Source organism: Tauraco erythrolophus, chromosome Z (assembly GCF_009769465.1).
Source record: "Tauraco erythrolophus isolate bTauEry1 chromosome Z, bTauEry1.pri, whole genome shotgun sequence".
Classification (NCBI taxonomy): Eukaryota; Metazoa; Chordata; class Aves; order Musophagiformes; family Musophagidae; genus Tauraco; species Tauraco erythrolophus.
The window spans coordinates 11,745,137-11,883,741 of NC_141496.1; the positions used below are offsets into that span (position 1 = coordinate 11,745,137).

The following is a 138,605-nucleotide window of genomic DNA, read 5'->3' on the forward strand; positions in this document are numbered from 1 at the left end:
AGGCAGAGGACTGGGCTGAAAGCTGTGAGTCTTCCTTCTCTCCAGTGGTATGAGTCTGGGACATGGAAAAAAAAACTTGGCAAACATCTCCTCCTCCTCTGGTATTTGGAGTGGGGGAGATCCAACTGAAGAGGGACAAGAAGTCTGTTAAGACCTGCTACACCTCTGTCCTACCAAGACCGTGTGCTGTGGTCACATCTAACAAGCGGAGTTTGGGCTTGCTCCAGCAAGGATTGATCCTTACTGAAAAAGCTCACAAGGGATTTCAGAAGGGTCTGGTCAGGGGAAGGTCACATCCACCGGTGCCCTGCTCGTACACATTTCCTGAAGGCGCTTTTGGAGAGAACAAGCAGACTAGAGGGACCTTGGATGAGACCTGGTGTGATGGTATGTGGGGCTCGCCCATGCAGGTGGCGATGGCCAGGGGACTGCAGATAAGACTGTACATCAACCAGGAGAGAGGAGGATGCCAAAAGTGTTTTGGAAATCCAACCGGTGCTCCCCAGAGGCTGCTCAGCTCTAGTCCCGTCCTCTCAATATGGAGATGGCTGAAATAGAAACAGCCTAACGAAAATTGTTAGGACCTGCAGACATTGCATTGTAGGGAGAAGTGGAAAAATTTAGGGCTTCTTCATCTAACGAAATCCTGATGGTGGAAAGAAGGTCATTTGGGCATCTTCTGGTTTACCCCACCTCCTAAAGTGAAAACAAGGGATGCCAAGCCTTGTTAAAAAGCCGACGTTGGAGATGCACCGAGGAGACGTGGGGATGGGAGAAACTGCATGCTTTAGGGGAGCATCATCTTTGCAGCAGTCTTCTGATTTCAGCAGAAGGTGACTGCCCCTGAGTCCCAACTCACCCTAGGGAGCCCTGAACAGGGTTCAGGGGTGCCACCTACCATCCTGCTGGCAGACCTACGGGGTGTGGATGTCCCTGCAGAGAACATGTGGGAGGCAGTGGAACTGGCACGGCATCCTGGAGCACGTCCCCACAGGCTGGTGCAGCAATGCCCATCCAGCTGTTTCCTTTGCCTTCCTGTGCTTTCACAGGCCTCTTCCTTTGGGACTGAAAACCCCATGTGCTTCATCCTGGCAAGACTGATAGCTGCAGTTGGAGCCAGGGACCTCACCAGCCCCTCTTTGATGAAGGTCGGCACGGGCATCAGTGCCTCTTGAATTCAATAACACTGTGAAAGGCACGATTCAGGCCTGCCTTCCTGCAAAAGTAGCTAGGAAAAAACAAGAAGTGCCATCATTCAGGGTCTCCATCATGAGCCAGCCCAGCGCCGTGCCAATGTTGCGACAGAGGTCCCGACAGCTGTGCTGCAACAGCCCCACAAAGGTCTCCGGGGATGGCTGAGCCACGGTGGCCTGGCTTGGCTTTGCGAAAGTCGCTGTCACGCAGGGTGCCGGGGCCAACTGGCATCTCCCCAGACTTTCTTACAGGGCCAGGGCCAGCCCCCAGCCCCTGGGGAGGTCTGCAGGAGCCTTTCCTTTGCTTTCCATGAGTTTTGCCTGAGGCCTCAGGAGTTAGGAGGGGCTGATGGGCCCAGCTATTGCTCCATCCTTGTCTTGCAAGGGCCAACGTGCAACCCCGGGGGGTTCCTTGGTGCTTCGGCTGCTTTTAATTTTTTTAGCTCCTGTGAGGCTCCCAGGGGGCTGTTTTGTAGCTCCACTGAGGCTGATCCACCCCATCCTGTCTTTGAGTTTTGCACCTTTGTAGGTGGACCGTGGCTGCCTGCAGGGAAGCATCCCTTTTCCTTCAGTGTCCCTGATCCTTCACCCAGCTCCTTTTCTTTTCTCCAGCTGGGGCTGTACCTGGGGTTGGTACCCCCAGCACTTAAAAAGCAATTTGGTGCCTCGGGCTCTCTGGCTGCTGTGTTCCCCCTTCCCTCAGTGCCAGGGGCAGCTGATGCACACAGGGAGCAGGATGTGTCCCCCCCCAGATGCCTGTGACCAAGCAGGGAGCAGCCGGTATGAAATCCAGAGGGGACAAACTGTGGGAGCATCATGTTGACACAGCTCTCAGTCTACTGCACATCCCCATCCCTCCTTCCCAACCGGAGGCTGCAGATAGACGTCAGGCTTTCTGGCAGCTCCAATAGCCGGGCCATTTGCCCTGGAGATGCCTTGGAGGGCTCCGCTGGTCTGGTGAAGTGCTGAGTTTCAGGCTCAGAGCGGTGCAGGAGGAGGATGCTGAGATGCCTGGGCTCAGATGGAGCAGTGGTGGTGCTGGTGCTGTGCCTGGGGTGGGTTAAGGACGTAAGCGAGGCAAAGGAAGGTCTTTCGTGGGGAAGGTCGTCTCAGTTTTCAGCCCCAGAGTGCAGCTGGGAGAGCAAGAACGATGCTGGCCACTGTGTCCTGCTGCATCCCCAGCTGATGTCCCCATGAGACATGGCCCCATCAGGGTGGATTTTCCTCCTCTAGTGGCCAAAAAGGGCATTGAGGGCTTTTTTTGCCTTATTTTCCCTATCCGCCAAGGGCAGAGGGATCCTGCAGCAGTGTTTAACCCTCCTAGGGCACACAGGGGACCTCAGCAGTGCTGCCGAGGACGTGGCCACTGCGTTTCCATTGGGAGCAGTGCTCCAGGGATGGCAGCGAACCCCTCTCCACCATCTCTCACCGCAACCAGTGGAGGGTGGAGTGTAGCCGGAGGCAGCATTTGTGGCCAGCTTTATGAATTTCCAATTACCAGCTCGCCTTGCCACCGTGCGAGAGGTTCTTGCACCTAATTTTTGGTGAAACGATCCATTTTTCTCAGTAATTTAATAGTGTGGGCAGGCTGCTTGCTGACGGAGAGCCAGCAGCCGGCACCAAGGAGCCTGTGTGCCGGGCTGCCGGCCGTAACCACCTTCCCCGGACGACGCAGGAATGCTGACCTAATAGAAAAGACATTTAAAGAGGATTTTGGAGAGCGGCTCGGCTCAGATTCGACTCATGCGCACGGCTGCTGGCTGCAGTGGGGTCTCTCCATGCCCCGACAGGTCCCAGGGACCAGCACAGATGGAGGGGTCATCCTTGATGGGAGCTGGGCACCAGGGCACGAGCCCTCCCAGCCACTCTCCAGCATAGGATTTGCTTTATTTGCTGGAAAAAAATACCGTTTTGGGGAGACCATCACAAGTCGTGAGCTGAGGCTGGGTTCAGCGCCTGGCTGCGGCTCTCTCAGGGCTGGAAAAGCCGTGGTGTTTCGCTCTGACATTTTCCTAATGAGATGTTTTGATTTTATTTTTTTTAATTTTATTTTATTCCCCGCCCCAAGGTAATGTTTGGAAGCCAAATTTAGCTCGATTTAACTCAAAGTGTTTTAAAAAAGTAAAACCACTGAAAACTAAACAAGGCCTATCATTTAGAACAAAATGTTTTGGTTTTCATTTTCCTTTTGGCACCAAAAACACAAACTTTTTTTTTTTTTTCCATTTTCCTCTTGACCCACAAACAATTTTGTTATCTTTCTTTTCATTCCTCCTGGTTGTTTCCCAAGACTGTGTTGTGTGCCGTGGCCTGGGGACAGGCAAGCCCCGGTGTTGTTCCCAGTGCAGTGGGGGTCCTGGGGCTGGGGCTTCCCTGTGGAGGCCAGAGGGATTTTGCAAAGGCGAGCGGGAGCCGCTCTCCCCGCTGCCAGCACTGACTCAGCCAGAAGCTCCTTTTGGAAAAAGGAGGCCCCCAGGCGTGGAGTTTGGGATTTGGGTCTGTCCGGGTTCTCCTAGGATGATGTGAGCCCCGGGGCTGAGCCCTGCTGGTACTGGGGCTGGGCACGGCCATGCCACGGGTGCTGTGCCCCGCTGCTGGGCATCCCCGCTGGGAAGGACAAGCTCTGACATTGCCTTCTCTCCTTCTTTACTCCGGTTTAAAATTAAACTGACCTTCCCCCGCTCAGGCTTGTGCAAACACAGCGTGTCCCTGAGCAGAGAGCTCCTGCCAGCCCAAGGGGAGCCCTGTCTGTCCTCAGTTGGTGCGGTCACTGTTCCTGTCCCCCTGGGTGAGGTCCCCACTGGGACCTGGGTGCTGGGAGTGGCAGGCGATGGCGAGTGCCCGCTCCTTCTGTCGGTGCGCCAGCCCCCTCCCGGCAAAGGCACCTCTGGCTGTAAATCAGGGCACGGTTAATCCTCCGGTGCAAGCTGCCAGGAGGCTGGGTGCCTGGATCCGGCGTCTCTGGGCTGGGTGAGGGGTGGCTGCAATGCCTCCGTCCCGGGCAGGAGCCCGCATGCCAGAGCCAGCCATCGTTCCCCTGGCCTTGACCTGTTCCGTCGTCTGCTGACCCAGCCCTGCCTCCTCCATCCTTTGCCAAATCTCCGCTCTCTGCTCTGCCCCAGCCTCACCGGGCTGTCGGCTGGGCAGGGAGCAGGGAAGGGATGATGGGGAGCAGCACTGGGGCTGGAGTGAGCGGCCGGCTCATCCACCACCTGATTTTTATTTCATTCCCCTCTCAGTGCCTCGCTCTATACCGCAGCCGTGCTTTTTATAGCCCCCAGCTGCAGCCTTGGCGTGCTCCCGGCTAGCTCCCCGCTGCGGCCCCGCTTGCTCCGTGCCAGCATCCCCAGCCGGGGGGGGCGGGATGGACGCCTTCCCCGGGGTCCCCGCAGCGGTTCAACAAGAGGAGAGCGCGGGCTGCGGAGGAAGGCAGATAATTAAACCCTAACCCGGAGCCACGCTCCCGTGCCGGCGGAGGAGCATTAGTCACCCCCATCGCAGCCGGCCCGTGCCGCGTGCCAGGTCGCAGGCGAGTGGTGGTGGCCTGTCCCTCACCGTCCCCTCTGGTGCTGCCCAGGGGTGTTCCCAGCCTGCCAGAGCCACTGGCTCCTTCCATGAGCTAGTTTGCTCTGCCATTGGGGGATGTTGGCGGTCCACCCGGCCACCCCCAATTCCCACCCCCCCCCCAGGCTCTGGCAGGGTTTCACTGCTATGAGAGGGGTTAGAGGGAGTTTAGAGGTTCCTGCCTGCTCCCCGGGAGCGCTTTTATGAGCACCCAGGGCTTGCCGCTGCGTTTCCACATCCCACAGCTGTTTCCGCAGCTGGGATGCTGCTATGGGGTCTGGAGCGAGGAGGAGGAGGAGGAGATGGGATGTGCAGCTCTGTCGCCAGCTGCATGCCCGGAGCATCCCTCTGTTGGGTTGCGGGGTTTGCAGAGTGGGGATGGCTGGCCAGCGGGCAGGGAGTAAGCATCCTCTCTGGGAAGCAGCGGGAGGGGGCCCGGTGGCTCCCTCCTCATGCTTTCTCCAGACGTGATTTCACCGCCGCGGGGAGGGAGCACGGCCAAGGGACGGGCTCTGCTCGCCCCGACGGCACCCGGCTCGCTTGCTGGGGCGTTAGTCATTTAGGCCATGGCTGGGGACAGGGTGTGCCCGGGCTACCCATGAGCCATGGGGATGGGTGCTCAGCTCGCTTTTGGGATGCTGCCAGGGAAAAGGGGAAGGGATGGGGGCAGGGATGGATGGGGACACTTCTGGGCTCGCAGCCCACTGTCCTCTCCTTGCTGCCCTGGAGAGGGGGCAGAGGGCAGCGGTGAAGCCAGATGTGCACCAGGCATCTCCAGCTGAGGAGATGGGTCCAGGACAGGGCCACCTTTGCCATGCTGATGCCTGCGGCTGCTTCCCAACCTCCTGGAGTGATTTTTCAGATCTGAGCATGGCAGCACGGAGGCAGAGGAGGTGCTGCCTCTGCGGGGATGCAGCATCCCACTTTAGGACTGGATTTGGGGAGATGTCCCAAGGACAGGGCTTCTGCAGATGTTTGCGGGTTGCCAGGGATGGGGGAAGACCCCAACGTGCTCAGGAGCCACATGAGACCCTGCCGTGGCCCCTTGCTCCGCACCGGAGGTGTTGGGTGCCCAGGGCTAATTTTAAACCTCGGCCAGAACACGGTCCCACTTGTTCTGCCTCCGGTGGGCAGGCAGGGAGAGGCTGGGCAGTGAAATACCGGCAGTGCTGCCGTGTGGCTGCTGCCAAGCAGCTGGGGCTGGGCAGCCTTGCCTGCAGGAAGGCAGGGCAGCGGGCAGGGGAAGGCAGGGAGCTGCGGGAGCGGGGTGGGGGGGGGGGGGGGGGAGTGGAGGAAGGGATGTGCAGGAGTGGGTTTTCCAGAAGCGCCAGCTGCAATTTTAACCCAGTGTGGGTGGCTGCAGAAGGGGGGCCTCCCAAATTCCCAAATTTGCCCCCACTTGAAAGGGCTGGGCTTCACCCCATGAGGGTTGGGGTCTCGCCGGCAGCACCCTGGTCCTTGGGCCAGCCAGGGGTGGCTGGGGGGGCTGCGGGAAGGGGGAGCTGCTCGTGCTGCCGGCCAGGTGCCGAGCATGCCGGGAGAGGGGAAAGCCTCCGAGACTCGTTCTGAAACAAGGCTGCCCTTTTATTCTCCTTTATGACTGCATTTTAATATCCACAAACACCCCTCCCTCCCCCGGCTGCTGCCAGCAGAGCCTGTATCGCCTGTGCTTGGCCTGCCGAGAAACCCCGACCAAACCCTGGGCCCCAGCGCGGGGGAGAGGATTATTTTTCCCCCCTCATTTTTTTTTTTTTTAATATATGTTTTCTATAGCTCTGATTAGACGGGCTTGAGCCCTGGCCAAGGCAAACACACCTGGGGGAGCTTTGCCTTACAGACCCCATCTGCTGTGTCGGGGGCTCTGCTCCCCACACAGCCACTGCCTGGCCCCTTTATAGGGGAGGGGGCTGCGGGCGGGGGGGGTAGGACCGCTCCTGCGCCAAGCCACAGAGCAGCCTCCGCACAGGAGGAGAGCCCGGCGAGGCGGCGCGGGGAGATGGTGCAGAGGCAGCAGGGGCGCCCGGCAGAGCCCCATCCCACGGCAAGACCTCCGTCCGGCGTGGAGCTGAGGTATCTCCCCCACCCCACCGATGCTGTTTTGGTGGCACGGGGCTGTGCACCCACTGGGGTGGGATGCTGTGGGCTTGGGGTGCAGTGGGTACCAGAGAGATTTTGCTCTCCTGGACTGAGAGCATGGGTGCATCAAGGGGTTGCAGCCCCCAAAATCTGCTTATGCCTGGTGGGGTAGGACAGAGGGGCTCCCCAGCGTATCCAGGTGTGTGTCAGGCTGTGGGACCACCTACCCAGTGACAGCCATCTGGGGACCGTTCGGGAAAGCAAGCAGGGGACATCAGCGTGCCAGGCCACCACAATGGCTTGCATTGACAGCCAAATACACGCTGGGCTGAGCTTCGGGTGCTTCTTCCCATGACTGCGGGCTTTCTTGTGGGGCTTTTCAGCTGGGCTTTTCTCCCTCTGGTTATTTCAGGGGCCACCCTGAAGCCCCCACTGCCAGTAGGCTGAGCAGCACCAGCACCCACATGCTGGGGTCCGGTGGGTCCCCCACCACATCTGTGCCTGTCTGGAGCCAAGGGAGCTCTTGGGGCGTCTCTGTTTGCCCACGTTGCAGTCTCACCTCTTTTGGGGCTGGGCTACACACCCTGACTGTGTTAAGTGGGCCAGGGAGCAGCACCCTTGGGTGGCACCCATCGCCACAGCTCATCCCAGAGGATGTTTCCTCCTCCACATGCTGTTTCCCAGGGATGTGCAGGGGACAGCACTGTACCCCCCCCACCCCCTGCTGCAGCACACCATCCCCTCCTGCTCCATCGGCCCAAGCAGCGAGCGGGCAGCACTGATCAGGCAGCACTGCTGCAAACTGCCCTCCTGGTGCCGGGATGCCACTGACGGCTCCTCCGAGGAGCTCCAGCAGCCTCTTCGCCCTCCACCCGCCCCAGCTGGTGGAGCAGAGATGCCTGCAAAGGGAAATGCCAGGTGTTTTGGGATGCACCCACCCCAGTGCACCCAAGCCCTGTGCACCAGCATTGCCATTTCGGGGCAATAATAACTGTAGCAGCAGAATAAAATATAAAAAGCAGAATCTGGCCTCACCAGGACCCTCTGGCTCTGGACTGGGCTAGGGGGGGTTGTACAGGCTGGGATGTGCCTCCATCCTCCTCCAGCAAGTGTGCTGGACTGGAGGGTTTCCCTGTGCATGGGGGGATTCTGGGACACGGCGGCTACTGGACCTTGGAGCCTCTGGCCGGATACAGGGCTGTGCAGAGGGCAGCTTGGAATAGTGTTTCACGAAGGATTTTGGAGCTGCCTTGGCCTCCAGTCAGAGCAGGCTGCAACGGGAACATTTCGAAATCCTTTTGGACAAGGAAAATTCCACGGGCAGCCCCCCTCCTGAGAAAGTTTGGGATGGCTGAAATGTTTGGAGTGAGAGGCTGCTTGCTTTTGTTTACTCTGAACTATAACATTGGAGGGGGGGGCGGGGGGAAACCCAAAAGGAAGAAAAGGAGACAATAGGAGCCCATAAACAGCGCTGGCCCCGAGCGGGGTCTCTCAGCATCATGGAAGGCGATGTGTCAGCACGCTCACTGCCTTACCCTTCTTCTCCCCCCAGCTCGCCCACAATCGCACTGTTCTTTCAGTGGTTTGGTTTTTTTTTCCCCCAACAGAAAATGAGCCAGTGGGTGTTTTTCCAACCTTCTCAACTCAGGCAGGACACAGCCCCCATCCCCTGGCCCTGCACGGCAGCCCCCAGCCTCAGCAGTAGGCTCCTGCCCCAGCTATTCCGCACTTCTTGCCGCTTCTCTGTCTCTCCATCCAGCTTGGGGGCTGCCATCCGATTGACCTGCGTGAGCTGGGGGGCACAGATGTGAGGCGCTCCCTCCACCTCCATCCCTGCTGTGTGCCTCACATCCTGCTGCATCCCCTGCGCTGCCTCCCCTTAGCAAAGCACAGCAGCAGGGTTGTCTCCAAGCTTGGAGAGGACATACTGTGGTTGTCTCACTGAATACCAGAGCCTGGCACCGGCATCTCCATGTCGCGCATTGCTGGGGGTCTGCAACTGCCATCGTCCACCCCAGGCAGGGATACTGCTGGTGGGGTGCAAAGGGTTAACGGGCCACCCTGTGGTGGTGGCTTTATTTATCCGCCCAGGTGGCCCTTAATGGCATCTGAAATCCCTCTCTGGCCCAAAAGGGATTTTGTTTTGCGAAAGGAGTGACAGCAAATTGCTAGCTGGGGGAGCGTTTGTGGTGCAGTACGGTGAGCTGTTTATTTTGGCCCTGCCGCCCTGCAGCGTTTTGGCTGACCCAGGCGCCTTCGTGCCTCGGGGATGGAGCTGAGCCTGATGGCTCCCAGGCACCAGCCAGCTTTGGAGCATGGGGAGGGATGGAGGGAGGAATGGGCAGGGGAATGCTGTGGGGCCCCTCTCCTGCTCAGTGTTCCCAGATCCAGGCTGGAGTTCATCCAGAGCATCAGAAGGAGCTGGGCTTGCATGGGGCACTCACATATACATATATATGTCCATGCCCTATGTCTATGGATGCATATGCTCTTGTAACAGCTCCAAGTCCAGCTTATGGGGGGAGTTTGTTCTGGGGGATGCAAACACTACTGGGGGGCTGAAATGCTGGGGTGCAGGATGGTACCCAGCTGCCTCATTATGCCAGGAGCTATGGGTTCACCAAAATCTCTGCCAGGCTGGGCTGAGCCCTGGATCAGAAAAATATCCTAAATCCTAAAATGTTCCTGGGACAGGAAAAGCCTTTCCCACCCTGCTCTAATCACAGGGTGGCCCAGCTCCCTGCCGGCGGGTCCCACCCTTGTCCCAGGATCCAGCACCATGCCCGTCCCCGTCCCATGACCCTGTGCTGAGGACCCTGGGGACACAGCACCCCCACAACTCCGTCCCTCCATCCTAAAAATAATCTTCTGGCTATAGCACCGGTGGGTTTCTTTACAGCCCGGAGATTATTTTTAGGAAGTTCTCTGGCGCGTGACTTCGAGGGGAAAGCTTGGGGATGGGGATGGAGAAGGGAGGACCCCCTCTCTCCCCCCTCCGAATACAATGTTGCCAGCTGGCATGGCGTCAGGGCTGCTGGCTGCTAACAGAGCCCTCCCTGTTTCGGCCCTTGCCGATGCCTCCGGTTACAACCGGGAGTCAGAGACTTCTCCTTCCCATGGGATGGAGCAGGGGAGGGCGGAAATCAGGGCGTTGGAGTGGGAGTTTTCCTGCTGGGACAGGAGAAGAGCCTGACCTCCACGAAGTTACCACCATGCCGAGGTGCGGGATATCCCCCCAGCCCTCCAGCACCAGGTCCTGCTAGCGGCCACCAGCCTCGCGGAGGAGAGAGGTGACCCTCAGGATGTGGAGGGGGCTGGGGCTTGGCTTTGGACACCAGTGGGGCTGTGGTTGGCATCGCCAGGGCATGTCTGGGGGGTTGATCGGGTTTGGATGGAGATGCACGTTGTACCTGGCTGTGGAGATGAACTGGTTCCCTGGGCAGCAGTGGGGTTAACCCTCTGTTTGGGCTGAGGTGGGGTTAACTCCGCTTCTGGGCTGCATGGGGTTTAGCCCCGCATTTGAACTGTGCTGGGGTTAACCATGTGTTCGGGATGAGCTGGAGTTTAACCCTGAGCTGGGCTGAACTGGGGTTAACCCCACTGCTGGGCTGCATTGGCTCTGGCCCCCATTTGGACTGCGTAACCCCATCTTTGGGCTGAGCTGGGGTTAACCCCACACGAGAGCTGCGCCGAGTTTAACCCCACTCTTGGACTGCATGACCTCATTTTTGGGCTGTGCTGGGTTTAACCCTACATTTTGGCTGAGCTGGATTTAACCCCAGTCCTGGGCTGAGCTGGATTTGACCAGGCACTTGAACTGCACTGGATTTAACCCCAAGTTTGGACTCTGCTGCATTTAATCCCGCTCTTGGGCTAAACTGGGTTTAATCCCACTCCTGAGCTAAACAGGATTTAATCCTTCTCCTGGGCCGTGTCAGGTATCATACAGGGTTTAGCCCCATGTTCAGGCTGCGTAGAGCTTATCGGACTGCGCCGGCCTGGCAGGGAAAGGCTGCAGCTGGTTTTACTGGTTTAACGGGGGTAATTCCAGCAGCTGGTGCTGGGGTTGCTCCAGGTGCAGTTGTGCATGTGTAGGTGCTGACTCGACTCAGCTCAGCCTGGTGTGTTGTCCCTCCAGCACCCTTGGGGGCCTGTGGGTGCTCAGCACCCCACCGAAGGGGTGCAGAGGAAAGCAGCCCTTTTTGAGGTCCCCCAGGCACCAGAGGGGCTGGAGATAGCGAGCCAGGGTCTCTCCCCTTAGCCTCAGGGAGCATCACCCTGGCAGTGCCCAGAGTGGGCGAGGAGTTGCCCCTGGGTGCTCCTGGTGGTCCTGGGGACTGTGCATGGCCCTGGTCACTCTGGAGGTGGTGGAGGATGTGCTTCTCTCCCTGCCAGCACCCATTGCTGGGCCTTCTCTGGGCATGCTGCAGCTGGGAGAGTGCCAGTGGCATTTAGGGGACAGGGGTGGCTGGTTGCAGGGGGCCATATCAGCAGAGGGTTTGATGCTCGCCCTGCCCCGAAGGTGTGTCTTGATGCAATGATGATGGAAGTCACCGATGCTGCAGAGGTGGGATGCTGCTGGGTTTCGGGGGCAGATCAGCAGCCGTGGGGATGGGCCCAGGCTATGCTGGGGCTTCTAAGAGTGAGGCACAGCACTTAGGTAGGGCTGCCAGGAGGAGGGGGGGATCAGCGAGGCAGTGTGCTCCCAACCCCGCAGGCAAGCAAAAAGAGGGAAATTCCTGCTGCTTCAAAACACTGCTGCCTTTGGCCACGGGATGGGTTTCCCACAGGAAGCACTGGCAGAGAGGAGGGTTTGGGGTGCGGGGCCGGGGATGCTCCTGGGGCTCAGGGGCAGGAGTGTATCTCCAGGGTGTTGGAGCCGAGCAGTGTCAGACATCGCCTGTTGCAGAGTGGCTTTTTGCAAGCGGGTGACTCTGGCAGGGACCAGGACGCGGTGGGCAGAACTGCCAACCGCTCTTGTATTTGCCACATCTCCATTGCAACGATGCTGCCTCGGACCACCCCGAGGTGAGGTTAGGAGGCACCTCAACTTTCTGTGCTTGGTGGGGAGCGTCCCGTATCTCCCCACTGCCATCTTCAGCCCTGTGGCATGGCATCGTCTGCTTGTGTCCCCCGCTGCCACCCCAGCTCTGCATGCATCTCATTCTCTTTGAAGACCAACTTCAAATGAAGTAAACCACCAGAAAAAAACAAAAAACAACAAACCGAAACCCACTGTCTTTCAAAGTGCCTAGCATAATGGAAAGTTGGCCTCCCCCAGGAATCCGCACCGGGCTTTGCCAGGCCACAGTGGGGCATGGCACAGAGCGACTGTGCCAGGGGGACTGTCACACCCCACAGGAGCATCAGTGCCAGTGCACATGGCTGTGATTTGCAGGGCGGGGGGTTCAGCTTGTGGTGTTTCGGTTTGGATGCAGGAAAGGGCTCACTGCAGGATTTCTCCCTTCATCTCCTCAAGAACCTTTGGATGGGCTAAAGTGATGTTGGGCAGGACAGAGGGATCAGTGTGGGATGGAGGGTGGCACCTTGTGTTTCTGGCTCACACTCACAGGTGCCACACACAGCCTGGTCACAGTGGCTGTGCTGGTGACGAGAATGTCCCATGCCGAGGGAGCAGAGTGCAGCACTGCTGCCCTCCCTGCCGGGGCCAAGCCACAGCCCCAGGCTAGGCTGAGTCCGGCTGCCCTGGCCGTGGCCATGGGAGGTCACCCAGCCCCAAGAGCAGGCGGCAGACGTCTCCCAGCCTGGGATTAGCGTGCTGGGAAGAAGAAAAGCTCCAATTGTTCCCTCTGTCCCGGCTCAGCTCCAAGGCCACTGTGCTGGGGACTCCCTGTCCCCAGGATATGTCACCGCCAGTGCAAGCATAGAGGGATGCTTTTTCCGTCTGTGTGCCCGTCCGTGGAGGTGCAGAGTTGCTGAGGAAGGTGGTCTGGCAATGCACATGCATGTGCGTTCATTTGCACGTCTGTTTTCCTCTCGGTGAGGGGGTTTGGTTGCAGAAAGTCAGAGGATACGTTCTGGGCAGGCTGTTTTGCAGTTGTGCCTGGCCCGGAGCGCCTGGCGCCCTGCCATGCCGCCACACCCAGAGAGGGCAAGGGCTCCGGGTCTTCCCCTGCTCTGCGGCTCCTTCCCCTTTTGTTTGTGGCCTTCGGGCAGACGAGGAAGGGCTTGCCCTGTTTCTTCCCTCTGCGGTGATGCTCAGCTGTGGCTAGCTTTTGGCAATGCTCAGGCATTGCTAAGCCAATGTGCATGTCTGAGGGGGGCTCAGTGCACCACTGGCAGGGGTGGGCAGCTGCCCAGCAGAGCCCGTCCGAGGCAGGGGAGCTTATGGGGTGCTGGAGTGAGGATGAGGAGTGCTGGGGAGCCTTGGAACAGAGGGTGCTGGAGGTGGGAGAATGCGGGGTGGCCCTCAGGGTGAGCAGTGGGGGATCACTGAGGGTTCACCATGGAGATCAGGGGCTGGGATGCAGCTGAGGATGCCCTCTGCCACCACATAGGGGTCTGGGGGACCTCTGGGTCTGTGGGCATTGCTACCCACAGCCAGGCTGGCTAGGCAGGGCTTGTGCCATTCACCAGGGGCATTAGCAGAAGCTGGCTGCAAATCGTGCGGTGCCCCCAGCTCCTCCCTTGTCCGTGCAGGGAAATATGCTTTTCAGCATCCTGGCTACAGGATCGTTTTGCAGGCTGGCCTTGAACCAAACAGCAGCACTGAGACCTAGCAAGCTCGTGTCACCAGTGAGCCAGCACCCAGAGCGTATCCCGCTACCACGGAGGGCCATGGTGGGTGGTGGGAGCAGCAGCTCTGCCTTCACCCTCAGTTTGCACGAAAACCCAGGGTGGTCAGGAGAAGAAATGATTTTCTTTTAAAACTATTTTTGTCTCTCCACACTAACACACTCTCCTTTCTCCCTGACCCCCCCAGCACCATCCCCTTGACTCTGACTCACGTGGTGTTTGGAGTTATTTTCAGTTGCTGCTTTTAAGTGTATTTTAAGTCTTTTTTTTTTTTTCCCGTCACCAAAATATTTTACTTTCAGGCCGAATGTTCCCAGTCAGTTACCAGCATAGTTTTGGCAGAGACCTTTTAACTGATGTTTCTTGGGAACTTTTCTGCGGGTGGTTTGGTAGGAAAAGCTTATGACAGTCTCATGAAATTATTTTTGTCCGGGGCTTGCATTTCAGGCTGCCTGGCGTGTTCAGGATGGGGCCGATGCAGGGTGCCTTGCACCTTCCCCCCTGCACTCGCTGGGTTGCAGCACATCACCTTGCGACTCCCGTTCCCATCCCCGCACTGTTTGGTCTGCAGCAAATGAACCAGCAGCTGCTCTGGAGTGCCTTTGCAGGGCTGGAGCATCCCCTCCATGCAGACCTGGATGACAGAGGGGGACGCGGACCAACGCCTGTGAGCTGCAGCCTGCACTCGGGGCTGGCAGGGAGCTCGCTGCCCCCCTGCCCTCAGACCCTGCCCACCTGCAGCTGGGAGCAGAGCCTGACAATATGGCTGTAAATAAACAGGGCTGCCCATTTCTGAGAGGTAGGCGGGGAGGTCTTCCAGGAGAAGGGATTCAGCGGTCTGTGGCTGCTGGGGTGCTGGCGGGGCTGCTGATAGGGACAGCATGATGATGCTGTGATGCTGGCCAGGACAAACGATCTTGGGGAATGCTGGCTGGCACAGACAGAGTGATGCTGGCTGGGATGGACAGGGTGATGCTGGCTAGGATGGATGCCTTAGGGTGATGCTGGCTGTGACACTGGCTGGCACAGACAGGGCAATGCTGGTTGGATGGACAGGGTGATGCTGGCTGATATGCGCAGAACAATGTAGGCTGTGATGGACACCTCAGGGCGATGCTGGCTGGGATGGAGGGGGCAATGCTGGCCAGCACAGACAGGGCAGTGCTGGCTGGGATGGACACCTTGGGGTGATACTGGCTGGCAGAGACAGGGCGGTGCTGCCTGGGATGCACACCTCGGAGTGATGCTGACTGGCACAGACAGGGTGATGCTGGCCACGCTGTAGTGGGAAGACTCGAGTCTGAGGCTGGAGTTGACACATGGAGATCTGGGTGCACATCACTGTCTCAGCATCCCCCTGATTTCTTGCCCCAGACCCAATGGTGGTCTCTGAGTGGAAGAGATTCCAAGGCTGTTCTACCTGGGTCCAGAGACCCCAGATGACCCAGAAGGGCACAGACCTGCACAGACCATCCCTGCAGCAGATGCAGGGATGGATAGTGATGTGGGACCCCCAGCCAGCCCCGCTCTCGGTGCAGTCTGGGCTGTCACAGACCTGCTCTCCCTGGCTCCATGAGCCTGTTCAGATCTAATCGCTGTCTCCTGCCATGTAAATACAGACCAGAATTTCTCCTCAATCCCTTCCTGCTCCAGCTGCACTGGCACAGGTCTCTGGACCACCCCGGGGCTGGGAGCCAGCCAGGGCTGCCGGCACAGGACTGCAATGGCAGAGAACCCTTAATCCCACCAACCTACACAGGCTTGAGCTCCTGGTCAGTGTTTGCCCTTTGCATCCCCCTTCCAGGCACAGGGACTCCTTGGCAGCCCGTGGCAGGGGCACAGACCCTGCCAGCTGTCCCGGCTGGGGTCCCAATAGTCCCTGTGCTGTCCCCAGCAGGACAGGGCAAGACAAGAGGGAGCTGTGGGGTGCGTGATCCTGCAGGGATGCTCTGGGGTGCGGTCCCCACTGGCCGCCTCATTGCAGGGGATAACTCCCTTCTCTCCCTGCTCTGCCTCCTCCAGATGCGCAGTTCCATCCCAGGCCTGGGCAGGGTGATGGTGTTGCTGGCAGCAGCCCTGGCGTCAGCCTCCCTTGCCGTCCCCGAGGGCTGGGGAGAGGAAGGTGAGTCCCTCACTGAGTCCCTCGCACAACCCCCCACATCGCAGCCATGGGGACACTGGGGGCACCCCATTCCCCCCCCGAGTTGGGCACAAAACTACCAGAATCAGGGCATACACGAAACGCAGCCCCACGGTGCTGGGTGTCCTCTGGCCAGCCCCAGCCGGACCCAGTCCTTCCCAGTCCCCTGTGGTGGTACCTGCACGAAGCAAGACCCCACAGCCAGCACCCAGCTCCCGGGTGGGTACAGCTGCAGGCTGCCCACGCCGCCCCCCAGCCCTGGCACGGGGTGCTAACACCCGTCCGGGGATGTGTGTGTCCCTCCAGGTGTGCAGTACGGACAGGTCGGGACAGACGTGACCCTGTCGTGCACCGGTGTCCACGCTGGGTAGGTCTTTTCCGTGCACGCTGGGAGATTTATCCAATGGGATGGTTTACGGAGTGGGCCTGGGGTGACCCCACAGTCGTCCTCCTCTAATGCAACCTGCCTGGTCTGTCCTTCTCAGCTCACCGGTGCAATGGAGACGGGCGGGTGCTGCGGCGCTGCCGGAGGATTCGGCCATCCGTCAGGGAGCCCTGGTGCTGCCGCACGCCGGCTTGGCCGCCTCGGGAACCTACAGCTGCCACAACGAGGACGGCAGCCTCCTGCACGCTGTGTCCCTGCGGCTGGGGTGTGAGTGGCGTGTCTGTGGGCTGGGGTATGAGGAGTGTGCGGCCCCACCGGGATGGGCCAGTGGTGCCCGCACCTTTGGCAGGGGCTTGCCAGGAGGGGACTTTGTGATGACACAGGGGTCCCTGTGTGCCTGGGCTGCAGGAGGGAGGACCCTCTGGCTGACTGTCACTTCCCCTCGGACCCCAGACCTGCCAGGGGTCCCCTTTGTGTCCTGCAGAGCATCCGACTATGAGAACTTCTCCTGCTCCTGGACCTCCAGCGTGGAGACCTTCCTCCCCACCAGATACGTCACCACCTACAGGTGATGTACCCCTACAGGACATGGGCTGGGGGATTCATGGAGTGAGCCCTGGCTCCTGGCCAAGGATAACCACCAAATTCTGCTGGCTGTTCAACCCACACCCTGGGTTCACCTCCTGCCCCGAAAACCAGGCTGCACCCAGAGCAGGTCATGTTTTGGGGTGAGCCTTACACCAAGCATTTGCTTGCTCCAAGACGGCCCCCAAGCAGCATTGAGGGGCCGGCATAGGCAGGCTCCCTCCCTACCGACAGCTCTGCCAGCACTGGAGGGGCTGTGAAAGAGAAGCAGGTCATCTGCAAGCTGCCAAGCGCTTCGGCATGCTTCAGGATGAAAGGAGCCCCGGCCGCATCGCTGCTTCTAATTATGCTGGCAGGCCAAATTCGTGGGCTGCTTTGAAGTCAGCCGGAGCTCATAAAGCGCAGCCGTGCCGAAAGCTGCAGGAGCAGGGGGCTGGGGGCTCGGCAGGCGGGGGGAAGCAGGAGGCTTTGGGGGCTGTAGGGCGAGGGCTAAGCCAGCTGCCAAAGAGCTTTGGTCAGCGTCCCTGTGCCTTTGCTGCAGCTACATGATGAACCCTGGGAGGGCAAGGGAGATCTTCTCAGGGGGACTCTCCCGAGCACCCCGCTGTCTCGTTCCCCTGGGACCCCCAGCTTCTGCTACCAGGCTGCTCGCTGGTGGGGCTGGGTGTGGTGTTAGCTCCATCCCCTGTGCCTGTGTGTGTCAGTGTGGGAGTGGAAGGCTGCCTGGGGTGCAGACACCCCTGTCCCTCCTCTGGGTCATGGTGGGATTGGCATCATGCTGTCCCCTCATCCTCACTGTCTGCTTTTCCATCTGTCTCCATGGCAGGAAGAAATCGCTGACGGGCGAAGAGAAGCGCAGGTACGACTGACTCCCACCCTGGTCCCACTCCCTGGGGACTGGCCTCCATCCCAAAGACTCTGCTGCTGTCCTCAGCGGGATCTCCGAGGCAAGGGCTGGGTGTCACCCCATGGAAGAATCAGCTCCTCAAGCCTGGGGCCTTGGGAGAAGGGTTTCCCCCAAGGAGTGACCTTCCCAGGAGGGACTGTGGGGCTGAGATGGGGGTCCCTTTGGCCACTTTCAGAGGGATATGCCAGAATCTGGAGGGATGAAGGCAGCTGCCTGGTCCGTAATGGGGGCTGCCACCTCCACTGACCTCTTGGTGTGGTGGAGGTGTCCCTGCATGACACCTCTGTGGCACTGGGAAACTATGTGTGATGGGTGGGGGGGACATGTCACTGCCTCACTCTTCTGTCTGCAGGAACAAGAACGGACACATGGGGCCGTGCCTGCAGGATCTGTCCCGGCCTGGCACCTGCACCGTCCATGGGTCGGAGTTCTGGAGCTCCTACCGCCTGAACATCACCGAAGTGAACCCGCTGGGATCCAGCTTCCGCCTCCTTGACGTCACCATGCAGGCCATCAGTGAGTCCCCATCCATCTGTCTGTCCATCCCCGTGTCTGTTCATCCCCTGGGCATCCAGCCCTGGGTGCCGATGGGGAGCCCAGCACCTCTCTGCATGGCCATCCGGTGTGATGAGGGCTCCCTGTCCTCTCCCTCGCAGTTAAGCCGGACCCTCCAGAGGGCTTGGTGGTGGAGCCTATCCCCTTGGCCCCACGGCGGCTCCACGTGAGCTGGAAGTACCCTTCCTCCTGGCCCAAGGAGCCACACTTCCAGCTCAGGTTTCGGCTCCAGTACCGGCCCGTCATCCACCGCTCCTGGTCCGTGGTAAGCGGTGGGAGAAGGGAGGCAAAGCCAGCATGGGAGCAGGGTGGGCACGGGGCCAGGGAGGGCAACAAGGGGTGCACCCTCCTACCCCACAGCTGCCCTCTGCCCGGTGCAGGTGGAGACAGTGAACCTCTCCGAGGTGATCACAGACGCCTTTGCTGGGCTGGAGCACGTGGTCCAAGTCAGTGCCAAGGATTTCCTGGATGCGGGGAACTGGAGCGAGTGGAGTGCCGAGGCTCGAGCGACGCCAGTCAGAGGTGCGAGGGGGACAGGCTGAAGCCCCCAGCGTCCCTCCCAGGTTGTGCCATCCCTTCTCAAAGACTTTCCAGACCCCTGAGCTGCCCCTCTCCATGCCCCTTTCCCATGGCACCCATTCTCCCAAATATCACCCAGAGCAAGCCCCAGCTCCTGAGGTCCTTTAAAGTTGACCCAAAAAGCCAGTCCCATGCACCATCCAAAAACTGACTCTGCAGTGAGAGGCAGAGCTGCAAGGGGCCAAAGCATCTCCCAGCCCCATGGCAGGCTGCAGCTGTGCTGCTGCCATTTGGGAATTACCCCCACATTCTCAGGGCAGAGTGGGGCTCCCATAGCACCAGTAGCACCCCGGGAGCACCCTCAGTCTCACAGGACCACTGGGGCACAGGAGCACTCTTCCTTGCTTCTCTCTGTGGGTCCCTGGGGTGCTGCCCATGCGTTTGGGTGAGTGTTTCCCATCCCCTCTATCCTTCCAGACCCAGTCACCGCAGCAAGTGGAGAAACCACTACAGACGCCAGCCTGGAGAGCCTGGCTGAGGAGCCCTCCCAGGCTCCCAACCCTGAGCCCATCAGTGAGTAAAGCCGGGGGCGATGGGCAGGAGTGGGGACTGCCCACAGGCAGCTGCCTGCCTGGGCAAACGTGTGGCTGAGAGTAATGGGAAGAGTCTCTTGCCCCATGCTGTGTGTGTCTGGGGTGCCCAGGAGCTTGCAGTAGGGTCCCCCGGGAGCTTTGGTATCCCTCGGCCATGACAGTCTCTCTGTCCCAGACCACAGTGACCCCCTGGAGAAGGTGGCTGTCCTAGTATCCCTGGGGATCTTTGCCTTCTTTGTCCTGGCTGCTGTTCTCGTCATCATTGTCCTCATCTGGTAGGTTGGGTTTTGAGAGGGAGGGGTCTGTGTGTTTGCTGTCCCAGTCCCACTTTGGCACCTGAACCCTCAGCATGGGGTGCCCTATGTTCCCCCAGCCCTGCTCTGGGGTCCCTGCCCAAACAGACTTGACCAGCTCCATAGGTGGTTTATGCTCCCCTTGCCCCCGTGCTCCATCAATGCCTCTTCCCAGTACACCCCACTGGCTGCGGTACTGCCCAGTCTGCCTGAGGTCCTTCTGATGAGCCCACATCCATGAAACCTTTCTGTGAATCCCCCAAAGATGCAGCTGCTGCTAACATTCCCACAAAGGCTCTTGCCTTACTGGGTATTCTCATGCTCCAGAGAGAGAGTCAGCACAGAGACCCCTCCATATGCCTTTTACCCCGGACACTGCCCACTGGTCCTGTCCTTGGGTCCCTTCTCATTGTGCCATGGCTGGGCTCTCCCTGCCATGCTGTGGTTCTGCTGTTGGTCCCTATCCCCGTCCCAGTCCTGCTCCATCTCGTGACCAGCTCCTGCTGTAGCCCTGGAGCTGACCTGCTGGAGCGGACAGGCACAGCTGGGCACAGCTGGGTGGGGATGCAGAGGGGGATCACCAGGGATGTGGGCAACCCTCCTCAGCCACCGCTGCTCTGTCCCCAGGCTCCGGGTGAGAAAACACGGCACGGACAAGACCAAACCCCACAACTTCTTGGTTGCTGCCACCCACTTGAAGGCACTGCCGAGTGAGTCGGGCTGCAGGGCGGGTAATAGGGGGAATGTGGGGGAAGGAGTATTGGTGGGGGGAAGGGGGGGCGGGGCGGGAAGCAGGTCAATGCCTCTCTGACCCCCTGCCCTCTCTCTCGGCAGAGGCCCAGATCCTGTAGTGAGCCCTGGCTGATCCTCTCTCCCTGCACCCGCTCATCCACGCATGGGACTTGATGCCACTGCTGGCCTCCAAGGACCTCAGACTCCCAGGTCATCCCACGGCCGTGGACATTGCGGGAGCCCCCAGCACCGTGGGGGTTCAGGATGGACACTAAGGAGAGAGGCTCTACTCCCAGGACCTTTGAGCTGCCCGTGCCCACCAGAATCTGGCTGGAGGCACCTTGGACTCAGGGCGATGGGCCAGCCCCACCGCCAAGCACTGCTGAATATATGGGGATAAGACGCTGAGCCAGCCCCACTTCACTGCCAAGTGTCAAGGGGGACCGTGGGTGCAGGCTCCTGGGGTGCTGGGCATCAGTGAGCAGCTGATGGGCTCAGCACCCCGCACCAGCCACCAGCAGGCAGAAGGGAACCCCTCCATCCCTCTGCTCTTCTTCCGCGTGCTGTGGCTGGACGGAGCAGTGATGCCAATAAAGGGGGTAGCATTGGCACTGCCCAGGCAAGACCGCTTTGCAGATGGTGCTGGGAGAAGTGAGTGGCACCAGGTGAGATGCCAGTTTGGGGACGGTCCTTACAGGAGTTGCACAGGTAGCAGGGCTGGTCCGCAGACAGATCAGTCCCCTCCCCAGGTGCCTGGAGGGGCTGAGACCCTTGCCTGTTGTCCCCAGACCTATTGTGATTTCAGTGTAGCACCCAGGCCAGCCCTTGCTGAGTGTCAGAAGAGGATGCAGGCAGCTGCCTAGGATGTCTCACCAGCCCGACGGCGGGGACAGGACCTTCTGCACAGCCCCCCTCGATCAGCATGTGGCCCCGTCCCCGCACTTCGACCTGGCCCCTCTAATGGCTTCCATGTGTTGACACCTCCCGACCCCGGTGCTCAGCGCCAGCGGCCCAATGAGATCCAGATGGGGCTGGGTGGAAATTCAGACAGCCGCAGTGCAGGGAGCATGGGGAGCAGAGCCGGCGCGGGGTGGGTCCCTGCGTCTGCCCCACCAGGAATATGTGTCACTCCCAGCAGGGCTGCCCTTGAACCCAAACTGCAGAGGGATCTGGAGGGAGGGACCTCCCAGAAGGGTCCTCATGGGAACTGGGTTGGAGGGGACAGAGGCAGTGCAGTGTCCTTTGCAGTGTCTGTGTGCCACGGACCTCTCTGCCCCCGCTGGGTGCCCTTGCACTCGCACCCGGGGTGCTGGGGCATGGGGGCTGCCCATGCCAGTGCTTGGCTTTGGGGGTCCCAGCCCCTCTCTGTCCCTGGTGAGTGCACTCACCCTGTTGGGGGAGATGGGGTCAGCCCTCCATCTCCTGCGTGCTGCTGAGATGGCACCATCCTTGGGTGGTGGAGGGCTCTCCACGGACCACCTCCATCCGTGGAGGGCTCTCCATGAACCAAGTAAGACAAGTCACTGAGCTGGGGAGCTATGTGGGGTCAAATCTTGCCTGGGCTTCTGGACCCGATGGCCACATTCCCTCTCCCAGGTGATTCTCAGAACTTGCCAGCTCCAGCTGTGTCATGCTACCATCACCTGCTGGACTCTGATCTCCAGCATCCAACACAGTCAACACCCTTTCTGATATGTCACGGTCACCCTTGTCTCCCTTCCATCCCCAGAATGCCATGGGCAGCCATTTTCACTTGGAAACCTGCTCTTACCACCACCAGAACCCACTCCTCCACCACTATGGAGAGGATCAGGGCTGTGATTGTCAACAGGATGCTGTTGAACACGTATGACATCCATCCCATAACTTCAGCTCCAGCATTTGCAAATGGAGCTCAGTGATTTCCCAGCACCTGGTTCTGGTTTAGAGGCTGACGCCTGCTCAAGACGCAGGAGCACAACGGCCAGAAAATGGGAAAGCTTGTGACCCAGTGGCTCCAGCTCCTGGGTCCTGCCTGCTTGTAAACTCCAGAAAGCCCAGGCGTGCTCCAAATAGGACATTGCTGCTGGTCAGGGGGAGCAGAGACCCCTGGAGCCTTGCACATCTACAGGGCAATGTGTGTCTGCTCCGTGCAGGCAGGCGTGATGAGAGAGGCTGGGCAGAGGGGACCCAAAGCTGTGCTGTCCCCGTGTGCCAAGCAGTCTGTCCCCTTCCTTAGGCAGGACTGGACTGGCTAGACAGTGGGGACACCCAGTTCTGGTGACCAGGGCAGCCCAAGGGCAGGAGATGCATATCTGGTCCTCATCACTGCATACCACCACCCTCGGACCTGCAGGCTGGCCCCTCTCCTCTCTGATGGAAGCTTTAGAGATGGGACCTGCCAGCTATTTGGCAGCTGGAGATACCAAGAGGAGGCAAGAGCTGCCCACACTGCTGCGAAGCCCTGGCTACCTGCACCATGGCTGCTTGCTGGGACCCACCGTGGCTCAGCCCCCTGCCCCAAAAGCCTGTGGATGTGACACACAGGCAGCGGGGGCCCCAAGGAAGCAATAAGCCCAGTGCTTGGGGGGGCTAAAGACACTCAGTGCTGGATGCTGCCTGGGGGGAGGATGCCCTGGTGCTGAACGTTGGGGAGCAGAGGTCTCCTCCGGACCAGCGAAGATGGGAGGGGAGGGCTGGGGTGACTAGCAATCTGGGATAAAGGAGAGGGCTCCGAATGCCAAAGTCAACTTTGCTTTCAAGCCGTGGAGAAGAAAAACAGGAAGGGACCATGAGAGCAGTCTCAACACCAGCTCCTCCCTGTCCCACCGCGGGGCCAGGGCACTTCCTCCCGCTCTCGGGCACTTTGGTGGCTGACGCTGAGCGAGCAGGAGCCTTCCTGCTGCAGGCTGGAGCCCTGCCTGGACGCACCCTGCCCGGAGTAGGCAGAGGCACTTCCAAACTTGCCTTGCTGCTGTGTCCTACCGTCCTCAGGGCAGTTGATGGGCCAAGATTGCAGGGGGAAGCTGGTAAGAGCCAGGTCTCGGGATGCTGAGGCTGTGCCAGGTGGAAGCAGCCTGTGGGCTGCACGCATGGGGAGTGGGCAGAAGTGCAGGACAGCAGTGCCCGGGTCTTGCTGGGGCCCAAAATTTCCAGCAGGCAACGGCATGTGCCAGGGAAAGTCCCCAGGTCTGAGGTTCAGAAAGGTTCGTGTCCATGCTGCGTGTCTCTCTCCAGCACTGGTGGTCCCATCCGGATCATCTCTCAGGCAGGGGCTGGAGCGTGCCATCCACCCAGCTGTGTGCAAGGCCCGTTTGGGAAAGCAACAGCCTGGGCCAAAGGCATTGAGGCCAGCCACCGGTGGTGGACAGTTGTGCAGCAGTGCCTGGGTTGCTTGGCTGCCATAGACCCTGCCAAATATCTGGGCTGACCCTCAGGCTCAGTCTCCACCTCTCCCAGCCTCGATGCCAGGATCAGCCCGCATTTTGCAGGGAAGGAGGCGGGTTGCACAGGATGGTGAAGGAAAACAGTCTCACCTCTGACAGCGGCTCCTGATTCCTTCTCCACTGCATCCTGAGCCAAGGAAAGTAAAGCATCTCTGGCAGGTTGTGGAAGCCACAGGGGCACGAAATGGGTGTGTCACAAAGTGAGAGAGAAGGGAAAGCGTATGTTTACAGTCAGTGATTCAGCAGGAAGGAAAGGATGCACGTATTGAGGGAAGGAGCTTCAAGATGTATGGATGTATGGAGGGATGCATGGATTGACTGGTACAGGAAGGAAGGAATATGTGGATGGATGCATAAATGAATGAATGGACAGACAAATGGACATTTTGAACTCCCAAATACAATCCTAAGTGTCAAAGGACACTTAAGGATCATGATCCTAATGTGTCATTATCCATAATGATCATCATAATTAATGATCCTAAGTATCATTATTATGCAGGGGCTGACTTGTGAAGATGACTGTGAGGCCAAAAGCATAAGGAGAGCAAGGGGAGGTCCATGGACAGGGCAAGGACAGGACAAGTTTGGGAACAAGTCCCAGGTGTGACCCATGCACCTGGTCCCTATGGAAGTGGCATCACAGCTGACATGAGGAGACAGAGCCTGAATTGTTACAAGTATAGGTCCCAAGAGTGTCATGGGAGAGCATGGGGCATCTCCAGAGGGATTGCATCCCCCTCGGGAGCCACTTCCATGTCACCCTGTCCTGGCACTGGGAGTGGAGGAGCAGCAGGGACCCTGCCACAGAGACACAGTGAATGCAAACATAAATGCTTTAAAAACCCAGTGCTGAGCAGTCACCCCGGCCATAGTTTTCATCTCACCTGCATGTGGCATACCTCTGCCTGGGGTCTTGCTGGAGGGTCCAAGCCTCCAGCCCCCTGGAGACCCCTGAGATCACCCATACTACCTCTTCCTCATCTGCCTCCCTTTCTAGCTGCCATAGCCTGCAAACTGCTTGCTCATCATCTGATCTTGCCTGAAAGAGAAGGGGACAGATCACCTGCCAGGCCAGATGTGCTGACACCCAAACAGATGTGGAGAGGATGAAACCTGAGACATCTCTTCTTGCTGCCCCCTTGTAGGCTTTCTCCCTGAGGGAAGGGTTTGTTTCTTTCTTGGCTTGCTGGGGCTGGTCCCTTCCCTGCATCCAGGATGTTTTTGGTCTTTCACGGCCAGGAAAGGCCAAGCACGTGGCTGCAGAGATGCTGGGAGGCTCAAGCCAGCAGCTTAGCTGTACCCAACCACTGCTGCTCGTGACCATCTCGGGAAATGGCTGCTCCCTCCTCAGAGCAGCAGCAGCTCTTTGGATGAGCTCACCGAGCCCAGGACTTTCCTGCCAGCTTTTTTTTTGCACTGGAAACAGGCCTGTCGTCCAAACGAGTTCACAGTATTTCGTGTGCCTGCCATGAAGTGTGGTGGCACTGGCAGACACAGGCAGTTGGATCACTTTTCACAGCAGTGCCCACTGCGTACTCCCCATGCACACATCACTGCTGCTGTGCAGCATGGGGACTGTATCTCCTCAATGCTTCCATGTCACTTGCTCAGAGGAGATCATCTCCTCCCTTCCCCATGGCCAAAACTCCTGTCTTCTCCTCCAGCTGCCTTCAGAGCTGTGGGGGCTGAAATGGAGCAGGAGACACTTCGGGAGCTATGCTAGGGAGGGACAGGGAGCCTCCCTACCTGCTCTCCTCCCACCAGCTGCACCTCGTGGTTCCCTGTGTCCACTGTCACATCAGCTGTGTCCACTGCCACATCAGCCACTTCATCTGCAGGGGCAGACCAAGTAAAGTGAAGTTATGCACAGCATGGCCCAGCCCTAAGCAGGAGCTCCTCAATCAGCTGAGGGACTCCGGTGCTCCCTGGGTTTCCAGAATTGCAGGGAGCAAGTGCTGGGCAGACAGACGCTCTGTGCTGCACGGCCTTTCTCTGCATCCTGGAAGTGATGGGCCACAGTTAAATGTGTCTCTGGGAGTCTCATGTGGCTTTGCAGGGTTACAACACACAGGGTCCTCCCAGCACATAAGCAACCCCCAGCCTTTGGTCCACACTGGGAGATCCACCAGATGTGGCAGCGGCTGAACTCCACGTACATGCTGGGCACTGGCACAGTCACCTCTGTGCTGATGGCTCCGGAGATGGTAAGGTGCTGAAAGCGCCAGGTCTGTGTCTACACCTTGGATTTCCTGGAGCATGTTGACTGATCTCCACGAGGATCTGCTGATCTGGGAGGCACTGATGCCCATGAAGATGCTGACCTTGAAGGCGCTGATGCCCATGAAGATGCTGACCTGGAAGCCACTGATGCTCAGGAGGATGCTGACCTGGGAGGCACCGGGCCCTGGGGGCATGCCAACCTGGAAGGCACCATTTATCTAGGACATGGTGCTTTCTCCCCTACTCCAGAGGACTTCGTTCAGCTCCCCACATATGCTGGGCATCAGCTCAGCCAGGGGCCACACCGAGGGCTTGTGCTGGGGATCTGCACTCACGCAGGTATCCTTGGCTGCCTGCAAAGAGCCCAGTGAGATTCCTGAGGGAGGCAAATATCCGCAGGAAGCTAAGCTAGCACCACCTCTCCCCATTTCCCTCCTCCCTGGAGCTCCCCGCTGGGACTGGGAGCTGCTGCCTGTCCATGGACCGGTGGGACCATGGTCATCCAAATCCTCCCAAAACAACTCAAAGCCTCATCCTTCCTCAGGCCCTGAGCAGGCAAGAAGGATGCCCAGACTCTATTTTCCCACTAGATGGCAAACACTGCCTTCAAAATAGCCTTTCGAGGAGTTTTAAGTGGCTTCTCTGGGAGAGGAGGTTGAGAAAACCTAACCTTAAGGCAAAGCCCTGGGGCAAAGGGGCTAACACTACTGAGGAGCAGGGCTGAGGGTGGCAGGGACCCCTGGAGTGCTCCTCATCTTGTTTTTTTTTTCTGTTATTTCTTAAATTGTTTTCATTTCCCATCTGCCTGGTTTCTCTCCTGTCCTGGGAGACCCATCCATCACCCTGTGCTGGTGGGGCTCAGTGCCCCGGGCATGCAGGAGAGGCATCACGTTAACACTGGGTAGCACCTTGAACTTCCACAGCCACAAAGCAAAACCCAGAAGCTTTTCTGAGAATTAATTGTGCTGTGGTTTGCAGCCAAATGTGCACTCGTTCCTCCTTGCAAGCCCCCAGGTCCATGGGCAAGCCATTGTACCAGGTATAAGTAAAGGAGGCAGGGATGAAGGCTGTGCAGGTGTATGTGCATGCTTGTCTAAGATCTTCTGCCAGCTCAGATGTATTTCCAGGCTTGTGTATGTTTGTTTGAATTCAGACCCAGATTTTCTCATGGTCTCTGTATGCACCTCGCACAGAATTTTTCTGAGCGTTTGCTGCTGGCTCTGGCACCGCTGCAATATTGCTGTGTGGTTAAACACGATGTGTCATAGCTAATGAAGGAGCTAGCTGTGAACAGTAAATGTTTAATACGGACAAATCAAGCCAATTAGACAATGTTGGAGGAGAAGTGTGTCATCCCAGCTGTGTCGGTCCTGTGTGGAGGAAAGGGTCTTTGGAAGGGTACAGCCCCAGCTGCCACGGGACCAGTGGCTCCCAGCAGCAGCCAAGGGTAAAGACCCTGAATGCAGATCAGACCCCCCCAGACTGTTGTGTCAGTAGTTTCGCCTGGAGAATGAAGACAGTCTTTTCAGAGAAGGATTTTGTTTCTGAAACACAGACCTCTGGGTGGCTGGAGCGGATGGCAGCCATACCCGGTGCGGAGCTGCAGAACGAGCAGTAGTAAATCGTCCAGCTCAAAGCACACCTTGGAGTACACCAACAGGACTCTTGGCCATTCAACAGCATGCCACCTGCTTTTGTGGCAAACCTGGGGCTCCAGAGCTCAGCAGAGCTTCGACAGGAGCACCAGAGAACATCAATGGCCAGGTTCCCAATGGCAGCACCCCAGAGCGTTAATGAGCTGATGGCAACAGCTGTATTTCCTCCACGAAGCACTCAGGAGCCTTACTCCTGGCAGCATCCTCTGCCCTCACCACCTCTAACATTTCCTGCTTGGGGACATTTTTTTAGTGTCATTTACACTTGGTTGAGAAGGGTCCTTCAGGCATCCTGACTGCTTCCTTCAGGAAGGGACTATTGCCTCTTCCTCCATGAGGGCTGGGAAGTCCCTCACGGGGCCATTTATAGTCAAAGAAAAAAAAAAAGAAAAATGAAAGGAAGAGGGTGACTGGGGAATAGAAACTAGCGAGCTGTCAGGAACGGGTGTCTGAAGCATGTAGCTCAGGGCAGCAAGCCACTGACCCATCATGACAACCACTGAACCATAAGCAGAGGAGGTAGAAAGCCCTTCTGGCCCTCTCCAGCATAGCTGGGCTCCCTGCCAGCTCTGGTGTTGGCATGTGCTGACGCCTGGGGACACGGGATCAGGGCACAAGCAGTGACAACAAAGATGGCATGGGCTCTGGTGCATCCCTGTGGCTTGAGGCTTCCCCATCCCTTTGCCAAACTCACAGCTTCCAAAGGCAGCACAGCAGACTGATCACAGAGATGGTTGCATTGCTCTTGAAGGTGGAATTTACAGACCCAGGAGGGTTTGACCCTCGCTCCTGTCCCGAGGACACCAAGGGATGGACAAGTCCTCTTGCCTGAGGATGTCACATCTTTGCCTTGGCACATGCCTGATTCCAGCTTTCGAGTCCAGGTCCTGGGAGAAGTTCTGGCCCTTCCCATTAGGCTCAAGGTTCTGAGTTTTTCATCCTGGGCGGTTTTCACCAAGAAAATGTGCTTCCTGCCTCTACATGGCATCTCAGAATGGTCACTGGCTGCCATGGGCAGCAGGCACACCCTCAATCCCTGCCTTGCTTTTCCTCCCATCTCAGATCATTGGAGGCTGTAGCCTGCTTCCATGTCAGTTCCAAGTGGTCCCAAGCTAACTAGCAAGCCACAGGCTCTGGAGCAAACCGTGAGCCATGTCCCCTCCTGCCTGCAGCAACATGACACCATCTGCATCCCTCAGCTGTTGCTGCCAGGGGAGAACATCCTCTAAGCATGAAGCAGCCAATGCTTCAGGAATGCTGCTGGAGCTGCATCGAGCTACTCTAGGTAAGGACCTGCACCTCTCTTCCCGTGGCTCCTTTTCATGGAGTCTTGGCTGTGTGCAAGGTGTGGGGCAGTGGTGGTAGATGCAAAGGGATTGTACTGGGGCTGCTGTGGGGTTGTCCATCCCTTTTGTGCCAGTTCAGGTCCCCCAGCAGGTGATGGATGAGAGGCAGCCACGAAAGCAGCTGAGGGGGCTGGGGAAATGCTTTTGCTGTGTGCGGAGCTGAGGGATGAGCCTCTCCAGACCCAGACTTTGCTCTCCAGCGGGGTAAAGGCACTAACCCACTGTGACAGACTGAGAGCCCTAGCAGAAATATCATGGAGAAACCAATGCCACAGAGAAAAGCTCTGTTCAGATACGTCTGCACTGGGAAATCACCACTGCTGGGGTCTGCTTTCTGGCTCTGGGCTGACAGACATGCAACAGCCAGCCTCCACCTTATTAAAAGCTCTTCACCCTCCTCAGCTGCACCCAAGTTGCCCATTGGGAATGATGCCAGCCCTTGGGATCAACTGCCCATTCTAGCTGACCTGGGCCAAAACCTGCCTGGAGCGATGCTGAGGGTGTTCCAGCACAAGGGTACATTTGCCTAAAGTTACTGTCACACAGCCTCGATGCTCTGCAGTGGGCACCGCTACATCTTCAGGGGCCACCAGGACAGTTGAGAAGTTCAGACTCCTGCCTGTAGCGTGGCCAAAGATAACTGCTGAGTGATGAGGCACGTTGGGGGGATAAATGGAAAGAAATGTTGTACAATCCATGTGTCACCATTGCCAGGATGGCAGCCTGCCGCCCGACAGAAGGGGAACCCAGCAGAGACTGAAGCCTCAGAGTGGAAGAAAGACAAAAGAGTCGTTGTTGGTGGTCACTCAAATCCTGCAGTGCGTTAAAGGGCTCCACTTCCCGCGCGATTTTCGCTGCATTTGCTTATTCATCTTGTACATTGGCTCTGCTCCAGGGCCAAGTTCTGCAGTCGATAAGCTCTTTCTCTATCCTTTTGCATCATGATCCTGTAAATGCAGCAGTTGCTAAGCTGTGGCCTGAGGATCCATGGTGAAGACCTGACAAGTGATCTGCAGACCTGCTTCATCTCTACAGTGCTCCCTGCTCTGCAGGGCTAGAAACCCATAAGACACTTAATAGCTGACCAGGGTATGGATCCCAGAGGAAGAGTACTGGTGCCTGAAGGGTCATGCTTTCATTTCCACAGACACAAAGATGACAAAACCCCAGAAAGGATCTGCTGCTTCTGCTTGGGCACTGGCTGCAAAGGGAAGTGCAAGTTCCTTTCGCACATTCTCTGGAACAGCCCATTGCTACTGGGATTCCCCAGTATAATAATCCCCATACCCTTCCTCAAAGCACAGCTGGGATCCAGAAAGTAAGAAAAGTCACAAAAAACCAGTTCAACACAAGGAGGCTGAGTATCGGGGTCATGGGCAGCAGCAGGAACACCAAGATGTGCAAGGAGAAGGTGCTGCCCAGACGGCCATTGAGTTTTGTTCCTGCTGCACCAAGGGAAGCCCAGCCTCATGGTGTCTCCAGGATCTGGACTTCCGATGTTGCACAGCTCTCCTGTGCTTCTCAGCTTTGCCAAGAGCAGCAAGGAGACGAGCCAACCCCCGTTGCCCCTCTGCTCACTGCTGGTGCCGACGTGCAGGACACAAAGTGACAAAGTACCTCTCCAGCCATGCAATCCATCGATGGCAAAGGACAGATTAGCATCGGCAACACAAGAAGAGGGAGAGCAAGACGGAGACGGGGGTTTGCAAGTGTCCCTTCGAGGATATCAACCTGCATCGTATCGCTGCAAATGTTCAGCCTGGAGAAGAGAAGGCTCCGGGATGATCTTACTGCAGCCTTCCAGGACATAAAAGGAGCCTACAGGAAAGCTGGAGAGGGACTTTTTACAAGGGCATGTAGTGACAGGACAAGGGGCAATGGATTTAAACTGGAAGAGGGTAGATTTAGATTAGATATAAGGAAGAAATTTTTCACTCTGAGGGTGGTGAAGAACTGGAACAGTTTGCCCAGAGAAGCTGTAGATGCCCCATCCCTGGAGGTGTTCAAGGCCAGGTTGGATGAGGCTTTGGGCAACGTGGTGTAGTGGAGGGTTTCCCTGCCCATGGCAGGGGGCTTGGAACTAGATGATCTTTGAGGTCCCTTCCAAACCAAACCATTCTATGATTCTATGATTCTATGAATATTTACTCAGATGCACTCAGGGCTGCGTAATCAGCAAACCTAAGCAGACTGTAAAAAGGGGGATAAAGTGCTGAGTTCTTCCTTCATCTTCTAGATTTACCTTCACTTTTTTTTCCTTGAAGACAGTTACCAGGCTGAGTTTGTGTATCTTGTACTCAATAAAGATACTAAAAGCCCTTTAATCTACTACTGCGTAATCAGCAGCTTATTTAGCTGCAGAGGTAAGTGGCACCCATGTGAGACATTAGTTGTGCGTGGCTCGGAGCTCACTGGAAAACATCCTTGATTAGCTGGGGAGTATTCACTGGAACGTGCTTGCTGCAGGCTGGGCAGGCTAGCCTTGCCCCATCCCTGGCTGTAAACCAGGTGGTTTTCAGTGTCCTCACACAGGTACAATGGGCCATGCACAACCTAGTGACAACTGGCCAGGCACGCCTGGAGGATGAATGGTATTAGGGTGTCAGGAGGGACGAACCCTGAGCATGGCTCTAGGGAATGTGTCTGGAGCATGGACATGATGCCACACACTGCTCCTGGCCCCTACTGCCACCCTGCAACACGGTTTGGTGTGAGGCATCAAGCACCAGACGAAGTGATCCATGCAAGGCTCAGGGCTGTCAGCCCTGAACTGACGCAGGCTTGCTTGTAGTAGCTTGGGAGGTTACAAAGAGTAGCAGAGACCCACCAGGATGATTTTGGCTTCTTCCCATGCTCGCTGTGTGCTCTCCAAGCTCTTTTACCATAAGCAACAGGACACGTGGAGGCCTCCCATGCTCAGCTCCCTCTGCCTTCCCGCAGCCACCGCTGGTGCTAATGGAAGTTTGGGAGATGATTTCACCTTGCTCTGTGTTTGTGTGAGAAGGGAACTGCAGTGAACAAGGCTTGTGGACCCATCCCAGCACATCACAGAGTCTTTGAGATAGTGTCTCCAGCAGAAAGACAAGCATTATGTGACCAAAGTAGAGTTCCCCTGGCCTGGAGGAGTGTGGCAGTCTTCTCCTCGGACTTCAGAACAGTAGAGAGGGAGAGAGAGTGCTGAAGCATTTGCCATGGGCAGTGCCAGCCCTCAGCACCATGGCTTGGGTTTCCTGCACACTGCAAGGAGCATCCACACTCAGACCTCAGGAACGTGCCCACCATGTGCACCTGTCCAAGCCAGGAGGGAACCATGACTTTTACAGCTGGTGCACAGAGATTCAGACCTGCACTGGATCCTGAAGACCTTACAATCTCATCTAAATAGACCAGGCAGGCAACAAGTGAAAGAGTTGATCCGTCACTCCCTTATACAGGAGAGAAAGAGAGGGACAGAGAGTGATGCACACAGACCATGGCAGGGCCACAGCAGAAGGATGAGCCCATTATCACTGCGGAGCAGAGCTCTGCAGGGTCATTCCCCCACAACCCAGGTGCTCCCAGGACTGAGAGCTGCAGCCACGTCTGCCTGGTGGCAATCTGCTCTGCTGGGGCGGCTCCTCCACTGTGAGATGAGCTGGTGACAAGGGGTGTCTTTTCACAAGATGACCACAAACCCTCTCGCCCATCCAGAAATGGTGTTTGAGATGCAGCAACAGCAGCCATAAGAGATTTAGATGGAGGGAAGGCATCTCTCAGAGCAGCCTCTTACTTTGTGTCCGTCTCTGAGGCTTGCCATATTCACCCAAGCATCCTTGTCCTCAGAAATCACTCTCTTTTTAAATTTAAATAAAACAAACACAAACAAGGACTAAACCACAGAATACTTAAGATGTGTTGGTGTGACCCATCAGCAGTTTTTCTTTACACAGTCAGCAGCAGATGTAGTCCGGGCTGCTCACGAATGCCAAACCAGACCTGTTCCCCACCAACCTCCCTGGGTAATGGGGACCAAACCGTATCTCTACTGTAAGGAGCTGGATGGCCCATGGTGAGCAGAGAGTGGCACTGGGAGCACAAAAAGACTGCCCAACCTCATGCATCATGTCCTGAGCCCTGGGCCCCCCTGGATACCCTCAGGCAAAGTCCTCTCCAGCTTGTTTTTCTCTGCTGCTGGTTCCTGTGGGTCTCCGGGATGTGCTGACACACACCCACAGCTGGGAACGGCTCCGTGTGACAGCTAGCCTTGGACTTCGCCTGCCTGAACAAAGACAAGAAGAGGCTTGGTGGTGCCTTCCTTCTCCTTCTCAGTGGGTGGCTGCCTTTTTCTCCTGGCTGGAATTTTTCAGGGAGACAGGGACATTTGGTTAAGCATTGCTAGGACAGGGCAGGGAGCCAGGAGACCTCTTGTTCCTGCAAGACAGGAGGTCAAAGGTCCGACACGCTCCCTCCTGCACAGCACTCACAGCTCCTCCATCTGCAGCCGCTTCCTCAGAATGTGACAAATGCTGGGTGGGTGAAGATCTCCTGAGATGAAGGGCAGGGAAGAGTCTCTGCTGGCACCTCTCATCCCAGCCTTGCTGGAGGGTGAGGGGTGGCTACAGCAGTCAGGGTGTTTGAAAAGAGCAGCCACTACAGGGCTTGGTCCATTGGTGGGCCACCCTGGGACCCTGTGGAGCTGGTCACAGGACATCAACACAAAAGGTGGGAGCAGGTTAATGACACTCTGTGATGATTCAGAGGCATGGCAGTGTATCTTACAAGAATAAGTGAAGGTGATAGATACAAGGCGAAATTTAGCAGCTCAAAGGGTAAAGGAAACAGTCCAAGAACAGCAGTGCTGGTTCAGGACAGAGGTTGCATGACTCTGGCTCTCTCTCCAGCTGAGACCACTACTAGATATGTAAGAAAAAGCACAAAAACCAGAGCAAACTAGAGTCATCCTTCTCTGCCACCCGCTCCCAACACCCCAGAGTCACCAGCACAGGAGTTTCCTCAGATGGAGCTTGCAATGGGACATGTGTGTGCCCACCATGAGGGGTTTGTCCAGCCCCTGGTCGTGGCCCTCCAGCACCTTGCGCTGCAGGGTGCTCCTGTTTGGTTTAACCTTGCAACCCTATCATTTCAGGGGTAGACACATCTTGTGTCAAGCCTGGGGACAACATTAGCACAGGAGCAGCTGCGTTCGCCCCAGTAAAGAGGATGTTTGTACCCAAAATCGAAGGGAGGTCCTGGGTCAGCCTTCCTGAAGCAGGAGGAGGCTGTAAAAGAGCTTTGGGGTTTGCTAGGGTGGAAATGCACTTCTACGGGGACCATGGTAGCATTAGGAGATGGGAAGGGAGCTCAGGGGCTTAGTAGGCTTCACTATTATACTCCCAGCCTGGAGATGAGAAGTAGTCCTGGACCTGCTGCCCAGGACCTCCCAACATCTGTCCCGTGCAGTTTAGGGGCTTGGCTAACACCACGGCTATGCTTGAAGCTGGCTGAAGGAAGGATCTGGCTGCCTTTTCTTTTCCCATCCTTCTGACTGCTATCCTGATGACTCTCCCCTCCGTTTCCCGTAAAAAAAAGATCCACAAGCAAGTCCTTCCTTGGCAGGGCATGGAGCCAGTCTGCCTTATCAGACACAGAAGAGCCAGCCAGGGACTTTCCACTCTTCGCTGCTGTGCCCTGGTAGGAATACCAGCCTGGTACATCTTATCCGCTTCAGAGACTTCCCCAGCTCCCCTGCCCTGTGCTGCCTTTGCACTCTTGGCAGCTCTGCCCCCGCAGACTTCAGCTTTTCTCTCTTTGACGGCTTTTTCCTGGCCCTGGTCATCCTCTGCCTGGAAATCCTTGCACAGAGATATCCCACAGGAAGGCTCGGAAGGAAGACGCTGCCTCTGTGGCAGCACAGACCCCTCTGCTCCATGGGGAAGCCCCCGAAGACTCAGCTACAGTGGCCTCTTCCAACTCCCCTTGCAAGCAGCTGAGAAAAAGGTTCACTTGGGAATTTCTACATTTGACCCTTTTCCCATGCTGTCCCCAATGGCCCGTGCAAGTGTGGTGCGGAGCTGCAAACTCTCTTCACACCAGAGCTGTACCCAGACTCGACCTCCTGGCTTTCAGAGAAAGCCCTTTGCAGCAGATACATACGAAATCATTGCAGAACTACCTGCCTTCCATCTTCACACACACTGTCCAGAACAGGAGAGCAGCTTCTGGAAGAGAAGAAGCGATGCTGAGCAGATCGGAACTGTTCAGACTGGAAAGTACTGACCCAGAAGGCTTGTGTGAGTGCGACCAGAAATACCCTATGAGGGGCAAGATCTGGACCAGGAGGAATTCCTTCCCGGACTGATCTGAAGGAGTTCTGGGAGCAGAGAGAGCAATGACCCTCCTGAAGCCCAGCCAGAGCCCTTGTAGAAAAGCACCGCCGGGTCATATTGGCAGGGGTGAATGCCCTGCCGAAAGTTGTTTTCTCCTTGCATTTTCCTGCATGCAGTACGGGAAAGGCTGCAGCCTCAAAACTCATGATGCAAACGAGGCAGAGCCCCTCTGGACAGCTGGGAGCTTCTGCTCGTTACGGACTTGTCCCAACTGCCAGCGCAGCCCGTGATGAATAGCCCCAGCGTGTTCTGGCATGCCACAGCCCCCCAGCATTTACTTTAGACAGCTGCAGAACAGGGAAGACAAATGAGATCCAGAGAAACCCAACCTGCTGTTGGCCCCCTCCATCTCCATTTACATGTCTGTTTTCTCCTCCAAGGCCATGTATCTCCTTTGTTTAGGAGTGTGTCTGGCTTCTGATCTCATTCCAGATGTTTTCTGCTCAAGCCCTTCCTCGTTCTGTTAAAGCACTGAGCACAGACACTTCAGGGCCCGCTTTGCTTAAAACTGCCTTGGCTCAGATGCTTCAGACCTTGCACCAATGCAAAACCACGGCCTCCATTTGGTACTACCCAGGGGGCCAGGCAGCACATGTCTCCTGCCAGCCAAACTCTCACGGCTGCCTCCCACTCAAAAATCCTCAAAACCTCACAAGGATGAGGATAAACCACCAGGTGGAAAGATCTCCAGCTCTCTGAGCCCTCCAGAGAGACAAAAGACCCCTCAAGGGCTTCCCCCTTCCCATGGCACCCTGACCCTGCCCTTGCTCCAAGACTGGGCTGAGCATCAAGATCCTGGCGATACACCCAACCCTCCGCTGGAGCATGCGGCACCACGGCAGCTCCCGGCAGCTTCACGGGGAACTCAGCCCTGCAAGGACAGGTGGTCTGGGAAGCGTTTGGCAAGATGGGAACAGTATGTCCTGCCAGCTAGCTCTCCAGCTTCAAACCAGCCTTTATTTATCTCGGAGCAAGGCTCCACAGCTGCTTTCAAAAGGCATTTGATGCTAAACTCTTCAGATTCACGTTTGCCCTGAAGAGTTCTTTTCTTGTCTCTCTTTGGTTCCTTTCTTTTTTTTATCAAACCCAAACTCTAATCATGCTGGTGAAGCAGAGCCAAGACTGGCACAGCCCTTGCCAGAAGCATGGTAGCATGTGGCCCAGATGGTGACAGCAAGGACGTTGTTTTTCACTGCTGATGGTTCACACCCTACTATTAGCATCTGCACAGCCTGCTCTACTTCAAAGGGGTCTTATGGGTGCCACACAAGAACCATTTCCTTCGTCCTGGCTTGCCAACCACTCCACACACTCCTAAGACACCTTCATGGCACGTGCACTAGTTCCTGGATTTGCACCTGAGGACAGGAGTTTCTTGTGGCTGTGGGCTGCCTTGCATCAAGCACCAAACAAATGAGTGGGGACTTCAGAGTGTGACTCCAACCTCCCACTTCCACCATCTGGAAAGGTTCCCAAGGTCATGGTCCCTGTGATGTCATGCAGTCCTCAGAGGAATAGCACAAGGCAGAGGAAGTCCTCCTCACTCCCTAGGAACCTGGCAGATCAGAATAATAAGGGAAGAAGAAAGATTTTGAAGGACTGCCCCAGGTCATCTAAGCCATCCTGTGCTGAGCCAGGGCCAGCACTACTTACAGCTTTCCAGCAGGCACTGGTCTAACCGTAAAAGTTGCCAGCAGTGGAGATACAGCATTTCTTCAGCTTCCTCTTCCTGCTAAGTGGAATTTCCCCCTAAAGACTGACCCCAGGGACTCCTGTGGTTTCTTGACCTATCAAAAGTAAACTCAGAGAGTACTTTTTTCACTTTCTCTTTGCAGCATCCCTCTGTGCACTTGAAGACTATCTTATCCATTCCTGGAAGTAGGGTAAACCCAAGCTCCTTCAGCCTGTGCTTGAAGGCCAGGTCATCCAGACCTCTGACCAGACTTACTGCTGTCCTCCACAGCCCTCCCAAGTGGGTGCACATCTTCCCAGAGCCCAGTTGTCCCATCTGGGACCACCTCTCCCACCAAGACTGACTTAAACTGAACTCCTGCATTACGGGATCACTCGTGAGTAGTGCCCAAAATCCTCACTGAACAAAGCTCAGAGATAAATTAAAATGGTTGTCCTTGCCAAGAGGGAAGGTGTCAGAGCCTGGGTGCAGTGGCAGTAAGCTGCACGGCAGGTACCCCTTGTCCTCATCCCAACAGCTTCAAGGCAGTCCTCATTTTCTCCCATTACCACTTTACCAGCTGCTGCGTTGGGCTGGAGATCTGAGCAATTCTTGGTATGAGGCTGTCTCACAAATGGCTCTTTGCAGTGATTTTTTGCTGCAATCTGCACTAACATTTTTAAACACTGGTTCTACAGCACACAAGCACACCAGGAGATGCTAATTTTTGCAACAAGCCACCTGCATTGGGTTTTCTACCAGCAGGGCTAGTGAGCAGTTTAGCTTGAAACCAGGCCAAGGAGGAGAGAGCTTCCCTCCTACCATCCCCTAACACGCTGCAAAATGTCTGCTGCTCTTAGTGCCTGTGCTAAGATACGGTGCAACGCAACACAACGCAAACAGGGCAGAGCCTTCCCCCGAGTGAGACGTGCAGAGATGAGTGCCAGCACCTCCAGGACCTCCTGCCCTACCCAGGCCAACCAAATGCCACAGGCTCAGCACAGAGCCACCGCACAGCACAGGCACAGCCTTCAGAACCAGCAGGGTTCAACCCAGTGGACTTCAGCCCTGCTTTCTCTCAATATAGGCAATGAAACCCATAGCCCTGTGGGCTCTGACACTGGGAATTCCCTGGGGCAGAGGCAGAGGAGAATTTGGATCATTGCGCAGTCGCTGGGAATTGAAACCAAGCACTGTGGGAAGTGAGTGAATCTGTAGCTGTAGCATATCCAGGACACTTCTGCTTTTGTTCTTTGCAATACAGTGGCTGTCATTCATCTTCGTAAATGCTGACTGGTGCCTTTCCAAAAGCCATGTCAACTAAAGGTGGGAAACTACAAGTTGCAGAGTCTTTCAAGGAAATCACTTGATTTCTTCACCAAAGACCACCTCAGCAGCTCACAAGACTCCTTGTAATAAATAGCACTTTTCTGGAGCGTCATCCCCCCAGAGACAGAAGAAAGTCATGGCTAGATAATTTAAACAAGATTAAGGAACGTGCATATAAACACAGTTGTGTGCTTGCAGTATAGGGACAACCAGTGCACAGCCCAGCAGAGGAGGGGTTTTCCCAGCCAAAACATCTGCAAGACAGAAAATCTTGCTTTCTGTGGGAAAGCGGAGAGGAGTGAGATGCGTTTGTGGAGGAGGCAGACCAAAGGCTGCACAGGGTAAACCTCTCAATGCAAGCAGCCATTCCACACCTGGCATGTCTGCAGTGACACAACACAGCTGCCAAATCCCTCTGGACAGGCACAGAATAGCCACTGCTCAGGTAAAGCCGGGGGCAGAAGGGTCCAAGGCAACTGGACAGAAACGGGGCCAAGCAGAGAGAGGGAAAGGGAGATCCTGGGGTTTGAGGTTTGCACTTGATAGAACTAAACAAGGATCACAGGAAGAACCTTGGAGTCTGCCTTACTGCTAGCAATCTTCTGGCTCTCTCTTTCTACCCTGGACAGGGAAAGGTTTTTCATGCTGTGGGTTTAATGCATCCCAGACAACCTTGGGCTGCACATCAATTTCCCAAATTCATGAGAAGCTCCAAAGTCTCTTATTTGCTGCTGTCCTTGCCTGGTTCTTGCCCCATGGTGGTCCTTCCCATCTGCTCCCAAGCAGAGCTAAGGGAGCTTCCAGATATTCATTAGTCCCCTCCAAGCCCCATCCCTGCAGTCTGAGCTGGGGGGTGCCACCTCACCTCGACCTTCTACAGACCCAGCTCTGTTTTGCCATGCACCCATGCCGTTTTGCTGTGGCTGCAGAGCATTTGAGAAAAGGAGGGAGGGCAGGCTGTCCCCCAGCCTCCTGGCCAGGAGGCACATCATGGGGACCAGAGAAAACTTACCAGGAAAATAGGAGGGAGAGGTGGAAAGTGCCACAGAAATGACACTAAGCCTCCAACAACTGCCTACTAGTTCATTGGGAAGGATGGATAATGGAGAAGGTACTTTCCAGAATCTCTGGCATCAGGACAAGTCTCCTGTTTGCTTGTACTCCTAGTTTTCTCTTTAATCTCCAGTTTTTACTGCTACTGTGCATAAAGTGAAGATGGGTACATCTGAGGGCAGAGACGATGGGTCCCCGCCCCCATTCCAAAGGGTACTCTGATCCCTGGGATCTGGGCAAGGGTGCACCTGGTTAGTGGCTGAACTTATGCTGCAACGAGCTGTAACACCTGCAACTTGTAGGAGCACATTGCTGAGCCCTGTGTGGGCACAAGGGTCCTCATATCAGACAACTTCTGACTCCAAGGACCCAGAGCAGGAAAAGCACTCTGGTCCCATGATCCAGTCCTGGGGATCAGTCCCAAGAAGCCATACCGTGGAGGTGCAGGCTGGGCGATACCACCAGGGAGAGTCCAGCTGCAGGAGGAGGGTGACAGGGATGGCACCAGCTGCTGCTTGGAGACCCAGAGCCTGGCAAAGGGTGCTGGCGTCTTCTCACAGGACAAATCTCAGCAGAAAATGTCCAGACAAGCAGCACAGGTGATGACATACTGGGAATGAGAGGGGAGCAAGCAGGGGCCTGAGGAGGAGAGATGCCAAGCCTGGATCCTCTCCATCACCCACACACATTACTATTTAGGCAAGAGCAAACAGCACAACAGGATGAGACTAAAAGGACTTTTCCTCACCTGGCTTCCCACCCTTCCCAACCATCCGCATGTCCCATCTCCTCACAAAAACCTGGGCAGGTCCCTGAGCCCCTGCCAGTTGGGTCCGGCACTGGTGCCAAGGGAGCTGTGCCCATGGAGAGCAGCCCCTTGCCTCAGCACCATGCAGAGGAGACCACCAGTACGGGGGACAACCGGCCCTTGCACTGGCAAATGTGCCTGTTCACCGCTCAGATGGACTCCTCTGCACCAGGGGGGACGTGAACTGGCCATGCGAGGGCTGCAGAGGGGGAACGGTGTTCAGCCACCGTGGTGCTGCTCACCTCTCCTGCGTGTGCATGTGGGCAGAGTGCAGATGGTTCCTCCCCAGTCACTGCAGGGGCAACACATGCAACACTTGGGGGATGCTGGTGACAGAAGAAGCCCCTGTACACCGTCTCTTTGGAGGCAAGAGACAAAACTAGTTCCAAAAAAGCCCCTGGAAGGGGTATTATGGCACCAAGTGAGACCAGCATAGCGTCTCCCTTTGGTGCCAGCTGTTGCTGCAGAGAAGCAGGCAGGTGTTTTTGCGATGAACCTCCAACCCTACCTTCTGACTGGGAATGTCCATGGCAGGTCAAACCCTGAGACTGCAGCAGATTGTGCCTACTGTGTCTTGTGCCCCTTGAATGCAGCCTGGGAAGCATCCGAGACAGCTTTCACTGTGCCTGGGAGAGACAGGAGTGCCCTCATGATCCCAGTTATGAGACCTGGCAGCCAGAGAACAACCCAAAGTGTGCTCAGTTGTTTCAACTCCCTAGGATTATTCTGTAACATGTGAAGGCATGGGCAAAGGACCACAAGACCTCTGTCCATGTGGGGCCATCATCCCACTGGTGCTCCAGGATACCTCATACCAAAGCAATCCCTGCATGTAGCCCCAGACCTACTGCATCATGCTACAGCAGCTCCTGATCCTGCCCCACCAGCTCTTGAGGATGCAGAGAGGGCAGGAAACGAGCAGGAAAAACACAACTGAGGAGAGAGAAACAGGAGGACTTGAAACATGTTTTCCAGAAACTAGCTCTTGGCTGGGACAGAAGGTTTTTGACACAGCAGTGATTAGCTGCCTTCTCTAAGGAAAGTGGCTGCTTCCCTCTAAAGAGATTGTTGACATTTTGTGTCAGAAAAACTCACTCTGTAGTTCACAAAGTACTGAGCCCTGTTGGTTTTTGACAGATTTCCAAAAGTCGGGGTCTGGAATAGGGACAGCTGCTAAAGAGCTGGAAGAGGGACAACCAGCCAGGACCACATACCTGGTCCAGGAAAGCATCTCCTCCTGTCCTTACCTGCCAGGGGTAAGGGCAGCCTGCTGCCAGAGCTAGGACCTGGCCCACCACCCCCTTGAGAGCCACAAAAGACAAGGACCTGGCAGAGATCTGTGATGAAGGGTTGCATTTCTCTGAGGAGGGTACGTTTACTGCTCCCAGAAGAAATGAGAGCCACAAACTTTGCAACCATGCTCTTACGGGCAGCTTGGCCAAGTAGTCCCTCAAACCCTGATGGAGGTAGATAAGCCTACTTCCAACATCCAAGACATTGGTCCAAGCCCCTTCTCCCTCAGCTTTCCAAGGAACTGGGTCAGGAAATCGTGCTTTTTGTCAAGGTAGCCTCCAGCCAAGGATGAACCTAGTGCAGCTCAGGTGAAGCCCCTCCTGCAGCCCTTGTCCTGCGCAGGGACTCGCACCAGCAGCAGCAGCTCGGCCTCGGTGCAGATCTACGCAGAGCATCCTCCTCCTCCTCCCCAGCCACGGGCTCTCATGGGTCACCGAGCAAGCGGCATGAAGGCTTCTGCCCAAGCAAGCTCTGGTTATCCTCCTTTCCCACTCACACTGTTTGTCTTGGCCTCTTCCCATACCAGCCTTCCTCCTCTGCCTCCTCCTCCTCGGGATTGTATTGCTGGGCCTGTCACTATAGTTAATGAGCTGGGACAGAGCTGGTGCTCTGGAAAAGTCATGCCAAGAGACAGACGAGCCCAGGGCATTGCGTGTACACAGATACCAGGGAGGAGGACCCCAGAAGAAGGAAAATCTGAAAATATCGGCCACCAGCCAAGGGACCCAGCAGACCAGGGGAGGAAAGGGTCAGGGCTAAGCTTGCATTCAACAGGTCTCAGCAAAAACCATCAAGTGCCCGGACGTCCCCTGGCTTGGTCAGCCTGGCCACTGTACCACCATGGATGCCATCCCCTGGAGGGGCTGGTGGCCACGCCACCTCCTCTGCCTTCAGGAATGGTCCCTGAGCCATCTCACTCACAGCTTGTGCCCAGGGTTGCTGGCTGGCACCAAAACCTCACCAGGGACAGTGTAAATAATTTAACCATGCGGACAGTCACGTCTGAGAGGAGAGTATGGTACCTGACTGTTGGCCATGCAAATCCCACTCGTGCATGTTCAGTCCATGCTTCAGCTGAACAGAGCAGCTTTGTTCAAACATCGCATGACCCGGGCAAAAGGACAGTTCCCAAGGGAATGTAAGGCCACTTTGGGTCAGCAAGACCATACTCTCAGTGCACAGACCCAGGAGACCCAAGGCTCAACAGGAAAATGGCCAAGGACTTCCAGCTCATTGGTGATGGGGGCGGGAGCTGGTGGGCTGCCCTCTGTGCCTTATCCACAGATGTGCCCAAGAGCAGGTGTCTTCACCTGCCTCCATTTCCCCAAAAGCTCTTTCTCCTCACCTGCAGCACAGCTGCTAGCAAACACCGAACTGTCGGGGCAACCCACAGAACCGATCAGCCACACTGTGCCTCAGTTTCCCTTCACTGCAAGGACAAAGCTCCTGTTCCTGCAGCTCTTCAGCTGTGTCCCACGCTCCTGTGGGAGCTGAGAGCCAGGGAGCTCCAGCCTGGCAGCTGTGCTGGTGGGACTGAAGTGGTTTGGGCTGGATAGTGCAATTCTGGCATCCTCCCTCCCATCCCATGCCTGCAATACCACCCGCTGGAATCCACGCCGGCAGCATGGCCAAGCACAGCAGAGCAGGGCGCCCGCCTCGCCGTGGTGCTGAGAGACTCCCAGGAGAGACACGCAGCCCAGCTGCTGTACGATGTGCCCTTCACCCCTACGAAAGCCCCTTTCCCCGACCTTGCACCCCAGCACAGCCCCCTTGCCGCTGCGGGACTGCTGGCAGCGCTGGCTGTGTGCCCCACATTCCGCTCCACGTTCCACCCCACATTCCGTGCTGGCATCGGGGCTCAAACATGAAGCAGACAAAACACCTGCTGGCTTGACTTTTTATTGAACAAAATCACAGCACAATAAAAAAGAGAAAAGAAGCAACTTACACCCGTAATCATTGCATCAAACAGATCTAGCAGCAAATACCTGAGCGCGGCCCGAGCGCTGCGAGCCCGTCCCTGCCCAGGCAGCAGCATGGAGCAGGGTTTGAACGTGGTGGGACAGACTCGTGGACCGAGAAGGGGGGCAATGTCCCTGAGGAGGGCAGGGGCTGAGGGCAACATCGCTGCCCGCTCTGCTGCCGCCGCGTTACTGGCTCTGTTTCTATCCATGCACGGAAGGGCAGGAGGGGAGATGGTATAGGGAAGTCAGGGTGTGAGAGAGGAACCGCATCGGCTGCACGCTGTGTGAGGGCATCTAGGCTGTGCTCAGCAGGTGAGCAGCACAGTGCATGGCCGGTGAGGAACATCTCCATCCTTCCCCTTCATCCCCACACTGTCTTGTCCTGGCCGCCCTTCCTAGGGATGCAGAAGAACGCAGGCTTGGGACTGACAGTGGAAACCAAAGGGATCAGACTGGAGGTCACAGCTGCTGCACTGAAGGGAAGGCCGAGACCTCCCAAACTCATCTCACAGAACAGTCCATCAACTAGCTTCCAGGCTGCAAAGGCGGCAGAGTCCAGTAGCCCCCAGCTTAGCCTGATGCAGGTTGCTGGGTCACACCAGAGGCAGAGGAAAGAAGAGAGAGCAGGCAGGGCTCTGCCCAGCCCAGCGCACTGGCACGAGTCACAAGGAGGGTTGGCTCTGCGGCTGGAGATGGTAGCAGGTTGGCTCCATTGGCTTCAGATTCATACCTGGGAGCCAGCCCCGCTCCAAGTGCTGGGGCTGGCCATGGGCTTCTTCGGAGACTATTTGCCCTGGGGTTTGGCCTGGGGAAGTGAAAAACCCAGATGTGACAAGTGTGATCATCGGGGCAGGAGCCTCCCCAGAGTCCCTTCCTTATGGCCAAGCCATGGTGGTGAAGTGGGGACCTGGCAGGGCTTGTAAAGCACCCACCAAACTCATCGCAAGTCCTGCCCATGAAGATGCACAAGTTGTGAATTCCAGGCTTCCAGGGCAGAACTGGGGAAGGCTTTGCTCCCGGTGCCATTTGCTGTGGGACCAGTCGGTCTCAGACCAGAGTGGCACTGGTGGACCACGTGGAAGAGGGATTGTGGAGGAGCCAGACTGGTTCCAGTTGGAGGGAGGAGGGATGAAGACCAAGACAAAATATCTATGCCTCAGCAAAGCATGTCCCAGCTCTTCCCAGCAGTCCAGTCACACTGGGAAAAGCCTGTTTGGTGGTGGTTAAACCCACCTCGGGGCTGCCCCCATTCCTGGCTGAGAACAGGGATGGCTCTTACCTTCCTGACAGAACTGGCATCCAGCTTCTCCTGGAGGCGAACCACCCATGGGGCTTGAAGGGGGGCACAGAGGCGCTTGCCCTTTGTGGTGATGAACCTGCCAGTCCCATGGTGAAAAAAAACAAGATGAGGTGAGCAGGACACCCTGGGGGTGCCCAAGCACAGCTCAAGCTCTCGCTCACTGCCTCTCTCCCTGCCCTCCTCCATCTCCACCTTGGGATGACTTTCTTCCCTGACTTTTGTCCCAGGTTTTCCTGCTCTGGTTGAGACTCCGATCTCCAAGGTTTCTTCCACAACCCCCCCCCCCCATTACTTTTCCCCCAAACCCAGCTCAACATTCCTCCTCCAACCTGCCCTGCCTCCCTCTCTGCCTCCTCACAGGATCCATCCCTTGGCTATCACCACCCTGAGGCTCTTGTCCCTTAGCCATCACCACCCTGGGGCTCTTACACAGTAGCCGGGATGTCACAGCCATCCTGCACCAGCTGAAGCCGGTAATCCTGCACTATCCACCGCGGGATGGGTGTCTCGCGTGTCCGCAAGCAGCAGTCGAGGACGTTGTTCCCGCCGTGCACTGGAGGAGGAACACAGGCTGAGGTTGCTTTTCCCAGGTCAGCTGCACTTTCATTCAGCCTTCCCAGAGGGTGCAGGGGCCATCAGAGCAGAGCAGGATGGTGCCCACCAACGATGCTCTCTCACACCGTCCCAGCTGCACAAGCGGGCAGATGCTCTATTGCCCCCACACCCCGGTGCCAGGAGCCCTTTGCCTCCTTCCAACAGGAAGCGAAGGAGGTGAGAAGCAGCTTCCCGGCGGAGGGCAACCCTTCTGCATGCCTGGTCCCTCCTGCATCCCCAGAGCCAGCACCGGCAGCAGGGAAAGCAGTATGTGTCTTCATGGGCAGGGCTTGCAAAGCACCCACCAAGATCCCAGCTTTAGGATCTTTCAAATCAGCCACACATTCCAGAGGGGCTGGGAATGCCTTCAGCTTTATTTGCTGAAGGAATCATTGGTTTTCCAGCTACCCCATTGCCAGCCTACACCACACTGGTCAGTCCTGTGACAGCTGAGGGACACAGCTGTCTGCACTTCACTGCGGGGTAGGGGACCTCGGTCACACTCCAAGCAAATGCTATAGTCACTCTTAATGCCCCTCAAGGCTGGCAGTGTCCAGGGATGCCTGAAGCCCCAGGCAGCAAGGTATAGTGCAACACCAGACGCTGCCCGCGCTCCCCAGCTCCCCACAGCAGAGCAGAGGGCCTGGTGTCACCCACCCCAGGCAGCTGTGACCTGTGTCCAACACCAGCAGCCCCTCAAACACAGGCTCTGCCCATGCCTTTCCTCCTGCTCCCACCCCTGTCACTCTCCCCCAGGCTGTCTCACGCCAAAGGATGCCAGGGATGCTCCCCTGGCTTGCTGGGGAGAATGGGACCAACGCGATCCCAGCACCGTGTGCACAAGCTGAGATAGAGCACTGGGAGGCAGGATTGCTCCACGGCCTTTCCCAAGTGCAGCTTTCCAGCCCCAGTGCCCGGCGGGCTCCTGCCTGGACTTTGGGCATGACGGAGTCCCACCGAGACAGGCTACAAGCAGGGGACGCAGGAGGTCTGTAACAGAGCCCCAGCGATGGGTCCCTCTAAAAGTCTGCTGGAAATGAAAAAGGAAGGAAGAAACAGGATCCTTTCCCTTCCACGAGAAAGGCGGCCTGACAGGTTCCCTCTTACCATCCAGGATACGTCCCAGCACCAGGAGACTGAGGCAGAGAAGATGGAGCTGCTGCATTTCGCTGCTGAGTTCGGCCGAGGATGGGCTGGAGACAGCAGTGCTCTGGGCTGGAGAGGTGAGCTCTGCACAGCTTCCCTGCGCTCTGCTGATGGTGCTCCCTGCTATTTATCCTTCCAGCCTGTGGCTTTCACTTTCTTTTGGAGAAAAGGAGTTGCAACAAGTTTTGCCACAGACTGATTTTAATCAGCAAACAGTTCCTGAACATCCCAGCTGATTTCCCTGCAGCCAGCTGCTGAGCGGTCCCGGAGCCAAACACCCTGCTGACCTCGCTGCTGCCAGCACCTGGGCCACAGGGGCTGCTGGTCAGGGCCAGGGCAGCTCCAGGGTCCCTTCACCCTGCAAAAGCACCCCGGGGACCTGGGCAAGCATGTGGTGGGTCTCACCTCATGCATTTCCCAGTCCCTCCTCCGAGACATCTCTGGGACGTTCCCATTAGATATCGCATAGGTTCATCTGACCGATGCTGGGGCTGAAACTTGCCTCAGACCTGTTTTGGGGGTATATATTGGTACTGATGTGATGCCTGGCTCCCCCTGAGTCCCCTGATCTGGTCGCAGGAGCCTGGCTGGTTTCCCTTCCCTCTCCAGTGCTTGTGTGGGGGCACATCCAAAGCTGGTGGGTGGAGGGGAGCCACGCCCACTCCACTCCAGGGCTGCAATCTCGCATGCCAAAAGACAACCTGTTTTCCAGGTGTCCCAGCAAATGGGCTCATGGCCAAAGATAGCTGTAGAGCTTCCTGGAAACAAGTTTTCTCAGCACAGGAACAGAAATCCCCCAGGGAGGCTGTGTGTACAGCACGGGGCGCCAGCACTCGCTGGCTGCATGGGCACCTCCATGCTTCCACCCTCTACCCTTCCTCCAGCTTCAGCCTGTCCTTGCACCTCATCGGAGGGTGCTGCACAGCACTTCTACTGGGACAAATATCTATCTGGGGACAAGGCACAGGGCTGGGATCTGCGGGCTTCGACAGGACCCTCTGCTCCTCTCAGCAGTAGGAGATGGCGAGCTCTGCCCCTTACCTGTTCCACAGTAAGAAGCAAAAGGGAAGTCCAGTCATGCCACCAGCCAAGGTGCTCCATCCCTGTACTGGCACTGGCACCAGCCTCGTGCATGAGGTGATCTCCTCCATAAGAGAAGCATTGCCTTCAGCTGCTCCTGTGGCCTGGCAAGCCAGTGCCGTGCTGAAGGGGTTAAGCAAGGGCAAGTGGGCAAGTTAAGAGGCACAAACAGAACGTGCCAGCTTAACTTCAGTCAGCATCTGCCTTCTTCTAGCACTCACAAGGTATTGAAGACAAATCTTGGCTGCTGGAAGGGGAATTTAGGTGGCAGAGGATTAGTGTCTGTCATCAGCCCCAGCCTCCCTGCAGATCTGGGGAAGCAGGCTAACTCCGGGACTTGGTCTCCACTTGATCTCCCTGGGGTGCTGCCAAAGAGATGCCACCGCAGGGAGGATGACAGCTCCTGGCTACTGGTCGCCAGGCCTGTAGGAACAACTGCTCCTAACCCAGACCCAGCTCCTCCCCAGGGGGTGGATGGACAGTGCAAAGCCCCCTGCAAAGAAGGGGTCCCAAAAGCAGAGCCCTGTCCCACTGGCAAGGGATACTGGGAATTATGCCCAATGGCAAACCCTTGCCTCCTTGCATGCGGTGTTTTAGATCTGAATATGAGAGAAAAAAAAAAACAATAAACCTCCATGCTTGTCAGTGGGTTTGGCAACTACCAGAGCACACCCGAGGACTGGCAAGGGGTGCTGGGGGGTGCTGGGAGGTGCTGGGGGTCTTGTCCAGTGAGACTCCCTCTCCTGGCACTTCTAGGGTCCTGGTCCCTGCGGCAAGCCGTGTGGTCACCTGCCACTTTCCTAGCACGAGGGGCTCCCACCCGCTCCTGGCTCCTGGCTGGCCACGCACAGAAAGCAGCAAGTCCAGTGTTGAGAATACATCCTTGTGGGGGTAAACCCCTTCTGCCCCTCTGTCTACAGGGAAGGCCCTGCCCTCCCACTGCCTGCAGTCCCTGCCGACACATGGGCAGGAAAGAGAGGCTCTGCCTCCTCCCGGCAGCTGTCTGGATGCCAAGGGGGTGAAAGCATGGCTGCTTCAGTCACCTCTGAAGGGACACTGAGTCCTCTTCAGGGACACTGGAGGGTGAGGAAAGGGGCTTTCCACTCACATTGTGAAAGGGGAATGTGACGGGTTTCCCCCCCCTCCACTGGGGTCAGTGGGATTTCTAAGAAGAGAGTGGTCATCTCTCAAGTGCATCCTTGTGGCATGCAGGGAGGTCACCCCATCCCCCTCACAGGGCTGAGCCTTGGGGACCAGAAGAAAGGACACAGATGAGGAAGAGGGGATGTTTTGGGGTCCAGGCTCCTCAGAGGCACACACAGGCAGGGAATGGGCAGGGGATCGGGTGCAATTCGGGAAGATGGGAAAGCATCGTGAGTTCTGACCCATTTAAGCCTCATTTAAGCAATTTGGGAGCACTGGAGCTCCAGCCCTGAGGCACCACAGGCATCACGAAGCATCTCTGAGCACTCACCCTGCAGAAGCCTCAATAATGCAGTGGTTAATTAAAGTGGAAACCATGCACGGTGGGGGATCCTCATGGGAAATCCAATCCATCAAAATGCAAATGGGTTGTGTGAGCATCACCTCTATCCCCGGGCTCTTCTCGTGGAGGACCAGCCATGCTGTCACCCTCCTGGAGACCTACCAGCTGTGGGAGCCCCCAGGGCAGCTGCTCTCTGTCAGCTTGTGGGCTCCGGCGTGGTCCCTGGGGTGCCTTGTGGTGCTTCGCTTTCCACCTCCAAGCTACAGAGCTGGAAAGGGCAAAGGGGGAATTTCAGCAAATTCCAGGCACAGCTAGCCCCCAGGGCAGGATCTGGCCTGGCTGCATTCACCTCATTGGGAAATACTGGGCAGGCATTGCAGTTGTTTCAATTTCCCTTGCAACTCCCGGCACAAGGGAGCCTCCCGCATTACTCTCATTGCAGTCCCAGTCCTGGTGCAGCACAAGGACCAGCAGCCCACCAGACCCAGGGCTCAGCACAGCACTGGGTCTCCTCTAGCTGAGGGAAACCAGTCAATCTGATTTAAAAGGGGAAAAAAAGAGCAAGTTATGCCTTTGCCCATAGGCAGCAAAGATGATCCTGAGGATCTGGCTCAGAGGGATGCAGAAGATGTCAGTTCCCACTCTGTTAGAGCCCATCTGTCCCTAACGCTCATTGGCTTCAGTGTCATTGATGTTGAGGTCACCACAGGTGATGGGCAGCAGAGCCAAGACCCTTCAGCTGCGTCCTGCTTGACTCCCCCCAGGTGTGCACCCATCTCCTGGGGTCTCTGCAACACATGTGTCCCTCAGCATCATCTTTGGGCTGTGCAGTCTCCCAGTTGGGTTCTTCCTACAAATGTCCTCAGACATGCTGTGATGGCACTGAGATGGCAGTGGCCAAGTGGGATGCCCCCAGCACTGGCTCCCTGCTGTCACGCTGCTCCTCCTCTCCGTAACCGCTCCAGGGGCTTCAGGAAGGGATGGCTGGGGAACAGCTCAGCAACCTGTGCAAAAAGCAGCCCATCAGCCATTTCCTTGACATCTCCCACGCAGCTTGGCAGGAAGGATGCTCAGTGAGGCTGCACACCAAACTCACCTGTGGACAGACCTAGAAGCACACGGGATGGACCAAAATCCTTTGGGGCTGGGGCTGCTCTTCTTCACTGCTCTGTCAGCTCTTACTCTGATACTGGGCACTGGGCAGAGGAGACTGTGGAGTTCCCGGTCTGGTGCAGCTCTGGGACACAGCTCACGTTGGCCTCGCCACAGGACATCCTCAGAGGAGAGCAGATGCTCTTCCACTGTGTCTCGGAGAGCTGCAGCCCTGGAGGAGGTCTGCAATCCCCAGTGGGATGGGAGGGAAGTAGAAGGACCTGGGGGTCTGGACAAGTGGAAGTAGGACTGGCAGCATCAGGACACCCAGAGCCCAAGGATCTCCAGCCAGCAAAAAGGAGGACAGTGGAAGAAGGGCATTTGGGAAGTATATGTAGGCAAAGAAAGGGTTGAGAGGAGGCTCTGGGCTGCAGACATCTAGGACAGGATGGGTCCCAAGGGATAGCCAAGACTCAGGAAATACCTTGAGGCAGAAAGGGTGGGAGTCCCTATTGCCCGCCAGCCACTTCTCCACCTCCTCTCTGCTCTCAAGACCACAGCAGACCTCAGGAGGGCAACGTTGGTGGAGACAGCACTAAAAAACACCTTGAAGCTTCAAGGAAGCTTGGAAACCACTGCACTAGCCCTTCTCGCACCCACGCAGTCCCAGAAACAGCTCTTGGTGCCCATGGGGCCACTGCAGTGTAGCTGGCTCCTGCTTCTTGGGAATGGCTGGGGACGGAGGGACAGAGCCGGTGCACGTGTCTCTAGGTGAGCCTCGCTGGAGCTCAGCCCGGCATTGCAGCCCAGCACGCTCCACTGCCGGCACAAGCCCGGAGCACTGTCTGCGCCGGCTAATGACTTCAGCTAATCATCTGGCCAGCATTCAACCCTCGTCTTGGCTGCACTCTGCCATTTCTGTCTTGCCTGGCTACTTTCTGCTGTCACTGATGCCTTTCTGCTCCAGGGTGGCTGAGCTCTCCTAACTTTTTGCTCTTCTTGACTCGGTTGCCACTTTCTTGCCTTCCCTGCAGAACATCTAAGGGTGCTTGTACAGCCCTTGCACACCCGCTGCCCCAGCACGTGCTGCATCAACGCTGCCTTGTCTTTGCACATGAGGCAAAGACCCAGGGATACATACCCAGGGGTACAACTGCGTGAATCCTCCTCTGCTGCTTCACTGCGTCATTGCCCTAGAGCATCTTCTTTACATCACTTGACTCAGCTGGGGTCTATGGATTCAGTTTTTCCATGGGGAAGGGGTTTTGGCCCCTGCTGCACGCTTCAGATCCCAGCCCATCACCTCTCCCTTCAACTTCTCGCAGGCAATCTCCTGGGAGGCGTTTCCCTGGTACCATCTCACTGTGGTGGCACTGTGGTCACCTGCCTCCCCAGCCAGAGGCTCCCACTAACCCTGACACCTTATTTTCCTTAAAAGCAGCATTCTGCAGTAAAGCTGGAAGTGGTGTGCAAACACCCATGTGTGTGCAGGCACAGGCACATGTGGGGCTGCACATGTGCATCTGTGCCCGTGTCCACATGCACCTTCCCAAGCAGATGTCTGTGCCGGAGAATGGGACAAACTCCAGCGCTCTTCCACAAACTCTACTTCTAGGATAAATTTTAGGGTAAATAAGATCACCCCCATGGGCACATCTCTTTCACCTGTTTTAGCCTAATGCCCACCTAGCTTTCGAAGGGAAAAAGCCACCTGTGTGATGTGGACATCCGCAGCCACAGAGACAGCAAGATAACATTTCACGCACTGGCTTGCTCCCACTGTCTGCTTGTGTTTTGCTGTTTGCGACTGTAGATGTATTCGGCTGGGCCTCTTTTCTAGGGTTTTTTTTTCAATCATTTCACAATCCCCCAACACTGTGACCAGCACAACAAGGAGCCCCACGGAAGGCAGGGCCAACCTCGCAGCGCTGGACACGGAGCATCCCCAGCAAACCCAGGGCTGCCCCCAGCCCTCCCACAGCAGCCCTGGCTGACTCCCAGTGTCAGTTCCCAGGCTCCCAACAAAGCCCAGGCCAGAGCCCAGCCTCATTAATAATTTGATTTAGTGCTATTTTCCCAAAGCAGCCAGGAGCACAGAGTCCCTGCTTTGCGCAAGTGGAGCTTGTCCAGGGAGCATCAGAGTTGGAGGGACAGTCTCGGCCATGGGCAAAAGACACCGCGTACAAAGCCATTTTGTGCCCCCGAATTTGCTGGTATTCCGGGACCTCAGTGGGGACGGCTGAGCAAACAGGACAGCTTCATCTTGCTGGGCAACACGGCTACAGGAAAGGGAACTCACGCGATCCCCCTCTCCTGTGCCAGCAGATCCCAGCCCCTGCACTCCAGGGATGCAGCGCCAGAGGAGCTGCAAAAGCCAGGACCTGGGGAATAAAGGTGTGTGGGGCAGGAGCGTAGTCCCCCAGGCAGCCCTCCCCGCCCCGCCGAAGCCCATCAAAACAGCCAGAACGAGTGAGTTTGGTTGTAAAGGATATATTTTATTGCCTCACATCCTGTCCAAAAGCTGGTCTGGCAGACGGCCACGTCCTCCCACATGGAGGAGAGGGCAGCACAGAGCCAGCTCAGCATCCGTCCCATGCGCGGGACTGGTATCTTGGACTTCACAGTTTCTTTACACAGCCTTAAAGTAATCGACCTAAATGCCCTCCTAATAAAGCAATCAAGCCAGATAAATGTGCTCATTAGAAACACTCAGCTACAAGCTTTACACCAGCCAACACACGGCCTTTGCTGATACTGTTAAGCCCTGCAAACCCTATTATTGAAATTATATGATTTAATAGACTTTTACTGACCAAAGTCCACGTCTGAAGTCTCTGCAAGCAGAAAGCACTGCAGCCGCGGCAAAGCCCTTCAAATTACTCCCTCTCATTGTGCTGGAGGGGGTTTGCGAGCACAGGGAGATGGCATTTCCTCACCAACCCAGTCTTGGAGGTCTGTCAGCTCTCTGCTTGCAGTCTCACCTTATGGTGTCCCTCGGTTAGTGTCCTTTTACTAAAGGTTTGGGGTAGAGCTGCTCAAACAGCTGCGGCATGTCTGCAATGGATTTTGCAAAGTCTTCTCTTCCTCCACCTGCACTGCCTCACATGCGGTTTTCATCGCATGAGCTTCTCAGACTTGGGAAGAAAGCATAAGAGAGTGGGGTTTTTTTTTTCAGAAAACCAAGCGTTTAACTTGATAATGTCTGAATCTCTGACAGCAGCAAAACCAATTTGTTCTGATTTCACCATAATTTTGTACCTAAAAAAAAAGAGGACTTAAAAAATGAAAAGTACAAATCCTGACAATCTTCCTCCAAACTGCAACAGCATGTTACAAGAGCAGAAGGGAAAACCTAGAACAGCCCAGATGTGCAGCCACACTGTCACCCCAGCTGTCCCCAAACTCCCCATCTCAGTCTCTATCAATTACCCTGCAAGGAAGCGCCCAGCAAGCAGCCCAGGCAGGACCATGGGGACATGGGACCTGCCTGGCACCCCACAGCCCTGCAAGCTGAAAAGGAGCAAACAGGTGAGAGGGAAATTAAATGCAGCCATCGTTTACTTGGTAGAAAAATAAGAGCAATCTTCCAGAAAAGCCAGCCTGCAGCATAAAGGGTACTCTGTGAAGCACAAGGAGCCAGGAAGACTGAATGAAAGCACAGTCTTTAAACATAAATACAAATGTATAAAACCCCCAAAAAAGTCATAGGAAAAGCTGCCATCCTGCAAGGCTACAGAAATCCCCTTTGGTGGAAAGGCTGCCCACTTCCCCCTCGGGGCCGTGGCTCAGCTCCCACATGGGTCCAGGTCCCCGCTGGCGTGACCAGAGGGTGAGTGAAGACCTGGGTGCCCCCCGCCACCGAGAACACCCAGCTGGTGCAGGGGGTCCCAGCTGGAGGGATCTCTGTGGCAGGCACAGCAGCGAGGAGGGGGCTGCAGAGCAGAGAGCAGCCCCCTCAGCCAGCCCAGTCCTCGCCCTGGGGCCAGCGGGTGGGTGGGTGGTCTGTGAATGTCCATTGCCAGGCGGTGGGTCGGTCATCGGTGCGGAAGGCATCCGTCCTAAGGAAGGCAAGGAGGACGTAGTGACGTGGAGAAGGTCTCAGTGAGAGCACCCATCCCAGACAAGTGGCTGTCGCCTTGCATGATGTGCCTTGCCTGCCCCCAAGCTTTGCCTTGTCCCAGCAGCTCCAGAATTTTAAGGCAAGCACAGAGAAGGAGGGAGCTGTGCCCCAAGCACCTCCATGCTCCAGCCATGGCTGTGGTAGCTCTCCCAGGCTTGGTCCCAGGAGCCTGATGCCCACCCTCCCATGGAGAAGGATCCAGGATGGGGGCAGCACCCTCACCCCATCACCCTGCCACCCCCCACTCCCCTCTGCCTACCTCTTCAGGCCTGACTTAGTTAGACCTGCTGCCACTTCTGCCGCTTGGGTCTGCCCCTGGGACGCGAGGACTGTCCCTTCTTCTTGTCCTTCTTGTCCTTCTTGTCATTTTTCATCTTCTTGTCCAGGTTCTGCATTAGCTTCTGGACAGCAGGGTCGGTGGGAGAGGCACAAATTTTCCTGTTCTTCTTGGTGGTAAAGCTGGGGGTGCAGGCAGAAAGGTTTGCTGGGAGGTGAGCAGGGGAAGGACACAGAGGGGGAGGGTTTGGCTGGAACCAAATTGCTCCGGATTATCCTAACTACAGTGGGGTACTCACACAACGGCATGCAGTGTACATCCCGCCTCACGTCCCTGGAGGCTGTAGGACTTCACCCATTTGCTGGGGATGGCTTTCTCGCTGTTCTTTAGGCAGCAGTCCGAGGCTGAGGTGCCAATACCTGGGAGCAAGAGGGAGATAGGGGATTTTGGACCCTCACCGAGCCAGGGTGTCTTCCTAGCCACCGGGAGCACAGCATGGCTGGCTGATGGCATAGGGCTTGCTTGGTGTCATTCACAAGGGAGATCCTGGGGCAGCACATGAGGGTGGGAGCTCTCAATCCCTATGCCTGGTTGCAGGTTGGACCCTGCCCCAGGGATATGTGACAACAATTTCCCTGCTGGCGGAGGGGAAACTGAGGCAGAGACAAGCTCCTTGAAAAGGGACTGAACCTCATTCTCCTGCCTGCACTTTTCAGCTTGGGGTGCTGCTGCCCCACCAGCCATGTGCACACACACACAGGTGCTCCCAAGCCAAGCAAGCGCTGCAAGCCACTGCCACGCAGCAGCCAGGCATGCACACACACACCCCCTCCCGCCACGACTGCGCCGCAAACCCCACAGCCAGGCACCCACCCAAACGCACCACCAACACCCCCCGTGCGCTGTGACCGCACCGCTCAGCGCCCTGCACGGACCCTGCTGAGCACCCGCATCCCCTGCCCCATCCCACCCAGGGGTGAGCAGGAGGGCTTCACGCCCCTCACCTTGAGCCTGGGCAATGAGGAGGGTAGCAGCCAGCAGCAGCAGTGGCAGGAAGAGGCGCAGAGCCATGGCGGGTGCCACGGGTGCTGAGCTGGGCAAGGCTGGGGAGCAGGACACACGCTGCTGCCTTGTGCCGAGAGGGACTCCTATTTATCTCTGGATGATCCGCTTTCGTTTTCCAGCAGCTTTGGCAGGCAGCCCACCAGCCGGCCGAGGGCCGGGTGACGGAGAAACGGGAGGGTGGGGGATTCCTGTAAGCCACGAGCCCCCCTTTACGGACGCGTCCTGTCTTGTTCCCAGCTGCCCATCATGGTGCCAGTTGCCAGGTGGGGGGCATGCCGGAAACACAGCCCCCATCGCAGCTAGATGAGTTTGTGGGCTCCTGTTTCCTACTCGGTCTTGCAACTTGCCACTACCTGCTCTCGGTGGGTCAAGCGTTGCTTCTTGCACGCTTCTTCCCCAGACAGGGACCCTGGCAGGTGGCCAAGCCATTAAGGAAACCAAGAAGTTAAGTCTGTTCTGCTTCCCCACCTCATGCTTTGCTCCCAAGCCAAGCCACCCACCCCATGCAAGTGAGAAGGGGCTCAGGGTGACCCCACATCCCAGCTCCTTGAGCCCCCATCCCTGTTGGGCTGCCTCAGGGGCTAGCCCAGGCAGCTGAACACATCTTTAGGGCTGGGATGTGCAAGGGCCAGATTGAAAATGGGGCTGCAGGAGATAGCACAGCCCACCGTGCGTTGGTGCTGATACCAAATGGTGGGGAGCTGAGGATGATCAAGGACCTCGGCCAGCTGGAGGAATAGGCTGACAGGAACCTCCTGAGGTTCAACATAAACAAGATGAAAATTCCCATGAGTGAGATGGTGTGACCCAGTGCACTGGACAAGCTGGGCATGGCTAGCAAGACAGGGGCTATGCAGAAGTGGACCTGGGGGAGCTGAATAGGGTCCCTCAGGGCACCCCTGTGGTGGCAAAGGCCACCCAAAGAGATGGCCACATGGCTGGACCAAGCCCTGAGCAACCCAGTGTAACGCCAGTCCTACTCTGAGCAGGGGATGGCCAGAGACCTAGACATTTTCATGCAATCACCAGGATACAGTCTGAAAGAGACCAAGGATGGAGGTTTCACAACTGTTTTGGGCAACCTGCTCCAGTGCTTGAAAACTCGTGTTGAAAACATTTTCCTCATTATTGGAATTTCCCTTGACGCATCTAGTGTCACTGCCTCTCATCCCACCTCAGGGCCCCGGCACCTCACCAGCCCCCCTGGGCAGCTCTCATCAGCAAGGACCCCACTTTGCCATCCCATCCCCAGCTTCACCACCCCACTGCTCACAGCCCCTCTTCACCTGCCCCGACCTCCAACTCCTTGGCCAACCTCGCTCCTACTGCCTGTGTCAGCCGCGTCCTGGGAGCCCCAACAGGATGCAGAGCTGTGATGGGGTCTCCCCAATGCCGGTGAGGGCTGAGCCCCTTCTCCGGCCCCGCTGCCTGTGCCCTGGGGTGCAGCCCCATGACTTTTCACCAGTTCCTGATAAGGACCCTCATAAAGAGTTATCAAGGGCAATTTATGACCCAAGAGGAGACCAAAGTCCCAGCTGCTGTAGAAAGTAAAGCTGTGAAAAGATCCCCAGGCTCTTGTCTCCCTCAGTGGGGGGAGGAAATGCTGGAGTCATGTTGAGGGGCTCATCAACAACTGCCCCACGGCCCTCTCCTGGGCAAGGAGACTGGCAAGCTGCAGTGGCTTACTACCTTACTCAGGGACAAGCTGGGTGCCTGTGGCAGTATGGGACCCAGGGCTGTGCTCCCATGGCTTCCACCATCACTCATGCAGAAGAGAAAGGGAGCTCTCATGCTGGGGGGTACCCATGTTCCCAGTGTCTGGGTAGGGGGAGGCAGTTCCCCACGCAGTCATGCAGCACTTAGGTCAACGTGGCCTCGGGCTGCAGCCCCTGGGGCATGCAGCAGGCACAGGCCATGAGCACCAGCCTGGACAGCATGGGCTGAATCTACCAAGGGTGCCTGGCAGCACGAGCAACTGGTCCCTAGAAGCGTTGCATCTGCTGTCACTCATCCCTGCAACCCCAAAGCACCGGTGGCATCAGGACAGGGCAGGAAATGGGGAACCACTCTAGTTTTTAGTGCCTTTCCGGTCTTTATTTGTGCATCCTCTTCAGGCAGCAGTGCCCAGCTGAGCACCTGGATGAACCTTGCCCTTGGCACATCTGGGTCATTGTTCTGCTGCAGATCCATGTGCGAGAGAAGCTGGGGAAGCATTGATCCCTTAGCGATCCACCCTGGTGAACTATCTCCCTGAGCCTATGTGGTATGAGGACTAGGGATGTGGAGGGAGGGGAGACATGTCACAGGTTGCCTCCAGCACGGACGGTTTAGCACAGGGCTCCCTACACTCTTGAAGGTGCCCAGGAGAGCTCTGCGGTCCCATCATGGAGCCCAGCTCCCATCCTTGCCCAGTCCCATCCACAGCCACAGCAGCAGGCTCCTGGAAAGTCCCTGGCTCACTGTGTGTTTTCAAGACACCGCAGCAGCATCCTCTGGCCAGAGGCCAGCCCCGAAAACTGTCTGAGCTGCTGTGGAGGGTCAGGGCACGTGTTCCCTTCACAGGCATCAATCTTTGGCAAGTCTCTGGTTGCTCCAATTTGCAACCTGAAGAAAGCAGTCAGCTGAGCAGACCCTCACTCCAATCCCTCAAGGGAACGTGGATTGGAGAGGACCCAGGAGAGAACAAACTAAGGGCAGGGGTACTTGGCCATTGCTCTGGCTGAGTGATGCAGATACACCTGCCTGCCTGATCAGCAGGGTCCCCTGGAAATTTACATAGAGTTCTGTGCCCCATTTCACCTCCTGCCTCCCTTCTCTCGGAGCTCCCAGTTCATTCCTTCCTCCCCAGGTGCCTTGCTCTGTCACCTGTCCCCCCAGCCCAGGGAGAAAGCAGGGAGCTTCTGGCAATAAGCGAGGGGTGAGCATCCCCGTTTGCAAGGGAGTCACAAGGCAGACCGAACTTTTGGGATGCAGAGGAGCTGCTGGGGGTGGGGGATGGAGGCAAGGATTTCTGGGGCTCTCCAACACCAGCAGCCTCCAGCAGCACCTTTGTAAACCTATTTCTCACCAGCTTGGGCTCCTGCAGGCTCCAGCCTTTTCCCAGAGCTCAGAGGTGCAGGATGGAGACTGACACAGGGAGGGGGCCATAACCAGGCAGGGTGTCCCTCTGTGGTGTCTCAGCTATAGGGAACTCCTTCTGGCCACAGACAGGGAAACCACTGTGTCAGCTTGTAAGGACTCACTCAAGCCTCCATCCTAAATGCTCTCCACGTTTGCACCCTGCACCTCAGCACCAAAGTCTGGAGTTAACCTACGAATTACTTCCCTGGCTTCCAGCATCACAATTTCCTGGCATCTCACTCCATAATGCCAGGACACCCTCTCCCTTGATCTCTCAGCCCCCTGCTCATCCAGCTCTGGGCTGCCCTTCAGCCCTGCAAAAGCCCCCATCCCTTCCTTGCTTAACCAGACAACGGGGTCTGCTCCCGGGCTGGCTCGAGGCTGGGAGCAGAGGGTCCTTGGGTGCACACATGGACTGAGGGCATCAAGGGGAGCCAGCCAGGGGGACTGGGAATTTCCAAATCCTTCTGGATGCTGCCTCCAAGTTAAAGTCACTGCTAACAGGAACAGGGTCTCACAGCTCAGCTCAACCCGCTGACCAGCAAATTCCTTCCTGCAGAGGCACCGATTCCCAGGACACAGCGCAGAGGTAGCTCGCAAAGCCCAGCATGGAAAACCCCCATGGCTGGGAAGGGGAGCGGGCTGCCTGCCAGCCACACCGTATATAAACGCCATATAGCAAAATGGTCCTCGGGAAGCGGGAAAGAATTGCTGGAAGCCAGCGGCACACGAGCGGGGCAGGCTCCCCGCTGGCTGCTGCGCCATCCCCCAGCATTCGGCGAGGCTGATGGGAAGAGCGTGATGAGCACAACATGCTGGGAAGGGCAGGGAAGCCAGCTCCCCGGGAGTCCCCTCCCTGCACACGGGCGCTGGAGCCGGAGAGGGTCTTCGACCAAGAGAAGTTTACTCCCAACACACACACCCCCCCCAGCTGGAAATTTGGGTTCCCGGCTGGGTGTGGGTGCAAGGAGTTAACTCTTTGGTTGCTGGCACATCTGCAGAGCTGCTCAGCTGCTTCGGGGTAGGACAGGCTCACTGCAGGAAAACGTGCAGAGGGGTAGCAAGCAGGCTGAGAGGGACCCGAGCAGACACTGTGCCATGGAGAGATGCCCTCTTCCTACAGCATCCTCTGCTTGGCATGTGGTGCTGCCCATGGTGCTCCCTCAGACCTAAAAATCAAGGGACTGGGCAGGATCTGTGTTTCGTCCCCCAGTGGAAAGCACATGGTTGGGATCACTCAGCTCTCAGCCCTCCTGATCCAGGCATTTTTCAACACGCAGGATCCTTTGGGCTTAGGCTGTTGTGAGTGTGTGTATTTGTCACTTATGTCACCAGGAAATATTCAGTGCTGAAAGGGGTGATGGCTCAGAGCCTTTCCCTCCATGGCACAGCGGAGACCTCCACAGGGTGCCAAGGCTCGTGGTGGAAAGGGGACACAGTGAGAGGCTCCTGCTCTTGGCAGAGATGCTAGACCAGAGAGCAGGAAAGCTTCATGGAAGAGGAGGTGAACTGGTGCTTGCGTAACCGTCCAAAAACTGTGCCCCTCTCAGCCGGTCTTCAGCCCTTCCACCAACCACAGGCCCAGCCTTCCCTCTTCCGCCAAGAAGCACATCAAACCTCCATCCAGAAATCCCACAGTCTCTCATATGGCGGCATGAAACTCAGTGGAAACTGCTGGCACCAGCCCAACCTTCGTCGAAAACAGAGATGTAGCACGCCATAAATCGTCTCATGGCGAAGCGAGCAGCAGCCCCCAGAGCAAGGTGGGGGGTGGGTGCCAGCCGAGCTGGCAGCCCTGCACAGCTCCAAACAGGTGGGTTGGCTGGGCTCTGTCCAGACAGGGATGCACACACGCGTACACTGCGTGCAAAGGCATCGTCCTGGTTTGTGAATTCAGAGAGACTTGGGAAGCTGCTGGGAATAAAGACGGCTGAGTGTTGTTGGAAAGGAAACTGCTCCTTCTCCATCTTGTTGCTGAGAGACATCGGACTTTGTACTCGGCACCAGGCAGAGGCGTGCTGCAGATGCCTGGTGTCTGCCCAGCAGCCCATTCTGCCCTGTGCTTCTGGCACAAGCTCTGCTCTATGGACTGGAGAACCCAAATCCAGCCTCTGGAGCAAACAGCAGTTGGCACACGTGGCAAGTTCATCAGAAAGGGTGAAACGGAGACAGAGGAATTAAAGACGACTGAAGGGAAATGAAGCAAAACATCGAGAAGGCTCTGGAGAGTTCGCAGAAGGTGTTAGAGCAACACGTAAGCTAGGAACTGGATATGCTTCAGCCGAGACTGGAAAACACCAGAGAAGGGCTCTGCTCCTGGCAATGGCTCAGCCGGCCGCCCCAAACAGGGAAGCAGCCACCTACTGCCCAGGCAGTGGCGGAAAATGCAAAAGAGAGAGAGAAAGCAAAGAGAAAGGAGATGAAGCCTCACAGGGCTAGGAGCTGCTGGGCACCAACACCAGGCAGAGACCTGCTGTGTTGCCTGTCAGCTTCATGGGCATCCAGACTTGGCATCGGAGGCAGTATTGGTGCCAGGAGGACACCCAAATAGCAGCCAGCCAAGCCTTTCCCAGCAGCCTGCACAGAAAGGACACAGCTGCTGGAAGGGACAGAAATGGCGAGGAGAACTCTTGGAGCCCAGCTCCACACTGGACAGGTCTCATCCTGCCTGGATATAACTAAAAGATAGGAAGAAATTATATACTTCATACCTACATATAACTGGTCATTAACAGTAATTCAGAGCAGCAGGGCAGAGTGATGGAGCCATCGAAACCCTACAATAGCTGACTCCACTGTCAGGTCAGCACTTGAAGATGTGAAAAATGACCTGAGGCTCATTTTGGCACCCAGGCTAACAGGAGTAATGCAGATGGGACACCCTGCACCACCAAGGAGATCTGCACGATGCAGAGCAACCTCCTCCAAGGCACATGCAGAGACAAACCTGAGTGCACCAAAGACCTGGGGAGTCAAGACTGGCCATTTGACCTGGCCATCAAATGGGTGTCTCCAAGGGGAGGCAAGGGGCCCACGCCTGAACACGGGGAAAACAGTGTTTGGAATGAAACTCTGCGTGAGATGCCGCAGCCAGCCTGCAAGCATCTGCGCTCTTTGGTTCGGCAGGTGGCCGCAGGCCATGTGCAATGGGCTGGGAGCAGTGCAAGGGGCTGGAAATTCCCTTTGGGGTTGGGGATCAGGCGAGATGACTGTTTACAGCAAGGGAAGAGCAGCAGAGCCAGAAGCTGGGAGACCTCCCAGCAGCATCCGCCTGCCAAAGCCCCACAGACCCTGCAAGGGCAGCTCTGGGAAAGTCATCCGGGCAGCTTGCAAGCCTCTCCCAAAGGGTGCCTGGCTCAGGCATGAGGAGGAAGGGACGACACACCATTGTACCCACCGGTGGGTGCCATTCCAACGCCTTAGCAGCAGAGCAGACCCCGCATGTTGTGGAGGTCTGGAGTTGCTCAGGGCTGCCAAGACGAGACTGAGCCCAGGCCCTGTCCTGTGTCCCCAAGAACGGGCTGTGGTTGCAAAGGGGAATTTACCCCTCCAAGAATACCACAAGGTCTGCAGCCCCAATTTCCGTCTGTGCAGGGCTCTGCTCCAGGTCCATGGTTGCCGGTATTGCAAACACCTCACATGGCTGCACCAAGGCAAGGTTACAGAGTCAAGTAAGAGGTCTATGAGACCAGTTGATATCGTCAGCATTACTTGACAGGCAGGGAGAGCATCCTCAGGACACGCTTCTGTCTCCACTGTCTACAGCTACCTCCCACTGGACAACAGACTACCTAGACAAATACCACAGCCCCCGAGACTGTGAAAGCACCATCAGCAACAACTAAAACATCTTTGTGTTATCAACATTGTTTGGTCACAAATCCAAAGCACAGCATCATACAAGCTACCATGAAGGAAATTAACTATCCCAGACAGAACCAGTACAATCTCCACCCCTTATACAATGCTGTTTATGTCATGCTCAGGCCCCACACCATCCAATATATCCTCATTAACCTCCACCCTCCTTCCTATCCTTTAATTTACACACAGGTATCATTCCCTTAGTCCATGGGCCATCCTTGTAAAATGTCCATAAAATGTCCATTGAGTACATTTAGTCCATGACTTTGGGGTCCATCTAATATGGTGGTCACTCAGAACAGGAGAGCTAGTGTGTTGCATGGAGTTACTGGGCACCAAAGCCAGCTCAGGTCAGCTCACTGTTGCACTTGCAGTGTTTCATATGATCTTATTGTCATCACAGAGATGTGGTGGGATGGCTTTTATGACTGAAGTGTCAGCATGGAAGGATACAGGCTCTTTAGGAAGGACAAGCAGGGCAGATGAGGAGAAGATATCACTCTCCATGTCAGTGACCAGCCAGAGTGAATGGAGATCCACCTGGGGATGGATGAGAAGCTGAACAAGAGCTTATGGGTCAGAAGTAAGGGGAGAGCAGGGACAGGTGACATTAGAGTGGGGGTCTGCTACAGGCCACTTGACCAGGAAGGCCAAGTGGATGAAGCTCTCTACAGAAAGACAGGAGTAGCCTCACGTTCACAAGCCCTGGTCCTCATGGGAGACTTCAACCACCCCGATATCTGTTGGAGGGACAACACAGCAGGGCATAGGCAATCCAGGAGGTTCCTGGAATGCATGCATGATAACTTCCTTCTCCAAGTGATAGTTGGAACCAGTGAGGAGAGGTGCTATGCTGGACCTTGTTCTCACCAACAAGGAGGGGCTGGTGATGAATGTGAAGCTCAAGGGCAGCTTTGGCTGTAGTGACTGTGAAATCCTTAGGGCAGCAAGGAGGGTGCTCAGCAAGTTCACTATCCTGGTCTTCAGGAGAGCAGACTTTGGCCTCTTCAGGGATCTGCTTGCTAGAGTACAACGGGACGAGGCCCTGGAGGGAAGAGGGGCCCAAGAAAGCTGGTTAATATTCAAGGATCACCTCCTCCAAGCTCAGGAGCAGTGCATCCCAACAAAGCAGAAGTGAGGCAGGAACACCAGGAGGCCTGTATGGATGAACAAGGAGCTCCTGGACAAGCTCAAACACAAAAGAGAAGCCGACAGAAGGTGGAAGCAAGGACAGGTAGCCTAGGAGAAATACAGAGAAATTGTCCGAGCAGCCAGGGATCAGGTTAGGAAGGTTAAAGCCCTGGCAGAATTAAATCTGGCCAGGAAAATCAAGGGCAACAAGAAAATCTCCTGTTTGTACACAGATGATAAAAGAACTAGGGAAAATGTGGGCCTTCTCCAGAAGGAAATGGGAGACCTGGTTACCTGGGATATGGAGAAGGTTGAGGTACTCAATGACTTTTTTGCCCAAGTATTCACTGGCAAGAGCTCTAGCTGCGCTGCCCAAGTTGCAGAAGGCAAAGACAGGGACTGGGAGAATGAAGAACTGCCCATGTAGGAGATCAGGTTTGGGACCAGCTAAGGAATCTGAAGGTGTACAAATCCCTGGGACCTGATGAGGTGCATCTGCTGGTCCTGAGGGAACTGGCAGATGAAGTTGCTAAATCACTATCCATCATATTTCAGAAGTCGTGGCAGTCTGGTGAAGTTCCCACCAACTGGAAAAGGGGAAACATAGCCCCCATCTTTAAAAAGGGAAAAAAAAGAAGACCCAGGGAACTACAGGCCAATCAATCCTCACCTCTACGCCCAACAAGATCACAGAGAAGATCCTCCTGGCGACTATGCTAAGGCACATAGAAAAGAAGGAGGTGATTGGTGACAGCCAGCATGGCTTCACTAAGGGCAAATCCTGCCTGACTAATTTGGTGGCCTTCCATGATGGGGTTATAGCCTTGGTCAATAAGGGAAGAGCAACTGACATCATCTACTGGGACTTGTCCAAAGCATTTGGCACTGTCCCACACAACATCTTTGTCTCTAAACTAGAGAGACATGAATTTGATGGATGGACCACTGGGTGGATAAGGAATTGACTGGATGGTCTCACTCAAAGAGTTGTGGTCAACAGCTCAATGTCCACGTGGAGGCCTGTGACAAGCAGTGCTCCTCAGGGGTCAGTATTGAGGCTGGCGCTGTTTAACATCTTTGTTGGTGACAAGGACAGTGGGATCAAGTGCACCCTCAGCAAGTTTGCCAACAACACCAAGCTGTGCGGTGTGGTCGGACATGCTGGAGGGAAGGGATGCCATCCAGAGGGACCTTGACAGGCTGGAGAGGTGGGCCTGTGAGAACCTCATGAAGTTCAATAAGGCCAAGTGCAAGGTCCTGCACGTGAGTCAGGGCAATCCCAAGCACAAGTACAGGCTGGACGGAGAATGGATGGAGAGCAGCCCTGAGGAAAAGGACTTGGGAGTGCTGGTGGATGAGAAGCTCAACATAAGCTGGCAATGTGCGCTGGCAGCCCAGAAAGCCAACCATATCCTGGGCTGCATCAAAAGGAGCATGGCCAGCAGGTTGAGGGAGGTGATTCTGCCCCTCTACTCTGCTCTCGTGAGACCCCCACCTACAGTACTGCATCGAGCTCTGGGGTCTCCAACAGAAGAAGGACATGGAACTGCTGGAGCGGGTTCAGAGGAGGGCCACAAAGATGATCCGAGGGCTGGAACACCTCTGCTATGAACACAGGCTGAGAGAGGTGGGGTTGTTCAGCCTAGAGAAGAGAAGGCTCTGGAGAGACCTTCTAGCAGCGTTCCAGTACCTAAAGGGGGCCTACAAGAAAGATGGAGAGGGACTTTTGACAAGGGCATGTAGTGATAGGACAAGAAGTAATGGCTTTAAACTGAAAGAGGGGAGATTTAGATTAGATAGAAGAAATTCTTCACTGTGAGGGTGGTGAGGCACTGGAACAGGTTGCCCAGAGAAGCTGTGGCTGCCCCATCCCTGGAAGTGTTCAAGGCCAGGTTGGATGAGGCTTTGAGCAACCTGGTGTAGTGGAAAGTGTCCCTGCCCATGGCAGGGGGGTTGGCACTAGACGATCCTTAAAGTCCCTTCCAATCCCAACTATTCTATGATTCTAATTGATATACTTTTACATTGTAGTAACCCATGATTTGAGTTGTCTGCTATAAGTTCTGTAGCAGGAACCACCTGAACCAATGGAGGACAAGCATCACAAGAATCATAGAATGGTTAGGGTTGGAAGGGACTTCAAAGATCATCACGTTCCAACCCCCCTGCCATGGGCAGGGAAACCCTCCACTACAACAGGTTGCCCAAAGCCTCATCCAACATGGCCTTGAACACTTCCAGGGATGGGGCATCTACAACTTCTCTGGGCAACCAGTTCCACTGCCTCACCACCCTCAGAGTGAAAAATTTCTTCCTTATATCTAACCTAAATCTGCCCTCTTTCAGTTTAAATCCATTGCCCCTTGTCCTATCACTACATGCCCTTGTCAAAAGTCCCTCTCCAGCTTTCCTGTAGGTCCCCTTTAGGTACTGGAAAGCTGCTATAAGATCACCCTGGAGCCTTCTCTTCTCCAGGCTGAACAGCCCCAACTCTCTCAGCCTGTCTTCACAGCAGAGGTGTTCCAGCCCTCGAATCATCTTTGTGGCCCTCCTCTGGACTCGTTCCAGTAGCTCCATGTCCTTCTTAGGTTGGGGACTCCAGAGATGAACACAGCATTCCAGGTGGGGTCTCACGAGAGCTGAGTAGAGGGGCAGAATCACTTCCCTTGACCTGCTGGCCACACTTCTTTTGATACAGCCCAGGATATGATTTGCTTTCTGGGCTGCCAGCACACATTGCCGGCTCATGTTGAGCTTCTCATCCACCAGCACTCCCAAGTCCTTTTCCTCAGGGCTGCTCTCCATCCATTCTCCGTCCAGCCTGTACTTGTGCTTGGGATTGCCCTGACTCACGTGCAGGACCTTGCACTTGGCCTTATTGAACTTCATGAGGTTCTCACAGGCCCACCTCTCCAGCCTGTCAAGGTCCCTCTGGATGGCATCCCTTCCCTCCAGTGTGTCCACAACACCACACAACTCGGTGTCATCTGCAAACTTGCTGAGGGTGCACTCGATCCCACTGTCCTTGTCACCAACAAAGATGTTAAAGAGCACTGGCCTCAATACTGACCCCTGAGGAGCACTGCTTGTCACAGGCCTCCACGTGGACATTGAGCTGTTGACCACAACTCTTTGAGTGCGACCATCCAGCCAATTCCTTATCCACCGAGTGGTCCATCCATCAAAACCATGTCTTTCCAGTTTAGAGACAAGGATGTTGTGTGGGACAGTATCAAATGCTTTGGATAAGTCCAGGTAGATGATGTCAGTTGCTCTTCCTCTATCCATCAATGCTGTAACCTCATCATAGAAGGCCACCAAATTGGTCAGGCAGGATTTGCCCTTAGTGAAACCATGTTGGCTGTCACCAATCACCTCCTCCTTTTCTATGCACCTGTCGTGGGTTAGGCCGATCCGGCAATGAAACCCCACGCAGCTCTCCCACTCCAGTAAAATGGAGAGGAGAAAAATGTAATAAAAGACTTGAGCGTCGAGACAGGAACAGAGAAGCACCCACCAACCACGGTCCTGGGCAAAAGAGGCTGTTTTCTTGAAGCAAAGCTATTTATTAACAGCTACCTACAAAAAAAAAAAAGCACACAAAAACAGTTACTTAAGAGGATAACAAGAAAACAAGGCCAGGTCTTAAAAACAACACCGCTCTCCCCCCCTTTGCCTCTTCTTCCCGGCTCTACCTCCTCCTCCCCCCAGCGGCGCAGGGGGCAGGGAATGGGGGAGTGCAGGTCAGTTCATTCCATGTTGTTACTGCCGCTTCTCTTAAAGGAAAAGGAGTCCTTACACCATTGTCCCTTGATCCAGTGGATCCCCTACTCACGGCAAAAGCGTGAATCCTGCCTGCTAGGAGGCAAATCCTTACCCCATCAGACTTGCCCCAAGTGCGGGCTTTACCAGTCCTGGACTTTTAAGGAGCTGTAGCCACTCGCTCTGGCGTGGGTCATCATACAGACTTTAAATGCGCTCTGGCGTGGGTTGTCATATTGACCTGAAATGCGTCTCCGTACAGGCTTAGATGCGTAAATACGTAAATGCGCCTCGACCTGTGCCCATGATTCACAACAGTCTCAGGCTCAGGCATCTCCTTTAACAAAGCACCTCCCCATCGGCGGGGGTCATCCCACGGACTCTAGATGCGTACCGTACTCAGGCTCTGGCATCTCTTCTCAACGTGGATCCTCCACGGGCTGCGAGTGGGTCTCTGCTTGCTCCACCGAGGACTTGTTGCAAAAGGGGCTGCTTGCAAGGGGGACTCAGCCGCGGCACATGTTGTTCCATTCCATCTTCACTGACCTCTTATCTGTGTGGCCGTTTCTCTTAGATTTCAGTCCTTTCTGAGTGAACTCGACCCGGTTCTCCCCGAGTTCCCCAAGCGGCTCCGCCGCCGCCATCCTCGATGGGGTGGGCACCGGCCCGGCCCGGGCCGCCGGCCCAGCTGGGAGCGGGGGCCGTGCCCCCTCCCATCTCCTTGCTCCTGGGCAAAGGCACACACCTTTCCGGTTCCTTTGTCCCGACGTAAATAGGGCAATTCGCAGAGGCGTCGATTGGCTCAAGCCCCGAGGGGGATGGGAGTCCGGTGTGATGGGCAGCTTCTGCCACCCGGACCTCCCCCCCTCTTCAAACCATAACAGCGCCTTAGCATAGTCGCCAGGAGGATCTGCTCCATGATCTTGCAGGGCACAGAGGTGAGGCTGACTGGCCTGTAATTCCCTGGGTCTTTTTTCCCCTTTTTAAAGATGGAGGCTATGTTTCCCCTTTTCCAGTTGGTGGGAACTTCACCAGACTCCCACGACCTCTTAAATATGATGGATAGTGGCTTAGCAACTTCATCAGCCAGTTCCCTCATGACCCTCGTCTGGTCCCATGGACTTGTCCACCTTCAGGTTCTTTAGATGGTCTCCAACCTGATCTTTGCCTACAGTGGGCGGTTCTTCATTCTCCCAGTCCCTGCCTTTGCCTTCTGTGACTTGGGCTGTGCTGCTGGAGCTCTTACCAGTGAATACTTGGGCAAAGAAGTCATTGAGAACCTCAGCCTTCTCCATATCCCAGGTAGCCAGGTCCTCCGTTTCCTTCCGGAGAGGGCCTACATCATCCCTAGATCTCTTTTTATCACTGACATATCTATAGAAGTTTTTCTTGTTACCCTTGATGTCCCTGGCCAGATTTAACTCTATCAGGGCTTTAGCTTTCCTAACCTGATCTCTGGTTGCTTGGACAATCGCTCTGTATTCTTCCCAGGCTACCTGTCCTTGCTTCCACCCTCTATAGGCCTTCTTTTTGTGTCCGAGTTGGTCCAGGAGCTCCTTGTTCATGCATGCAGGCCTCCTGGTGTTCCTACCTGACTTTCTCTTTGTTGGGATGCACCACTCCTGAGCTTGGAGGAGGTGATCCTTGAATATTAACCAGCTTTCTTGGGCCCCTCTTCCCTCCAGGGCCTCATCCCATTGTACTCTAGCAAGGAGATCCCTGAAGAGGCCAAAGTCTGCTCTCCTGAAGACCAGGACAGTGAGCCTGCTATGCACCCTCCTTGCTTCTCTGAGTATCTTGAATTCTACCATTTCATGATGGCTGCAGCCAAGGCTGTCCTTGAGCGTCATGTTCCCCACCAGCCCTTCATTGTTGGTGAGAACAAGGTCCAGCATGGCACCTCTCCCCCTTGGTTCCTCTACCACCTGGAGAAGGAAGTTATCATCCATGCATTCCAGGAACCTCCTGGATTGCCTATGCCCTGCTGTGTTGTCCCTCCAACAGATATCGGGTTGGTTGAAGTCCCCCATGAGGACCAGGGCTCGTGAACGTGAGGCAGCTCCTATCTATCTGTAGAGGGCCTCATCCACCCAGTCCTCCTGGTCAGGTGGTCTGTAGCAGACCCCTACTACTACGTCCCCTGTCCCTGCTCTTCCTTTAATCCTAACCCATAAACTCTCAGTCGGGACCTCATTCGTCCCCAGGTGCAGCTCCATGCACTCCAGCTGGTCTTTGACATAGAGGGCAACTCTTCCTCCTCTTCTCCTCTGCCTATCCTTCTTAAAGAGCCTGTACCCTTCTATTCTGACACTCCAGTCATAGGAGTCATCCCACCACGTCTCCATGATGCCAATAAGATCATATCCCAATAGGCGCACATACACTTCTAACTCCTCTTGCTTATTCCCCATGCTGCGCGCATTGACATAAAGGCATTTAAGTTGGGCCCCAGATTAATCTGACTTCCTGGCTGGAGCAGCTGGAATTCCCTTCTTCTGTTCTACAGGTACTTCCAGCACATGTTTATCATTCTTGATATTACCCCTCTCTCCCTTCGAATCTAGCTTAAAGCCCTGTCAATGTCCCCTGCTAGCTTTTGCGTGAAGACCCTTGTTCCCCTCTGAGAAAGACAAGTCCTATCTGGTGCCAGTAGGCCTGCTGCCATATGACCCATGCCACTGTCAAAGAAGCCAAAATTGTGGTGATGACACCAGCCACAGAGCCACCTATTAATTGATTGAATGGACTTGCTTCTTCCGGTGTCATTGCTCACAACCAGAAGGATGGATGAAAAGATTACCTGTGCTCCAGATCTTCTTACCAGCTGTCCCAGGGTCTTGAAATCCCTCTTGATCAACTGTGGACTCCGTGTTTCGGTTTCATCTCCACCCATATGGAAGACTAGTAAAGGATAGTAGTCCGTGGGCCGTACCAGGCTAGGAAGTTTCCTAGTGACGTCTTTAACTCGGGCTCCAGGGAGGCAACAGACTTCCCTCAGAGCAGGGTCAGTCCGGCATATTAGACCTTCTGTCCCCTTCAGACGGGAGCTGCCTATAACTACTACCCTTCTTTTCTTCCCTGTGGAGGCAGTCTTGATACAACGGGTAGCCCTCTCTGACCCTGGTGACACCTCCAGTGCAGATGGTCCCTCAGCTTCACCATCCATTGACGGGCCTTCCACTTCCAGAGCCTCATACCTGTTGTGCAGGGGCACCTGGGGAGCTGAGGTAGGCAAGGAGCAGGGGGGTCGCTTGTTGCCCCGAGCACAGACTTCTTTCCATTCATGGTTCACCTTTGACCTACTGTCCTCTGCTGTGTGGGGTGAGGGATCAGAATGCCCTTTGTCTTGGGTTGCCATTTCTGGGTCTTCCTGTTTATGTTCTTGCTTCAGGTCAGGCAGTGCCCGACACTTCCGATCTTTCTCTTTCTCAGGCTCCTTGATACTTCTCAGCCTTTCTACTTCCTCCCGCAGCTCTGCAACCATGATAAGCAGATCTTCCACCTGGTCACACCTCACACAGCTGTTCTCACTACTTACCATGGAGAGGCTCAGGCACTCCCTACAGCCTGAGACCTGGGCAGCCACGACCCTCCGTGGGAGCTCTGTCTGCGCTCCCACATCCCTCTTGCCAGGTGTGGAGGTCTTCACCTTCCGCCGGGTGGTCACCATGGCTGAGTTTTCTCTGAGAAGGCGACAGCTGACTGCTGAACCTCCCTCTCGAGCAGCAGCCTGACTGACTGACTGCGCCCTTCTCTCGCGCCCTTCTTCCTTCTCTCGCGCCCTTCTCTCGCGCCCTTCTCTCGCGCCCGCCCTTCTCTCGCGCCCGCCCTTCTCTCGCGCCCGCCCTTCTCTCGCGCCCGCCCTTCTCTCGCGCCCGCCCTTCTCTCGCGCCCGCCCTTCTCTCGCGCCCGCCCTTCTCTCGCGCCCGCCCTTCTCTCGCGCGCGCCCTTCTCTCGCGCGCGCCCTTCTCTCGCGCCCTTCTCTCGCGCCCTTCTCTCGCGCCCTTCTCTCGCGCCCTTCTCTCGCGCACTGCCGCACCACGCCCTGTTTGCCCGCCCTAGTCGCTCGCGCTCCCTGGGCGGGTTTTTTACAGGGGTGGGAGGGGCCGCCGTTGCTCTGGCAACGCCCAGGACACGTCAGCGTCTCCCGCGAGAGCTGCCGGCTCCTGGGGGGCGGTCACTTCACTCCCTCGGCGTCTCCCGACTTTTCGAGAAAAGCCCGTGTGTGTGCCGGGTCTGCCGCCCCGCAGCGGGTCGGTCCTGCTCCGGCGCAGCTCCTTCGGCAACTGGTCCCATGGACTTGTCCACCTTCAGGTTCTTTAGACAGTCTCTAACCTGATCTTCGCCTACAGTGGGCAGTTCTTCATTCTCCCAGTCCCTGCCTTTGCCTTCTGTGACTTGGGCTGTGCAGCTGGAGCTCTTGCCAGTGAATGTCTCCGTCTCCATAATCTCCATGTCCAGTCCCTATGGACCAGGCGATAGGGTTTAACATTGCAATGAACTTCCCTTGCCCCTGCTCTGCCATGGACTTATCCAAGGGCCACAGTACCTTCAGAGAAGAACCTGCTCTAGCACAGCCTTGTCTGTAGGCTGCACTCTCTTAGGGGTGTTATTGCTCCAGTGCGGTCTTATCCATGGGCTACAGTCTCTTCAGGGGTATAGCTGCTGTGGTGTGGACTTATCCATGGCCATAGACCAAGGTATTCCAGCACGGCCTTATCCATGGCCACAGACACTTCAAGGTGTACCTGTTGAGACAAAGAATCACAGAATCATAGAATGGTTTGGGTTGGAAGGGATGAAAGATCATCCTGTATTTGTGCTTAGGATTGCCCCAACTGATGTGCAGGACCTTGCACTTGGCCTTGCTGAACTTCATAAGGTTCGCATGGGCCCATCTCTCAAGCCTGTCAGGGTCCCTCTGGATGGACATATCCATGTGGATATGTCCATCTCCTGATGGACATATGGAGAAATCTGTAATTATCTCAAACCCTTCAAGCCCCATATTGGGTGCCAAAAATGACTTTATCTTAGCCAAATCCAGTACATCTGCCATATCCCACATCGACACCTTTCTATTCGCTGGTCAGACCTTCACCAGCCCACTCCAACTCCATCCATGACACTGTGGAAGCCCCAGGTGAGATCACTGCAAGCAATACTGCAAGGGCCAACCTCCTTCTGCTACTGAGGCCAAGGTACAGTAGTCAGGGAGATTTATTTTGATAGACGTGAAGGACAGAAGCAATGGTTATGTTCATCCTGTCTGACCACAGGCCAGGAGCTGTCAACTGAGCCCATTGTCATGATCGATCAGCTGAATTCCTCTTCCGTAAGCACAACCCAGTAGCGCTGCTGTCCATCAGTATGTCCAGTCTCAATAGTTTCATCAGCCAAAATAACCTATTCTTACAAAATGTGTGGCTAGCACGAACACTGGGAAATCACAAACAGGGTATTGGAGTAGAGGTACCCTTGTGCATGCATACATCAGCAGAACATTGCTGACATCATTCGGTTCTGGAGTTGGCCTTTCAGAAAAAAAAAAGGCTTTGAAAAAGGGGTGAGGAGTTGTCCTGGTTTCGACTGGGATAGAGATAAGGAGTTTTTTAGCAGCTAGAAGAGCTCTGCATTTTGCCTTTAGTCTGGGACTCATTATGAGAAGAATGTTGATAGCTCGCTGATGTTTATAGCTGGCACTGAGACCTCAAGGACTTCTCAGCTGCCATGTTCTTGCCAGTGTGCAGTCGCACAACAGGCTAGGGGGGAGCATGGCCAGGACAGAGGGTCCACAACTGCCCTTATGATTTGTACTTAGACTTAGGATCAAGGGCTAAATTGGGCAATGGAATATTTCATATCATGCAACATCATGCCCAGAATATAAAGGAGGGTTGACCGGGAAGAAGGGCTTCTGCTCTTCCAGGAGCTCTCTTCTGCAGGCTCTCTCTTGGATTCTCAGACTATCTAGAGTGCTATCTCTCTCTCTCTTTTTGTGCCTCTCGCTCATCCAGGAACGCAGTGTCAGGACTTACCTGTTTTGAGATCATTAGTCTGGACAGGACAGGCTTTGGTCAGCCGGTGGTGAGCAATTACACTGTGCATCACTTGTTTGTATATATTATTATTATTTCATAGACATATATATATTCATATATTATCATTATTACTTTTAATTTTATATTCTTATTATTACTGAATTGTTCTTATCTCAACCCACGGGTCTCCTTCCCTGTCCCCTTCAATCCTCTTCTCCATCCGCTGGGGGCGGGGGAGGATTAGTGAGCGGCTGTGTGGTGTTTCTTTGCCGGCCGGGCTAAAGCACGGCAGGAGAGATTTATAAAGACATTTTAAAAGAGCATTAATATAGCATATCCAAGCCAGAACCCCCCCGCCCTTTATAGCACAGAGAAAGCTTTAATAGATGTATCTAATGGGGCAGGAGCCTGGTGTGCAGCCTTGACAGGCACTCACTTCTTGTCCCACCAGATTTGCCATTCAACAGACCAGAGCGCATTAAGCGGTTCTCCATCTGTTTGGTTGGCCATGGCCAACAGTTTGTTCCCCACAGTAACTGCAGTGATGAGGTCTCTCATGTCTACAACATCAAGTTTCCACAAGGAACACCTCACAACACAAGAAACATCAGATGTACCCTCCACACAATATATCACCAGGAAGTCCCACAATGGGGAGGAAGGACCCCTGGCCTCCACAGGAATGAAGAACTGGTGGCACTTGCAGATATTGCAGAGCATTCCCAAGGTCCCTAGCAAGGCTGCTCTGGGGATGCCATCAGGTCAGAGCTCAGGATCAACCTGACCCAAATGTCCACACTCCCCCTGTGCTCCCAAATCATGAGCTGCTCCTCACTCCACAAGACCCAGTTGCCCTAGAAAAAGGATCTTGGCTGAAAAACAGTGAGGAAGCTGTTGTCCCCTCTGGAGAAGATCCCAAACCCTTCCTCCCTGACCTGGAGAGATGAACGAGCAGTCTGCCTTGGACCTGTGGGAACTGGTACTTCCCACAGCCCAGAGTTGCTGTGTCCCGATGGGCTGGTGTGTTCCGTCTCCATCCTTGTGATGTGTCTCCAGAGCCTTGGCAGGCGGATGCTGCCGGGAGGTCTCTCCGGCCCCGCAGCTCTTCCCTTGCTGTAAACAGCCATCTCGCCTGATCCCCAGCCCCAAAGGGAATTTCCAGCCCCTCGCGCTGCTCCCAGCACATCACACACGGTCTGCGGCCACCCGCTGAACCAAAGAGCTCAGATGCTTGCCGTCCGGCTGCGGCATCTCAAGCAGGGTCTCAGTTCCAAACACTGTTTTCCCTGTACTGGGAAAAGAGGGTTATCTCTTCCCTCTGCCTCCCCTTAGAGACCAGATCAAAGTGACACATGATGCCCTTTTCCCTTGGCAGAGGGTGATGGAGACAGCAAGATGGTCTTAACGCAGCCAGGGCTGTTGTGGCATGTAGATACTGGGTAGACGGGACATCCCTGTGCACTGAAAGCAGATCTAGCTCTGGTGGCCATGCTGTTGGGTGGTTCTGCACACTCCCATAGGGCCACGCACTGCATGTGCTCTGAAGGTCCAGTTCACCATCTCAGGACCAGAGGTCCCATCCCTGCCTCCCCCGATGGATCCTGTCCCAGTGCCTTGGTAGCAGAGCAGACCCTGCATGTTGCAGAGGTCTGGAGGAGCTCAAGACTTCCAGGACGAGATTCAGACCAGATCGCGCCCCACGTATCCCAACAGTAATTGACTGTGGTTGCAATCGGGAAGGGAATTTTGCACCCCCAGGAAGACCACAAGGGCCATGGCCCTAATTCCCATCTGTGCAGGGCTCTGCTCCAGTATTGAAGGTCTCTGTGAAGGTTGCCAGCATTGCAAAACAACAGCCTCGCTGGAGGGAGAGGGGAACGATGTGCAAACCAGCAGCAGAGGATTGTGTGCCGTTTCAGTCCTTGTGCTCCCGCCTCTGGGAGCAGGATCACCGTGGGTCTGCAAGCCCAGAGCCCAGCTCCCCTGGTGAGCTGCGTGCCACCTGCCAGAGAAAGGACCTTTGCACTAAGCCTGGAAAACCAAAAGCCAAAGCATTTTCACTCCTCATTGCACAGTGTAGCATGCTTTCATGATCCAACAGCCAAAGCTTCATGGACAGAGAGGGAAACTCTATGCTGGAGCTAAAATCGAGAGCAGGAGAGGTGGGGAGCAGAGTTCAGAGCATCTCCTTCTGCTTCCCAGGTGGGCATGGACAGAGGGCATGGTTACTCGTGATGCTGGCAGTGCTGCAGGGTTCAGAGCTGCAGGAAAGGGGCTTCAGGCCCCACACAGACACCCCTTTATTTATCTGATGCCTCCGATACCATGGAAAGGGGCACCAAGTGCTTTTTTGACAAAGCAGGATTTCCTCTGAAACACCATCTGTGTTTTATCTTCCAAACAGTAAGACCCCGCCAGCCCCACAGTTCTCCTTGCCGAAGAGGCAATGGCAGTCAGAGGCAGGGAATGAAGGTACAAGCCTCAGCACAGCCCTGTTGCAGTCCGGCAGGATGCCCTGAACCCCCCTGGGGTGCAGGACCACCCCCGTCTTCCTCCAGTCCCATTGCCATGGCCTTGCTGCCCTGGGGAGGTTGTGTCCCTGTCCCTGTCCCTGTCCCTGTCCCTGTCCCTGTCCCTGCCCCTGTGCTGCAGCACATAAAGATTGGTCTAAGCAGGTTTAGGGAGAGGGTTTGGAGCATAAATGCAAAGGCTGGGCAGCGTCTTCACAACCGAAAGCATACACAAACCAGTCTGGTCTCCAAAAGGGGAGGCTGGGACAGCTGGGGTGGGCAACTGGCCTGGCATCTCTGCACGGCTCCAGCTTCTCATGCAAGGAACCTCTGTTCGGGGGACCCCCACCTCCCATCACCAGGCCCATCACACCAACCCCATCTCCTCCCCGCCTCCTGTTGAGTGCCTTTCCATCTCACGTCTTCATGATATTAGCCTCTCTGCCTGGGACAATAGATCTTCCCGGAACCTGTCGAAATTTGCAATTGCTTGCATATCGCGGGGATTTAAAAGATTAATCTCCAGGCTGCCGAGACCAAGTTGAGCGTCCAGCCGGGATCACATGCAGCCGCTTTGGCTAGAGCACTGCAAAGATAAGGATAGCACTCCAAACATCCAAGCAGCTCTTAGAGGTCAAGCTGCTCTCCCTTCCCACTTCATGTTATCTGCTATGGGATCTCCTGGGTCACATACAGATTTCAGGAAAAATCCTGTCTTATTTAAAAACTTTCAATTGCCATAGACATCCTCCAGCTTGGGGATGTGCTAGGGACTCAGTGTCTCCCCAGATACATGCACCATCTTTCTGGTCACCCCTGTACCCCTGTCAAATATTGGCATAACAATTTCTTCTAAATCTTCTGGAAATCCCCGCCGTCTCGAGACTTGGCCGGTGCCTGTGCTCGGCACGCTTTTCGGGAATAGGCATTTTATATATGCTCAACCAAGTGACGCAGGATGTTAGAAGAGCTCTTCTGGGGTGGGCGCAGCCCATCTGACATTGTGTTCCCAAATCTCCCTTCAAGGACCTCCCTGAAACAACGTGCTGCATCTGTCCACCTCCATCGCAGTCGCTTGACCACGAGAGACCCCAGCACACTGGCCTCAAAATGCCTGAGAAGAGCTGGGCACAGAAAACTACAGATGGGGGACCTGCAGCCTAGGCCCCCCACCAAACCCACCAGGGAATCAGCAGCACCCCTGGTGGGTCTCCATGCAGGCAGCAATGCCTCCCTGCCCCAGAGCAATGTCACGATCTTCTGTGGTCCGCATTGCAGAGGGCAAAGACAAAGCAATCGAGTGGTATCCTCCAGCCTTAAGTGCCAAACTATGGAAGCAGAAGCCCAGAGGAACAAGAAACAACCTTCCCTCATCCTCGCAGCACAGCCAGGGTTCTCCTGCCCATCCCTGGCTGCCAGACCATCTGCTGGCCAAAGCCACCAGCACACCACGCACTGATCGCTCCCTTCTACTCTGAGGATGCCCCTATAGAAAGCTGTCCTTCTAGTCCCTCGGCACTACACTCAACACAGTGCAATTTCTGGGAAGCTTTGGATCTTACATGCGTTTCTCCCATTTCCCAGGCTCCCCAGCTGCCCAGCTGTTCCTTTCCATTTGAGCTAATCACAGAGATTAAGGCAAAGACCCAGCCTGGAAGGTTTGCAAACAGCTCCAGCCTGTTTCTGCAAACAGCTTTTGCAGTCACACTCCTGCACAAAAGCACACGGGCTAATAAACCTCATGGCATCTGTGCAGGGAATTCCCAAGAAGGGTGCAGTGCTAATCCAGCCCAACTAGGAGCCAGCCACCAGCTTAGGGACGTTGCAAACCATGGGGCCACCAGGCTCAGGTCCTTCAAAGGGGAATCTAAGGGAGGCAACAAGGATGGAGAAAAGGTGCCCAGAGCTGTCAGAGAGAAGACTTATGCCCGTAATACATCTCACCACAGAGCCTGAGTCCCAATGTCCCCTGTCCCCTGTCACCTTCACCCTCCTGAGCATGCTAACACACTCGCCCCCCTTGGAGAGGGGGAAGCCCACCGTCCTGGCAGGGTACAGCAGAGCAGGGCAGAGGGGAGCCTTTATCCCAGTCCTCCCAGCTCCAGTCCCCTGTCCTCATGCTGCCCTGTGGCTGCAGGCGGTAGCTGCTGGCAGGAGCTGTTCATTACTAGATTGACTCCAGATTTTGTAGCCTTCAAGCTCTCGTGGCCAAGAGACTCCAAGCCAACATGACGGAGGAGCCTTCTCGCATCAGTCCAGCTGTGTGCTGAGGTTTCTGCAGCCACCCACCGAGCAAGCTGCTGTCCCTGTCAAAGTAAACAGGTTGTCCTCCCTCTACTAACAAGCTCGAGGGATCGCTTTGAACCCCCAGCCCTTCTGTAGCCCCACTGTATGAAGCAAACAGCTTGCAGCTGGCCTCACTGTGACTGCACAGGGAGAGAAGAGGGTGCAGCCATCTGGGGGTCCTGATGGACTGCAGTATGTGATGGGCAGTTGACAAAAATGACCCTTCCCAGTCGTTCAGCTGAGTCCCAAGGGATGGACGTGAGGGCGAGCTGGGGAGGAGAGAGAAGCCAGATGCTCCCATAAGAGGGGCTAGTAGCTGAGACGCCCTGTTTTCCCCCAGCATGAGGGAGAAGGTCCCCCAGTATCGCTGCTTTTGAGGTGATGAAGAAATTTCCTTGAGCAGTTTGCCTGCAAGAGTGTCACAGTGGGCTAAAATGCATTGCCCTGATTCCCATGTGCTTTGGAGACATGACGTGGCTAATGTGCCAACACCAGGGCAAGGGCAGAGCACACAGCCCATTTCTCTGGCAAAGAAGGGACCCAAGCAAACCTGTCCAGCTCCAGGCACACCAAACGGGGAGGTCTGTCCTCCTCTCCTTCTCCTCGCCACCACAAGCCCCCTCATCCTCCCCAGGGTCAGCACAACACAGGCTGGGGGGATTTGCAGTAGGCTCAAACGGCTGCAGATACTGGGCCTCCCTTGCAGCCACACCAGGATCTCCTCCGCCTGCCAGTGGGTGGTTTGGAAGGCAGGCATCAGGCGATGCTCACACTGCTGCAAATGCAAAGCTCAGGCTAAGCACGGCTGGATTTTGGCAGGGCACACGGTGAGCAGGACGTGCGATAACCCTGAGAGCAAAGATCCGGATGACCCGGGTGCAAGGTGTCCCATCTGCGGCATCGCAGCTAGAAAAGATCCCATCCCTTTCTCGGCACAGCCCATCGTTCCCAGGGTGATGTCTTCCAGGCATGACAACCCAACGCTTTTGCCAATAATACAAACAGCACAACTTGGACCCAAAAACCCGGCCAGTTAAACCAGAAACATTGCTTGGGTTTATAGAGGGAAGATTTTGAGACAAACAGTTTAATTTAAGTGAGGAGCACAATCAGAGGAAGAGAGAGGAAAAGTACTTTCAATTCTCCTTTTTTTTTTTTTTTTTTTAAATAAGCATGTTCCTGAAAGGCATGTGGGTGAAAGGCATGGGTTTTCCAGAAAGGGAGGCTACCAGAGGAGCACTGGGGACCCCGTGCTGACCAGGGGGCCCTGGAAGTCTGCAGCACTGATGAATGTCCTGGCCATGAACCATGGTGAGAGAGGCAACTCTTTCTCATTAGTCAGACAAAAGCATCCCAGAAAATTACAGAGCAAGACCAGAGCAAGAACCTTTTCAGATGACTAACTATCCACGGATGAGGGGCAAGGGAGGGTAAAAGGAGCAAGAGGAGAGAGCATAGATCCGATTTCTCAACTTCGTGACACAGTGCCAGCAGCCGTTGGGCAGAGAGAAACTGCGGTGGCCATACAACTTGTCCCTTTCCCTGCTGGTTTTTCCATAGCTCCAGCCCCTGGTGTCTCAGCACCTCAACCACGAAACCAGGAATCACCTGTAGCTTCAGATTAAGTCTCTTGCATTGGTGCCTCCTGATTTATTACTGGAGCGACAGCATCCTCCCGAAGCAACACTCGGGCTGCAGTGGCACTGCTGGAACGTCACCACGTGTGCTGATAAATTGTGTGTGCGCACTCCCTCACACGCTCTCGAGCCAGCCCATCCAGCGCTGAGCTAAGTGTATGGGGGTGAGCAGGGTCAGGGACCATCCTCGAGGGATGGGGGATGCGGCCTCTCCGTCCAGGGGCGAGAGAGCTTGGCCCCAGGCTGCTCCTTGCCAGCTGGCCGAGGTGCCGGGTGGCCTTCCTGCGCGTGCTTAATCAGCTCATCCAGACCCAGCAGTGGCCTCATTAATCACCAATGGATGTGGGTCCCACCAGAGGCTGAGACAGCCCAGGCAGCTTTCTACCCTTGTGCACCCCGCACCTTCCCTGATTTACACCCTCCCCCCTCTGGAACACAGGCGTAACCCCATGCCTTGCCCTGTTCCCGACTCAGGCATCAGTGTCCCGTTGCTTTTCTCCCTGGAAGGCTGCTCTGGACCCATCACACACGCAGCTCAGCCCGCAGTCCCAGGGCATGCCCTGCATGGGACACTCCTGCCCCACACCTTTCTCGGACCCTTGCCCCGCAGCCCACTGCATGAGGCCACAGCGTTTACGAACGCTTTCCAAGCAGCTCCATTAATTTCCCCTCTCCCACCTCCTTTGGAGCTGGCAGAAGAGCACATTGGGATGAGTCCGAATCCAGAAGGAAATGCTAGAAATCAGCTTCAGTTCTTATCTGAGTTTGTCCAACTCCTCGGGCTGTTTCCTGCTCTTCTCCACCAGCTCCAAGAGCCTTGTGCTCCAAACGGGTCCTTGCCAAGGTCAACTGGCCTCCAGGCTCGGAACAGGCACCCAGAACTGCCTGGGCTAGAGCAGGCTTTCCCCGCACCAGGCATCAAGCAGTCACTTTCTCCAGCCTTCCTTCATCCCTCCTTCAGACTCTGACCAAGGCAATTTTCAGCTGCTGGTCTCCCCAGCCTCCTCCCACTGCCTTCACACAGACTCACAAATGCATCTCATGGACTCACAAACCAAACTATGTCTCAAATCCAACCTTCCATCCAAAGTGGGGTCAGTGGTGGGATCAAACCAGGTTGCACAGGACTTGGCCCATCTGCGTCTTGAAAATCTCCGAGGCTGGAGATCCTACCACCTCTCCTGGCTCCTCTTCAAACACATGACTGTCCTGGTGGGGAAAAACCTCCCCGTGCTACAAGCTAGATCCCTCTCTCTCATCCTCCCATTATGCACTAAAAGCCTGGCTCCATCTTCTCGATAATCTCCCCATTGGTGTTGGGGGGCTGCTCTTAGGTGTCCTCAAAGCCATCCCTTCTCAAGGTTGAACAAGCCTAGCACCTCCAGCGTCTCCTCACAGGGCAGGAGCTCCAGCCCCCACCATTTCAGTGGCCCCCCTGAACTCACTCCTGTTTATCAATGTCTCTCTTCCATTGCAAGGGGGGCAAAACATGGAGGCAGTACCCAGATGTGGTGTCATGAGTGCTCAGCAGAGGAGGATAATCACTTCCTGAGGTCAGCAGGAAAGAGCTCAGTCCTTCTGCCTTTAGCAATCTGAGTGCATTGCCTAAACTATTGCTCCGGCTGCCTTGAAATGACCGTCAGGTCCCATGTGCCCTAAGAACCCATGGGTGATGCCCTGCCCAGCACCAGCCCTATGCTTCTGCGTTGCTCAAAACCTCACAGGACAAGGCAGTGGAAGAGGTCTTTTACAGACAATAGATCTAGAAAAGAAACAGGTTCCCCGTGTCTTCAGATGTGTATGGGAATGGAGCAGCTGCAGGAAGCATTTTCCGCAGACTCACAGAGCCCACGGCCAGAGGGAGCCATCAGATCAGCTTTGCACAGCCCTGAGCCTCACTGGTGGCTGCACAGCTGCCCCATCCTTGCAAAGTTTTAGCTCCTTGCTCATCTCCTCGTTCCTGCAGATTTCATCTACACCCATTTAATATTCATTTCCCATCACGCTGAATGATATCAAATCCAGAACTGGTGCCAGAGGAATAGGCTGGCAGGTGCCATTTCTCTGCAGATGGCTGCTGGTGCCTGAGGTCACACTTGCTGCCCTGAATCGTCTCCTGCCCCTCCTTAACTTAGGACAACCTGGAGCCCCCAAACTGCTGCAGGGAGTCCCATCTCCGCTACCCTTCCTAGGGTACCCATAATACACTTCACAGCACAGGGAAGGACAAGAAATGGCGTGGCATCTTGCAGGTGAGATTATGAGACATCTCTGAGTCTAAATTCTGCAAACGCCATAGAATCTGCAGAAAGCTGCAGAGTGGACAAAGTAAGTTGGAAGCTATTCTGGAGACTTTGTTTTGTGAGACAGGTCAGCAAGGAGCCGTGATTGAGCAAGGTGAGGATGCTTTCTTTGTGGAGGGCAGTTCGGCAGACTGGTGATCAAACCTCCAAAGGGTTGCAGACAAGAGGAGAGCTGTTAACATCGAGTCCATGCGCACACCACAAAGAGATGGTCTCTTCCACCAGCGAGCTCATAGAGTGCCCCCACCTCCGGGGAGATGTGACCTCTCTCCACAAGCTGCTCACATTTATTCCCCATCCCTGGGATGGCGGAGGCAGAGGTGGAGAGCTGGGCAAAAGGGGCCCTTTCCCACGGGGTGTGCTTCCATTCCCCTTTAAAAATTCATATGGGAGTTGCATCGTCTTTGCTTTGCTCTGGCTTTTCCCAGAAAAAGCAAGCAGTCATTCCTCTTTTAAGGTACTTGTAGTAACAGCCGTGCCATCCCTGCATGCCTGACTCACATGAAGGATGCTCTGTGCTCTGGGGAACATGGATGCCTGAGCAAGGAGACAGCCAGCAGATGCCTGCCTGCCCCAGCATCTCCTGGGAACACCAGGGAAATTCCAGTTGTTTAAGAAATAAATACCATTGCAGCTAAGATCCCTCAGCCCATTCTTTCTGGGCTCTTGGGTACAGTTTGTCCAGGCAGCTACTTTTGAAATATTTGCCCTCAGTGTCTCTCTTCTAGCATCCCCTCTAGTGCCTGATAAACTGGAAAGTATTTCACAGCCTTCCTTGCTTCTTCTCTAACACTGAATACAGATATTGCCTTCCTTTCTGCATCTTGCATAACAGCATTTTCATTGTTTCTGGAAACAAACTTAAAAGTTGAGGAAGTGTTTTGGTAGTAAAAGCTGTCCTCCTCCTCCCCCTCACTGTGGTCGGCCATGCATATCTCCCAGGAGCATTCACAGTTTTCTACACTTCCCAGCTTCCCGTTTACATATGCTCAGGCCGACCCAGTTAATTTCGGACAGCTGCTCCCCCTTCTCTGCTGAGCCCACCGGTGAAATCCCCTTCCTCACTGCATGGTTTGGGATTCAGCCTTTAATAACGCCTTTCTAAAGCACATGCCTTTTCACTTCCTTTTTTCCGTCCCCATCACTTTACTTGCTGCTCAAGGTACACTCAATCCCACTGTCTATGTCACTGATGAAGATATTAAATAGTACTAGTCCTAGTACGGACCCCTGAGGGACAACACTCATTACTGGTTTCCACTTGGACATTGAGCTATTGACTATAACTCTTCGGATGCAGGCATCCAGCCAATTCCTTACCCATCACTTTTCCCAGACCAAGCAGAGATCGTGGCTGGTCAGCACCACCACAGTACCCTGGGCACCGTTAGCTTGCACATGTAGCACATCCCACGGACAAAGGCCAGGGAGACCATGGTGGATGCGACGAGGGGCACAGCCTGCGCCATGCCTAGGGATGGGTATTCCCTGGTCAGATGAACTTCAGCTGCGTGGGGCAGCCTTGCAACAGCACCGCTCACTGCCAGGACATTGCACCAGCACAGGCATGGCCCCCGGCCACGGTTCCAGTCCTCTGTGCCACATGCAGCGTTAGGGCTCAAGGGGCTTCACAGCCATGCAGAGGTCCAAGGGAGGAGGCAGACCCCAGCCCTGCAGTGTCTTCTCTCTCTGGGTCAGATCCATGTCGCTCAGGTTCTCAGGGACACTTCTGCCCCAAAGGGGTGGCCACGCTGGGGAAGGAGGAGGAGAAAGTGTGGAGTAGTAGGGGCAACAGGGCCTGGTCCCCTGGGCTGAGGCAGCAGCCCCACTGCAGCTGCAGGAACCGCTGCCATGAAAGTTGATGGGCACTGCCTGGGCAGGGGATGCAGCGCAGGGCAGGGTATGTGCCGGTCCCACAGGGATGTCCCGAGCTGCTGACGTGTGACCGGCTCCGGCTTAACGAGGCACTTGGCTACAGCAAGGGGACACAGCCAGCCACCACCAGCAGGGATCTGGGCAGCAGCTGATGCAGCATGGACCACCATGCTGCCCTGGGAAGTTTCACAGCTTTATCTCCAACCATTTCCATCTCATATGCAACCAGAGTTTGCTGCTCACCTCCTGCCTCAACTCCAGATATGAGCCATCAAGAGGCACTGCAGCACGAGGCTGGCCTCCATGCTCAACCATGCATGACCATGAGGTGGCAAAGTTGGTCTGATGGCTATCATCTTCCTTTGGCAGGATCAAAGCTGGTCCTGCTGTATATCCTGCTGCCTTGCTGGCTGAGCTGGAAAGGACTAGGTGTCAATGGACAAACTAGGAGACCGTAGCAACTCCTACTCAGTCCAGGACAAGGACTATCTCACACAAAATGTTCCCCAGTGCAGGTGGCTGGATGGAGGAGCAGACCTCAGTGGGCAGCACTTCAGGTCTGCTGTCTGGCTTGCAGCCCTAGATCTCTCAGCCCTGGAGGCTTGAGGGCAATCAGGACCTGCAGGTGCTGGCTGCAGCTGGGGAACCCAACTGATGTCCCTGCACCACTGTCAGCAGGTTGGGAGGGAAGAGTCCAGGTAGTGGTCGCTCACAGAGAGGCCATCATCTTCCTTTGGCAAGATCAAAGCTCGTCCTGCCAGTTCTGCTACTGGTCCTGCTGCCTTGTTGGCCGGGCTGGAAAGGGTTGAGGGATCCATGTACCAAATGAGAGTGCACAGGGACTCCTCCTCCCCTCAAGGCAGCCCCTGTCCAAGCGAAGGAGGCTTTCATGCACAATGCTTCCCAGCACCGGCTCCTGGCTGTCACAGGCAAAATAGCACAGACCCTCCTGGGCACCGGTCTTATCTCCCTACATCCTCACAGAAGCAGCCCCCCCAACAAATGACAGCAGAGAACCTGCCAGCCATGGCAGATGGCACCTCTTCCCATGCTAATGAGCCAGCAGGATTTAATTCCTGCCTCCCATTAACACTCATTAGAGTGTCACTTGGCCATTCTTCTGTGTCTATCACATCTCTTGAAGCTGCTTCTGCTTCAACATGTTAATTCGGGGCTGCCTGTGGGGTGATCATCATTCCTTACTTCTCTCGCAGCAGGCTGCCACCTCACTATTCTCCAAATCCCAGGTTAAATGGGTCTTAAGAGGAGGCAGGCATGGAGCAGCGTGAGTGGCACCCATGGGATGGATGGATGGATGGATGGATGGAACTAATCTTAAGGCACAGATTGGGTTTGGACTTAGGGTTTTCCTGTGGTGTCCCCAACTTGCCCAAAATCCCATATCGCCACTGCAGGCACAGAGCTGCAGGAAGATGCAGCCAGACCTACTGCAGTTTGCTGGGGGCCAGAAGTAGGTTACTTTCTGCCGTGCATAGAAATGATATGATGCATATTCATCAGTTACAGTTGTGCGGAGATTACAACAGTTGCATAAATTGCAGGTTTAGGGATCATCAGCTTCACTCTGTGATTTTCCCAGGGCTTCCTCTCCTGAAAAAGAGACGAAAATTGGAGTCACCTCATGAAAAATAAAGGTCAGCGCTTTAAGTAATGTCTTAGAAAAATGCTGTTTTCTTTAGTGCACGTTTTTGCACCCCTCAAGTGAACAAATCAGTGATCATAAGCCTCATCTTATTATTTAAAATCGTATTTGTCAGTTGTAATCACTCTCAATACAATTTCGACTTAAAAATCAATTTACCAAACTCTTCACAGATATGATGGAAACAAAGCGAATTTCAAGCCCAGCCTCACAGGATCGATGCTAAGCAGGTCTCTGACTCTGTTGACAAAAGGGAAAATATTCTTTCACGCAACTGCCTTTGGGCATAGCGGAGCCCAGGGAGCCTAAAAGCTTTGAGCAGTGGAGAGGATTTGGGGTTCGATGCTCTGCAATCACCCGTGAAGGCAGGAGCAGGGGGTGAAGGTGTCCCAGGGCATGCAGTCCCATCCCAGTTCCACTGTTGAATGAGGCTCTCCCCAGCCACTTGTCACCAGCCTGGCCATGCCACCTGCTTGAATGTCCGCCCCAGCCTCTTGTCACCAGCCTGGCCATGCCACCAGCTCTCCAGCGTGTGCTTCCTTGCCAGCCTCACCACACGATGCTGTCTACCTCTGAAGTGACCATAGCCTGGTTTTCGCTTCACCCAGCAGTGAGATCGCTCTCAGGTGTCACCAGCCTCTGAGACCTCTCAAAATGCAACTTGATGGTTTTCACCCAGTGCACAAATAGTTGTGAGAGCCTCCAAAATGATTCCGGTTTCTCTCAACCACAGGGTATGAAGTCAACCCCGGGAGGAAAACGTGCTGCAGCACTTCTACCCATCTGCAACAGACAGATCTCATCTGAAACTCTGAGTCAGCTGTAGTTCGAAAGAAAAAAGGCCTGAAAGAGCATTGATATGAGCAGGGGCTGTGCAACACTGTCCCATCCCTGGAGGTGTTCAAGGCCGGGTCGAATGAGGTTTCGAGCAACCCAGTCTAGCGGAAGGTGGAACTACATGATCTTTAAGGTCCCTTCCAACCAAAACCAAAAATTCTATGATTCTATAACACAGAGACTGGGCATCCAGCCCTGGGCAAATACTCGTTGCTGCTGTCCACTCCCTTACAGACACAGGAGACCCCGCAGAGTTACCCCTGCAATGTCATCTGCATGTAAAAACAATCAGCGAAGCTACTGACCACTCAGTTTTTCATGTTTTCAGGTACTGCTGAAGTGGGTTCATCAGTAGCCTGCAAACAGTCCAGCAGACAAAGTATTATATCGCCTTTCAGCTGGGAAGCAGCTGCACAGCAGCACAGAGCAACTGGAAGCATTTTGATAGTCTCATATTTTGGGGTATCTGTGACCACAGAAAAAAACAGGCTCTTTTCAGCCAAGCCTTTCATTAATTTTTCATCCAAAAGAAAAGCTAATATCTAAGCATAAAGCTCCTTGCTTCCCCAAATGTCTCATTTGAACTATATGGACTCTCAAGAAAGACCATCTATTTCCCAAGCAAGTGCTCCCAGTGCCTCAGGATAACACTATGGTTCCCTTCTATTACTCCTGCAGCAACTCCTGTATCATCGTCTGCGTTTTCATGTCTTCTTATTAACAGAGGAAAACAAGAGAGAGGGCTGCTGTTAGGAGCTATTCGAGAACAGCTGCTGCAATCTGTGCATCCTCACCAGCACCGAGGAGAGGGGATAATAACTTCCCCTGATCTGCTGGCCACCCTCTTCCTAATGTAGCCCAGGATGTGGTTTGTTTTTTTCGCGACGAGAGTGCTTTCTTGGCTCATATTCAGCCCGGTGCCCACAATAATCCCCGGGTTCTTCCCATCAGCGCTGCCACTCTGTGCTCAGCTCCCAGCCTGGGCTTATTGCACCTCCATGCTGCACTTGGCATCCCCCTCGCTGAATTTCCGGAGGTCAATGCTCACATCTATCTAATCGCCCTGGACGGAGGCTGTGTCAGGTGTCAGCCACCCTCACCTAGGGGCACCTGAGGCTTTGCTGAAGGCTCATCCTGTGTCAGTGCTCCTGCGTCGGTGCCCCTGTTCCTGATGGCAAGCCCTGTGTCAGCCCCCAGGTGCTTCAGTCGTCACTGGCCATCAGCCAGTTGTGGAGCTGCTGGTGGCCACCCTCAGTGTCCAGCAGTTTTCCTTTGGGAAACCCCTGCTTGCCCATTCTATGCTGGGAAATGGTTTCTGAGAGGTTGTGCTCCCTAACGGGTCTTACAGCCATTACCGCTCCCTTTACTGACCCACACCACGTCACATCTCCTGTTCCCCCGGAGAGCGCAAAGCCCTTTGACTCCTGGATGGATAATCCTCACCACCAGTGAGTCCTCCTCCTGTGACCATATAGCAATAGAAAATACAAAAAGCAGGGGTCAGAGACGCAAGATGACAGCTGTGAGCCCCCCCTTTGCCAAGGCACCAGGTCCCAGCCAGCCAGCAGTGCCCTGAAATCTCCTGCAGCATGAGCCACCTCTATCCAGCACAGAGGAAAGCTTTGGATGATTCCAGCTGCGACGTTTCCAGGCTGGAGCTTTGCATCCCAGCAGCAGCCTCAGCTAGTTTTATACAAAGACGTTAACAAAATTCAGGATATCTTGGTTTTGAAAGCACTGCATAATTGCAAGCTGTTATTGTCTGAAACCGCATTTGCAAGATGCAATCTCAACAGACAGGCAGTTTGGGGAACAGAAACACTCGCTCAGTGTGGGAGAAGCTCCTGCAGAGGATAACAGTCTCATTTGCCAAGCATTTACAGGTCTTCTTCTCAGGTGCCCAAGCACTACAGTTTTCAAGCAGAAACTTGGTGGGTTCCTACCCGAACTCCCCCCTGCCCTTACCATAAGCTCAGGGTTTCTCTGTCCCATTTCTCTGTACAGCCAGGTAAGGTCCTTCATCATGCCATCAGCATCAGGTAGCAAAGCCGAGCATGGCTTGCAAAGGGACAGGTTTACAAGCTCCCCACTCTGAACTGCAATATCCAGAAAGCTCTGGCAAAGCCTCCATGTACCCATTTCTACCCTGCTCACAGCATTGCTGAGACTTTGCAACCGAGCAGACTGTGTCCTTCCATGCAAGCGCTTGTCATCCCTTCTAGACTCCTCTTCCTCATCTGCCTTCAAGAGCAGAAGCCTGGGAAATGCTCGGTTTGGCCGGGCATTGGCAAAGCCACAGGCACGAGTGTATTTCAGGCAATGCAACTCCGTGAGGGACTAGAGCACCTCAGGAGGAGAACAGGCAGATTTTGTCCTGAGCTTTGCGGCTATATTTCATCAGAAAATCTCAGCAACTTTGGGCAGGAACCTACACCTGCAGAAGGTCTGATCAATGGCTCAGTGCTGGTCAGGCAAGGGTTCGAGTGACAAGTTCAGCCTTTACCTGCTGGACATCCCTCAGCCTAGAGAGGTGGCCACATGCCCTCCTCATCACTGTCATTTCACAAACAGAAAGTTCATTCATATCCCATCACTCATTCATGTCTTCACTCACCCAAACCCACCTGCACCCAAACTTTGGAGGACTTGTTGAGTCATACAAAGCTTAGATATCACTTGGCCCTGGAAGATGGATTTTGCAGTGCATGGGGTTTGTGACGCATGGGACAGACCTGTATGAAGTCTGTCTGCAGACAGGCCACCCAGTCCCTGGGGAAAAAGAGCAGGGAGCATCCACAGACTGACTCCAACTTGGGACATACCTCCATCTGGCTTACACATGAGGGCAGGCAGGACTTTCTGAAGTGGGTGTCCCAGGTTCTCCAGGGTGCCTGAGGGATGAGGGTGACTCAGAGATGGAGAATATGCCTGTCAAAAGATGCAGTGGTGCTGCAAGTCTGCTCAGGTTCAACAGGAGACCAGCTCATGGGAGAGAGGCCCACAGAGGACAGCTAAATACTCATGTGGTGGTCAGCACCCTTTGGCCACCGCTAACCCCAGGGGAGGTTGGCAGGGCTGGTGGCCACGCTTGGCTCTGCATGGCCCAGCAGCATCAGTATTAACCGGGCTCTGCCCCAACCCTGCCGGGAGCACACACTTGCCTGCGGAGCTGTGCTTCCAGAACGCTCCTTGCAATTACATGCCCCTCCACCATGCAGGCGAGTTATTAATATTTATTAGGCTCAATTATTCATGGCCTCTTTAGGATCCTGTTGTTTAAGTCCAGCTTGAGCTCTCCAGGCTAGCAATCACAAAAGTTGCTTTCCAGAGGAATTACAGTAAATCAATCCTTTGGAGATGTTCCAGGCAGCCACAAAAATCATGGATGGAGCTGCCCAGAAAGGAGCCTCGCACCCAGGCCTTTGAGGCCCAAAAGTGCTGCACAGGAGCTTGAGCCCTCCTGGAGTGGGATGTAGGGTCCTGGGACACTGCGTCCCCTCTCACTACCACCTGCATGGAGGTCACACTGGCCATCTTCTAAGCTGCAGGGGAGAAACAGCCCAGGGATAACAGCTTGGAGGTTTCTCCCCTTCAAAAGGACGCCTGGTGAGGATGGAGAACAAACCATGACATTTGCAGCAGAGCAAGGCAAAGCAGCCAGGAGGATGCAGGCTGTCCTGGTAGCTGTGACCGGGGCTTTTCTTGCTTGTCCTAGCTCCTGCCTGGTGCTTGGTCCATAGTCGGGAAGCCACAGGGAGGGTGCAGGATCCAGAAGGGACACCCTAGGGTGCTGCCAGCAGGCACACCCCTTGGAACAGGGCATCCCACTGAGACCTGCCAAAGTGCTCCATCAGAGCAAGATGGGCAGCAGCTGGGAGCATGCACACAGCCTGGAAGGTAAGGATTCACCTTCCTCCCCTGTTGATGCCCTGGTTTGCACTGTGGCAAGCCCTGAGTGAGCCCCAGTACCAGACCCCAAGCACACCAGACCCCGGGAGTGCACGGGAGGAGGCAGGGGGTCTGCCTGCACACTGTCTGCAGCAGACGCGAGCTGCCAGGGCCAAGCTCTGCCAGGAGAAAGCCATCTGGACCACTCAGAGATGCTCGGCAAGGCTGATTATCCAGGGCCTGGCACCACGCTAGCTGCGCCTGCCGAGCCGTCTCACGGCTGCTTGCAAAGCCCTGGGCAGCACAGACGATCCCAGTGCTTCCCCATCAAAGCCTGAGCAACACTCCAGCACTGACCTCTGCATCTGCCAGCCCACAGCCCACAGCCACCTCCAGCAGCTCTCAGCACCATAGAAATGCTGGGTGGGACATGAGACTCCCAGGGGACCACATGCTGCTGGAAGGAGAGAGCTCATGCAAGAGAGCTCTTTGCCTCCCTCCAGCCCTTTCCCTCGTCTCTGGAGAGCTGGGGGCTCCGAGGAGCAGAGCGTGGCCAGGGAGGATGTTCATGGCCAGGAGGGAGCATGGTGCACAGGCTCTTCTCTAGAGACCAAGAAACGCCCAAGGAACAGCCTTGCCCATGGTGATTCACGGCTGAGCTGCATCGGCAGCATGGAAGGGATAGAGCGATTCGCTCAGTGCAGAGGAGGAGGAGCGGGGCTTTGAAGGGAAGCAGCCCTGCATCTTGAAGCCTCAGCAATGAGGAGGCAGAAGGGACTGGCTGTGTCTCCTCCAGAGCCAGGGCGATGGCCCTGTGCCACCAGGCTCACACGCCACGCGGGTGGGTGTCAGAGCCCAGACAGGGGATGCCAGGATGGAGAGGAGCTGAGCAGAGTCATTGGGATGTGACAGCAAAGGCCGTCCCACAGGATGGGATGCCAAAAAGGTCACGTGTCACCCTCAAAAACTGGGTTTTCTTGTACGCCATCCTTCCTCCAACTTGCCCTCCCCTCTCCCCGTCTCCCCCTCGTCTCTGCAGCAGCCGATGCCTCCTGCCTGCGACTCAGCCCTCCTTTGACTAAAATCTGCAAAACCGTATGTCCTCTGGGCTCCAGCATGGCTCAGCATATAAAATTTTGATCTGTTTAAGTGGGTTTGCAGGGGAAGCTGGGTGAGCAGGAGGGGGAACACACACCCACTTCCACAGCCCTGCCAGGCTGGTCACTGCCCAAGAGGATGGAGAGGGGCTGGGAGGCGAGGTAGGGTTCATGCCATGCTGGTGCTGGCATGCCCAGCAGCAGCCCAGAGCCTGTCTGGCTGGGCAGGAGGTGCTGGAGAGGGATCCGACCCTCTGAGCTGTAAGATCTGCCCCACATCAACTCCCAGCCACCTTTTCTCCTTCCTCCACTGAGCCACCGCACCAGCTGGCTGCATCACCAGCCCAGACAGCTCTGGAAGTGGTGGATCCTCATGGCCAGCACCCACCGCCTGCACCCGCACTGCCTGCCCAGGGACCTGGGCACCCTTGTCTCATCGCCCTTCCCTCACCCTGCTGAAGAAACCGAGACGATCCCACCACCACCAGTGCCTCAGACAGACTCCAGCAGGCAGGGGCATTTTCTTTTTCCCCAAAAAGCCTCTGAATCCCAGCAAGAGCCGTTTTAATCAGAGCTTTCTGCCCTGCGGGACTCCGGGCGGTGTAATGAAAGAGGCACAGACAGCCCTTTTACTCTCCCCTCCCATCAACCCTCTGTTTGGCCTCCTCTCCTTTTTTAATTCCCCCCCTCCTCGCTTTTCCAGCCTGCTTGGTAAATGTTTGAAAGTGATGCTGATGCGGTTGGTATGGCAACGCCAGGCTGGGGCCCTCGCCTGAAACCCCAAACACACAATTAGCTGATTAAGAGGCGAAGTGGCGGTGTGCGGGGGCTCTGCCGCTCTGTGGGGCTGTCCCCGCTCACCCCGTTGAAGGTTCTCGGGGGTGTCCAAGAGGGATGAGAGACATCAGGGGCTAAGATGCAGTCCAGGGAGCGTGCACAGCCCCTCATGTGGGTAAAGGACCCAGTTTCCAGTCTTGGAGAGTCTGGAGATGAGCCTTTACATGAAGCCTGCCCATAGGATGCTGCAGCATGGGAACGGGGCTGATGGAGACACCAAAGACAATGTGCTCGACCCACTTGCAAGGGCCACGTCCCTCTCCAAGCAGCAGCACCCAGGAGCCTTAGGTAGCCCCCAGTTCAGGTGTGAGTCACACCACGTCCCATCTCCACGGCAGGACGGAACCCAGCCATGCCTCAGGGGTATGTGACGGTTGGATCCAGCACTCCCAGCTCTCAGCTCCATGGAGACACGCTCCCCTGGAGCCAGCTGGGCTCTGCATCCACCTCCAGCCCCCAAAACAGGCCATGGCAGTGCCCTTGCTGGCAGGGCAGAAGTATTTGAGCAGGCTCTGCCTCTCTCCTCTCCCTCTCCCTCTCCCTCTCCCTCCCTCTCCCTCTCCCTCTTGCTCTCCCTCCCTCTCTCCTTCTCCTACAGCTTTCTTGCTCATAAAGCGGCTCAGGAAGGCAGCAATCATCCCCGTGACAGCCCCGGTTAATGAAGTCGGCCTTCATTAGGCATTTCCGTTCCACTTGAAAAGTTCCTCTGTGAGGATGCTCCACCAGCCTGCAGCAGAGATGGCCCCACTACGGGGGGACGTGGGGATGGGTGATGCTGCAGGGGAGCAATCAGGCTGTCATGGTGGGCAGCAGGGAAGGCCGTCATCCCTGCCCGTGCCCTCCTATGGGGACAAGTGCATTCCTTTCAAGGCGCTGTGGGGCTGGCCCTGGGACACTGCAGTTGCAAACCCTGCACCCGTCCACGGTCCAGCCTCAGTACTCGCCCTCTCACCCCAGCCTCAACAGTTGTCCCCAGCCCCAGGACTCATCCTGCTCTCCAGAGCCCTGCAGTGTCCTGGGGGACAAGTCGCTGCACCAGGCTTCACTATTTGGGTACACCTGTGTCCCTGCTTAGGGCAAGGGAGTACCAGCCCCTAGAGAGCCATGGGGTCTGGTCTCAACCCCTTCTGGGGACTTGCAGGCAGAGGGGAGAGGACAGGTTAGGGGGGGACGGCCGCTCCCGAGAGCTGGCTGGAGTGGCCCTGTGAAAAGAGTAATTTAGCTAATGCCTGCAAGAGTGCTCCTAGATTAGAGAGCTCTAAAGTGCTCCACTATTATTTGTCCAGAGGGAGCATCCTCATCTCATCAGGGCCAGGCTTGGCGAGCTGCCAGCTGCAGCGACTGGGTCAGGAGAGACCCATGGCTCTGGATCTCGGCTGCTCTGCAGGGCACCAGAGGGTAAGCCCGGGCAGCCGCCCTTGGGGAACACCTTCCTGCAGACCCTGGACCCCAGGGCATGAACCCTGGGGCACGATGTGTTGTTGGCTTCCTCCTGCCTGCTCTCATCTCCCTGCTTCCCCCGCCCCTGCACCTTCCTCCCAGCTCCCCTTGGGGCATTTTGGCATCCATCTGCACTGTATCACGTCCTTTCTCTGTACCTTCTCCCCAGCTCCTAACACTGGTCCCCATCAGCTTTTCCCCCTTATCACAGGGATGAAGGCAGCTCATGGAGGAAAAACGTGGATAAATGGCTGCACAAGGCAGTGTGGTGCTGAGCACCTCACGCTCTTTCTGAGGCTCCCCAGAGCCCAGTCTTGTACAGGGAGAAGGGAACAGCTAAGCTGTGACTGGGGGACAGTGGCAGGGAGCAGACAGCAGCACGCAGCTAGGGGTTCACCTGGAGGTGGACATGAAAGAAGATGGATGAGCTGGATGCAGGCTGGACCTTCTTCTGGCAGCTGGAGAAGCTAGTGTAGTGTGCTGTCTGCTCTGGGCTGCACATCCAGCAGATCTGGGGCTGCCATGGCTCAGCCCAGCAGACATGGGGACGCAGCAATGAGGCAGGGCTGCATCAAACACCGGTGATGATGAGGAGGAAGCAGCACTCAGCTCTGCACCACACATGGGCCTTGAATGGAGCTGAAACCATCCTGGGCAACACAACGTGCTCATGCCCCAGGAGGGGAGGCTGGGTTGGGCTGGAGTGGGAGCTTAGCCCAAATTTGCAGCTGGGCAAAGGAGAGGTGCCTCCTCCCTGCACAGCACAGCGCCTGGCTCTGCTCTGGCTGGGATTTTGGCTGCCAGATGCATCCGGCCAGACTTCATTGCAAACTCCTGGGTCCTGCAGAGCTGCATGGCTGAAGATAGACTTGCTAGGCAAATTCTGCTCTGGGCTTTTGTACTGGGGGATTTTTGGGTGCAGGGAAAGCTGCTGGAGAGGGGGCAGAGACAGCCCTTGCACCCCAACAGGGTGCACACGGCTGCTCGATAATTATGCCCTGCAAGAGCTCTGTGCTCTGGCCCCGGGATGGGACGGAAACACTCAGAGCAAACAAACACGCTGCCACAGCCGTGAGGCACGCGGCCAGCATCCGCAGAGTCTTAACCTACTTCGGGTTCGTTACCGCGCGGCTGCTGATGGGGGCCAAATGAGGGGCCGCGTCCATGCTGGCCACCATCTGGCTGCTCCTGCTTTGGGCACCCTGGCCTCCAAGGGCAGGGGGGTAGACAGGACCTGCCATCCCCATCCCTGGACCTGTCCTCGGGACCACGGCAAGGTGAATGTGGGGAGCAGGAGCCGCAGGGCAGCCACCGCCCCATTAGCAGTTTGCAATGGCATCAGCACTGGAGCCCCACACACACCCACATTGGGGGGGAACAATGGTGGGGACAGGAGTGGGAGAGGGAAGGTGTCAGAGCAGCCCAGGGTGAGGGACTGCCCTGGGGAAACAGCCATCTGAGGGAGGTAGGTTGAACCCTTTGGGTGGGGGGCACAGAGTCTCAGCCCACCTCCACCACCAGGCTCAGGCTGTGGGGACCGATGGTTGAGCTGTCAGGGTGTGGGGCAGCAGAGGACAGCTGCATTGACACCGCGGGGGGTGGGGGGTGTGACAGGTGTTGATGGTGGGAGCATGACAGACAGCCTTCAGCATCATGCACGGAGCCTGCAGGGATGACCAGGGGTGTGACAGAGCTCCACCGATGGGCCAGTGCGAATGTCCAGAGGCAGTGGTGAAGAGTCATCACTGGATAGGACAGACAGCCATCAGTGGACCCCTGAAGGATGGCCATCAGCAGCTGGCCTGGGAGGTGCTGTCTGCAGGCAGCATCAGGAGATGTCCTGCTTGGGTGCTGGCAGAGAGCAGGATTATGTCTGCAGCTGGGATCAGGTCCATGGGTGGGATCCGACACCCCTTCCCCTGTGAGGAGCCCATGCAGCATGGGGGCATGGGCTGGGGCAACCAGAGGGAACCAGGTATGGTCTCCCTCACTCACGATCTCCTGCGCCACTCATTCCCGATGACAAGTGATGCTCTGCTGTTCCTTCCCTGAAGTCTTACACGGCAGCCCATCAGGCAGCTGGTTTTTATCCTATTTCATGCTGCTTTTGGCATCATCCTCCCCTCCTGAACCAGCTGCCGTGAGGTGTGCCGACGCCTCTCCAAACCCTCCCTGCAGCACATCAACACTGTTATCTCCATCAGCCAAACTTGTAATCTTCTGAAAAAAGATATCTCGCTATTTTGACAAGTTCTCTTTTCCATCACCCCCCCCTCCCCGCTGACTGGCAGGAACACCGGCTCGCACAGGCACCTCGCCACCGCCGCTCCTGCTTCTTGGCAAGAGCCAGAAGTTCAGGTCCTCCCCATCAAAAAGCAAACCTTTCACTTTGCAGCCCCCCACAGTGCTGGTGGCTTCAGGGCCGGGGGCTGGGTGGGAGCCGGGATGAGCCCGGGCAGCACAGGGCAGCATTCCCAGGCGGCGGCTCCAAAAGCAGCCACAGATGGTGAGCCCACACGCCGCGTCGCTGCAGCAGCCAGTGACCTACACGCGGGCGTCATGCGAGATTTTGGAGGGGGGGTTAGTGGGGAGAGCTGACGAAAATGCACATTCCCGCTGCAGCTCAGCTCTCACCTCCACCCCTGCAACCCTCCCCCAGCAGCCCGGCGCTGCCGGCACTGCCAAAAGCTTTCCCAGCCTGTTGCCGTCGCGGCCGCTCCGACGGGCGCCTAGCCATGATGTGGCATTTCAGAGAGCAGAGTCAGGGCAGGGGACCGAGCCTTCCCTCTCTCTGGGGGCTGCAAGAGCATCCTGCCTCCTGCACGGGGCAGAGGCTGCTGGATGCACCTTGCAGAAACGGATTTGGGCTGCAGCTCTTCTTTGGTGGGACACCACACACCTCGGCTGGGCCATGGTGAACCCACGGGCTAGCAAGGAGCTGCCGTTCCCTGTGCTCAGACAGCCCCATCCACTGCAGGGGCACAGCCTGGCCGTGCTACAGACGGGACCAAAGAGCACCCGGGAAGATGGCAGAGGGACCCCCAATACCCTCAGCAGCTTGAGTAGGAGCCGGGCTGGGGCTTCTCCTCGTCCTTGCTTTTCCGGGAACCACTGCACTCAGCCACGGGCCCGCTGGGGCAGGGCTCTCCCCGCAGAGGCACTTAAAGCTTTCACAGCGTGCCGGCACACTCCTCCACCGCCTCCCCCTTTCCCCAGTCCTCTGAGGCCAGGGTTCATCTTGTGGAGATGTTTGCACCTTTCCACCATGCTCCCTGGACCGAATAACGCAAAATGTGATTCACCCTAAAGGGAAGCATCCTTGGGGAAGGATGAAGCACAGAGAGGCACCCTGGGCCAGGGCAGGGCAACCAGAGGCTCCTTGCAAGGCTCCCGCAGCTGACAGAGCGAAGCAAGACAGGACCTGACAGCCACAAGCGGAAAGCAGATAAATTCTGTCAGCAGCCCGGCTTTGCACATCTTCACCCAGCAGGGAAGGGAGCCGTGGACCGGCACAGGTCCCAGCCAAGCGCCCAGACACCACCTTTCCCAGTCCCTGGCTCCACTTGGTGTGACATGAACTGTGGACGATCTCAGCTCACTCCTGGCTGAGATGTGCAGGAGTGTGAAGGGTCTGTAATGGAGGTGTTGGTGTTGTGGGACCAGTGTTAGTGTTGAGAGGTCTAGGAAGGGCTGACACAGGGTGAGGAGCAGCAGTCAGGTTTCAGGGACCAGCCTGACACCAGTGTGTGACACAGGCTGAAGCAAACTTGCCCCAGACATGGTGCTGGGAGCACCCTCAAGGCTGCCCTGCACCAGCCACTTGCTCCTGGCCCTTCACCCCATGGCTGCCACCCCATGCTCCCCAGGCTCTCTGCATGGAAAAGGTGACATCTTCCTCTCCTGCTGCTCGCTGCTCTGCCAAGGCCTCCTGAGCCCCTCTGCAGACACACGCATCACTGCAGGCATGCACACATGTCCTCTCCTCTGTGGGGCCAGTGGGTCTGTGCGACACTAGCCAGGCTCTGCCCCATGGAGGGTGCGGGGGCTGGCATGGCCAGGGAGTCAGGACAGGATGCAAGGTCCCCTGCAGCAGCATCCCAGCCGCAGGAACAGAGGGGCTAAGCAGAGCATCCCTCTCCCCTACTCAGGAGATACCCGCTGCACCCTACCCGGCTGAGGGGCAGGGCAGCCCTGCAGCGATCCCCATGGCCCAGGCCCCTCTGCTTTAACCTTCAGCACTAATCCCAGGCTTGGCTGGAAGCTGTTCCTAGGAGGACTGAGGCTTTTGTGCCCTAAATCATGCCTACGTACAGCTGGGAGCTCTTGAAGGGGAAAGCACAACCCCCTCAGTCAGTGGTACCCATCCCAGGAGGGTGTTGAGGGCCTAGTGACCATCTCCACCAGGCTGGTGTGAGGCAGCTGGGGATGCATGTGGAGCAGATATCCCATCTTCAGAAGTGCTGCTTTAGACCTGTGCCCTCCTCTCCAGCCCAGCATCCTGCCTCCTGCCCCATCACCTCCCTCACACCTTTTGTGAGCCCCTAGTCCTACTGCAGCCATGTGGTATGCACCCAGGGGATATCCACTCCTTAGGACCGGGAGAACCGAAATCCCCTGTGCTGCATTGCACCGGGCACACAGGGATTGCATGTAGCCAGGAGTCACCATGTCCCCACTGCACCATGGCGTGGGGAGGACAGCCTGCCTGCAAAGCTGACCAGCAGGCGACGAGTTAAAGAGGTCACAGGTAGCCTGTGGCTGGGACTCCATGCCCGAGGAAGACCCTGACTGTGGGCAGGAGAAACCTTTGCCTCTCTGCAGACAAAGCTCCATCTTCACAGTCCTTGAGGCTGTCTTGAAGAAAGGCGGTTCTGCCACGGGAGCCAGAGGAGATGCAGGGAAAGCTTTTATTGGTATCTCCCAGCCAACGTCAGCCCAGTTAAAAAAAATGCTTCGTGTCTGAGAGAGCTGTTTAACGCAGCTCGGGCAGCAATTGGTACAGGGACGGCAAACCAGGCTGCATCTGCTGAGCCCCAGTCACAAGCTCCCCGCTTCCTCCGTGTGTGTGTGTGTGCGCGCGCGTGCGTGTGCGTGTGTGTGTGTGCGCGCGCTAGACACAGGCATCCGCTCCCAGCATCTCGCCGTCTCCTGCATCCTCCGGCAGCAAGCACAGGGCTCTGATTCCCCGGGTACCAGCCTCGCCGCTCCATCCCCCAGTGGGATTTTGCACGCGGGGAGCAGGATGCGGTGAGCACCCGCAGATGGAGAGGGGGTCCTGGCTGAAGGCAGCGGCGATGGGCATCGTGTGGACTGCTCTCTAGGGCTTGCGTTCCCCAGACGGACCCTAACCCTGGTAAGTGGCTTTTTTGCCACCGTTGGTGCTTCATCAGTGGACGGTGTGGGCTGGCCGCATGTCACAACACCCACGGGTGGGTCCCCCCGCTGCCCCCAGGGTGCTGGTGCTGAGGAGGGTGACCAGGGTTTCTGGGATGGGGTGCCTGGGAGCAGGGATGTGGATAGGGTGGGAAGGTCCTGCCTAGGCGTCGGGGTCCTGATGTGGGTGCTGGGGCGAGGAGATAGGGAGATGAGGAGGAGAAGTCGAGAGCTGGGCGGGAGCCGTGTCTGCTGCAGGGGAAGGGACTCTGCTGTCACGGCATTTTCATCTCCCTCTGGGAGATGGAAACGTGTGACACACCTATAAAATCTGCCATGGCGCGGCAGGACAGGCAGCCTGATCTGGCAGGGAGAGCAGCCACCGGCTTGGTGTCCCCAGAAGCAGCACAGCTGGGGCTCCGGCCACCCACCCAGACCACCTCGTCAGGTCGCCGCAGCCCTGCAAAGGGTGGGGAGGGCACCATCAGCTATGGACCCCTCTGCCCCGCGGCAACCGGGTCACCTCGTGGCAGCAGCCCCAGCAGTGCCACAGTCCCAGCACGTGCCATCTGCCAGGGAGAGGGGACAGGGGGTGCCTGCTGCTGGACCCCTCCGGGCATCCCCAGCCAGCTCAAGGAGGTGGGATGTGGAGTCCCCCAAGCAGAGCCTGCTGCCTGCACTGCCTGGCCTCCCTCGCCCCAGGCAGGCAGCGGCGAGCAGGGTGTGCAGCTCCTCCCAGCCCTGCTCCGTGCCCTTCAGACCAAGACCTGGAACCTGCCTGCCATGGGCCCTGGGGTTCGCGGGGTGTCCTTCCCATCGGTACCCCATCCCTCTGCCTCCAGGTCCCTAATGCTGCTCCCAGTGAGGTGCAGCACTGGGGGGTAAAAACACCGGCAGCCTGGTGATGGCAGGGGGGAGGCCTGGCCTGCAGGCAGTCCAAGGGGACCGGGTGCATCCTTCCTCACCAGCCGGGGAGCCCAGGAAAGGGTCGTGCTCTTGGCACACCCCTGCTGCATCGCCCTGAGGGCGGGTGCAGGGGCTGCTACAGACCCCGGTCACGGTGCACACCAGCCCAAGTGCGCGCTGGCCCTCGGTCTGCTCATGGGGCTTTGCACCATGGGGTGGGCAAGCAAGGCTGAGTGGGGGTGGCAATGGTCAACCCTGTGGACCCGTGGTCCTGCCACAGTGCTCCACACCCCCAGATCCTTGTGCCACCACCAGGCACGGTGACATCCCACTCTGAACCCATGGACCCCAAAACACACCCATCCTGCACCCCCAGCCACCACAGCCACCATCCCACACCCACAGCTGCTGCAACGTCCCTGCGCCCAAAGCCACCACCCACGCTGTGCCCACAGCCACTGCAACACCCCCAGCCCGCACACCCCCCACACACCCCCTGCCCAGCCGTAACACCCACCCCGCTATCCCAGCGGTGCCGTAACACATCCACCCTGTAACACATCCACCCTGGGCTGCTCCCCACCACATCCATTGTGCACTCCCAGCCACCACAACATCCCCGCCGTGTTGCGATACACCCACCCGCGCGTCACCTGTCTCCCTGCACCCACCGCCACCCTCACAGACAAACCTGGCAACCTGTAACCCCCACTACGAGCTGTGGACGCCTCCTCGCTCCCACTGCCACGGGAGAGGGGAGGTTTTGGAGCCACACAGGGACCAGTGCCTCTGTTTGTATCGGGATGCTCTGCCCCACTGCCTCCTCCCAGGGTGCCTCAGTGCTGTCCACCAGCTCCATCCCACCAGTGCCCCCATCTGCCCCCAAGAAAGGCCGATCTCCATGCCAATTGCACCAGCCTTGCCTCCGTGCCTCAGTTTCCCCACACAGAGAGCTGCATGGGGCTGGGAAAGATTGGGGGGAAAGGGAAGGGAAGGGAAGGGAAGGGAAGGGAAGGGAAGGGAAGGGAAGGGAAGGGAAGGGAAGGGAAGGGAAGGGAAGGGAAGGGAAGGGAAGGGAAGGGAAGGGAAGGGAAGGGAAGGGAAGGGAAGGGAAGGGAAGGGAAGGGAAGGGAAGGGAAGGGAAGGGAAGGGAAGGGAAGGGAAGGGAAGGGAAGGGAAGGGAAGGGAAGGGAAGGGAAGGGAAGGGAAGGGAAAGGGGTGGGAAGGGGAAGGGAAGGGAAAGGGGTGGGAAGGGAAAGGGAAGGGAAAGGGGTGGGAAGGGAAAGGAAAGGGGTGGGAAGGGAAAGGGAAGGGAAAGGGGTGGGAAGGGAAAGGGGTGGGAAGGGAAAGGAAAGAGGTGGGAAGGGAAAGGGGTGGGAAGGGAAGGGAAGGGAAGGGAAGGGAAGGGAAGGGAAGGGAAGGGAAGGGAAGGGAAGGGAAGGGAAGGGAAGGGAAGGGAAGGAAGGGGAAGGGAAGGGAAAGGGGTGGGAAGGGGAAGGGAAGGGAAAGGGGTGGGAAGGGAAAGGGAAGGGAAAGGGGTGGGAAGGGAAAGGAAAGGGGTGGGAAGGGAAAGGGAAGGGAAAGGGGTGGGAAGGGAAAGGAAAGGGGTGGGAAGGGAAAGGGGTGGGAAGGGAAGGGAAAGGGGTGGGAAGGGAAAGGGGTGGGAAGGGAAGGAAGGAAGGGAAGGGAAGGGAAGGGAAGGGAAGGGAAGGGAAGGGAAGGGAAGGGAAGGGAAGGGAAGGGAAGGGAAGGGAAGGGAAGGGAAGGGAAGGGAAGGGAAGGGAAGGGAAGGGAAGGGAAGGGAAGGGAAGGGAAGGGAAGGGAAGGGAAGGGAAGGGAAGGGAAGGAAGGGAAGGGAAGGGAAGGGAAGGGAAAGGGGTGGGAAAGCACCCATTACCCCTCTTTGACAGCACGCAGTGCCAGCAGGGCTCAGTGGAGCCCAGCATTTGCACGCAGCTCCAGCCCCATGCCCAGATTTAGCTCCTCTGTAGGGGTGACCTAAAAATAGCCCCCACATTGGCACCCAGCAGCAAGGTCAAGGCCCTGGTGCCTCGGGCCAAGGTGAGCCAGGTGGTGGTACCAAGTCCCCAACCACCAGGTGCCTTGGGGGCAGCCACGAACAGCAGCAGAGACACCTTCCCCAGGGGATGGTGGGGATGGCAGAGGCTGCTTGGGCAGCTGGGCTGCTATGGGGTGAGGGTGCCTCTGGTCCCCCCTCTCCACATCCAGGGATCCCTGGGAGAGGGGGGACCTCCCAAACCTGGCAGGATCCTGAGTCAGGCCAGGCTCTGTGGGGGGATGTCCCACCCTGCACAGCCAATGGATCAGACAGGGCATGGGGGAAGGGGGGTCCTGGAGGGAGCCGAGCAGCTTTGGGTATGTGGGGAGCACTGGGGCCTGTGGAAAGGCAGCAGAGGCTGTGGACAGAGCTCAGGGTGAAGCCATTCAGCCCCTGGATGTGTAGGCAGGGTCCGACCATGCAGCACTAGCAGCGACAGGGAGGCCAGAGGGGCTGAGAACAGACACAAGGTGTGACAGGAGTGTGACAGCCTCCAGGCACCAGGCATACAGCAGACAGTGGCACTGACTCTGGCAGGAGACACTTGTGCTGGTCTTGGGAAAGGACTGGAGACAGGGAGACAGGTTGGGATCCTTCAGCAGCAGCACAGGGCAGGGGGCGACAACGCCATGAACATGTAGGGGAACTTCATCTTAGGGGGATTACAGCAGGCCCACACACCAGCCACCCTGCTGCTGCCCGGGCTGCCCTGCTGCACCACGGGGTGGCTGGGGATGGGCCACCTGCAGCCTCACGGCATTGCGGGGAGATGCTGCCAGCACGCTGGGGATGAGAACCACCAGTGTGGCTACTGGTGGGACTGGCGTGCTCAGACCCCTCTTTTGGCTCTTCTCCATGAGCCCAGCCCCTCTGCGCCCTGTCCTCCTTGCTTCTACCCAAGCCATGGGCAGGATAAGGACCATCCTTGGTGGTGCAGGGACCTGCAAAGTGGGGGGATCTCCCTGCGGTGCCCCTGGCTTGCTGGCTTGCAGGCAGAGCCATGATGCTGCCCAGCAGCAGAGCTGATCCTGCCCATGGCCGATGGGATCCTGAGCCACCCGGGGCATGGGGTGACAACACAGCAAGGAGGCAGAGACATCCAGGTGTCTTCCCCACCACCGGCACAGTTGCAGGGATGGTGTTGCTGTGGCTTGGACACGTGCCTCCGGCTCTTCCCCGCTCCCACCTTTGCAAAGCCCCAAGAGCTGCAGTATGCCAGGCACCAGGCTGGAGCTGGGCACGGGGGCAGACAGTTGCAAACACCCCCGCCCGCGTGCGCCCGCCACTGAGACCCCCACATGCGGGATGGGGCCCACGCGTGTTGCACCCTGGGGCTCCACGCGTGGGAATCGGCAGGCAGATGGTCCCGCGGTACCGGGAGGAGGCTGGGAAATCACCCATGTGGGTTTGCACACTGGCGCGTGCGCATGAACAGAGCCCAGGTGGCCAGGGGGCCGTGGGGCAAGAGCGCGGGGCTGGGCACCTACAGGCGCAGGGACGAGCGAAAGGCACCGAGCCGCCGCCTGCCAGCACGCTCTGCTCGGCGCCGCTGATGCGGGGCAGCTGTGATTACCCTGCCCAGGCTCCCTGCCACAGCAGTGCCCGCAGCGCTGTGTCCTCCCGCAGCTGCGACGTCCCGGCGTGCGCGCGCGTGCTGCTAATTATCCCGCTACCTGGGGACTTCCCTGCCGAGGCTGGCAGAGCGGAAGATGGCTGCTCCAATGTCCCCCTGCTTGCACAGGCGGCGAGTGCTGCCTGCGGATCGCTGGGCACCAGCTGGGAGCTCCTCTTGGCTGCAGCATCTTCCATAACACAGCTGCAGTGGGGCAGGAAGGCAGTGTTGGGACCCACATGGGGTGATGCTGTGCTCCACGCCACTGGAGACCAAATCCTGCCTTTTCCCAGCCTCAGCTCACCCTCCTCCAAGCCAGCTTCCATTGACACAGAGCTCGACCTGCTACTGCTGCTGCTGTTGCCCTCTCTGGTTTACCCTAAGATGATCTTCCCTTGATCCTGCATCTAAACCCTCGAGACCCATGCACCCCAGACCCACGCACTGCTCCCCTTCCCTCCTGCATCCTTGCAGACCTCCCATGGCTGGCCCAACCTCTCTGCATGGCTCCTTGCAGGATGCAGGATGCCCGGTGATGAGGGCAGCAACACAACACACTCATACACACAGCATGTGAGCCCAAGAGGGACTGGGGGGGTGAGCTGAAATTTAAGGAAGGTAAGAGATACAGCACCAGCTCTGCTATGCCCCAGCCCTGGGCAGAGTTGCTAGGCGGACACCTCTCACCCTTGGCTGGCCAAAGAGGCTTTTGCCAAGGCAGAATGGGATGTATGCAAGGAGCAGCGTTACAGCTGGTCCCAATGCCTCTAGGGTTTACTGGACTGGCATGGGAAGGGCCTGGATGTGCTTCCTATTAAGCCAGAATCTGCAGAGCAAAGATGGGCGAGGCAAGGTGCCCTCAAATCAGATCTCTGCTTGCTGTCCCGCTCCTCCATCAACACTCAGACCTTCCATGGCCAGATCTCCACAAGGCTTTGCGTCCATCTCCCCATGGCCAACATGGATGACCCCAGCACTGTCTTGCCAAGGAGCCCTTGTTCCTTCCTGCCCTGACCTGGTCCCTGTGCGGCTGGGGAAAGTCACTGGGACACCATTTTGGGGCAAGGGACATGGGGCAGGGGTGGAGAGCATCATTGCACCCTGAGGCCTTAGCACTGAGACCTTCCTCACCCCACAGAGCCATGGGGGTGCTGATGTCCAGACGTCAGACGGTGGAGAAGGTGCAGAAGGTTAGCCTGGCCGTGTCCGCCTTTAAGGACGGGCTGCGGGAGCAGCCATCGACACGGCGACAGGCAGAGGCGGGCGGCACACGCCGGGGGACCCTGGAGCAGGCGGTGCAGGAGGGAGAGGAAGAGGTGTTGGCAGGACCTTCCCAGCCGGAGGAGAGCAGCGCCAGCAAGGCAGCCTGGGAACGGCTGCGGGATGGCCGGGGTGTGGAGCCGGAGGAGTTTGACCGAGCCAACAGGTTCACACCACCCGCCTTCATCCGGCCCAAGCGGGAGCTGCACGATGACGAGCCCCCAGACATCAGCCTGGAGCAGCGGGAGCAGGCGAGCAGCCGGAGCATGGGGATGGGGCAGGAGGGATGGGGATGGGGATGGAGATGCATAGGGGAGAGCCCAGGGGATGTGCATCCCCAATGCCTGCCGGGCAGTGGCAGCCTCTCCGGGCACGGCAAAGCTCCATGGAGGCGGCTCGGTGGGGCAGGGAGCTGGGAGCAGGGCTGAACAGCTGGAGATACCACGAAGGGAGGAGGGTGCGACTGGTCAGATGTGCCCTGGGGCAACCGAAGAGTATCTTGGAGAGGAGAGGTCACTGCTGGGCACAGACAGCTCCAGCTCTGGGGAAGAGAGAATGATCTTCTGATCTATGTGTTTGTCAGGCTACAGCCAGCCAGCCTACAGCTCGACCTGTCCAACCACACCTGTGACCCTTACAGCCCAGCCCATCTACAACCCAACAGCTTATCTGCCCATGCCCGCGTCCTACAGCCCACCCATCTGCACCCATGGCTCTACCCATCCATCCACCCACCCCAAAAAGATTGCACCCCAAGCCCACCTGCAGCCTTACAGCTTATCCAGCCACACCTACGGCCAGCTAGCCCAGAGATCAGCACTTCCAACCCTCCATGCTACAATTCCAAAGACCAGCCAATCTACAGCCCCACAGCCCAGTCATCCACACCTACCACGCTGTACCCCAGAGAACCTACAACCCCACAGCCCCACCAACCCTACAGCCGAACACATACACCCTCCATTCATCCCCACAAACCCATCCACCCTCCTCTACCCTCACCAGCCATGGCCCCTAGGACCTCATCACCCACCTGTTCCCTACACCAGCCCTATGCAATCCCAATCTTCCATCCCCTCTGCCCCCCAACATCCATCCCCACCTGTAAAGCACCATCCTGACCCCCACCTTGTGAAGCCAGTCCCATGCCCACGCTGCCGTCTGTGAGCAGCTAACCATCTCTCCCCAGGTCCTCAACGATGAGATGTGCGAGATCTGTGAGGTGTGGACGGCAGAAAGCCTCTTCCCCTGCCGCATCTGCAGCCGGGTGTACCACGACGGCTGCCTGCGCCGCATGGGCTACCTGCAGAATGACAGCGCTGTGGAAATGACAGAGACGGCGCACACTGAGACGGGCTGGAGCTGCTACTACTGTGTGAGTACCCAGGGTAAGGGACAGCAGGCTTCTGCTGGGTGGTGGGTGCTCTCCTGGGAGTCGTGCCCCACATGGACATGAGCAGGGTCCCATGTCACAACCTGGTCCAGGGCAAAGGGGAACCTGCGTCTCCCCAGCTCCTGCTGCTCACCTTGACCTGATAGGGTGCCACTGGAGGGGAGGGGACAGAGGCCCTTCACCACCACCGTCCTCACACCAGCAGCCAGTGCCCCAGCACCTTGGCGCAGGATGTGACACTGAGGGACGAGGAGCTCTGGTGGAGCTGAAATGGCACCCAACGCCCCGGGGTACAAAGCCACCCCACTGTGGCACCGCGGGGTGTCCCTCTGTACGGGCCCACACCAGCGTGCCTTCAAGGGATCCCAGTGCCATGGCACAGCTGGGCGCTGATGCTACCCTGTGCCTTTGCCACACGGCTCCTCTCCGTCCCCTACCCCAGGACAACCTCAATCTCCTGCTGACGGAGGAAGAGATGTACAGCCTGATGGAGACCCTGCAGCACTGCAAGATCATTCCAGGTGCGGACCCTCCCTGTGTCGGGTCCCATGCTGTTGGGGGAGTGGAGTCCTCCCTCCCTGGGCACCACACAGCAGATCTGTCCCCTGCAGAGACCTGCCTGACCCTGGATGACTTCCTGCACTACAAGCACCTTGTGCACAAGCAGCAGTTCGAGCGGCCCATGGCCGAGGCGCAGGAGGAGCAGGCAGCCCTGCAGTTCTCCGCCCTGGACCCTGACAAGAAGGGGCACATCGAGTGGCACGACTTCCTCTCCCACGAGTCCATCCAGCTGCTGCAGAAACTACGGCCGCAGGTACAGCTGCGGCACCCGGGGCTGGCTCCCACAGCCAGTGGGGCACAGCAGTGACCTCTCCTCTGCAAGACACCCTGGGGTCCCCACAGGGCACATCTGACCCACAACCACCACACCTGGGCCTGGCTTCCATGACCAGCACCCACAGCTGTGGCACCTGTGGCCAGCTCCTGAGATCACAGCCCCCGCAGCCGGCCCCCAGGGCCAGCATGCATGGCCACCACACCCATGGTCGACTGCCACAGCCATCACCCATATCCCTGGCACCTGGGGCCAGCTCCCACAGCCAGCACCCATGGCCACAGCACCCAGAGCTGGCTCCCACAGCCAGCACCCACAGCTGGCACTCATGGCTGCCGCACCTAAAGTTGGCTCCCATGGCCATGGCAACCAGGGCAGGAGGCCCCCACAACATTGGGCACAGGAGCAGGGGGCTTCCCGTGGGATGAGTGCTACTCCTTCCCCTCTCTGCCCCCCTAGAATGCCTTGCTGCGGCTGCTGACAGCCAAGGAGCGGGAGCGGGCACGGGTGGTCTTCCTGGCCCTGGACCAGGACAGCGATGGCTTCATCGGGGAGGGCGAGTGCCGCCGGGCCCGGCACACCTGGTTCCGCAAGCATCAAAAGGAGACTCCATCCTGCAATGTCAGGTACGAGGACAACAGCCCCGGGGGGTGGTACATCCCTGCCAGGGCTCCTGCCACAGCCCAGCACCCACTGAGGGGGCTCAGCACACAAACAGGCATTGCCCCTTCCCGCCACCTCCCCTTCCACGGCCCTGCAGCCCTGCCCTGGCCCTGTGCACCCTCTTCGCCCCACCACCACTGTTTGGGGTGCCAGGAGAGGGGATGAAGAGCCCCCTTGTCCTCCCCGCAGCATCAGCCACGTAGGGCCCATGTCCGAGAGCAGCCCTGCCAGCAGCGTCAGCAGCAAGAGCCAGGAGAAGACCCCACCATCCACGGAGCAAGAGGAGGCCAGGTGAGGGCAGGGGTGGTCTGTGGGGGCACGACGCCCCCGCTTTGGAGGAGACGCGGGGGGAGCGGCGGTGTTGGGGGGGAGAGGCGGGTGTCGGGGGTGAGCGGCGGTGTCGGGGCGGCCGGTGAGCCCACTTCTGCCCGCAGACCCGTCGACTGGCCCGGCTTCCTGCGGGAGAACGTCGCCTACATGCTGGCTGCCCGCCCCAACAGCGCCGCGCTCCACCTGCAGCCTCCCGCCTAGCCCCCCGCGACGCCATCCTGGGCCGCGACGCATCTCCCGCCACGGAGACCGGCCCCGCCCTCCTCCCCTTGGCAGAGCCGGCCGCCTATTGGCTGGCGGAGGAGCAACTGCACCGCCCTCCCCCTCCGCCTCTGCTTCAGATTGGCTGTGAAGAGGATGGGTGCCGGGCTCTGATTGGCCGAGGGAGCAGGCGCGGCGCTGGGGTCTGTGCTTGGCGGGAGGGAAGCGGTGGAGGGGGTGGGGACGGAGCGGCCCCGGTGCCCCGCGCACCGCGCTGCCGGGAGGGGTCTGCTGCTGCCTGGGGGTGCCGTGGGGTGCGGTGCCTGGGGGTGCCGTGGGGTCCGCTGCCTGGGGGTGCCGTGGGGAGCGGTGCCTGGGGGTGCCGTGGGGTCCGCTGCCTGGGGGCGCCGGGGGCAGGGGACCTGTTGCCCCCACGATCTCCAGCCCCGCAGCACCCCCTCACCCACCAGCACCTGGAGCCATCGGGGACCTGTCCCCAGGGACCCCCAGGCAGAGCAGGGTCTGCCCTTTGGTGAAGTGGGGCTTGCTCTGGTCCTGGAGTGGGATCTGGGTAGTTAACGGGGTGCGAGCGGAACTCAGGGCAACCGTGTGCCCCCCACCTCCTGCACCGCCATGGGGCGGCACAGCTGGGCCTCCGTGTGCCACGAGCAGGGGCACCCGGGGTCTGCGGCGAGCGTGAGCTCAGCTCCTCCGCACGGTGAATCCTCACAGGCAGGACGTGGCTGATGCCTGCTTGGCCTCTGTCACATCCCTGCCAGGCTCCAACAGGGGCTAGAACCCAGTAGGTCCTTCCTTGCACCCACAACTCATGATCATGTCTGGGAGAGTTTCCCAGCACGGCTTGACCCTGCCCCGCTGGGGACCAACCATTTAATGCTAACGGCAACGGTGTGGGAAGGATCACTGGGAGCAGAAAGCACCAGGGGGGCAGCAGGGCAAGGTTGGATGCACAAGAGCTCTCCCCTGTATCCCTCATCCCCTCCTGTCCCCCTGGTCCCATGAGATGCTCTCCTCCCACTCAGCATTCCAGTCCCACACCAGCCCCACTTGATCCCGCTCCCTCCCCAGCGCAGTGAGCAGACATCTTCACCTCGCTGAGAGCATTAGTGCTCAGGGTGAGGAGGAGGAGGCAGAGCCCAGAGCCCTCTGCGATGTCAGCTGCAGGAATGAGGCACTCACTGGGCAGGGTTGATGCCCAGTGGCCCTAAGATGGATAGATGCACTCAGCCCACAGGTGAGGAGCAGAGTTCCTTGGAAACCTCGCCCCACACAGGCCAGAGTTCGGGATGCCCTGGTCCCAAGGCAGCCCCAGCAGCTGCCCCTGCTCCCCCAACCCCTTCCCTGCAGTGCCCTCAGCCTCTCCCTGCCTGGCATGTCTGGGTCAGCCAGGGTGCCCCGGGGTGTGCAAAGGCCAGGGGTGCACCTGCGGCAGCCTGGTTGCTCCCTCACCTGCACCCTTCAATGCTACAGGGGCACCATCCTGCTCAGCCCCCTTTCCCCAGCCAGGGCACAGGTCCCCTCCCCAAGGGCTCTCCCCACTGCAAGATGGGGAGACCCACCGATGCCATGACATCTTCCTCTACCACCCTGGCGCGCCAGGCCGATGGGGATATTTCGGTTGCCTGGTCCGAGATGGGGCCAGAGCCGCGGCCGTGGCGAGGCGACAGCCATGGGTGCGTGGGTCACAACACCCGCTCTGTACTCAGAATCGTCCATTAAACAGCTGTGTCCAACTAGCCTCCGGCCAGCGCGCTTACGGGACTTCTGGCTTATCCTCGGGGGACTTCTGAGGACCCAACGACTGCCCGTTGTGTTTAACACCCTGCCCCGGCCTCAGGTCCCTGTCCCACCAGGCAGGCTTGCCCTCATGTCCAGCAGCAGCACTGGAGGGAAGCCAGGGAGTGCAACCAAGACCCTCGAAGTGTGCCACATCTCACCAGGAGAGCAGACAGTGGGGAAAGTGCCCGGCTGGCTGCACAACTGCCTTGGCCCCTGCAGTGGGAGGGACACCCGTCCACTGGGATGAGAGTGCTCTTTGCCTGCAGAGGCACCAGAGGCTGCAAACAAAGCACTGGGCACCAGGGATGGACGGATGCTGGGAACAGGCTGTTTGCAGCAGTGCTGGGAAACCTGAAATAACTCCACAGAGACAACAAGGGTCCCCAGGAGGAGGTGACTTGAGAGTGGTCCCCTTGGCTGGAGGCTCCTGCAGTGCTAGCCACATCTGTGGAGCTCCCAGGGAAAGCTGCAGCTCTTGCTGGTGGCTGCAAGAACCTGCCTGCCAGCAAAGGGGGCTCACCTGTCTGGGGGGCGTTCCTTGCACAGTGCCTGTGCTGCAGCTGGGAGGGGAATGGGGCTTGAGAAGTGGATCAGGGGGGATTTAGGAGGGGGGAAGCTACCCCAGAAGCATCCGTGGGGTCTGTAGGGACACTGACCTTGTTGCTAAAAGCTGGACATGAACATTGCAGCCCATTTCATGGCTGGCATTGGATCCAGAGCACAGCAGTAGTGTCCAGCTGGCTCCTTGGAGAAAATCCAGCCTGGAGAGCAGCAAGCATTTCAGGCCCTGAAAGCTAGATTAGCTGTAAAAGCTCCCAAGAGATGCACCTATCACCTCAAGGAAGAGGATGGGCACCCAGAGGAAGGAGGAGCTGGTGGCTGGTGTGCCTGAAAATGGGATGCCACCGTGGGTGATGCCCTGGGCTGTGCCTGTGGAGGGAAGCCCCAGAGAATCCTTTGCCTGGGGAGATGGTGTTAATTGCTGTGTTATTGCTCCAGCTGCCAGAGCTGGAGAGTAAGCTGGGGCAGAGCACAGGTCCTGGGGACCCTGGGGGTGAAGCACCCACTGTCAGCACCCCAAACCCACACTCTGACCACCCTGCAGGATCCAACCTGGGAGGGCAGAACCCCCCCTGGGCCCTGATCCAGCCCCACTCTGCACCCACCCCCCTCCCCTCGGGACAGGGCGCAGGTGGCTTCCCCAGCCTACCCTGACAGTCCCTGCAGCAGCCTGGCACTCCTGCCAGGGCACACAGCCGGCTGGTGTCCCCGGGGAGGTGGCTAACAAGGGCCGCAGGTGACCGGGCTGGCTCTTACCCCACAGGGCTGTGCTGTCACCGCCACGGCACCAGCTGCCCGGTACGCATGCTCTGCCACAGCTGCAGGTCCCCAGCAAGTCCCCACGGCAAGGCAGAGCGAGCCCCAGCCAGCTGCGTCTCTGCATGGGTGGCCTCGAGGTCTGGGCAGAAGCAGGGGGATGTGGTGGGGGAATGGGCAGGGTGCTTTCCTCGCATCTCTTCGCTCTCACCTGCTCCTCCAAGACTGGTGACCTCAGAGACCTTGTTCCCAGAAAGCCTCTGTGGCCCGCAAACCACCCTCCTAAATGCTGGTGCAAATCTATCCCTGAATGCTGCTGCAAACGTTCCCCTTCATGTTGGTGCAAACCTCCTCACCACCCAAATGCTGGTGGAAAATTTCCCCTGCACACTCGTGCAAACATGTCACTAGATGCTGATGCAAACTTCTGCCTGAATCCTGGTGCAATCCTACTCCCGACTGCTGGTGCAAACCTCTGACCAAATGCCTGTGCAAACCTTTTCCTGAATGGTGGGCGGTGCAAACCTCCTACCAACTGCTGGTGCAAACCTCCCCAGTGAAAGTCCCAGAGGCCCCAAACCACAGGATGCTCCTGTGAGATTTAAGGCTGGGGCAGGAGCCAGCTGTCGAGCCTGCCCCACCAGACCTCGCCAGGAAGGAAATCACAGGCTGTAAAACTCATTCTCCAGTGGTAGCGTCAGTGCAGCTCACGTGTCCGTCGCCCCAAGTCTATCACCCACTGCCGGGTGCCACGCAGTGGGTGCTGTTCTCCCTGTGGGGCTGCTCTCCAGCGCAGGTTCCCAGCCCCAGGGCTCCATCCAGCCCAATGTCACCCAGCATGGGGCTGGGGACAGCGTCGTGTGGTCCTGGAGGGCAGCTCTGGCTAGTGCGTTATGTTTTGCAGCAGGCAACGGTCAGAGCACCGACCACCCTTCACCCAAGTGGTTCTGCCATCTGCAAGGGTCCCGGAGCAGCTCGTGCTGCCCGTCCTGCCCGCCTCAGGGTGTCCCCGCCGCCCCACGGGGACTCCGGGGGCAGCAGCGTCCCGCTTTGCGGGCAGGCTGCACCCTCTGCTGGGGTGCGCGGCCATTGCACCGGGCTGCCACCCACCCCAAAAACCTCTGCTTGCAGGGAAGACGGGTGCTTGGCTTTGCACCCCAGGGTGCAGGATAGCACCCTACTCCAAGCCCGGGCACCTCTGCGTGTCCCCAGTGCTCTCCTGGGCTTGTTCAGGTGCCTTCAGGTCTGGTGCGCCCCAGACGGGAGGTGACAGCGGTGTGCCCCACACCAGAGAGAGCCGACCCACGGGGTCGTGTGCGGGGAGCTGTGCTGACACGGCGGGACAGGAGCGACCCACTGGGCTGAGACAGTGTCACCATGAGCCGTGGAACCCAGCCATCACCGGAGCAAGATCACAGAGCCCCATCCCATCACCGCCACAAGATCAGGCCAGGGACCACCATCAGGAAAAGGGGGTTCTAGGGGCCGTGTGTGAGTGTGACAGCAACAGTCACAGCTCCTGGAGGCAGTTCCACCCTGGTGGCCCCAACCGACCTTCCCCTCCCAGGCCAGGGCAGCAGTGACCATGCAGAGCGGGAACAAGTGTCACCACTTAGCCGTATCCCCCCAGATGTGAACAGGGTAAGAGGAAAAGCCCAGGGGATTTGGGGTGCAGAGCTGGGACGAGGAGGTTGTACCACTCAGCAGTGACCCCACCACAAACCACGGTCTCTAGAGAGACCAGAGGCCTTTGAGGAGGTCTCCGGGCTGAGTGGGGGGCGAGGGGGCTGGAGAGGGGGGCGAGGGGCTGTAAAAAGCACACACTCCCCCCCCCCGCCCCCCGCAGCAGAGAGGTGGCCACAGGGTGTCGCCGCTGCACCGCGTCCGGAGCAGGCGGTGCCACTTTCGGACGGGCACCCTGCACAGCAACCCCTGGCCGTCACACTGGGGACGGGGGCACGGGACAGTACGGCCGGCAAGGGACAAGAGCATGCCACCAGGCTGTCCTGGATGGGCTGGCATCAGTGCCAGCCGTGCTTCCATCCTCATGCCCAGCCACCAGTCCCACAGCCATCAGAGCACGCAGGAGGAGATATGCAGGGACCCATTTCACTTCCCAGACAGCGTTTTGTAGGATGGTTTGTGACCCCCTTCTGCTGCTGCCCCAAACCCAGCTCTGACCCCAGTCTCTGCCCTATAGCACCCTCCTCCTCCATGGTTATCTGTGCCCTTCGTGGGTGAGTGTGGGGCCACACACCCCCGCACCAGGAGCCAGGGCTCGACCTGGGCAGCCCCAGGCTCCTGACACCTGGGGTGGGCTCCAACCTTTGCAGCACCCAGGAGTCAGGAGACCCTGGGCCTCAGAGAAGAGGGACCAGCCCAGGGCTCCCTTGCGTCTAGCACTCCTTCCCCAAGAGATGCACAGGAAGCCAGAGCCCCCTCCTCTCCGTGTTCTCTGGCAGAAATCCTGGGCACTCCCTCCTTTGCACAGAGCCACTGCACCCCACAAGCAGCCACAGGGTCTGTCCACACCCAGCACTGCCGCAGGACTGGGAAGGATGCTCAAGTGATGTAAATGCAGCCAGGCACTGAGCATGATGACAGCGGTAGGAACAGTGATGCCCATCAGCACCTGCTGGGACCAGCCACATCCTGCTTGGGTGCTGAGTGGTGAAATAGGGTCCCCTTCCCAGCATCTCCCCTAGCACAGTGCCAGGAGCAGCAGGACAAGTGGTCTCAACAGGATACAACCCCGTGGGCACCCTGGCATGGAGGTGGTGTACTCTCCCACGTGGCCTGGGCCACCCATGTGATCCCACGCAGGGGGCTGTGCACAGTTTCCCGCCGGCATACTGTGCCGCCACCTCCCGCCACCCCCACGTTGCCGGCTCAGTGGCCCTGACACAGCGCAGGGCTGCCAGACGCTGCCTCCTGTTTCCAGCATTCTCACTCCCACTTTCCTCCCCGCAGCACGGCTGTGCGTGGGGACATGGGTGTCTACAGGTGCAAGGGGTGAGGGAGTGGCTGTGGGATGGGGGAGGACATGGTGTGGCATTGGGCATAGGGAGCATCTTGCTCCTCGCAGCAGCTTCACTGTGACTCATCCTGGCAACCCACGCAGCACCCAGGCAGGGTGTCCGGGTCCTCTCCTGCCTCTGTGCAAGGCCATGGAGAGCAAGGCATTAACACCACAAGCCCAGGATGATTCCCTCCCTGCCTCCCTGTACCCATTGCCCTGGCTTTGCAGGAGGACTGGGAGGTGGCACCGAGGACAGTGACCCCAGCCCTGGTCTTCCTGAGGCTCCCATGTCCTGCTGTTCCTGTCCACAGCAGCCTGCACCCCACTGGCCCCTGAGCAGCCACTATCAAGTGCCAGGGCTAGTGTGGCAGGGGCCATCGGCTACTGAACAAACCAGGGAGGGAAATGGTTTGGGGCAAGGCAAAGGCCACAACCTGCTTTCCTAAAAATCATAGAATCATAGAATCAGAATCGTTAGGGCTGGAAGGGACCTTCAAAGGTCATCTAGTCCAACCCCCCTGCAAGGAACAGGGATATCTCCAACTAGATCAGGTTGCTCAGGGCCTCATAAAAATGGGAAGGCTGTGTGGATCTAAGCCCCACAGCTGGCATTGGAACAGGCACTAATGGTCCCTCCAGGGAGAACAGTGGACAGCTGGACGGTGCCATGCATGTCCCTGTGTGCCCCAGCACCCCTTCTCACACCACATGTGTGCTGTACACCCCAGTATCCCCTCTGTCTGGGATGTGCCCCTGGACCTGAAAGCCAGCACACAGTCCCCTCTGCTCCCCACAATGTCCCATGTCAAGGTGCCTGATGGGACACTAGTAACAAGGCATCAGTCCAGGACTAATCTGGGAGCCCCACGGGGCCAAGGTGTACCCTGGCTGGCCAGGGAAGGAGGAAGGCAGCCAGGGTACCTGGAAAGCAGGGATTTGCAGCGGAGCCACTCCAGAAACCCAGCGTGACACTTGGCACAGTCAGAAGCACCCAGCCTGCAGCCAGCCAAGAACATGGAGCCCCGTCCGGGTCAACTGCCAACCCACCTGGCATCAACGAGGCCACTTGCTCCCCAGGCAGGGGGTTAGGGGCTCCGGCAGTGACGATGGGGGTAGTAAAGTGGGAGGCACCTCGTGTTCGGCACGGGACACCCTGCGACCCAGCAGCAAAATGATCCGGGGGCTGGAGTGAGTGATCCGTGAGGAGCCACACGCAACTATATCTGTCTCGCTCGGCTGAGCGATGACTAAGGGAAGGACAGGAGAGCAGTCTGCACACCACCAGGCAGAGGAGGAATTATTTAGGCTGGAGAGTGGGGGCGGAGGGAGGGGGGCTGGAAGGAGATGGGTAGAGGGAAGGTGGAGGCTAGGTGGGATGCTCTGGCAGCACTCCCCCTCTACGCTGGAGGGACAGTGAGTACTGGGCTGGTGAGAAACAGCACAAGAGCTGGGGGACTGGGAGCTGCCAGCTCACTTTCTGGGGAGAAAATACTTCCAGCCAAGGCAGCATCCTGCCCTAGCCCCAACTCCACAGCCAGGCGCTGGCTCAGAGACCCACCATTAGCACTGCAGGACAGCCAGCATCCCCATGCATGGAAAAACACCCAGCGGCTGCCTGCACAGGGCAGGTCCCCAGGCATGCAAAGCCCCGTCCCTGCCCTCCCTGAAACACATCGGCAGCCGGACAGCGGGCCATGTGCCGGAGCTATTTCTGCTGGTCTCCGGGCCACACTGCTCCCACGCTGGGGCCAGCCCCATGACTGCAGATGGGCTGCACTGCGCTGCACCGGGCCCGCTGCTGGAGAGCAGACGGGCACTGGCCTTGCAAAAATTCACCTCAGTGCCCGCAAGGTGAATTTTTATCAGTAGGGAGAGAAAGGCGGAAAAAAGACCCCATGATGTGGCATCTCTCCTGAGCCCCAGCTCGGCACAGCAGTGCTCCCATGTAAGCACTGGTGCACGAGAAAAATGAAAGGTAGGAGGAGGGGATACTGGGATCTAGGGGCTCAGCACCCTCTGGGGCAAATCCCTTCTCCCGGGAAGGAAGGGACCCCACCACATAAGCCACTCCCACAGCCTACAGGTACCGAACCTAACTCCTGGGGTCACCCTGTGCTTTAGGGGCTGACAGCAGGTTGGACAAGAGCAAGTCAAGCACACAGAGCCGCAACTCCTGCTGACACTTCAGCTGAGCCACCCTTGACCTGCAGGTTGCAACTCTTCTCACCACTCTGCAAAGATTTTTGCAGTGGAATGGGGGCACAAACATCCCAGCCCAGCTGGCATGTGAAGCTGTGGGAGCCTGCAGGCTGCTCCGCGCACTCAGAGTGGCCGAGCAACCTGCGTGCACTCCGGACCTTCCAGCCCAGGAGGATGCTTGCAAGGGGAGCATAACTTCTAACCCAGAAAGCCCTAGAAATTTGCAGTCAGGGGTGCCTCAAGGGTCTCTGGCTCACTTTAACAGTGCAGAATTGAAATCTGTGTGCTACAGTCAGGGAGTGGGGATGAGGCTGGGTATGAGCCCTGTCAGGTGAACGTCTACAGGCTATGAGAGCAGGACCACAGTTCAGAACAGTCCAGCAAAGGAAATGAAGGAAGGGGCTATAACCTAGCGTGATTTCATGCCTATGTGTTCAAACAGGGCTTGCCAAATAATCCTGGCTTCTTTATTTGATGACTGCTAAAACACCATTGTAGACATACCTGGCTGCGGTCAGGTCATTTCTCCAGCAGCCTGACCACTGAGAAATGCCAGGGGAGCACCCAGCAATGCCAGGGGAGCACTGCAAGGCCAGCAACCTGCCAGGACCCAGCCCTGAGGACTGCCACCCATCATACCAGCTCCCACGGGCAGCAACACCTCTGTCACTGTCTGGTGCCCTCCTACCTGGCCCAGGTAGGTCCCTGGGCTGGCAGTGAGCTGGGATTCAGGCACTACAGCATCACCCCAGGCTTCATCTCCCATCTCCTCATCTTCAAAGCAACCTGACATCCTCTTCTGACAGCCTCAGCGTAGCCTGGCAACAGTGGTACCAGCATGGAAACGGCTGTACTGGCATGGAAACAGCAGTACCAGCATGGCAACGTGGCTGCAGAAGCAGAGACAAAAATGTCAGGTGGATCCTCCCCTGCCCTGGCCGTCCTTCTGCTTCCTGGAGCACGGTCTCCCCAGCTACCTCCAAGGGGCTGCGGGCGCTGGCATGTCGGGCCCCACCAGCCTCATCTCCTCTCCCTATTGCCCAGCATTTCATGAGATGAGTTGCTGGGTCTCAGCCCCAGTTTCACAGGTCCTGGCAGCCAGGGACCTGTGCCAGCACACAGATGTCCCTTGCAGGTCCCCTGTGGGAGGAGACCCATACCCCACCCTTACCTCTCTAAGAGTAAACACCTTTTTTGAGGGGCATAAATTCAGTAGACCCGGGAAAACAGTCCCTCTGGTTTTTGGCTGCCAAGGGCTTGTTCCCCGCTGCCAGTCCCTCCGTCTGCCAGAGCCAGCCTGCCACTCGGGGCCAGCCCTCCCTGCGGTGGGGAGGAAGGCGCTGGCATTCCGAGGTTGGAGGAGGGGGACACACATTGGAGCTGCCCTCCTCGCCCCATTCGGCCCGGGGCGGGTGTCTCTCCAACAGCAGGGAGGGAGGGTGGCTGCAGCATCCCCCTCTGCCAGGGAAGGAGATCCGGTGGGGGCATCGGAAGTTACACAACGCTGCGCCAAGCAGACAAGGCAGCAAGCGCAGTGGGGGCGTGTGCCGGCCCCCGGAGTGAATTCCCTGACGTGGCGAACATCTCCCGAAGCCCCCTCGACGCCCACCTGCGCACGCAGGCAGGAGCCCACGCGCATACGCAGGCAGGAGCCCACGCGCCGGCGCGCGCCTGCCTCTAAAGGAAAAGCCTTCCCGGAGCCAGTGCCGAAATAGTGAATTGCCTCATTCATTCACCCTCTCCGGAAGCTCTGCCCGTACATGCCAACATACGCGCAGGGAGCCATGTGCGGCAGACACGTGCGCCCACCCCTGCACCCTCCAGGAATCCCCCCCCCCCGAGCCACCTTCTTCACCGCCCGCTCCGAAATGCCAAGCAAAGCCTGTGCCATGAGTGTCCCTCCACACGAAGCCCAGCTCTGCTGGTGGTTGGACCACCGGATCACAGGCTTGTGTGACCTCCCCTCATGGCATGGTGGGGTGACACACATTCCCTGTCTTTGGTCCCAAATCCAGAGACTCTCACGTGGGAGATGCCCCCTTAGCATGCACATGAGCACTTCCAGACACATGTGCTCCCACGGCTCAGAGGAGACCCTTCTACAGGGGATGCTGCAGTACCGAAAACGCCAAACTCCATCGCCAAAAGCTTGAGCAGGACCTGACAGGGGCTGTGGAGGGCATGGGCACGTGCATGGCATGGGGGACACGTATGTGCACGGCATGCAACATGTGAATGCCCAGTGACACATACATGTGGGATGTGCACGGACACAAACCTCAGTTCTTAAGCTGGAAGGTCTGGCCTGGGATTGTCACTCAACAAACGCTCCGTAGGATGCACAGGCTGGTGGCACCTGCGTGCAAGCCCAGGCAGATGCAACACATGTGTGCACACACCTGGCATGCTCCGCGATGCATGGCTCTGCAGATCCCATTTGGGGGTTTGGCACACACAGGGCACGCAGGGGCACGGCCAGCAGCAGCGGGGCAGAGCCACGCCTGCAGCCTGCCTGCTCCCCGTTGTGACCTCGCTCTGCTGGCATGTCCTTACGTAACTCCAGCCAAGTGTGGGACAAGCCACTGCTCCGAGTAGGGAGATGGAACAGATTCAGCTCATTTCTTTTCCTAGAATAACTTCTTTTTTTTAAGCCCTGCGAGGTGCCGGAGAAAACATCCCATCTCCACCCCCCGCCCCCTCACCTGGCAGCCTCCCAGCAGCACTGAGCCGCGGTGCAGCAGTGGCAGCCGGCACAGCGTGTGCTGCGCCCGCGAGCATGGCATCGCACCCTGGCCAGGGCCCCTTTCCCGACCCAGTGGGCAGGTCACAGGCCCTGGCATCCAGCATGGTCAGCTGTCATGACACGTCCCAGTCCTGTTCTCCCTCTCCTTGTACAGGAGGGAAACACTGATGTACCTGCAGGCACCCTGGAACCTGTGGGATGGGCACCCAGCTCAGATCCCCCCTTTAATTGCTGCCATTGACACGTGCTGACACGTGCGTTGGATGGGGAGGATTTCTTGCAGCGGGCACCACAGCTCACATCAGCGTGGCCCAGGGACGCGGTGGGCACCGGACCACGTGCCTCAAAGAAGCAAAAGCATTGTCACCCGCAGCCCAGAGCCTGCACCTTGTCCCCACCTGCCCTCTCGCTGGCTGCTCTTCCCACTCCACTTTGAATGTTCTTATTTTTCCTCAACCTCACCTCGAATTTAAGACCAGACACAGCGGCCTGTATCTGCCCAGATTGCTCTTCCTCCTTCATGAACACAGGTCATTCAACACTGCCCCAGCCTGAGCGATGGATGCTTTATAAAGATGGCAGTTTCCCGAAGAGAAGCCCTGCCACCACGGCATGCGGCAGCAAACCCAGGACCCATGGCACACCTCAGCCGCGCTCCCCAAGCCTGGCACTTCGAACACTCTGTGGTTTTGTTCCCCTTCAGCAGCAGTAGCAATTTCCCTTCCCCGCCTCCCTCCCACTCCCCACCCTCCTTTGGGCTGTACGTTCAGTGCCACTGCCCTTAATGAAGGTTGAAGCAAAGCGAGAAATTGGATTGGGGCTGTGTTTTCTTCAGTGTTAATTCTTCCAGCCCGTTCTCATGTGGAGATGCCACTGCTTTCCTCGTTTGCTCCCTAATTACAGGCGCTGTAACTTTTCCCTCTTTGCTCACCCTCTTAACGCAAATTGGAGGGTGCTGTTCGCCAAGTCTTGCTTTCACCTTAACCCACTGCCATCCCCAACCAAGCTCAGATGTGTTTGCTTTGTGATGGTCCAGCCAGAGACAACTGCAACCGGCTTCATCTCAGTGCCCTGCAGCATCTCTGGGCACCGTGTCCCAGGACAAATCCTCTCTGCAATCGTCACCATGGGCAGCAGAACGTGGCTTTGGGAATTAGAGCCTCAATATTCCAGATATGGACCCACAGCTGGCCAGCTGTGCAGTGCCTCCAGACACCTTACCATCCCCAGCACATCCTAATCCTGATGAGCATCAGGTCCCTACAGGGCCCCAGCTCACAGGGCTGCCGGAAATCGTTGGCGAGTACTGGGGAATAGCCAACACCTTGCCCTGTCCATTGTTCTGGTTTGAGAGAAGACCTTGGGGCTCTCTGCTCTTGGGGTGCCCTCTCAAGTCAGTGTCACAGAGAGGGATGTGGCAAGTGGTGCAGGTGATGAGCAGGAGCTCCCTTTCAGTCTAAGCAAGTGTGGGAGGAGCAGGACAGTAGGTGCCTTCAAGGCTGCCTGGACAAGACCAGTCTCCTTTCCTGAAGGAGCATGACATCCCACAAAAACCCACGCACAGAGCAGCCACCACAGACATCTCTTCCAGGCAGGAGAGGATGAATGTGCCCAAATACCACAGTGATGGGTGATCAGATTAAGCAGAAACCTCCAAGGACTGCCCTCTGGGCCAGAGATACAAGCGAAAGCTGCTTGACTTGCAGATGGTGACTCATAACACACTGTTGACCGCAGACCACTTCATACACCACCACTACCACCACACCCTGCCCCATCTCCCCACACTCTGCCTTGGAGTGAGAAACAGGCAGAGAGGAAAAAGCATTCTTGCTCCAGCCTTCAGCTGGGGCACCAGATGCTCATCTGGTCCCTGTCAGCATCCCTGGCTCACTCACTTCCACATCCCCCCCCAGTTCAACCTCGACACAGGCTGGTGTCTCAGGCTCCTGATGAAAAGCTCCAGGCGAGGCTGTTCCCTGCCAGTAGCGGTCCGTGACCTGGAGGTCCGCAGAGCCAGACCACAGGACTAGCACAGGGCCATACAGCAGGGACAAGGGCTGGCAAGGCCAAAGCCCCATGAGATTGAGCTGAAGATACCCAGAGCCAGGCAGCAACACGTCTCCATTTGCTTCCAAAGAAAAAGACTGGGGCATCTCAGAATGTTCCAGCACTTCAGAGGGAGTGCCTGGAAACCTTCCTCCCTTCCCTTCTCCTTCTGTACAGGGAATCTTTATGGCTTTACCCACCCATCACCCATAATCCTGCTGGACAAAGGAGATGGGATGCTCAGGAAGCAGCAAAGTCAGAGGGGTTAGTAATTACAGGTATGGGCAGGGAGGGAAGCAACTCGCCACCACTGAGGCACCAGTGGGGTCCTCCGCCCCCAGCAGAACATTGCCTGCATCCCTCTGAGCACCACCTGCCCTTGAGCCAGGGCAGTCACAGAGAAGGTGGTTTCACAGGCAGTGGTGAAGAGGCAAGACTAGAATAAAGGCAAGTCAGCCTGTTCTTCCTGAAAACCCTCCTTCCCAGACAACCCTTGGGGGTTTTTTTTGGTGGTTTTGGGTTTTTTTAAGAGGTCACAGATTTGGTAGTATCATGAAGGTATTAAGCTTCCTACAGCAGTCAACTGGGTAACACTTTATGCCCTGATGAACTCATCGCATCTTGCTACTGTCAGCTCATTTAGCAACTTGAAAGATTAGATGACAAGCAGATCTGCAAAAGGGAAAGCATCAAACGGACACACTCCCAACAGATGCAGCAGGGTTTGTCTCCAGCCCTGACACTACCCACCTCCAGCTGTGACCTTCAAGGCCAGCATCCCTGCTGGGAACACACAAGGACGCCTCTGCCCTGGAAAGCAGGGATGCATTTCAAGGCCAAAATCATGGCATGGCTGGAGGGAGGGACTAGAAGAGCTCAGTGCTCTTGGCGTTCAAATGCAGACTGGAAATAACCTGTTTAAAATGTAACTTGGAGAGAGACATCCCTAGGAGAAACCATCAAGCGCTACAGGGCACCTTTGCCGAGGAAAGCAGAGCAAAGCCTGGAAGCTGGAACGGAGCCAAGCCAAACTTCAGTGCGTGTCTCCACGTGCAGACAGATCCCCAGGGGCCACTGATGCTATTCGGGCTCACCGGCACGGCTGGCCTCCTTTCCAGAGGGACGTGTGAGGTCACAGCTGGGTAGTGAGGAGGATGTCAGGGGCTGCAGGGATGCTGCCGACTCTCAGCTACCATCGCCCTGCTGCTCTAGATCGGAGTCCCATGCCTGTTGCTTATTCCTACAGTGGCCCAGGACAACTTGCTGTGCTCCAGCATCCATGAGCCGGGATGGGGACACAACCTCTCCTCTTTCGCCTGTTCGGCAGGGGGTTTGCAGACACAGCTCCTGCAAGGGGCTTTCCCAGCCCACACGCTCTGCACCCAGTTCAGACCCACGCGTTGGCATTTCAGAGGGGTAGGTCAGGCCAAACCAAGGTGTCCAGAGGCAGGATCTGGCCGGTGGACCCTTGCTCTTCCCCAGGCTCTGCCCCAAAAAGCACTGCCACATCCACCACACTGCCCTTTCCTCCCACTTGCCCTTGCCTTCAGGTTTTGGCCATTCCAGCAGAGCCTGAGCACAGGTGGGGACAGCAGGGGACTGGAGAGGACTGAGTCCTCCCATGCACTGCTGCCCACTGCCACACAGAGCCCGAGGTGGGTGGCAGGTGAGCCCTGGCACGCTCATCCAAGGGGGTTTGCAAAGGTCATCCCGGAAAGAGGTCTGGCAAAGGCTTCACGCCAGCACCTGCTGGGAACCACTTGAGAATAGAGGCAGGAAGGGGGGGGGGCGGGGGGGAGAAGAAAGAAAAAAAAAGAAAAAGAAAAAATAACCCAGCTGGCAGCACAGACGCTGACGGGAGAGGAAGCAGCAGGTTGAGACAAGGACACGGCTCATTATGCCACCCCCGCAGGTGCGGAGCGCCAAGCGGAGCGGCCGGCTCGGCTGCCGCCGGCTGCATGCTGGCAGGGGGAAGCAGCGGCCGGCATCCTCAGCCCCAAACAGGGAGGACAAACCAAACACCATCATTACGGCTAATAACGGTGTCCACCCCGCTTCCTCCTGCGTGCCCTTGGAGGCCAGGCGGGCTCTGGTGAGACGCAGTGCCGCAGGGACGTGGGAGATGCTGCTGGAACAAGCTCTTCTAGTGCTATTGCTGTCCTCGGGGGTTTTCCAGGTCAGCCTGGATAAAGCCCCGAGCAGTCCACTCTGACCTTGTGACTGACCCTGCCTGGAGCCCCAGATCTCCTGGGAACCATTCCCATCTGGATTATCCCATGCTCACAGCCAGGCAGGCACAAGCATGCTGGGCCTGCTGACAAGGTCAGGGTGACTGGGAGCTGATGGGAGCCACTTGGGTTTGGTGGCTTCCTCAGGGGACATGCCAGGGTCTAGATGAGCCCCAAGGAACAAGGTCGCCGTGCCCACAGGACAGGGTTCTCCTGCACAGACAGCAGTTTCAGCAGGAGCTAAGACCCAGGCCTGACCTGGAAGGAGACCCACCAGCATCTTCTCAGAGATGCATCAACCTCAGACCACAGCCAGGACATCAGCAAGCAGGGAAGGGGGTGTTAATCCAACAAAAAAAAACGAAGCATGGATTTATTTTTTTTTTCCCTTGCAGCCCTTTCCTCATCCTGCAGCTCAGGGTGCTGGAAAAGGCGGGCGGAATCACCAGGGATGGGAACAGGCAGGAAGGAGAGACAGCACCGAATGCGTGGGTGCTGCTCTTGCCGTGGAGAACAGAGCACAAACCCCGCTGCTGCCAAGCCCAGTGTCCTCAGATGCATCTCCCCAGCTCACCCAGCCACAGTCGCCGGAGACTTCCCTGTGCCGTGCTGAGCGGGGGAGCACAAGCAGGACAAGGGGAGCACAACAGTGAGAAGCCAGCGCCCTCCTGCATGCCAGATCATGACCTCGCTCCTGCCTCATCTGCTCAGCCATGGGAACATCCAGATCCAGCTCGGAGGAGGTGGTGGCAGCAACAGGGGAAAGGTCTCCTATGTGGCTTCGCAGCGGTACAGTGCCTGCCAGGGACGTGACACTTGTCTGCTGCTCCAACCTTCAGACACCAAGTCATGATGCTTTAACAGAAAAACAGCCCAGCTGTGGTTCTCCAGCTCCCCATTCTCTCTGGGAGAGAGACCCACAGCTAAAGCCTCAGAAAGAGATGAAGCTCCAGGGGAGTACACCGTGCTCCTCACTCCCGCAGCCTGGGGATTTCCCACACCAGAAGCACTGTCACAGGGCTCACCAGCCCTCGGTGGATTTCTCTTTCCAGGAATTTGCTTAATTGCTTTTTGACCCCAGACAAGTTTCTCGCATCTTCCCTCCGAGGCCACCATTTCCGCAGCTCAATCCTAAACTGCTTCACAAAACACGCTGGCGCCCTGAGGTGCCGCTGCCTCCTCCCGCACGAGATGACCCGTTACGGGAAGGAAGCTCGAGCAACCCTTCTCTGCTCACCTTCCCCCCACCACACAGGATTTTATTATTCCCCGTCTTTCCTCCCTCAGTCATCTCTTCCCCCAGATGGAAGAGAGCGAGTTTATGTAATTGTTCCTTCTATGGAAACGGCTTCATACCTTTAATTATTCTTGCCACCCCTCCCTGCACTTTCCCGGCGTGTCTTTAAAAGGGTGCGGATGTGTCTGCAGGCAGACGGGCTGTGAAGGAGGAGCAGTTTTGGTTAAGACGCCCACTGCGCCCCAGGAGGGTGGCTGTGGTCTGCCCTGACCCCGCTCCTGCCCAGCTTTCAGCAGCAGAGGGACCGCATCCAGCCCCTGGACCAAAGCCCTTGTTTGTGCCCAGGCGGGCTGCACACCAAGCAGATCCTTTGTGAGCACGGGGTTGGACAGTGCCAGCTCCCCTGCCCCGGGGCCTCCGATGGGCCCAGCCATGAAAAGTCGATGAAAGGCCAACAAAAAGCGTTTGCGAGGCCAGGATATCGGCACGGTGTGGGATGAGCGGCGCAAGCACCCCCCCACCGGGGGTACACAGCCAGCCAAACACAAAGACAGCAAAATAGACGGGTAACAGTAAGTGCTGGTTCAGTATCAGGATGACTCAGCTGCTGTGCAGCGAGTACAGTGAAAACACCAACTCTCTGAACTCAGGGGGGCTCCACAAACAGTACATGGGGGAAAGGACAAGCCCAGGGAGTCAGAGACCCTGGCAAGGCAAGGATCGGGAGACTAATGCTGTCACCAAACCACAGGGGAAGGACAAGCCGTGAACCCAGAAATTACTCCAAAACACCCCGTCCAAACACCTCTTTAGTAAGAGGAAGCGTGCAGAGGTTACACAAGCACTCTCTGATCTTGACAAACATGGTTATTAACAGCCTCAACCATTCACGTCACCACTCAGCTTCACCCATGAGCTGCAGCACCCACAGAACCAGCTGCCTCCCCCCTTGGCCTCAGGACAGGTCTGCAGGCAGGATATGGCCCTGAAGGGCATCGTCGCTCTGCACCAACATGGCACCTCGACGGGAGCTTGTTTCTCGAGACAGGCAGGTTTCCTAAGACAAAATCCAGGGCACTGGGTCCAGACAGATCCTCTGGCCAGGAGCTGCCTCACTCCAGGTCTAATCCCGGCTGGGATGCTGGAAAGATCAAGGGGGAGACCTCACATGGCGAAAGCCCAAACACGCTCCCCCCTCGGAAGGGCACGCGTGACAGGGCTTTGCAGAGGAACAATGCTGGGAGCGTGTTTAGCTCAGCTACCCAGCTTCCCTGCTAGCCGGCCACGGCTGTGGGCTGCAGAGCTGGGATGCACGGAGGAGAGCTGATGAGGAACTGTTTTAAATGTGGCCTCTAAGCCTCGCACAGCGCCCAGGCTTTGGGGTCCGGTGGCTTTTTCCTGATGAAAAAGCGTATCTCGAAGCCAGCCCTCACACCCTCCCAGGGCTCAGGTGCCTCAGCTGACCCCTAGACAGAGAAGCCTCTGCTGCAGAAGGGCAACAGGCCCCGTCACATCGGGTGTTTGATCCAGGTACAGCACTGTCCCTGGGACGCCAACACTGACCCATCATCCCTGTCAGACGCCCTCAGACCACCCCACGCAGCAGCTCGAGGGGCTCTCGCTCGCTCCCCCGTCCCAGCCAGCCCCACACCAAGCGGGGTGCCGCCCTGGCACCTCGCAGGAGGCCCACGCTGTCCTGCAACCGGCTGCAGGATCACACCTTCCACCAGGGCAGAGGACAGACGGCTCCAGTGCCTCCCCCTCCCCGGGAAGGCTTCACCCTCCGGCGCAGCCGCTCCCAGCGACCCTCTCCCCCAACTCTTCACGCCGGGTCAGGCCTTCCCAGCCCCGCCAAGCGCCTCCCGCACCCAGCACCCCCTTCCGCACCACCCCAGCGCTGCCCCCGGGGCAGCCAGTGCCACCCCGGGGAGCAGCCCGGGGTGGGGGTGCCGGGCGCGGCACAGGCTGCCCCGAAAGCGGGCGGGCGCCCCCGCACCGGGGGAGGGGCAGGTGGGGGGAGGGGCTGACGCTCAGCGCCCCGGTGACGCCACGGCCTTCCAGAAGATTCCCCCGGGGATCCCGCCGGTACAAACGAGCACCCGACCAATGAGAGTGCCCCAAGGGGGTGGTGCCGGCTTGAACTGGCCAATGGGAGGCGGCGGCAGGGAGGCGGGGCCAGGCGGGCGGGTGGAGGCCAGGCCTGGCCTCCACCCGCCCGCCTCGCCCCGCCTCCTTCTCAGGGAGAGCCAATGAGCGAGCGCGGCGCGGCGACGGACACCTTGCCGGCCCAACGGGGCGGGGCGCGCGCGGGCGGGACTCCCCTGACGTGGCGGCCGGGGGGCGGGGGCGGGGGCGGCTCAGCGAGCGCGCGGCGCCCCGGGACAGCGCAAGCGGTGAGTGCCGGGGGCGGTGGCGGCCCTGCCCCACTGCGCTGCCCCACACTGCCGCCCCACAGACCCCCCCCCCCCCCCCACGGCGCCGGTGCCGGTGCCGGGCCCCCGGTGCGGACAGGGGTGCGGACCCCTCCGTCAGCCGCGGTGACAGCGTGTCCCGGTGGGGCTGGGGGGCCGGTACGCCTCTGCCCCGTGGGGTGTCGCTATGGGGCTGGAGAGGTCAGTCCTTCTGCCCTGTGGGGTGACAGGGTGTCTCGATGGGGCTGGAGTGTCATTCCCGGCGCCCCGTGGGGTGACAGAGTGTCGCTATGGGGCTGGAGAGGTCAGTCCCACTGCCCCGGGGGGTGACGGGATGTCGCTATGGGGCTGGAGAGGTCAGTCCCACTGCCCCATGGGGTGATGGGATGTCGCTATGGGGCTGGAGAGGTCAGTCCCAGTGCCCCTTGGGGTGACAGAGTGTCGCTATAGGGCTGGAGAGGTCAGTCCCACTGCCCTTTGGGGTGACAGAGTGTCCCTGTGGGGCTGCGGAGTCAGTCTTTCTGCCCCGTGGGGTGACGGGATGTTGCTATGGGGCTGGAGAGGTCTGTCCCACTGCCCCGTGGGGTGACAGAGTGTCGCTATGGGGCTGGACAGGTCAGTCCCACTGCCCCGTGGGGTGACAGTGTCGCTATGGGGCTGCGGGGTCAGCCCTTCTAACCCGTGGGGTGACAGGGTGTCACTGAGGGGTTAGGAGGGTCAGTCCCCCGGCCCTGTGGGGCAACAGTGTGCCGCTATGGGTCTGGGGCAGTCAGCCCCTCTGCACCCATGAGGTGACAGGCTGTCTCGGTGGGGGAGTTAAACCTCTGCCTTATGGAGTGACAGGATGGCCCTTTGGGGCTGGTGGGGTTGGTCCCTCTGCCCATGGGACAACAGGGTGTCACTGTCGGGCTGAGAAGGGGAGGTTAGCCCCTCTGCCCCTGCGTGGGTGGGGAACAGAGCCTAGCAGCTAGTCCCGTTGCCCCGCAGGGCAACAGGGCGTCCCTATGGGGCTGAAGGGCGGGGAGGAAGGGATTGGAGCCTCTGCTCCCTTGGGGTGGCAGGGTTTCCTGGTGGGGCTGTGGGTCGGGGTTAACTGCTCTACTCTACCTGGTGACAGCGAGTCCTTGTGGGTCTGAAGGGGGTGGGAAGAAAGGGTTAATCCTCCTGCCCTATAACAGTAACATCGAATCCAGTGGGGCTGGGAGGAGGAGGTTAACCCCAATCTCCATGGGGCTATAGCACAGCACTGTGGGGCTGGAGAGGGCGGTGAAGTGAGGGTTAACCCCTCTCTCTCTTCCTGCTTTGGAGGGAATAATGTGCCCTGTTGGAGCTGTGTGGTGTGGCCAGGAAGGGGTTAACTACCCCCCCCCCCCCATCCCCCGCTGAGGGTACCAGTGTATCGCAGTGGGGCTGAACAGACTGGTGAGGAAGTGGGTCACCCCCTCCTCAGGTGATAGTAATGGTGTCGGAGGGGCCAGCAAAGAAGGGGTTAACCGCTGTCCCCAGTCGTGGTGACCACATACTCTGCTGTCGGCAGAGAGGAAGGGGTTAACCTGCTTTCCCCTTAGGGCAGACAGTGGGGCTGGAGGGGTCACCCCAGGGCACATCGGGGGGAGGGGGGTGTGAACCCCTTCCCATGCAGGTGACAGGTCCTCACTGAGCCCCTAAATGGGGCACCCTTGAATGGGACACTGCCTTTGGGGATACGGGGTGGGGGGCTTAACCCCATCCCTGTGTCACAGGGAGTGAAGTGAGGGGGCTTGACCCCATCCCCACGCCAGTGTCAGCACTCCAGTGGGGCTGGAAAGGGGGGGCCCTACATGAGGAGATGTTGGGGGGGACTTGACCCTGTCCCCACACAGGACCCAACAGCCCGTGGGGCTTTAAGTAGGGGATTCTTTGTGGAGAGACATTGAAGGGGGGCTTCACCCCATCCCCACACCAGTGTCAGCACCCCAGTGGGGCTTGAAACGGGGGACTCTCCATGGGAAAGCAACGGCGGGGAGTTTGACCCTGTGCCACCAGGAGCTGGCACCCGATAGGGCTGGAAATTGGGGACCCCGTCTGGGGACATGGTGAGTGGGGCTCAACCTCGTCCCTGCGCAGAAGGTGGCACCCCGTGGGTGTGGAAACGGGAGACTCTGCACGGGGAGACACTGAGGGGGGATCTTGACCCGTCCCCACGCAGAAGGTGGCACCCCGTGGGCATGGAAACGGGGGGACTCTGCACGGGGAGACACTGAGGGGGGGTCTTGACCCATCCCCACGCAGGAGGCGGTAGCCGTCGGGGCTGGCAGCGGGGGCTGCGCCAGCAGAGGCAGCGAGGGGAGGGTTAACCCCGTCCCCACGCAGGTGCCGGCACCCCGGTGGGGCTGTCGGTGGGGAGGGGGAGGCGGGCGGTGCGTGTGGGGGCCCGGGGAGGGGATGATTCACTGCGGGTAGTCATGACATTGCTGCCTGGTTGCCTGTGGCTGCCAGCCGGCACTGGCACGGGTGGCTCTGCCTGCCCCGGCGCACAGAGATCCCCTCCGGCTCCCTGACTGAACCCGGGATACGCTGCCATGCCGGCCATCCTGCTCTTCTGGAGCCGCGCCGAGAGGTACGCACCCATCCTGGCACACACCCTGGCTCTCCCATCCTGGTGCTCGGTGCCCAGCGAGCCACCGGACCCCCAACACCTGGGGAGGCAGCGGGCTGGGGAACGTCACCCGCACAACATTTTTGCTCGCCAAGGGTGGGATGCAGGGAGCTGCCCGGCGATGTCCCGGCGTGGCTGCCCAATTTCGGTGCGGAGCATCCGGAGAGGATGCCCTCGGAGGCTCGCGAGTGAAGGTGACGGACGGGGTAGTGGGGGACGCGGTGGCATTGGATTTCCTTGGCGCACCTGAAGGTGACTTCTCAGAAGTAGGTTTTGCGCCGCCAGGCTCGGAGGAGGCACCGTCCCGGTGCCCCGCTGCGGTGGAAGGGGGCTCCAGTTGCTGGGTGGAAGCGCTGCGGCCAGACCGCTTCCGCTGGGGGACTGGTGCCGGCGCCCCAAGAGGGGGATGCAAGGACCCCCGCACATCCGAAGGGGAAAGCCGGCGAGGTGCAGATTGGTTGACGTGACTTTTTCCCCCCCCCCACATCACCGCCGCCCTACTTTTCTCCCTCCCCGATTCGCCTGGCGGGCGCGCGGCCCTGGGCGTCAGCGGAGCCGTTTCTGGGGACGCTGGGGGGGCTCCTGGCTGCGCTCCCTGCTCCTCGGCGGGGGCTGCGTGGGGGACGCGACGGTACCGGGGCGGCCGGGGGGCTGTGTGGCAGTGGAGAGGGAGGATGCCGGGGCTGACGGCAGAAGTGTCTTAATCCGGCAGCTTAGCAAGAAAGCGGCGAGAAACCCATTAAAAGGAAAATTACGTCTGGGCGAGCGACTCTGCCGAAGGGTCCCCCCAAGCGCGGCTGGGAAGCGCGCGAAGGACGGCAGCTCGCCGGCAGCTTCCCGGCAGCACCGCTTTGGCTCCCACTCGCCCGCCTGTCCGCCACGGAACCCCTTTTGGAGCTGCCCCGAGAGCGGAGGTCAGAGTCAACCGCGGCTGCCAGGCTGGCGAGGAGCTGCCTTTTGGGCGCGACGGCGGAGCTGGAGGGGCAGGCTCGCCACCCGAGCATCCCTTGGCGGTGGTGGCATCCCCGGCACAAGCCGGCACCTTCCGCTCCGTCGTCCACTTGCCGCCCCCCGGTGCCACCCAGCCAGGCACACAGCTCCTGCCGGCGCCTGCGGACAACCGCGATGTTTAAAATAAAACTAGAGCCTTTAAAAATGACGGCTTGGACTCTGAATGTGTTCGTAAAGTTTCGGTAAGTGAGTTTTACGCCTCTTGACCTTGTGTCCTCGTTAAACCGTCCCCGGCGTCCCGCGGTGACCTTGCACCCTGAGATGGGAAAAAAAAAAAAATTCTCCCCAGTGGTGCCACCGGGGTGGGTTTGTTCCCTTAGATGACTGGCGAGCGGAGGGATTATGTCAAACGATCGTTATTCAGCTGGTGCGCTCATCCAGAGGTTGCACGGGCTGATGTCATGTGCGGGGCCGGAACAAAGATTTAATTTTTTATTATTTTTTTGTGCATGTGTATGTGGTTACAAGAGGAGGATGTAGGCTGGGCTGGCTCGGCATGGCCAGGGAATGCTTGTGGTTTTCGCCGAGGCCACCAGCCTTGGCTTGTCTGAAGGCGTCCGGGTTGGGGATAAAGGAATTGCTTCGCCCGCCTGAAACCCGCCCTGCGGCACCTTCCCCCCCCACCCTCCCCGCTCCCGAGGGGGTTAAATGGGAAGGCAGGAGAGGATGACTGAGCAGAAGGGGGAGAGGAGCGGTGGCAAGGCGCAGCTGATCCCCGGGAGGTGGGAGGGAGGGAGGGAAGGAGGCTCTGCGGGGACAGAGTCGTGTTTTACCGTCATCTGCCATCATTGCATGTGAGCGTCACCTCCGGAGCGTGCCTGAACCCACCGGGTCACCCGCCAGCGGCTGGTCCTCACCGGTACGGTAAACCGCGGCACGGGCACGCGTTTCGGTATAGAAATACCCTCCTCCCCTATCCCAGCACAATGAAGGCGTCCCTGGCTGGGACAGCATCCTCACCCTGGCCAAAGACTCCTCAGTGGTCAAGACTGGAGATCTTACAGGGGGGTGACAGCATTTTATCGGGACAGGATGTATTTTCAAGGGAAGCGCCCTGGGGTTTTGGCCGGGCGAGGGGGTCCCGGTGGTGCCGTCGGATTGGGCTGTGCAGGGTTGGGGCCAGGCGCTGTGGTCCCCGGTGGGAGGAACAACTGAAGATTTCCCACCTCTGTGCCTCTCAAGCCAGGGTGCAACAGGGTTGTGTTCGGTGCTGCTTGGCTTACCCTCCCTGTGCGAGGGTTGGCATCATCCAGAAAGGGGCCAAATCCTGCTGAAGGTCCTGGTGCTGGTCGCAGAGAGCCCCTGTCCGGCACTGGAGGCTGCCACGGGGAAGGGAGGTGCTGGGTTGACGTTTGGGGGGGGATTGGCAGGTTACCTTTTGGACCTCCTTGGCATTGCTCACCCCAGGGCCTCCTGCAGCCCCTCATCCTCGCAGGGAGGGCAGATGGGGAGGTGGAGGCAGGCAGGGGGTAGAGCATCCCCCCGCGCCGGCGTGGGCTGAATGCTGGCGGCAGCTCTGCGTGGAAGAGCTGGTACAGAAACGTGCTGGCATCCAGGAGCTGCCGCGGGAGACGCTGCCGGATGCTCTTTACACCCCCGGAGACCTTCTCCCACCTATTCTGTTCCCCACCCCCCTGAGCTGCCTCACGTGTCTGTGGGTGCCCCCATCTTCTCTCTGCGTCCTTCAGAGGTGCGTGCCTTGGGTGCCTCAGCCCCCCTACCCTACAGCAAAGGTCCTGCTCCGTGTCTGGGGCAAAAAAGAGCAGAAGTTAGTGGTTTGAATCAAGGTGAATGATTTCCAAGCCCCCCCCTAGCAGCTGCCCAGGGGTTACTGCCTGAGGGGTTACTGCCTGAGGCATGACCCAAGGCTAACCTCAGGTTCGTGGGATGGATGCCAGGGGCTCAGGATAGCACTGTGGATGTGCACCTGGGGGTGCCCGGCCACCCGTTCTGAGCGGCTGTGGTTGGGGAGGCTCTCTCCCTGACCTCCACTGGGATCTTATGGGTAGAGCTTATGGGAACATCTGGTGACTTGTGTGATGGTGAAGGAAAGGGCTAAGGCTTGCACCTCATCCAGAAATACATCTTCTGGAGGGGCATGATGGGCTGGGGCTGCCCCGGGGCGTTTGGAGCAGGGATGGGATGGAACCTGGACCGTAGCAGGGAGCAGGACGTGAGCAGAAGGGCCTAACAGAGAGCAGAGGGTCTGCTGGGGCAACACCTGGAAGAAGAGCAGGGCCAGCAGCCAGTGCTGAGTGGTGTTGGGTGAGGTGGGGGGCCAGGCCAGGCTCAGGGGGGCCAGGAATTTGCTGTTGGATAACCGAAGGTGAAGAAGCATCGGGAAGCATCTGTGGAGCAGCATAGGGCTTGCTTAGCCTCTGCCCGGAGGAGCTGCCCTCCCATTCTCTCTGGGTCTCCATGACTCCAGCAACATGACAGGGAGTTGAAGTAATCGCCCGTCCTCTTCCTCCCTGGGATTACGGCCACCAGGTTTTCCATGCCTTAGTATAGGCATCGCCCCCACACGATGGAGGGAGCAAGCCCTGGGTTTCTGGCTTACTGCAAGATGTAGCTGAAGGCTCTCGGGGAGTGCAAGTCAGGCTGGAAAGTGGCTTTTTTTTTTTTTTAAAACATAAAAAAATAAAAAAGCCCTCCCACCATCACAAGATGTTTCTGTCTAACGGCTCCGTTCCCTCTTCACTAAATACAAATTACAGCTCTGACACGCCGGAGGCACTTATCTCCAGCTGAATGCCAATTGCTTTCAGGAACAAAATGTTTGAAGTTCCTTTAAGGTGAAGGCACGGTTCCTGCCGACACTTTCAGCCTCTAGAAACCTGCTGTCATCACCCCAACTCCCATCCCGGGTCCCCGGCTGGGAGACAACCAGGAGGGGGGACGGACACGGGCCGGCAGCTACATTTAGACATAGCTCAGCTTTCCTGGCTCAGTGCGGGGGGACGGGACAGGGACACGGCCCCGGCCTGACGTGAGCGGTGGCGTGGCCCCTATAATAACGCTGTGCCCTGGCTCAGGCTCTCCCTCTCCCCGTCAGCCTCAGAGATGAGTCTCCCCGTCCCCACTGTGGGGCTCAGGAGGGTAAAACTGGAGCCGGGGCACGTCCTGGCACCGGGGCTCTGACCTCCGGTGGGAAGCGTGGACTTGAGCCGGCTCTGGTGCTGCTGGCCGGTGGGACGTGGGGAGCGTCGGCTCCGCGATAAGTGCGTGCCGGTCCCGTCCCCAGCTGCCCCAGTGTGACACTCGCCTTACGGAGAGCTGTCTTTCTGCTTTCAGGAATAAGTACTCGGCTCCCGGCAGCGTCGCCGTCATGGGGAAGGACTATTACAAGATTTTGGGCATCCAGTCCGGCGCCAACGAGGATGAAATCAAGAAAGCCTACCGGAAAATGGCCCTGAAGTATCACCCCGACAAGAATAAAGATCCCAACGCCGAGGAGAAGTTCAAGGAGATTGCGGAGGCTTATGATGTCCTGAGCGACCCCAAGAAACGAGCCGTTTACGACCAGTATGGGGAAGAAGGTAAGGGGACGAGCGCTGCCCGCGCAGAGGGAGGGGCGTGGGGTCCAAAGTGTATTTTATAGATGAGGGAGCATTTTCGCATGGACATATCCCTATGGTTCGTGGCTGCTCCTGTAACAGGGCTGATAGCCACAAAACTGGGGAGGGCTCCGCTGATGCCAGAAGTCACCTCTCGACCTGCTCCTCCCTGGGCAGCTCTGCTTTTCCAGCCCACCACCCTGCTTCCTGGGATGGCTAGGCTCTCCCTGCTGTCTCGGGAGCTGGCTGAGATGATAGAAGTGGAAGGAGCTTGCCTCCTGGGTGATACCTGGGGTAACTCGTTAGCAACCCTTTAATTGACTTAAATATCCCAGCAGAGAAGTGCCACTTTTGCCCACATATTCCCCCGCATTTGGGCACTGGTCCCACTCTCCTCCCTGGTACGGGCTGACCTACAGGATTCAAAGCTTTTCCCAATTTAAGTAATAGGTCCTTGTTTTGAAACCAAGCGGCTGCTGTTGTCTGGTGGTTGGCACGGAGGAGGAGGAGGAGAGCTGCTGCACCGAAGGCAGCCTTATTAGTCGAAGATGGAAGAGCGCAACCCCATTCGAGGAGAGCGCTGAATAGCATCTGCATTAATCAGCCCAGGGCTTGGGTGCTTAAAAGAGCAGGAGGTCTGGCAGGAGCAGGCTGCTGGGTGAAAGAGGCAGCCCCTCTCACGGGGCCAGCGGGCAGGTGCATCCCCTAACGAGCCACCGGCAGAATTATCCAGCAGTGGGTTAATTCTCGACCCGTTGGTTATGTCAGGGCTATGATGGATGCACCAGGCACAGTGATTTGCCACTCTGTAAAATGAGAAGAGGCCGTCTCAAGTGCGAAACCAGCCGTTCCCTCGAGGCACCTGAAATCAGACCCGGGTCAGGCTGGCGTCACAGGTTTAGAGGTGAAACCTCCAGGCTGAACAGTCTGTTAGGGATGGGGGCTCGCCAGGGATTTGGCAAAATCCCCACTGCTGAAGGCATCTAAAATAAGAGCGAGTTGAGGAGGAAGGGGAGAGCAGCCCTCGCCTTACCCCAACAGCATTGGACCAGTTGTGGTCTGTGGTCCCCCTGAGCCTTTCATTTCCCATCAGAGGCCTTTTTTTGGAGCAACATGTCTTGGGGATCAGCATTATGAGGGGCTTCTGGGTCCCGCATGCTGCAGCAGGCAAGGTGAAGCGAAAGCCCCTCGACCCACCCAGAATATTAACTTCATCAATCAGAAAAGACCCCCAAACTTGCCCACTCTGTGTGTTTGTCCTCTCCTCTCCTCTCTCCTGCTGCCAGGGGGGCCTGGCATGAGGCACAGCACAGTGTCAGAAATAGCCCTGCACTGTCACTGTCGTGCCCCGAAAATAGTCCTTGAGCTAGGCTTGGCTTAACCCTTCCTGGCCCCTCCTGGTCAAAAATAGCATTGCAGAGCCGTTGAGGGGGACACTTGTTGTGTGCCTTGGCTGCTTGGGTCTTTGGGGGGGTTACAGTGACATAAGGCTCATCCCAGGATCTGGGAGGGAAATTTCCCATGGGAACAGTTGCCAAAAGATCCAAACCTTGAGCTTACCTGGCATTGTGTACAGTCTGTATGTAGGGAGCCGTGTGCTGACCTGGAGGTCTGCTGACCTCCACCTGCTCTGCCACCAAGAGTCATGGTCACTCGCTGAGCTCAAAGCCTTTTCTCATGTGCTGGATGTGATGCTCGCTCCTGGACTGTGACCATCAGTGTAGCCCAAAAGACAGAGCTATTTGGGCAGAAGGGATCCTGCCCATGGGGAAAAATGGAGATAGGCTGGTCAGGAAATGTTTTAAATGAAAAGGCCGTTAATTGGGTGGAGAGAACCAAGCAAGTGCTCAGTTGGGGTAGCGAGGACAAATCCTGAACAGCTTTCAAGCTTGCTGGGTGTAGGGGCAGGACTGTGTGTCGTGGGTTGGGGTGATGCCTTCCTGGCCCAGTTTCCACAGGTGACTGGGCTGGAGGAGGTGACCTGCACCCCTAGGAGCTGTTGGAAGGGCTGCCTGGAGCCAGTAGAGACCATGCTCCTATGTGGAAAGTTAAGGAGCATTAATGTCTCGTCTTCCCCCTTCTCTTCCAGGTCTCAAAACTGGAGATGGCTCTTCAAGTGGCTCAGGGAACACTTTCCACTACACCTTCCACGGAGACCCCCATGCCACCTTCGCATCCTTCTTTGGAGGCTCCAACCCTTTTGATATCTTCTTTGCCAGCAGCTGCTCCTGGGTGTTCAACAGCTTTGACCAGGAAGATATGGATATTGATGACGATGATGACCCTTTCAGTGCCTTCAGCCGGTTTGGCTTCAGTGGCATTAACGGGGTTCACTGGCGGCACCAGGAGTCCCTGCACAAACGGAGAAAGGTCCAAGACCCACCCATCATCCATGAGCTCAAGGTGTCCCTGGAAGAGATCTACCACGGCTCCACCAAGAGGATGAAGATCACTCGCAGAAGGCTCAATGCTGATGGCTGGACCATGAGGGCCGAGGACAAGATCCTAAACATTGTCATCAAACAGGGTTGGAAGGAGGGAACCAAAATCACATTTCCCAAAGAAGGAGATGCCACTCCAGACAACATCCCTGCTGACATCATCTTCATCCTCAAGGACAAGCCTCACTTGCACTTCAAGAGGGATGGGACAAACGTGGTCTACACGGCGAACATCAGTCTTAAAGAGGTGGGTATGGGTGGGAAATCTCTCAAGGTGGGAGGTGGCCCTAGGTGGTGGCACAAGGGGCCAAAACAGGAGTCAGTCCTTGTCCTGCAATGGTGAGGAAGAACGAGGTAGGTCGCAAGAGATATGAGCAAAGTCCTCTACAGAGAGGAGCTCCAGAGGCCAACTCATGCTTGGTTTTGGAGATGCTCAACCTCCGTGCTGAGTGTAGGACATGGGTGCTACGGTGCCTGCTGAACGCGCCTTGCTTCTTGAGCCAACGCAGGTGGTATTTACCCATTTCCTCCCTTCCCCGTATGTCTTGTCCTTCTATTTTAACGTAGGGTATTCACATGTGGAAGAGAGCCCAGATCCTCTGAAGGAACAAGGGAAAATCCAAGTTGGCTAGCATGAGTCTGGTCCCTGCTTGTTCTCGTAGCTGAGCCTGCTGTGGCTCAGTTACTGCCCAGGACAGAGCTGTGTGCCTCTCCCCACGGACAGGGAGCAGGGTCACGTGGAGAAAGGTGGTACCTCACCCTGTCCGAGCAATGCTTTAGCTGTTTTTCTTGATTCTGGCTTTCCTAGATAAAAAAAACAAGAAACAAAATATTCAGCCAGCGAGAAAAGCCCAACACATCCAGGCTGCCAGTCCTGGAGGTCACGGCAGGGCTGGATGCGTCAGAGCCAGCAAGCTGGGTGAAGGTGGGAGAGGAAGGGGCGATTACCCCAGTACAAGACGTGCTGTTCACCGCCGCTGCTGTATAACCACCTTTTAATAAATCCCAGCTGGCAGCTGCATTTAACGTTGACGTTTTTGGCAGCTGCCATTTGCTGTTCCTTTCAGACTGTAGACACTGTCTGTCTTCTTAATGAGCTGATTTTTTTTTCTTTTCCTGAAGACAGATTTATGTTCTCAAATGCGTTTAATAGAAATAAGCTCAATGGGCCAGACCTGAGGTAGGGAAACGTGAGCTTGTTAGTGTGCCAGCGAGTTGGGAGAGCTTTGCCATGGCTCTGTGTCCCAGCTGGGGCTGCGACCGGGTGTGCTGGGGCCAGGGAGCAGCCGCATGGATCGAGCACAGCTAGGTGCTGCTGAAGCAAACTCAGTTCGAGTTAACCTTTGCCCCATCCCTGGAAGTGTTCAAGGCCAGGTTGGATGAGGCTTTGGGCAAGCTGATCTACAGGAAGGTGTCCCTGCCCATGGCAGGGGGGTTGGAA

At 57.3% G+C, this 138,605-nt stretch overlaps 5 protein-coding genes across 9 annotated transcripts in view; 3 read left to right on the plus strand and 2 right to left on the minus strand.

Moving 5' to 3' along the window:
- The first annotated feature begins 5,694 nt into the window (after nt 1–5,694).
- Nucleotides 5,695–20,417, plus strand: IL11RA (interleukin 11 receptor subunit alpha). Its single transcript, XM_086629226.1, has 14 exons — nt 5,695–5,730; nt 15,612–15,711; nt 16,036–16,096; nt 16,215–16,381; nt 16,568–16,682; nt 17,526–17,558; nt 17,959–18,122; nt 18,263–18,426; nt 18,542–18,683; nt 19,158–19,253; nt 19,449–19,548; nt 20,064–20,101; nt 20,190–20,297; nt 20,401–20,417. Exons 2-14 carry the CDS (start codon nt 15,612–15,614, stop codon nt 20,415–20,417), a joined length of 1,305 nt encoding a protein of 434 aa, XP_086485352.1. The 5' UTR covers nt 5,695–5,730.
- A 23,798-nt stretch (nt 20,418–44,215) lies between these two features.
- CCL19 (C-C motif chemokine ligand 19) lies at nt 44,216–46,490 on the minus strand. The gene is made up of 4 exons (XM_009986100.2): nt 46,433–46,490; nt 45,161–45,284; nt 44,711–44,807; nt 44,216–44,236 (listed from the first exon to the last, which is right to left on the minus strand). The coding sequence occupies exons 1-4, from the start codon at nt 46,488–46,490 to the stop codon at nt 44,216–44,218; spliced, it is 300 nt and encodes a 99-aa protein (XP_009984402.2).
- Nucleotides 46,491–54,527: 8,037 nt separating this feature from the next.
- LOC104378946 (C-C motif chemokine 21) lies at nt 54,528–55,597 on the minus strand. Its single transcript, XM_009986099.2, has 3 exons — nt 55,531–55,597; nt 54,825–54,945; nt 54,528–54,708 (listed from the first exon to the last, which is right to left on the minus strand). The coding sequence occupies exons 1-3, from the start codon at nt 55,595–55,597 to the stop codon at nt 54,528–54,530; spliced, it is 369 nt and encodes a 122-aa protein (XP_009984401.2).
- A 49,377-nt stretch (nt 55,598–104,974) lies between these two features.
- Nucleotides 104,975–108,514, plus strand: PHF24 (PHD finger protein 24). 2 transcript variants are annotated; one of them, XM_086629712.1, is made up of 7 exons: nt 104,975–105,343; nt 106,282–106,467; nt 106,928–107,006; nt 107,097–107,299; nt 107,780–107,946; nt 108,137–108,274; nt 108,418–108,514. In XM_086629712.1, exons 1-7 carry the CDS (start codon nt 104,975–104,977, stop codon nt 108,512–108,514), a joined length of 1,239 nt encoding a protein of 412 aa, XP_086485838.1. The 2 variants fall into 2 exon arrangements, with proteins under 2 accessions (XP_086485838.1, XP_086485839.1); XM_086629713.1 differs by having other exon boundaries at nt 108,173–108,274.
- Nucleotides 108,515–130,078: 21,564 nt separating this feature from the next.
- DNAJB5 (DnaJ heat shock protein family (Hsp40) member B5) overlaps nt 130,079–138,605 on the plus strand; it is a 12,157-nt gene continuing 3,630 nt past the window's right edge. Inside the window, exons 1-3 of one of the 4 annotated variants that reach the window (XM_086629133.1) lie at nt 130,079–130,116; nt 134,461–134,705; nt 136,813–137,411. In XM_086629133.1, the coding sequence (XP_086485259.1) occupies nt 130,079–130,116; nt 134,461–134,705; nt 136,813–137,411 (882 nt within the window). Of the gene's footprint in view, nt 130,117–131,280; nt 131,349–134,460; nt 134,748–136,812; nt 137,412–138,605 lie in introns of those variants that run through there. The other 3 variants (XM_086629132.1, XM_086629135.1, XM_086629134.1) reach the window with 3 other exon arrangements.

Coding starts and splice junctions, on each gene's coding strand:
- LOC104378946 (XM_009986099.2), bottom strand. CDS start 55,597: ATGGCTCTGCGCCTCTTCCTGCCACTGCTGCTGCTGGCTGCTACCCTC. Junction 54,946..55,530: donor CCTCATTGCCCAGGCTCAAG/GTGAGGGGCGTG, acceptor TCTTGCTCCCAG/GTATTGGCACCTCAGCCTCG. Junction 54,709..54,824: donor TGTACACTGCATGCCGTTGT/GTGAGTACCCCA, acceptor CTGCACCCCCAG/CTTTACCACCAAGAAGAACA.
- PHF24 (XM_086629712.1), top strand. CDS start 104,975: ATGGGGGTGCTGATGTCCAGACGTCAGACGGTGGAGAAGGTGCAGAAG. Junction 105,344..106,281: donor GCCTGGAGCAGCGGGAGCAG/GCGAGCAGCCGG, acceptor ATCTCTCCCCAG/GTCCTCAACGATGAGATGTG. Junction 108,275..108,417: donor ACGGAGCAAGAGGAGGCCAG/GTGAGGGCAGGG, acceptor TTCTGCCCGCAG/ACCCGTCGACTGGCCCGGCT.
- CCL19 (XM_009986100.2), bottom strand. CDS start 46,490: ATGCAGCAGCTCCATCTTCTCTGCCTCAGTCTCCTGGTGCTGGGACGT. Junction 44,808..45,160: donor TGTGACATCCCGGCTACTGT/GTAAGAGCCCCA, acceptor TGGGACTGGCAG/GTTCATCACCACAAAGGGCA. Junction 44,237..44,710: donor ATGCCAGTTCTGTCAGGAAG/GTAAGAGCCATC, acceptor TCACTTCCCCAG/GCCAAACCCCAGGGCAAATA.
- IL11RA (XM_086629226.1), top strand. CDS start 15,612: ATGCGCAGTTCCATCCCAGGCCTGGGCAGGGTGATGGTGTTGCTGGCA. Junction 16,683..17,525: donor AGATACGTCACCACCTACAG/GTGATGTACCCC, acceptor TCTCCATGGCAG/GAAGAAATCGCTGACGGGCG. Junction 18,684..19,157: donor TCGAGCGACGCCAGTCAGAG/GTGCGAGGGGGA, acceptor CTATCCTTCCAG/ACCCAGTCACCGCAGCAAGT.